The sequence below is a fragment of the Eucyclogobius newberryi genome, unplaced genomic scaffold, assembly GCF_026437365.1.
Source record: "Eucyclogobius newberryi isolate DKJ021-1_F unplaced genomic scaffold, fEucNew1.0.hap1 SCAF_16, whole genome shotgun sequence".
In the NCBI taxonomy this organism is placed as follows: domain Eukaryota; kingdom Metazoa; phylum Chordata; class Actinopteri; order Gobiiformes; family Gobiidae; genus Eucyclogobius; species Eucyclogobius newberryi.
Window position 1 is genome coordinate 17,999,745 of NW_027315790.1, and position 132,815 is coordinate 18,132,559.

Below are 132,815 nucleotides of genomic sequence, written 5' to 3' on the forward strand. Positions count from 1 at the left end.
GAGCGCAGTCTGGAAGAGGGATGCGAGAATGCCAGGACACCACCGAGCGTGTCCTCTAGATGCCCCCGTGTCACCCACCAGAGGAGCCGGACTGACCGTTGTCCCGCTGCGCTTCACACATGGTCACCACCACAAGCAGGTGTGAATATTATCATGTTAAAGGAGACATATCAAGCTTTCTTACAGGTGCTTGATATAGAACTATGACAGAAGTAGATCATCATTTTACATGTTTCTCATTGTAAACAGTAATATTGATCTAAAAGTGCTTAGTAATATGAAAAGGACTCAATAGACTTCCTGTTAAAAACTGGAGAACTCATAAGCTCCGCCTCTTCACAGTGACATTTCACCGTAACATGATGTAGATCGTCATTTACATGTTTGTATTTTTGAAATGTGACTATGTGACGTTTTAGAAGTTGACAGGTGTCACTAAGTTCATGGATGAGGGCGGGGATAAGGGGTAGGTGAAAACTGACATTTTCTGAGCACTCAGGATGATACAGGAATACTCAACATGTATGATTCAATCAAAATACAACTTTATCTAAATATGAGAAAACACTGTCACTGTAACGAGGATAAAAGTACATGTTATTATGTTATTTTGGCACATGTTGAAGTGCAAGTCTTGTTATAAGAAAAGTGGAGTATAGGATGAAATCACATAGTTGCAGATTTTGTGTTGTAGGTTTGGGGTAGTCAGGAAATATATATATAATTTTTTATTTATTTTTTCAGTGTTTCAATTGCTTTTATTTTATTTTAATATTAAAATGGCACAATATGACAAAACATAAATAAAATTACAAAATAAAAAATCCCACATTTGTGTCCAATTTAGTCCAAAGTTTATCAAAATGTAAATTTTCAAATTAAGCCTTAATGTCATCTTTTCTTTTGTCAAATATCTTCCATTCTTTATGTTGGGCTTTTGTAAAGAGCCTCAACATGTGTAAAAAAAAAAATACATTTTGAATTTGGTTTGCACTTTAAATAAATAAGGCCAGGAATAAAAAGCTCTCTCAGTGACTTATTACCACAGCTTGGTTTGGTCGTCTTTGTAAATGGCTCATTATGTGGAAAGATCATCTTATATCTGTTAATAAATCCTGTCTGATCATTGTGAATTTGATTTGACAGTATTTGTTCCATTATTTTGGACATAATTCAGAATTGAGATCGGTCTGTATGAGGCACAGTCAAGTCGATCCTTCCCTTCTTTAGGTATTGAGGATATGACGATCAGAGCTTTTTTAAGGGCCCAGATAAAAGTAGTTTTTTTAAAGGTTTATGCCTTTAATTTTTTTGTTCTGGTAAATTGAGAGTATCGAGATCATATTGTATTTCTTCTTCTTTGTTTCCTGATATTTTGGTGAAATGTTTTTTTGTAGAAGGATTCAAACGATGACTGTAGTTGGTCTTGTTTGTTTGGTCTCGTATTTAAAATAGTCCTGTCTGCTTGTTGTTTTCTAAGCTTCATAGCTACTCATTTGGAACCACTTTCATAATTGTTTGGTGAAGAGCATTTTGGGGATTTTTTGTTGTGAGGCCATATCATCAATCTTATCTTTTTCATTTCCTGTAGCATTTGAGGATCCTTGTATTTGGCACTGCTCCTTCAGATGTGACTTGTTTTTCCTTCTAATTTTTACGGTCCATCCTTTGAAAATACCAGATTAGTTTCATTCTTTAATGTCTTGATCTTCCAATCACAACTTCAAATTATACAATGCATCCAAAATATATCCACAGCGTGACTTGACTGGAATCCACATGAAGGATGCGGTAAATTCAGTTGTGGACGTGATTTGGAAAAGCGCTCACCTGTCTATACAAGGTCCCACAGATAACAGAGCATTTCAGAGCACAAACCAAATGAAGAACATGCTTTGTTTTACACAATGCCAAAGGGTCATCATACAGGCGTAGTTTTAAAAAAATGCTTTGTTGAACTTTTGGTGCAGGAATGTTTGTCCTCTAGAGAGCTATAAATAATGCCTACTTATTTATATATATATATATATATATATATATATATATATATATATATATATATATATATATATATATATATATATATACATATACATATACATATACATATACATATACAGCTGATGCAGTGGAACAGCATGTGAAATATAGATCCTTTTTTTGAGCAAGGCAAGGTTTTAACTCTCCTGTATAAATGAAACCATACGACACTAGTCCACATCTGTGTAGGCCTCAGTACTTTTTTTTCTCTTCATTTTTTTAAGGAAATTGTACAACATAGAGAAGCAAGAAACACAACCAGAGATAAAAAATAATAATAATACAAATAATAATGACACAATCTGATAAATAAATAAAATTAAACCTGCGCGACCGCCTTCCCACGCATCCGTGTTTTGATCACAATTGCCCCGACACTGTATTTTCTTAGACTTTATTCTTTAGACTTTATTCTTCAGACTTACACCGTACCCCCTCCTCCCTGTACCTCCGTCACCTCACACAGACCCGCCGCTAATGCTGATGCTAAAGCTAATGCTAAGATCATGGCACGAGAGGAAATGTTCCATCAAAATAAGAGAGGAAGAGGCAGTGAATGCATTAATTGCGCCTCTGCTGGCCAATTGTGAAAATACACAATATCTGCAATGCACTTTTTTCATGGCGTCTCGAGGAGAATATAAACCATGAGTTTCAAACAAATCAGACAATGTTGAGTTTTTCACACAATGGGTAGGGGGCGCTATAGAATAGATTTATTACATGGGCATCAATTATTTCCAATTAGACCATAAAAACGCATTAGTGAGTGAAATATGAGCTCCGTAGATCAAGTCCATTAGGCGTGACCTGTCTTTGAAAAAACAGGAAATTAAAGGCGCAATGGACGATTTTTCAGCGATTTGAGAACGCAGGCGGAAGTGTGCATGCGCACTCCCCCGTGCGGACTGATACAACACACACATGGATCACATCGCATCTCTCGTCTGCTGTAGATTTCTGTCCACTTCTGCGTCAGCTCGAACTGTCTTTCTCCATCTTCATTTTGCCCCGTACACTGAGGGAACTATATTATGATAGATCCATGCGCTTAGGCACGCGGAAACGTGGGGACGAGCCTGACGCAGCTGCAGGTGAGCGGTAGGTGCGTTTTATGATTGATACGTGGCAGGACAAATGATTTATCCACGCCACGAGGAAATATGATAAAAAAATTTGCTGAAAAAAATCGTCCATACCACCTTTAAGCCTTTTTTAAGGGCGTGTTACGCAGAGACCGTAAGAAGTGTCAAAATTTTTTTGAATATTTATAAACTGTTAATGTCTTTAGACGCAAAAAGTGTTGTTTTGAGCTCGATCGGACAAAAAACCTAAGACAAGGACAATTTAGGGGCTAAAAAGTCAAACGTGGGGGCGCCACTCTGATTCAACATGGCTGACTTCCTGTTTATCATACAGCGATGCTGCCGCAACAGTGCCAACTAGTTCAAAAAATAAAAAACATGAAACGCTTAATCTTTGGCCTAGGCACATGAGACTTGGGACAGTGATAGAGCTACCTTTGACCTCTGACCTTTGACTAGTAAAACACACCTGGCAGCATCGCCATATCGTAATATTTTTTTACGGAACCTTCACTCAAAATTAGAACGTACAGAGTTCTAATTTTTCGATACCACTCACTAGCATATCCGTCTTAGGTTACTACTTGATTTTTGTGTTTTTCCAGCCCCCGGATACAATATTAATACGTCACTCGCCAGGACGATACTCGTCCTTCGGCTTGGGCCTAATAATAAGAAACCAGGCAAGAACAAAGAGTTGTCGCATTCCATTCCATCTCAAGTCCCATCTCACCCAAAGTTTCTCACCCACAAATTTGTTCATTTTCAAATTGAGTCTAAAAGTATTTTTTCCCCCATGTCTAATGTCTGTTATAATGTCAGTCCAGTCCTTAAAGGTCGTAAATGTTTTTTGTGTCATCCATTTTCTTGTGATGGCTTTTTCCCTGATGCCAAAATTATATTCCTTTATTGTGTCCATGGTGAGAGTTCTAAGGCCCAAGAACGTACATAGTTCTAAAGCTGGAAAAACTGTCTGTGGTTTGCTCCTGGCTGTCACAGTTTCTCCAACAGTCTGCATTTCCCTGTGAGTAATGTGCACTCTAACATGGGGTTATGAACAAATGTGACACACTTTTCCAACAAATTTCCCTCCAGACATGTGACTTTCAGGTCCTCCACTGGGACGCACAAACACTTTCTCCCATTCCTCATCCACCAACACAAGGTTACCTTCACTTTCCCGTTTGGTTTGAATATATTCAGTAGAGTTCAGATCAGCAATGCATTGATAGAATTTAGATATTATTATTTAGATATTATTCCCCATTTTATATTTCCCTTGAAAGTTCTGATTTATAAGCCTTGTTTAATTTCTTGCTTATAATAACTCCTTATTTGAAAATACTTATAAAAGTCTTGTTTCTCAAAGCAAATGTGTTGCTTGTTTGAAGAAAATACATTCATTTACACAAAAAAAATGACATTTTGTCTGTTTTGATTATTAAAATGGGTGTATTGAGTTTATGCAGGTCGTGGTTTAACAAAGAAACATTTTGTTCAAATGTATATTGTTCTTTAAAAAATAGTGATGTACCGTAGAATATCATGGGCAATATATAGATTATCGCATGTGATATTATCGTATTGTGAGCCATGTATTGTGTATCGCATGGAATCGTGAAAGACCCTGTGATTCCCACTGTAATTTGTAAAAGCATTTGAGGACCACTGACTTGTTCATGGTTACTTTCCCTTTACTGACACCTTGTGGATGACACAGGATATAAGAAGAGTTAACGTGACCATATTAATAATAAACCCACCAATCTGATGCTTTAATAACACAAGGCAGCATAGATAGAAGGTTTCAGGTAAATTCTATACGATTTTAATTGTATCATTCAGTAATAGCATAAATGATTGAAGGGCTTCTAATAAAACAGTAAAGGAAATGCATTGTAGCCTTCTTTTCTGGTCCTTGTCTGTTTTATTGCAGACATCAGTTATATTAACAGTAAAATGTGTTCTCATACACTCTTTTCATGCAAGATAAAACTGAAGGAGGAAAAAAAGAAGAAATATTAGGAAATTAAAAGTACTATTCTGCTAAATATATGAATAGAGGGTAGTAGTTAGTTACATTTACTTTTTTGAAGAAATTGTACTTCTTGGAGTAGTTTTTGGACACCGTACTTTAATGCCTTCTTGAATAACATTTGTTTGAAGCAGCTAAAAGGTTATCTTGCTTGAGAAACGTCTTCCTACTTTGAGCAAATCTAAGTTACAAAACCTTTATGTGACGATGGGAAATTAATTTGACCATTTGCGTTTCCTGCACCGCTCCATACAGATATGATTGTGTTGTTCTCATTTTTGTGTCTGACCTATACAAATACCAGATTTTCACAATGCTATTGACTTACTTACTCACTTATTTACTTACTTTTGTCCTTCCAATGCATAAGAAAATACATAACTTATTATGCATTTGATTTTACGTTCAAACAGTTACAGTAGTGTTTTTTTAACACTACTTTTTACTTTGACTTTGAAGTAACGTTTTTGGCTACTCCACTAACTTTTATATTATATGAACCTGGCTCTAGTATGAACCATCTCTTATTTAGTATGAACCGTCTCATATTTAGCCGAAGCAATCCTGCCATCTTCTGGTGATTCTGAGCTACTGCACTTTATTGCACGATTAAAAATGTCACCAAACAGAATCATGATAATAGTACTATCATGATTCTGTTGAAGTAACTGCATTCACCAAACAGAATCATGATAATAGTACTATCATGATTCTGTTGAAGTAACTGCATTCACCAAACAGAATCATGATAATAGTACTATCATGATTCTGTTGAAGTAACTGCATTCACCAAACAGAATCATGATAATAGTACTATCATGATTCTGTTGAAGTAACTGCATTCACCAAACAGAATCATGATAATAGTACTATCATGATTCTGTTGAAGTAACTGCATTCACCAAACAGAATCATGATAATAGTACTATCATGATTCTGTTGAAGTAACTGCATTCACCAAACAGAATCATGATAATAGTACTATCATGATAAGAGTACTATCATGATAATAGTACTATCATGATACACAGTTGAAGTAACTGCATTCACCAAACAGAATCATGATAATAGTACTATCATGATTCTGTTGAAGTAACTGCATTCACCAAACAGAATTATGATAATAGTACTATCATGATACACAGTTGAAGTAACTGCATTCACCAAACAGAATCATGATAATAGTACTATCATAATTCTGTTGAAGTAACTGCATTCACCAAACAGAATCATGATAATAGTACTATCATGATTCTGTTGAAGTAACTGCATTCACCAAACAGAATCATGATAATAGTACTATCATGATAATAGTACAATCATGATAATAGTACTATCATGATAATAGTACTATCATGATACACAGTTGAAGTAACTGCATTCACCAAACAGAATCATGACAATAGTACTATCATGATAATAGTACTATCATGATAATAGTACTATCATGATACACAGTTGAAGTAACTGCATTCACCAAACAGAATCATGATAATAGTACTATCATGATTCTGTTGAAGTAACTGCATTCACCAAACAGAATCATGATAATAGTACTATCATGATAATAGTACAATCATGATAATAGTACTATCATGATAATAGTACTATCATGATACACAGTTGAAGTAACTGCATTCACCAAACAGAATCATGACAATAGTACTATCATGATAATAGTACTATCATGATAATAGTACTATCATGATAATAGTACTATCATGATACACAGTTGAAGTAACTGCATTCACCAAACAGAATCATGATAATAGTACTATCATGATAATAGTACTATCATGATAATAGTACAATCATGATAATAGTACTATCATGATAATAGTACTATCATGATACACAGTTGAAGTAACTGCATTCACCAAACAGAATCATGATAATAGTACTATCATGACAATAGTACTATCATGATAATAGTACTATCATGACAATAGTACTATCATGATAATAGTACTATCATGATAATAGTACTATCATGACAATAGTACTATCATGATAATAGTACTATCATGATAATAGTACTATCATGATAATAGTACTATCATGATACACAGTTGAAGTAACTGCATTCACCAAACAGAATCATGATAATAGTACTATCATGACAATAGTACTATCATGATAATAGTACTATCATGATACACAGTTAAAGTAACTGCTGCGTTATATCTACTTGGGTGACTTTGCTGCGTTTACCTGCAGTTTGGCTGAAGGCTGACGTCATGGATCTATTGGGCAGATGGACGTCACGTGACACACACCTGAAGACAATCACGCGTCATCAGCGTTGATTGAGCGCGTGGTTTAAAATCCCTGCGCGGTCTTCCTCCGCCGCGGGGAGCTTCAGGGCTGTGGGGACTGGGACAAGTGGGACACCCGGCTGCGTGACACAGCACACAGACATGACTTGTGGAATTAATTTGGGGTGAGTTCATTCAACATCGTTTTGTGGAGAGATTTCTGATTAAAGCTGCTCTATTTTCTGACCGTGTGCTTTGTCTGAACAGGATTCTGCTGATAGTCTTTATTCAAGCAGTGCACATCTGCTGTTCATGGGTGTTACCAGACGGTAAGCACAAATATAACATGTTTTACTAAGACGTAAGAGGAAATCAACTGATCACATGGAGATTGTAAAACTCTTTTAGATCCCACTGTTGGTCTTTTTAATTTCAACTGTGGTTCCCCCAAATGTAGTCCCTGTCCCAAATGCTCTGATGGGCCCCTGCTCTAAGCACAGTTTAAGCTACACGCTCCATTGAACATGGGCTAAGGGTGATACTTTTGAGTAGCTCTGCATCTGGATGTTCTCCCTTTTTCATTGATGCTACATTTATAAAGCGCAGAGGTGGAAGGTACTGTACTCTAGTAAAAGTCAATTAGCTGTCTTGCCTATTGTGGTTGCTTGAAAGCAGTCTTACAATCACAAGGAATAGAAAAAATAAAAAAAAGGACTACCTTCAGTCCAGTTGTGCGGCTGTCATCATGGTTGTACTGTGGTAGAACCTATGTTCTTGTCTCTGCAAGAATGATGACTCTGACACTACATGGTTCAGAATTCATCTTTTTGAGCTTGAATTTCTGGATTCTGTCTATTCAACTTTACCCAATTTCTAATGTAATTTTGTTTTTTAATCACATTCTGTCTGAATAAATTGCATTTTTCCCAACAGTAGTTCCGCAATATACAGCAGCTCCAGTCTCAACGCACAATATTTGGGCTCTCCACTGCTGTTGTGTTGCACTGGTGGCGCCTGTGTACACGGCTTTACATTTGTTAGGACATCTAAAGATCTGATTTGTCTTCCAATTAGAAATGTTTTTAATTCCAATGAGGAATGAGTTTTTTTTTTTTTTTTTTTTTTTTTTTTTTTTTTTTTTTTTTTTTTCCTCCTTCAGGGGGCAATTGGAAACCTCTTTTAGCCAAAGACCAGTCCCACTAAGTAAATGTGTTCTGCTAAACGTAATGTGAAGCTTGATTGCTGTTTATTGGCTTTGGAAATGTGGAAGATGAATTGTGTGTCTTTTTAGGTGAAGGCTCCCGCACAGACCGCACCAACACTCCAGTTGGCCTCTCACATGTACGTGGCAGATTTGAAGGCAGCAGACCCCAGGATGAATTCAGACAGGCCTATGTGGTCAAAATCAGTTCTACAGGCGCCAGAGCTGACCAGAGACCGTATGCCCACACCGCCTCACTGGCCTTTCCAGTCAAGTTTTCCCAGAGCTCCCAAACTAATCCTAAAGGCTCCAATGTGGACACAAGTTATGGAAATGTCCGACCTAAAAACACCTTTGGTCTGTCAACTTCCATTGCCAGTGGAAGTTCTGTGAGTAAGCAGGACTCTAAGCAGGACTCTAAGCAGCACAATGGTGTTCTCCGGACATGGCCTGGCCAGCAGGGTGCTGTCCGTACTAGCCAGTATGTGTATAGCAAACCAGACAGCCATAGTTCTAAACAAACCCTCTTGTCCCAGTCGCGCTCACAGAAGCCCACAGCCCTGAAACAAATGCATGGTTTGGATAAGGGAACCCAAGGCCTGAAATGGAATAGTAAATTAACTCCACCAAAGGAGTATGTCAAGGCAACATCAGGCCTCTCCCATGGAAGAAAAGTTACTGGCGGCTCTAGAAAATCTCCATACCTTCCATCTCGCCTCGGACAGACTTCCCAGCGTCCAAACTCCTGGCAGTCTGGTCTCCAGCAGTCTCCTAAAGGGTCGGACTATAACCGGATCCCGAAGCCAGTCCCAGTTCACCAGAGTGAGAAACTACGCCCAGGAATGCGCTTTTCCCCCACTAGACTCTACAACATCCCGTGGTACTTCGGTGGGCATTCTATTAAACGGCTGGGGGACGAGGAGCTTGTAGAGCGGACGACAACCACACACCGGCCAAAGAAGCCAGCGGCTCCACATCCAGCCAAGACGTACACTTTCCCCCCTCGTCACACCGAGTCGCACACGCCACTGCAGCAGAGCGTTCACCAGAAGAGCAGGTGGATGAGGGTCCGGTCAAATCAGCTGACAGGTGATTTTCACATTAATTGTTTATGTACTTAAAGTCTCATTTAATTTTTTTTTTTTTCCACCCCTCTTTTTAGGTGCAGCTGGAGTCTTGAGACAGTCGTTTTGAAAAAATTGCAAAGGCTGTAAATTGGGTTCAACTTGTCTAGCTTACTACTTCTGTGCAAGTTTGTCATGCCTGGACCATATGAGCAGTACTATAGCTAGAATATAACTAGAATTATTTTTATAAAACTCTTAGAGCAAAGATATTGCTTACATAACAAATGTGAACCTGATCAATCTGATAATATAAATTTGACACAAAGGTGTACATTTTTAAATAAACATGTTGTGCCATTTAAACTTTTGAGGAAAAGTTTGAATTATTGGTGGACCTAAAAAGCTGGGTGTAACAGATCTACTTAGTAGATTTTAGCCTTGTAATTTGAAGCTGGGTACAGTAAAAGTCCTCCAGAGTCGTCTCTGCTCCTTTTCCACGTCACAAACTCTAAACACTGCATCACCTGCACTGACATTGCTCTGAATATTTATGAACTATTTATTTAACCAGGTAAAAGACCCTTTACAAGAGTGTCCTGGGCCCAAGGGAAAAACAATGGCACAAAAATGAACATTTCCACAAATGAGAAAGAAAGTTTGCATTTAAAAAAAAGGCTACTGATGCACATGGTGTCAAACATTTGCTTAACTCAATGTTTTAAGATATTATTTGATCCAATGTTACAGTAACAAGTAATTTGTTTTACATTTTAATGTTTTGCTTGTACTTAAAGCCCAGTTTTTTAGCCAAAATGGAGTGACTGGTCTTCCATCTCCACAGACCTGCCTTGTAACTTGCTTGGATGCACTGCCTCAAGGTTCCCATGGAAATGGTTTCTTTGGGTTTTATTATACAGCATCTATTGCTCTCCAGAGGCAAATGTAACTTAGTCTTATTGTCCCTATATTCTGTTTTTATGGAACTATAGAGCCAATTCATCTAAACGGCAAACAAGTAATTAAAGTTTTTTTAGAAGGGTATATAAAGTTTTAAAACAGTTACTGGCACGGCCCCCTTCAACTGGTCCTTGGAAAAAATATGGTTGGTACCAGTTCTTGGGAGGAAAAGGTTGAATGTTGTCTGCAAGAGTATGTAAGTTTTAATTGTTTGCCCAGTTTGTAGCAACTTTTCAACAGAAGATTTGTACACCTGATTCTGCAGAACAAATCCTTGGCAGCCCAGTGTGGTATTTACTGTTCACGAAGATTACTGAAATCCAGCAGATGCCTTAAGAGTCCTGAGTTCAGATTGCAGTGATTTGGATATTCATCAAAATCCAGTGTAAATGCAAACACTGGTTTAGCGTTCCGGTAGTGATAGATCTCACATGCACCTGCAGCAGGTAATTAGCTTTCCACATACATGGCTGTTCCAGTTTGACACTGAAAACCAGGAGCTTATTGAATCAGAATTTATTTTATGGGTTGAATCACAAGATGGTGCACTGGGACATATTAAAAAAAAAAAAAAAAACTAAACCTAATTTAATGTGATGAGTACTTTTTATTCATCCAAGCCTTTTTTGACTCCTAAAAGTATTTCTGGCTAGAGCATAAAGGCTCAGTATACTAGTGCACCAGGACACTGTCCTGGCATTTCAAATGTGCATGTAAACATTCACAGTAATTTTGCATTACTAGAATATTTCCTAACAAAAGGTAGAGATTTGTGAATCTAATGTGGCTCTGAACCCCTTAAATTCCAGCGTACCTGTAGACTGGTACAGCCCAGATGAAATTTCTCCATTTAGAATAATTAAATATCAAGGACCTTGGAAGGTGAAATAAAAAAATAACCCACTTTTCAGTCAAAACCATTCTGGGAATAATCAGGGCCAGTTTGTTTTTTTGTTCTTCAGTTTGTTATATTGGCATTCCACCTAGACTTTTTTTAAAAACTGAATTACAAGTCCCTAATACATTTTTTGTAAGATTAGCTTCAGCTTTGAGAAAGAAATTGACAAAACCCAACTAATGCTCATCCATCTGTTTATCAGAAAAAAAACTAGACGGAATTTGAACTTCCCACCTAGCGTAAATAACGCACCAAAAGCAGCAAGTACAGAGTCTAGACAATAGTTTCTCCCTCCAAAGGATTCAGAACAGCTTCAGTTTGAATTGGAGACATTTTAGGGAGAATAAGAAGGTAGTCTTTTTATGTTATTGCCTTAGTTTAGCAGTCACTGAATAAATCCACAGCAAACGTCTTACCAAGATTTAATGTACATTTATTCTTAACACGTGGAACATATAGTATAAAGATTCATACTGAATAAATGATATTCATTAAGCAAAAAAAAGGAAAAAGGGAGGAATTTACATCAAGTTTTAGCTACATCTGAAATACAAATATGCAGAATCCGCATCACTGGAAAAAATAAACAGAATCAAATAGTTTCTTCATCAAGGTCTAGCTTGTCTTTCTGAGAGCTCAAATGGAACCGCAGACATGATTGGATATGACAATCTACACCCAGACTGAAGACAAACTCAAACTTTACGTGTCCGTTGTGGTGTTTGTCAGCAGCTGAACACCACAGACCCACCTGCTCCGTCCGCAGCACCAGCCTGCGGAGCAGAGGGGGGGCAGAGTAGTCCCATGGCCTACTCGATGCAGGGAAACTCGTTATAGATTAAAAATGGTGAAGAGCAACAGAAGATGAGAAGGAGAGAAGTGTAATGTACAACATCATATATACACTGCAGCTTGGACTGCATCTAGAGCTGAGGACCAGTCCTAAAGAGGTGACTTTAATATAAGGGTCAAGTCATACAATCAAGGGACAAGAGGTCGGGGTGTTGTAGGTTCACCATACTTTTGGGGGAAAGCCGTTTTCTCTCTTGACATGAACTAAAACTGTTTAAAAACTACAGTTTGCTGCCAAGCCAGCGTATCTCAGTGTGAAACAGTATTATTACAGTATGTTTACAGTTTTTAAGGTGTACAGTACAGAAAAGTTCTACAATCTACTGCACAGGCCTCCCATGACAGTTATCTGTTCACAGCCAATAATGTGGTTCCTGTGGGGCTGAGTATATAGCATCCAAAGTTACAGCAATTATACCACACCACAGTCTGTGAGTCTATGTAGCCTCCAAACATGAACCAGAATATTGTCAAGTTTGCACACCCTTCTTCCTACTGACCCCCAAAGGAAGAGGTGAGCGCATGGATCCCCCAAACTCACTGTAAACGAGACAGCAACTTTGGTTACAGTTTCATTTTTCTGGAGATTTTTCTTTTCATTAAAAAACAAGTACTTTCTGCAGGGCGGTGCACTCTGTCCTACGTCTGGGTCCCAGTCTGCTCTTCTGTGCCAGCATCGATCATAAAATCCACAGCTACTTCATCATATTCCTTCCTTTAGTGAGAAGCAGGGGTAAAGACAGTGGAATCCGAGGTGATTTTGCATAAATTAAAGAAGAAAAGGACAGTCAGTTTAGTGCGCAGGCACACTCACAGACACTCACTCACACAAAAAGTGGGCGTAAGGGAACAGAAGGGCAGAGCGGACACTGTCCCCCAGCTGTCATGACTGACCGATCAGAAACAGTACATCACAGATGACCTGGGACACCAGAGAGTTCATAAGAGGGGAAACAGAGATGTCCAGTAGCCTCGACTCAAACAGAGTGAACTCTGAGTGGTTCTCTTCCACTTTGGCCAGAGCGTGCAGGGCGCGGGCCGCCCGCCGCATCATGTCCACACTGGTGGGCTCAAAGTGGTGCTGCATCTGCAGCAGCGAGCTCTGGCTTTGCTGGTACTGAGTGGCTGCCAGACTGTCCTCCAGGAAGCCCAGCAGGTTTCCCACACTGCCTTTCTGAACAGCTATGGCCCGGGCCGCCAAGCTGTCGCCCTGCGCCAAGTTTGCTAGCAGTACCACCGCCATCTCTCGGCACACGGCCACCTTTCGCTCACCCACCAGACGCACCAGTGAGCCGTACAGCTTCTCCAGGCGGCTGAAAGGTGGTGTGGCCAGTATCAGGTCCACGTTGTTGTCCTGGATGCTCAGCTTGCTGAGGGTCTCAAGGACCAGTCTCTGGGGGGAGAGGGAGCCATGGGGCCCCAGCGTTGGGAAGGGATCCAGGGCCTCTGCAGAGGGGCACACGGCCCAGTGGAGCAGGCCGTCAAGCAGTGGCAGGCATATGCTTTCAGAGTAGAGGGACAGGTCCAGCTGACCTGAGATGTTTGCTAATGTGACCAGGCAGTTCTCTCTCAGCACCTCCAGACAGTCCCACCACCACTCGTCCCGCTCACAGCTCACGCCCTCGTCCTCATCGTCCTCCTTCTCGTAGGTGACGGGCGCCTGCTTCCTCTCGGGGTGCCGGTGGTGAAGGAGGACAAGGCGCCCCAATAGCAGCAGCAGTCCTGGATGTTTGGACATCTCCAGGTCATTGCTGGGGATGAACGACAGGCTGCGGATGATGTTGGACACACAGATACAGCGGCGGGACAGCGAGTCCTGCCAGTCGGACAGCGTGCACAGGGGTGTCTCGTCCTTACTGTGGGGCTCGTCCTCTAGGATTTTGATATTCCGACGGCTTTGGAGCTCTGGGTTAATGCTGAACAGGTACTTTCCATTCTCTTTCTGCTCCTCCGCCCCTCCTCGTACAACCTCCTCTGTGACCGAGCCAGGGCGAGCAGACAGGACGTCGTCGATGGTGGCGGTGACAGGCACTCCAATGGGCAGGGGGCTCTGGTCTGTGTTGTTGGGCTGAGGGGGCTGTAGAGGCTTGTCTTCACTGTTGGGCTTGCCTGGGTCAGGGGTTCCCAACGCTGCCTGAGGTACTTTCTTTCGGGCCTCGGGGGCTGCTGTGCGCTTGCATCGTTTGAAAACGTCCATCCGGCTCTCAAAGTGGGTCTGGATGTGTTCTGTAGTGTCCCCTCCACCGATGCTCCAGTGTACAAGTCCACTGTCAAAGCTCTGCAGCTGCCTCAGCTTGGCTGCGTGCTTCGTCATAAAAGGGTTCCTCTTTCGGATCACCTTGATGGGCAGTTTGTCAAATTTGCTGGCCTGTCTGGGCTTCTCCAAGTGGACATTGGGGTCCTGAGACCCTGAGGTAGAGCTAAAGGGTTCTTTAACAGGAGACTCCATTTCCTTGTGGTCTTCTTGGTCCTCTGCAGACTTGCTCAGGGGGGTGTGCACTTCCTCCTTCACCTGGACGACTGGACGGGCCTCCTCCTCATCCTCCTCTTCCTCCTCATCATCCGTGCACATGTCCGCTCCCTCGGGCATTGGGACCTCATCATCAGAGTCCACGTCCTCAGCAAATGGGTTTAGAAGGGCGCGCTGACCAGGGTCTCCCACTTCATACTCCTTTAGGATGCCAAAAATCTCGATGAGACAGCGCCTGAAGTACTCCACAACCAACTCTAGGAAGCCAGGAAGCTGCAAACAACAGAATAAACCAGAGTTACAAATAAATCACACTAACATTAGACATTATCATCGTTTACACAATATAGCTACAGAAGCTACAGAGAGAACTTACAGCACAAAGGTTGAAAGTGGAAATACTGCCGTCATCATACAACAGGATGTTAATAGTGTCCAAGGCCCAGGTGCTCTCAGCGAGTAGACCAGACTTCAAGGACATCATGACCCTCCAGGCTTCAGGAGTACCTAACAACACAACACACAAAACTTTAAACTAGAACTATAAAGAAAATGACATATAAAAAAAAAAAAAATTACAATGATTTATAGAAACAAACAAGTCAACCTAGGTTTGACTGTTACACTTTGACAGATGAGAAGTAATGAGGATTGTGTACCGATATCTTTCATGGTGAGTCTCTTGCGGGACTTCAGGTGGGGTTGGGACGCTTCCACAGATCCTGGGGGGAAGGCCACGTCTCTCCTGATGAGAGGCTGCTGCACTGGAGTCTGTCCGATGTGGGAGGCGGGCACCGGGGGGCCGGCCTTCTGCACTTTGATGCCCGGGTGCATGTAGGGTGACTTGCTGGGGGACGTCCTGCTCTCCATGGGGCGAGGCATGGGTGCAGGGCTGGACACCTGAGGAATGTGGTTCTGGGAGGTCTGGTAGGTGGAGGGCAGAGGTCGGGACATGGGCGGCCCAGAGCCACCAGGGCCAAACGGGGGCTGCCGCTGGTTCATGTGCCCAGGCCACTGGCCGTCATGGTTAATGCGCTGGTCTGATGACATCAGTTCCTCTGAGCGGTTCATGGTATGAAAGCTAGGACCTTGACCTGGGACAGGGGGACCCTGCCGGTTAGGGAAGTTGGTATAGCCCATCTCATTGCGACCCTGCCACATAGGCCCCTGGGGGCCATCAGGGCCAGCAGGCATGGGGCTGCCCATCATCTGAGGGGCCATGGGTGACTGGGTGTTAGGCCCTGCAGAGGTTGGTCCTCGGTCCCGATTAAAAGGGAAGGGGAACTGGTTCTGGTGTCCAGGCGGTCTGCGCTCTCCCCCTGGGTACGTGTTGTACTGGTTGTACATTTCTTGCTGACCCTGTGGCCCTGACGACTGGGGCCCAGGCTGCTGCTGACCACTGTACGGGACATTGTACATCTCACCCTCGTGGCGCTTAGCAGGAGGACCATAGCCCCCGTCTACAGGACGCTTGTAGTTCTGAAAATGAACAATAATGCATAACTGAAACAGAAATCTTTTGCAATAAGAGCTCTTTCATGGAATTATACTTTTATTCAAACACTGTTACTTTATTTTCAATGAAAGAAACACATCTTTAACTTAGTATTTAATGATTGTAATATTGTTAGATGAATATTTGAATGAATTTCATTAATCTCTGAATAAAATACATCATTTTTAAAAGATCTGAATATTGAAAATAAAGCACCAGAAAGACACTGGCTTCCACTGAACATAATGTTCTCACCGGTTGCTGCTGTGGATAAATTCCTGGCTGTTGATTTGAATATGGACCACCAGGGGGAGCTCCTTGTCCAGTGTACTGGTTGCCATAGGCCTCATGCCTAACACACACAATATTATTATTTTTTTTTTTACACAAAGACAATAAAATAAGCAAAGATTTACACATTACATTCTAAATAAAAAATGTAACAAGTGTATAACAGACCTCGGCTGTGGTGGAGGGCGGCTTGGCGAGTACATCCCTGCGTCGGCTCCAGAAGGCATCATGTTGGGTTGTGGACCACCAGGCCCCATGCTGCCTTCAGGGCCCATGCCCGGCTCCTGTCTGTGGCACCAGAACATCTCATTATGCCTCTGAACTTTTACTACAAACCCTACTTAGTTAGTCAGAGCAGTCAGCTAAAACACATAATACAAGGGTTTACCTTCGCTCATATCCATAAGGATACTGCTGCCTCTGGCTCATCTGCATGTTGCCCATAGTTCCAGGAGGGCCCCGGTTATACTGCTCTCCAATTCCACTGTTGGGGCCCGGCTGCATGAACTGCTCTCCAGCTGCACAACAGGAACACTCAGTGAGAAGTGACCAAATATACAGCTGCTTATTACCAGAGTAGATGAGCTTACCTTTTCTCATGCCACCAAAGGGGTCCTTGGAGTCATAGGGCCCAATCCGGTTCATCATTTCTGGCCCACCCATTCCAGGCTGGTAGCCTTGAGAGTTGGGGGTTCTTCTGGCAAATGCAGGATCTCCACCATCAGCAAATGGATCCTGAAGATTAACACTACTTCTACAAAAGACAGATCACGCAATTTATACTTAATCAAGTTTGAAACAAGCCGGGAAAAATACTGGGAGCAGGAACTGAAACCTACCTTGCACCAGGTATTGGGGGCATTTGTGAGTGCGGGGTTGAGGCTGGGGTTGGGGGCTTCAGGTCTCCTCCTTCTGCCATGGAACTACTGGTGGACTGAGGGGTCTGAGGACCTTGAAGTGATCCAGAACCAGCTGTAAAACATATTTAACACTTATTGAAACAAAGCACAACAGCTTGCGCCACAGTTTTGGAGGCAGTGTTAAAACTTTGACATACCATCATGCACCATTTAAAAAGAAGTGTGCTTCACAAACAACTCAAATCCAATGGCTCAACACAATCAAACCTCAGAGTGCATGTCCTTTGATATGGAAATGAAGGCGGGTGCTGATGGTTGATCAGAGGCAGGTATGGAGTCTTAAGGATAGACTGAGCACCACTGGGGAATTTGTCAAAACATGCTGCTTTTGGCATCGCAATATCCCATTTAGAAAATCCAGAGTGCTGTGACAGCAGCAAAGTAAGGTTTTGGAGTGCAGAGCCAGCAAAAAAAAAACATGTTGAAGCCTTTAGTTTATCATCCCAATCCCACGCTCCCCCTCCCAAACGCACGTTTCATCATTCCTCAAATGTGGGCTCGCCAGAAAACAATGCTCTGATGCCTGCTGACAGATTACTGACGTAGTGATGTGTGTGCACATGTGACTTTGTTTTGGTTGCTCATCATTAATTTAAGCCAGGGACTTGCCACTATTAAGCAGATTTGATGACTCACAGGTTCCCATTCATTAAACTGGCACACACAGTGGGGTCACCGGCAGGTCACACTTATTCACATTTTCACACATCAGCCGCTGTAGCGCTCATGTACACACACACACACACACACACACACCCAAGCCCCTCCCCCTCCCCCGGGCAGGGATTTCCCACCAAAGATGAAGGGAGGGGAGGGGGTGTCTCATGAGGGTGAAGAAAATAGCATGATAGAGTCAGAAGGAGAGAGAGTCACATGATTTTTGCACACACTCATGCACATTTTACCAACTTTGAACAGACGCCAACAAGCAGTACAGAGCGGCTGGGTCAGATGGCAACCATAACAAGACCACTGCCTGGTACATGAGGTCATCATTCGAATCAAACACCTACACTGGCTTCATTCATGTCATTTTGAATAAAGTGCCACATTGCCAATACAGTTACCAATAAAAGGCTAGTTTATAGTCCAACTTCAAATCTACTGCACAGCTCCGAGAGGCTCTGCTGTGCTGTGCACGTGTTGTGTACGTGCAGCTTGGCCAAAAAGCTGCAGACTGCGAGGGCTGTGATTGGTTGATCCACAAAGACTATATGACCAACTGCTTGGAACTGCTAATGTTTGGCCCAGAAATGTCTGCACACAAGCCTATGGCGATGGTTTATTTTCCTGGTGAATAAATGCAAATCAAATCCTACTTCCCACGATTAGCAGGACTATAAACAAGTATTAAAAGGAAAAAAAGATAATTCCAGTTAGCGGTACTTAACTGTCATTACTTTAAACAGGCAAACAAGTACTGAATAATAATGTAAAACAAATGATGATTTCTTAAATGTTGGCAAACATCAGCTCATAAAAGTGTCCAAATGCACAAAAAAAAGCTTCAGCTGCATTTGTCACTTGTGCCTCAGCACGTGACTTCGGGGAGTGTTGCCTGCAGCCCAAGGCCAGGCACCAGGCAGAGGACACCGCCGTGATGGAGCAGCACTATCGCCAAATCAGCCCTCAATGGCTTCCCCTGGCCTGCTAACGAGATGCCAGCTGACAGGCCCACGACGCCTCATGTAGCACCCCCCTCGTGCTGAGTCAGTGCCCCCGGCCTGTCTGCAGAGTCTGGGCTGAGGCCAAAGCAGGGCAGCACATGGTCACTCCTGGTGTGGCTGGCTCTTGGCAGCAGTTATAGATGACAGAGGAGACTCCCAAACAAACGGCTTCCACAAGACAGCCCTGGGCCATCGAGGGTGACTTAGCAAAACACAAACTTGATTTATTATGCATAATTAGCCATGTGCTCTTAGGATGAGCTCTTTCTACAGACCACACTGATGTTTTCCATTCACACACCAGTGGTGGAAAGCAGAAAGTAGTCAAGTACTTATATCAAAACAATTCTGTATCAAGATCATGCCATTGGACTTAGAAATAATAGTCTCTGTGAAATACTGAGTACACACCAATGCGTACTTCCATATTTTTACACCAAAAATGCTTTATTGCGTAACATTCAAAGAAGAGATGGGACATCGGGATTATACGGACAGGACAAAGAGAAAAGAGTTGCAGACATTGAGAGAACGTGTGTCAGGTGAGTGGGACGGCAGAGAGTGAGGGAGAGTCTGTGGCACTGATGACAACAATGAAACAGAGGTTTAGATCTGGACCGGACGTCAAAACATTCTGTGAATTTCCCCTTTTAGTTAGATTATTTAGCAGACTTAAGTCTCTGTCTGAACTGCTTCAGTCTGTGTGTCATGTTGCTCTGCCTCAGCAGCTTCTCCTCAACCTCCTGTGTCTGGTCGAACACTCAAAACCACTCACACAAACGTTATATAGCGTAATGTTTCGCGGGTCACGAGTGAATTTGTTGAGCATTTCTTTAATATATATCGTGTAAAACTTTTCTAGCACTTTAAAAGTCTGTAACTTTGTCATTTGTTTTTAGCCTCTGCTCAGAGCTGTTTTTTTATTCTTGTTTCTGTGAAGGGATGAAGAGTTAACCCTTCCATTACTGGAGTGTAATATTTGCGGACCGATGAAGATGCTTTAGGCTTGTACCAATATTACTCTTATCACAATGACGTGAATATCGACAAATATAATGTGGAAACCCTGTCCGCAACAAACATCAAAAACTGAATCAATGCAATAGCAACAAGATTTCCCACTTAGTTCTTAATCATACAGGAAATGTCAACATGAAGAAGTACAATAAATCACCGTGAATAAAACATTTTGCTGGAGCATTTTTTTTACCTTACACATTCTTCCCAAAATAGTTTCCCCACTTGCCCTGTGCCACGACACTCCAGTTTACACAGCATGCACTCCAGAGTCTATTGAAGGATTCAGCATGCTCGCGGAGCCTGAAAGCCTTTTCGTCATGTCATGTGCAAATGCCACAGAGTATTCCCCAAAGAAATGGAGGTGTCCGGGGCAAGCCGCGCACTCTCTTGTGAAATACAGCTTTGCACGGCTCGTTTACAACTCCATACACACTAAAGCGGTAGTGAATTAACCAAGGATGGCAGCGTCCAATATGACAAACGGGGCTCCTAGAATGGATTTTCAATGCAATTAATAGATACAATAAAACAGAATACTTTATAGGCAGATGATGTGTGCCCAGTGGAGCAAAGAGGGATGTAATGGAATGTAAAGCAGCAGAGTAAAACGCTCACCTGGACTGGGAGGCTGGATCTTGGGCTGGTTCTTTTTATTGTCGGTGTTGAAAAATTCCGGGGGCGGGTCCTCACCTCGCTCAATCTTGCACTCAAAGGCGTATAAACACTGGATGTACTGCTTTTTCAGTGAACTGGCGGCACTGCTGGACGTGCCCACGTTCAGGTTAGTAGCTAGTTCTCGCCACTTCTTGTTCTTGTTGACCTAACGGCAATAAAAAACACTTGATAAACAGCAATAGCAACATGACATGGCATTTGGGTGGGACACTGTAATAATGCAGTTGCAACATTATCAACATGTTGTTTACCTGCGTGAGTCCGCCTATCTCCTTCACTGACACGTAGAGCCTGAAGAGGTCCAGAGGCTTGCGTCCCACAGCGGGCAGGTTGTTCATGCCCATAGCTTTCTCCTCAGCAAAGGCCAGGAATCGGTCTACCCACATCTTTCTCTCCGGCTCCGGGCCAAGCTCATACAGCCGGGTGATCTTCTCGTTAGTGATGGTGGAAGAGCTTGACTTCTAACAGGAGGAGACAAGCCATTATTGCACATTTCCCATAGACTACAATGCTAACTATAGCTAAATAATGAGCTTTACCTTTTTTGTTTCAGATTTGGGAGGCCCTTCTACTTTGTTGTTCATCTTAGGAGCTTGGTTGATTTTGTCCATTACAAACTCTGAACTAGGAGGCATTCCTAAGTAATCAAGAGAAATTATTGTGTTTAAAGGGGATTATCGACCATTAGATAGCAGTTTTATGAAGACAAATACAATTGTAAAAATGCGTACCAGGAGTGTTGTTTGGCATATTACTTCCCATTGGGTATGGTCCGGGCCCTCCCTGGTTCATCATTCCGTGCATGCTGTTAATCCCAGGGCCATAGCCAGAGCCTGCTCCCATCATGCCCTGCGACATGTTGGGGTAGCCGGGTGGTCTGGAAGATAGCGCCAATGTTATTCACTCATTCGAAACATTCAGCATTTAAATGTAAAAATAGTTGGAGGGTGATTTTTGAGCACAGACTTTAGCCACAGCAAACACTGCACAAATGTCCAATAATAAACTAAAACCACACACACGGCTCCCAAAGGAGAGAGCCATCACCCTGGCTGATCTAATTTTTATTCTCCACTCAGGCTCACTCCAGGGCTCTTCATTCCTACAGTGCACTCAGGAACCATAACACAACAGACCAGCTGGAGGAAGAACCACTCCCCTTTTACAGCCACACATCCACAGAGGCAAAGACAGGCCCAGACACACAATGTCTAATAAGATTAAAAAGATCTCTTCTGGTGCAGCAGTTATCTGTAATGTATGTTGAGCCGCGTCAGACCGTGTACTGTACCTGGTGTGGATGGAGTTGGAGGGTCCATGGTGCATGGCGGGGACACCATCTTTCCTGTTCATGCCTGGAGGAGGACACATCCCTGAGCCCATCTGAGGGGGCATGTTAGTCATGTTAGAGCCCATACCAGGGCCATAGGGTCGAGCACCCATCTGCCCCGGGGGCATTCTCCCAGGTGGCATTCCTCCATAAGAAGGCCCACTGCCCTGACCAGACATGGGGTTCATGGAGCCGCTCATCCCGGGGCCGCTGGGATAGTTTGCATTCTGCATCCCTGTGTAGCCTGGCTGCCGCGGATAACCTGGACATATTAACGCAACATTAGAATTAATTTGAAGCTCTTTTGACGTCAGCACTAACATCCAATATATTTGTAATGTTTTCACAGACACATGAACACAATTTTGTTTACAAATGTATCAGAAGAAAATTTTACTCTCTCATTTTTGTTCCATACCTTGTGGGCCATACTGGCCACTTTGTGGCCCATAGTTGCCCATGGAGTTGTTTTGAGGGTAGGGTCCCATCCCAGCATGCATCTGGGCTCCTGAAGACTGGCGTGGAGATAAGGCAGAGCCAGGTTGTCCAGGTGAGCCATAAGGCGGCATATTGGGGTTGCGCATATACACTGGATAGAAAGAGGAAATGTTGTTGGACACATTTTGGTGTAAGCAAGGTAAAAATAAACACCAAGTCTTTTCAAACATTCATTACATAACACGATGTGACCTAGTGCAAACTAACACTACTCCGCAAGTCTGTCTGATCTGGTCTGACCTGGAGTGTACACAGCATGTACAAGTCTTATTTAAAGATCCAGTCTGTTTACATGGAAGAATGCAGTCAAACACAAACACTGAAACATGACCTCCGCGGGCACCCATCCTCCGAGTCTGTATTCCATTAGAACTGACACTCACCTCTGTCCTGGCCCATCCCGGTTTGGTTCACGGAAGTGTGCAACATGCTGTCTGACTGGACACTGGGGGGTCGGGGAGGCATCTGATTACCTGCACAACAGACAACTTATTATTGCAACCACCCACTTTTTGTCTTTTTATTTTTTTTAAAACTTGCAATCACACTTTCCTCAGTCTTTTTGGTTAGTTTGGATGATGTTAATATATTTATTCATTTTAATCTGGTAGCAGGTTGCAAATATGACTACTTTTGTGTTTTAATGTACCATTAGGTGCCTAGTATAGCAAACTGCAACTAACATTTCCAAATAATTCTGCTGGTTTGGTAGTCAGCAGAATAAAAATACCACTAAGGGTAAATTGCCTTTGTGCCTGAATCCATGACATGAGACTCTCATGCTTGATTTGCAGTTTTAACATAAGAATTGAGTGGGAATCATCTTTTCCCCATGAAACAAAAAGTACATTAAGCATTTTTTAGTCTTTGGGATTACTCCTACAAAAAGTAATCCGATTACTACTTTGATTACTTTAGTTACTTTGAAAAAAGAATCAGAATAGGTTTATTGCCATTGTCAATGAACAAAATAGTTAAATATAATACAAAAGCTTAAAATAGTTTTATATACATATTTTTAAACATATATAAATAAATAAAGCTATATTGATTTTAGAAAGCAGACTCTTAAATTTTCAGTCTTGATTATTTATTAGACATACGTTTATAATAATTGTTATTTCCCCCCCAAGATCAAACAAGTCCACATTTACAGATTGATCTGTCAGCTGTTTTAGTTTGCATCACATCTGAACTCACTCGGTCCGTTTTACTAGATTGATTGACTTTATAAGGCATTACTATAATAGCTGCTATCAGCAGTGCTCATTGATGTGGTGTACTGTGCAATAGAAACGGGTTCAGATGTGAACCACAAAAGAAACAGACAGATCCACGCAAGAACAAGCTGAAATATGGACCTGTTTAATTACTGTTAGGAGGAATATGAAGCTAATCAATCTAGTAAAAGAGGCTGCTTTCAAAAAATATAACACTAACATCTTGTTTCTGTACCCGCGCTGCTCTGGACTCATAGTTCGCTCCTTTAAACATTTCCACGGTGAAAAGCGTGTTGCTTCATCTTTCCTAATCAACAAACAACACTGTTTCTTATCTTGGCTTGAACAGCGTAAAACTCACACACATACATATACAGTATGTATTTATATATATGTACATTTTTAATAGCCGATTTATATGGAGAATAAAATAGTTAATAGGTCAAAACTACCCTCATTTTTTATTATGCCATGTTAGATTACTGTGTTACTAGAAATGTAACCAGATTACAGTAACACATTGCATAGCAACAATGTAATGCCCAACACAGATTATAAATTGTCATTAGGGCTGCAACGATTATTCGAGTAAATAGAATAATTCGATTACAAAAAAGCTTTGATTATTATTTCATTGCCTCGATGAATCGTTTAATTTATATATTTAATTAAAAACACGTGAATCTGTGGCGCACGGAACGACTTGTGGCACTTTTGGTTACGGAGCTTCGACCGGGGACCTGCAGGAGCTAAAGCTCAGCAGAGAGCGGCGTGTTTTAAACTCACAAGTGCGACTGGGAAGAGTTTTGTTGTGTGAAAGAGAACAGTGTTTTGAGCTGTAACTGACATTTTGCAGCATTATCACCGTGAGCCATTCACTTTAAGCTTGGATTAAACTTCCCGTATGTAAATTCCACGTGGAAATGAGTCGTGCGGAGGGAAGCGGAGAAGACGTTGGCAGTATTTATAGTCTGCGCGGGTTCATGCGGTGTCAAAAGTAGAAATCTAAGCTAGCTGCTATGAAATCTCATTTATTTCCGCACGGAGCCGTTCGCATAGTTACATCTTTTCCCTGACGCGGAAAATCAGGTCCGAGCGCAAGAGGCACGTGGGCAAAAATGACGACATTTTGCATCACAGCCCCTCACGGACGCATCAAACCTATGTCCACGATGACGGGACGACGACACAGGCTAAAGTTAGCGGAACTAAAATGCAGAGTTCAAAAACACCAGGCATCACTGGTCTCACTCAACAAAGTTTTACAAACAAGTTTATTTTATGGCTACTGTAACTGGTAAGTGAATTAGTTCTTTATATACAAACAGAACAGTTTAGACTGGTGAAGTGAAATGTTGCAGTTATCGGGACAAAATGTTGAGAAATTAAGAATAAAATGTGTTATTTTAAGCAGAAACTCCTTATTTGTTTATTACTATAATAAAATGTTTATTTAAAAAATAATTGAATGTTTTAAAATGGTTTACGAATAACAAACAAAATACAGATTAATCGAAGAAAAGAATCGATAGATTACTCGATTACTAAAATAATTGATAGCTGCAGCCCTAGTTGTCATATTACATAACAATTTCCAAACTAATTTGTGAACTATAGCCATGTAATGTGATTGACAGAAGAGAAAATGTGCTGTCAGATTTGGAGTTTGCAGTAAAATGGCAGCAAAAAAAAAAGTGCAACAGCTCATTACCTCGAGCACGTATTTATCAACAAACATATGGCTGCTTTAGAGTCCAATACAGCTTAACTGCTACTGATACCTGGTCTACATAGTGTAAAATAGTATTATTTAAACAACATTTAAAACTAATCTGTTCTACAGCTGTCTGTGCAAAAACTTTCACTATAAAACAATACAATTATGTTCATTTAATTTCTATACAAAAAACATGATCAAATATGGGGAGGAAGACATCTGGCATTACCTGGCACAGCAGCCGGGGACAGGGGTCCTGTGCGGGAGGGGGTGACACTAGCGGGTGAGCCCACGGGTGATGGTGAGGGTCCGCGGATGCCTGGCAGGTGGGGTGAGGTGTGTGGAGAGAAGGGCGACTGAGCAGGGTTACTCTGCTCGCCTTGACTGCTTGACACACCTGAAGTGCTAACGCCAGGGCTCAGGGCCCCCTCTGTACCGGTGGGCAGGTCGTCGATGGAGCCAGACAGGTCCTGAATGAGAGCAAAGACAAAACCAAGAGGCTCTTTAGCACATAAATTCAGTTTTCTGAAGAAACAACAAAGTCATCGTTATGTGCCTCTTACAATAACAGGCAACAGTCCTGGTCAAATATTATCCACTCCTTTCACAAAAGCGTTCAGTTGAAAATCATATTGGTATTCAAAATCATCAAGCTGCACAGCTCCAGCGTTTAAGAAACTGAAACAATGCAAAATAGAAAAGACACGCTATTTATATGGTTTGTAACGATGAAGTGGTAGTAATTTGAAGAAAGAAACCCAGTAGGCGGTTAAAATAATTGGGGCTGGGCAGGCTCCAGGGCCATGTGGTGTTCGTGAGCCTTGGCTACATCATGAGGCAGCCGGCGATCATGTTTGTGGGAAGGTGAATGTTTACACTTGGGCCGCACACGTGGGGCCCATGTGCTCTCTCAGAAATGCAAGCTCATCTGCCAGTCACATCAGAGGAGGGGGAAAAATGAGCGGCAGGAGGGGGAGGTGCACGGGTGGGGGAATGCACTAACTGGAAGGTGGCCAACGATTCCCATAGAAATCTCACACACAAGCTGGCTACAACCCCCGAAGCCGGCGGTTTTTGCACTTGAAACGGCGCCCGGTGCTATTTTTGGGAACGTGACCTGATGGAGGAACCCCAGAGGGAGTGACAGGAGAACGCTGATTCAGAAGGCACCACTCCCCCCCCCTCGCCTCCAATCCTCCCATTCTAAACACAACACGCACCCCACCTTGTTCACTCTGCCCTCGCCTCTGTATTTTTCTGGCTTTCCTCTTTTGCCTGTTTGACCACGCCGACCCGAGCCTACGTGACACTACGTGAGCCTACGTGACAGGCGCAGGAGAAGAAGTGACGGCACGAAAACAATGAGCGGTGAAGCCATGCGAGATGCCGCGGGAGGGTTTTGTGAGGGGCTTTCCAGTCTCTTAAGTGTTGTGGTGGCTGGTGCCCAATTAATGTTCACAAATGTCGAAAAAGAGGGTCAGGAGAAGCACGCTGGTATGGTAATGTGGTGGAGGGGAAGCGGGAGATCAAACAGCATGACATTCCTTTCTTAAACAACCGTGGCGGGATCCTTTTCCCTGTAACCAATACTGTCAGCTGACCCACATCCCCCCCTCTTCTACCTAGACATCACAAGACTTGGGTCATCTGACAAGACCAAAGCCCCATGTCGTCTGCCGCAGTGACCACCACAGAAGCAGCGATGCACCGGGAGATAGCAGCAAACACTCACAAAAAGGCCATTCTGCACAAAACTCCAGATAACATGACCATTGGCCCAAAAGGTCACAGGTCAGTTCTTAGAGTTGCTCCAAGTTGTTCCATTTAGGGAGAAGGTCACAGAGGAACACCGACAGAGACACCTCGGCCATGGGTTTGAAAACAAGAGTGACATAAGAAAAATAAGTGTTTTTTAAGAGCCACTTAAATGACCCCCCATGACCAGTGAACACAGACACATATTAATCTGTTGGGCAGAAATTAGAGACAAAAGCCCTTTTCACATTTTGTAATTGTGAATAACAAGTGAATAAAAAGGCCTTGATGCATTCAGAGTAACACGTGATAGAATTTTGCATTTGAGCCAGATAAAGGGTTAATAATGTTTGGGCAGGTGAAAACGGTTTTAGTCTGATATGTTCGTTATGACGCCGCAACCATATTATTCCGTTGCGTAAATATAGTGTATTAACGGAGTGACGGCAAATCTAAATGAGTACAACACTATCTATTCCAGATCGCGCATATCAGATCTTGTACTTTCTGTAAATATCCGACTGCTGCGATGCTTCAGCCCAGATAGGCGTAATCATTCCACACAAGCGAGCACATCCAAGCACAGAGGCTCCTACCTACTCTGCAGTCATTGATTTTTCCCAGCTCGATACTGCACAGCACCAGTCTGTTCTGCTGACTGCACAGGCCGGAGAGATGGGGGGGTGTGTGTGAGTGTGTGCGTGTGTGTGTGTGATGCCGACGCTGCCGTGGCTCTTGACAGTCAACATCAGACATAATGATATAGGGGACAAGTCTGGAGAAGTAGTTTCAAATGTTAAAATGTAGCTCAGATATCGGTTTAAATAAATCAAAAACTTAAATAACTGATATGGGAAGGTCACAACATTGTAATGGTCAAAATATTGATGAAGTCATAATGTTATAGGGCAAAGAAGAGAAATAAACACACGCACAAGAGCCATTCTGCGATGGTGGAAAATGGGAGAAAGTCGTGTTGTGGAGAGAAGCACAGAGCAGCAAGCTTTCCTTTATGGCAGCCATTTTGTGTGTTTCCCAGCATTGCCTAACATGGAACTTCAGAGCTCGGAGCTGCAGAACTGTGCATGCAGAAAAGCAAGAGTATTTCGAGTGGCTAAAATGTATACGACAATTACATTTCAAAAGTTAATGAATGTGGAAAATTACAGGCAGCATTTCCTTTCGTCAATGTTCGCATATCCTCAGCTGCTCTACATTCTCACTGTGCCTTCGCTAGTCTCCTAGTCATTTGCACGGCTCTCCTCTCCGCCGTCTTTAATGTATTCCATTTGCAGATTACTTCACTGAATCAATCAAGCCCGGCCAGAGCCATTAGTCTGCCAAGCCGGCCGATTTTCTTACTTTTTTTCTGCCTCCTCTTTACCTTATGAGAGAGAAAGTGCAGGGTGGGAAGTGGCGTCGCGTAGCATGCGTGAGATAATGGAACTCTAGAGCCCTCACTGGTGGTTGTGGAAGGGGGGCAGAGTTCACCCATCAGTCACAGTCTCTCCCTGAACCGGTTTCTAACTCTTAAGCCATGTATGAAAAAAAGTTTAGAAAAAAGGCACACTCTCATAGCAAGCTGCTTCCACATCCTGTCTGTGAGTAATAGAGGATAGATTTGGGCGATGAGGTGGGGGTGGAGGGTGGAGGGGGGGGGAGGACTAGCTGCATCTCAGAGGCTGCCATGGTAACGAGGATCCACGTGGTTGACACATTAGTCTGTGTAGTCGGGCCCTCCCCCCTGGCGTCTGTCTCTCTCTCTCCCTCCCTCTCTCTGTGGCCTCCCTGCGAGCAGCCAGGGTCACGGCGCAGTCAGCTACTACAAAAGAAGCACGTCATTGTTGCAGGAAATGCACAACACAAGCTCCAGCCAGCGGCGCTTTAATTACAGCCTCTGGGCCACGTTTTTTTTGCCTCAGGAAAATGACAAGGAAACACTGGACACTAGAGGAAGAAAGCTTGAACTTCTTTTTCTTAGTAATTTATGTGTTATGTTAAACACAAGATTATAGTGAATTTCTGTGTCTTGTGTTTGAGAGAAACAAATGATTAAACCAATTGTGTAACACAAATACAACATATTCTGCTTGTGCTACAGCACTGTGGTTATGTTTAGGGATTAACAAAAACTATTATTAACTTACACCAATTCATTGATCATAATTAATGTGCTCCGTAAAAAGGATGTATTTCTGGTGCATCTTCTTTTGTGCATTAAAATTACTAATTTAAATGTTTTGTGTCTGATGAAAATATAAACATAATGTCAAGTTGTAACCATTTTGAAATGACATAAAATGTCAGAGCAGCAGCAATAGGGCACCAAACTGCCACAAACAGATGAACACACAGCACTGGCCGAGTAAAAATAAGCTTCGCAGAGCAGCCTCAGTCAAAGCACATGACACAAGCTGTAATCACTTTAGCTGCCAACTGGCATCCACATGTTCTCTGTGACAGTGAAGCTGTCAGGCTTTAACAACTTGATAGGGGGATCCCCACCTGCATATGGAGCACACCCCAAACAACAAGGGGCTTCAGTGATGTCCACAGAATGTGTAGAAAGCCAGCACCAGGCCCAGCCCCAGCTTTGCAGGGCTGAGCATAACCATAAGGGGGCACTCCCATCCCACTGTGAAAGATGAACTGGAGAAACTAAGAGAAGGCAAGGCCCCAGCCTCATACAGCAGCAGCCATTACAGGGCTTCACATAAAAGCAAACCAAAAAGCTTCCAGAGACAACACCCCAAAGGGTAACGCACATACCTAATCTCACTCCATAAATGAAAGAATGATCAAAACTCAAACTAGACATTGGACCAGCATAGAGATGTCAGAGTGTCATCTTCAACAAGATGAAAGCAACAACCAACAGTAACAAAAGCAGAAGGGGTGACAAAGCTGAGAGCCTAAGAGCACCCTGCTGGGGTTACACACCAAGTCTGGAGTATCACTGCCACAGACAATGTGTACCACCTCCACGCCGGGTTCCTGGAGATCACCATTACCCTGCTGCTTTATCACCAGCGGCCACGTGGGAAGGATAATAACACCACAGAAAAAGAAGATGAAAGAATGAAGCAGCAAAAATGAATCAACGGTGGTTCTCTTAAGGGTGTAAGGTTGTTTCGGAAACAAAAGCCAAAGTATGAATGTGGTTTCCATTAGAAGACTTAAATTTGCCTAATTTGAGCTTCTCTGTGAGAGTAACAAAAAAGGGGGGGGGCACACATGCTCAGGGTGTGCAGCATGGAGGAAGGTGCGGGGTGGGGGAGAGGGAAGGGGTGCCCTGATTGCTGTGAATAATGAGGATTCTGGGGGTGGGTGAGTGTGTGTGTGAGGGGGGGTGCTTTTGTAGCCATCACAATGGTAAAAGGGTGTCCCAGGGCAGTACGCAGATGCCCTGAGTGAGAGGCAGCTGCCCAGCCTGAGGTGAGGGGTGCTGGGATACCGGGGGAAAAAAAAGGCGCCGGGATTGGTGGAAGGGGGGGACTGGGTGTGGAGGCTCCAGACCCCTACAGCCACTGCCTTCCAGAGCTGAGCAGCCCCTCCCGAGTGGTGTCTAGAGGGCGCTGTGAAGCTTCAGTGAATTAAAAGAGGACGGGGGGGGCAGCTCAGCAGCTTGTTCTAGCCAGATTCTAGGCAAAGCAAAGGACAGACAGTGCTGCAGTCAGCCAGAGTCTTTGTGCTGCAAAACTAGCTCAGCCCAGCAGAAATGAAGGCAGGGAGGGGAGGGGCATGGGAGAGTGAGCGGGGAGAGCAGAGAAAAAAAGCGGAGGGAAGAGTGGAGTGCTGTATGAGGAGTGCGAGCGAATTAAAAAGCAGAAACGGGGCTCGGGCTTTTTTTTTTTTTTGCCGTCCAAGAAACAAATCACTGAAGCAAATGCTAAACAACACACTTTGTCAGCAGACGGAATTTTCTCAAGTACATTAATTAAAAATCACATTGAGAGGAATAGAAAGGGTGAGAAAGAGGAGAGAAGCAAACAGCAGGAGAGGAGGGAGGGAGGGGAGTGATAGAGAGCCGAGAGCAGTGCCGGGAATCTGAATAAGACATGTCCACACAGGAAGCAAAGGGCCCCAGAATAGCAACAGGAAACTGGCCCCGGACTCTGAATACGGTCAACGTCAGAGCCTCGCAAAACAAGGCTGCGCTGCACAGCGTTATGAAAGCTGATTTACTGAGAGAGAAGAAGAGAATGAGGAAGGGGCGGGGGGTGGAGGGAGAGGGCGCAGGCGAGGGAAAATGAGAATTTAGACAGAAAGAGGAACGAGGGAAAGGCAGAGAGAAGGAGAGTTTATATGAAAAGGAAAAAGAGAAGAGAAATGCAGCAAAAAAAACAGTGCAAAATTGAAGGGAAAAATGGAATGGAAGGGGGTTGGGCTGGGGAGAGGAGGAAAAAAGTGGGCCGGTCTTGTCAGCCTGATTGCTCCAGAGCTATGTCGCAAAAACAAGCTTAGCTGCCGCAGAAGAGCAGAGCTGGGCTGGGCTGAGCGAGGGAACGGGGAGCGGGAGGGTGAGGCAGGCTCGGTCTATCTGCACCAGAGCTGGAAGAGCCCACGGTTTCACATCAAGAGTCTTGGCACATTTATTAAGGTCACTGGAGAGGGAAGGGGGGTCTGTTGTGGGTGGTGTTGCTAGGTAGGTGGTCCCTGCAGGTTTACCAACGCACTGCTAGGATACAAGTTTTTAAATATGTGTTTTTAAGGTTTGATTAAACTGGAAATTAAAATGTATTATGGAGAGGACTGATAAATAAAATTGTATTCATATTTAAAATAGAGGATTAAAAAAGGCTCTCAACATAATGCTTGGGCATTTAAGATAAGCCACTCAACAATGAGTGCTCCTGAGGACGGAGCAAAAGGAGGTTGTGGAGCCGAAAACAAAGCAAAAGTGAGAGTGTGTGACCAACATGTGACCTTCCGCTCAAGTCTGAAGCACATCAAAAAGAGGCACACTCAGGCATTGGGCGGGCAATGAAGGATTAAAATCCACAGTGGAAGAGGGTATACAAAAGAACTGAGGAAGGACAAGGAGATTTTTAAAGAGGAGCGACGTGTTAAGCTGGGAGGGGAGGAGAGCGTAGTGGTGGTGGTCTTGTAAGCATTTCCATTCCCATGGGTTGACATGAAGAGGAAGTGTCACTTCCAGAATGTTTGAGAGGCTGACAGTGACAGTGCTGACTCCAGTTGGCAACGTGTAGCTGCATACAGCAGCACAATGACAGTCATGTGGCTCTGATGGAGCTTGTACATTTACGCCAGTATTCCACTACAATCAGCGCTTAATGGTTGTAATTGTAAAAATCAAAGGACTGACTTGAACAGGTAATGAGTACAAAAAAACAAAAACATTTTACAAATCAAAACTGAATGGAGACTTACAACTAGGCCCTTCTGTGATACAAACCAGATTGTAATCTTATTCCATAAATAACTTTCCAAATGTACCAATTCAAAAATGTACCATATAAAACCATGCACGGGTTAAAGAGGGTGCTTCAACGGTTTTGTGCAACTGTGGTAAATGTTCAACAGTGTCCTGGAGCAGACTAAAAACAAACCAGGAACTTGCTGAACCTGCTCAGCTTGTTCCACTCTGGCTGTCTATTCCACAGAACTCCTCCTGCAGAGCGTATCCCCTGCTCTTTACTTTAGCTTAGTGTTGCAGGTCTACCTGCATCTACCAGCAGGAGCTGAACCTCCTGTACATCTCTATTCCCACTTCAATGGTGAGCTAACAGACACCTGGCTCAAACAGATCCATCTGTGCTCTGGATGAGGTGCATCTTGCTGAGTGTGTGTAGATGCTACTGAAGTTGCTACATAAAAATCAGCTCCAGCCAGGAATCAAAGATGGCGTCCTTTCAATTCAGCACAGCTTCATTTGGATCATATAATTTTCTACCTGCATTTAAAACCTGTTAAGCAATTACATCACACTGCCATAAACCTTTCATTAACAAAACAAAAATAATATAGAAGATGCAACGTGAAAATTGTGTCTCAGAATCTTCAAATCTACTTGAAGAATGATAATAGAAAGAAGGTGGCTTTATTTTGATTCCATCTATACTCAATTTTGGTAGAGGAGCGCGACTTGTTGGATTCACGCCGGGCATCAGTGAGATTCTGATCTGAACACGATTTCATACGACTCTACGGGGCACCGATTCATGAGGAGAGCACACCTTTTTCTGATTAATGCCAGCCAATCACACGGCGTGAGTAGGGAATCCCCGAGAACACGCAGAAGAAAATGGCAAACAAACAAGAGCCCAGGTTGATGCGGCTCGGCCAATGGCGAGGCCCACGGAAGCTGTATAAATAAATAAGATAAATAAATAAAAGAGGAGGGAAGCACATCCTGAGGGCATCCCCTACTGGCACTGACAGCTCTCCCTCTCATCCCTCCTTTACACTCAGCATCTCCCACTTGAAGCACTCACTCACACCATTTCAACTTATTTGCTTGCACTCCCTCAGCCCCCCGCCCGTCTCTCCCTCTCTCTCTGCTCGCCGTCGACTCCTTCCCTCGCTTTCATTCTCTTTCATTAATGATCTCATTTCTCACTCTCCTTCCCTGAAGCTCCGAATGAGGTTAGCGCCGTAGTCTGACCTATAAACACTGCCATGGAAACTGCAACGTGTTACACAGGGACGCCTCCTTAAAGGGGGGCTTCTCTCACCTTTATTTTCGCCAGAGGGCAATCAGACATCAGATTTACTTTTCCTTCTCAACGATCGTTTTACCGGCAGATATTCTTCTTACACGTTTCCAGCCCAAATGTAACAACTTGCCGTGCCTGTGAGCTATTTCCCCTCTTCCAAAGTGGGCTGCTCTATTACATAGTGAGAGTTGAGTGCAGTGTAACAAAACGATAAATCCCAAGTTTCTTTTAGTTCCATTGAAAATAGACTTTTTAATATTTTCTCACTCCAAGAATAAAACTTTCATGGAACCTTGAAGAAAAGCCACGAGAAGGGACAAATTGGAATTAGTTGATTATTAACCCACTGCTAAGACATGTGCACAAAGGACACAAAGTCAAATCAGAGGTTGAATGACGTGATCCAAGCTACACTTAACTAATGCTTACCGGCAAACTAGATGGTCGGCCCTGCATGCTGTCTTCCTGACTGCTCTTGTTGGAAGCGACGGGCTGGTTGGACGGCGGGGCGCTGGACTGGGAGCTGAACGAATCTTGAGACAGTTCCTAATCAGAGACACAGAGGATTAAATAATCATCTACAGGAAAAGTATGCCCTGCCTGGGGTGAACCGTGAATGGCATCTGTATATACTGACATTATTTCCCAGTGCAATCAGCTTTTCAGAGTTTGTACCATAAAAATTTCAGAGCAGGGTTGCAAGATTTTCAGAAAGCAACAAGCAAACAAACAAACTTTGGAAAAAAAATTCCAAAACAAGCGACCGCGAGCCCAACAAAAATCTAATGTGTGTCAGAGCAATTTTTATAATTTTCTAAAGATGTTTTGGGCCTGAAGGCTTTAATTGACAGGGCAGTTGTAGCGCGAACGTGGGTAGAGAGCGAAAAATGGTTGTGGGCTGTATTCGAACACACAACGCCACAAGGGCAGCACCTACACATGTGCAACACCCTTAACTACTGCACCACCGGCGAGCACGAGATGCATGTAGTATTTTACATACATTTGAACATCAATGACAGCTTTACAGCAAAAAAACGCAACTTGGGATCTCAAAATTAACAAGCGACTTAAAAAGGCAGCAGCGCCAAGTCGCTTTTAAAAAGCTGACTTTACAACTAGTCTAGAGGCTTCAGTGTATTGTTATGCAAAACAGTTTGGAAAACAAGTTATGACCAATTGCTTGAGAACCATAATCTACACCAATTTAGAATGAGGTGAACAGACAGTGTGGACATTGCCATAACATTATATTCTATAAAAATGTTGTTAGTCCAGTAGGACTGGTATACCTGTGCTGGCGGGGGGAACCTCTGATATGGCGACTGCTGTTGGGACTGTTGCTGCCCCTGTGGTAGAGGGGGTGTTTGGGAGTAGGGGGATGGCTGACCCTGCTGCCCGTGGTTAGGGGGCGGCTGACCCTGAGGTGGGGTCCCTCCCTGTGATTGTGGTGGTCCTTGCTGTGGTGGTTGCTGTGGCGGCTGCTGCTGAGGCGTAGGCTGTTGTGGCGACGGCCCCGTCCCAGGACCTTGTGGGTAGCCGGGTTGGCCCTGAGAGCCCTGTTGGCTCGGAGCCCCAGGACCCTGCTGTGGTGTTTGGGACTGTTGCTGTGGCTGCGGTGATGGGGTGTAGGGAGGCTGACCGGGCTGGGACTGTGGCGGTTGGTTGTAGGGGGGCTGACCCGCTGCGGGGCCATGGGAACCTTGTGACTGTGGGTATGGAGCTGCGGTCTGCCCGTGTTGACCGGGCGGCTGTGCTGGGTGTCCCTGCTGGCCATACGGAGGACCAGAGCTGCCCTGCGTTTGACCGGGGTATGGCTGCTGAGCCCCGGGGTGAGGAGGCCCATGCTGACCGTAGTAGCCTTGGTTCTGATGACCATAACCACCTGGACCCTGCTGTCCATATGGCATCTAGACAGAATACAAATCAAATACTTAATACAGAGTCAAACAAACACTGTAATATGTTTAGAAGTGTGTAGTAGAAAAAGACATAGAATTAACAGCCAGATATTATGCATTTTATTGTCATTGGCCTTTAAACATGCTTGAGTGCCTCTGATTTGGTATCTCATGTTTTACAACTTAAAATAATGTATACATTAACAAACATAACTTTCTCTGGGTGAGAAGTGTCCCACACCAGTTACTGCACTATGGCTCAGTTAACTGGGTAGCAGAAAAGCTCAGAACAAGCCTGGCAATTTATGGACTCAAAAACCAAGCAGAAGATCACAGCGCTCTACCTATCACGGCATAAAAGGCGGAAATTTGGAACAGAGCCTTTTCTGAGGCTCAGAGGAAGAGGACTTAAAAAGTAAAAGTAGGCCTTGCAAGATAAATGGAACATTAAACATATTTCCTCTGAAAATATGTCAATGATATTTTGCACAGCGTTTCATAATAATAACAATCATTCAAGAAAATCTCTCCTTGTAACAGCGACTCACAAAAACAATCAGTTTAACAATTAAAACTTAGGAGCTTTAATAAACTGCTGTATCAGGTCCAATTGGAAAACCAATGGTCCCTTTTATATTATAATATTTCATTTTCACAATTTCTCACAATACCAATTGATAAATCCATCTTACAATTACTTAAAATATTTTTTTGCCTTTTTAATGTTAATTTGAATGGGTGTGTTTAAAATACAAGGCATTTCTGTCCTCTCTGAGCACAGGTCCAGGAGTGACAGGGTCGATACGCGTGCGCTCATCTCGCTTCTCTTGTAGCTTTTAACGAGTGAAAAACTCATGTCAGATAGAGACAGATATCACAAGTCAAGACTGATCTACTGCGCTGTTAAAGTGAAGTAGAATGCGCGTGCCTGATGCCCAGAACCGTTGAATGTTCCGCGGTTAAGTCCCAAGTGGTGGGTGAGAGGCTCCGGCTTAAGGTTGGACGGGACAGTGCTTGGGTCGTGGCATAAATGGTAGTTCACTGCGGTCTCACTGTTGTCTCGCAGACAAACACACACGCACACATTTATAGAGTCTCAATAAGCCGTACATGTTCAAGTCAATGTAATTATTGTGACAGGCCAAGTTAAAAGTTCAAAAAAGTAATTTTGGCATATCATGTGTCTTTTAAATAAATTATTCTGCAATGGCGATTAAACATGCACCTGTATATTTAGACATGCTGTCAGTCAAAACAATTGTATCCTCTATTCAAGGTTTGCTTTACTGAGCCTCTCTGAGGAATACCACTTACTGCAAAAACACTAGGCAAGCAGGCAAAATCCCTAGCAAAAACAAAAACTTATAATAATGACTTTTCTTGAAACGGTTCATTCTCAGTGGAGTAATCAAAGCATCTTCCATACAGAATACAGATGACAATTGTGTTCTTCTCACACTGTAGTAGAGTGTGTATCTTGCTGTAACCTGATCTGCCAGCGTTCATAAGAAAAAACATCTAAATGTTGAAATTCCACCATGCATCACTTTAAATTACAGCCATGAAAATAAAAATAGAGTTTTTGACTTCATCTCCTTGAACTTCAAAATGAGCCTTTTCATATTCTACCCGACAGTGTGCACGCAAAGCCTTTCAATACAACGTTTTCGTTTCATTACCCTCAAGGAGTGCAGAAGGAGAAAGCGCTGACCTTGTGAGGAAAAATGTAATATAATATATATGAGAGAAAGCCACATGTTGCCAAGGACGGCATGACGGCTACAGGAGAAGTTAAAGAAAAAGAACTGCATATAAAACATCAAACGGCAGTGTTGTACATGTATTGAACAAAGATATGAGGAGAGTTGTTTTCTTCACCGCATGGCACATGGTCAGACACTAGACAGAGATAATCACACTACACAATGGTCTCACAAGAAAAAGCCTTCACCCGACGGGATTCTCCACACGGTCAATGCTGAGAGTTCAAGTAGGGCCTCTCTTTGTGCTGCGAGGAAGATGTAGCAAAAGGACAGGAGTTTGGAATAAAACGGCAGCGTAAGGAATGCCTGTAGTAAACAGGAAATCTAGACTGTAAATGTGGTCAGACTTTCATGGATGAAACTTTTGGTTCTTCACCATTTCTTCTACACATAAAGTAAATGAACATTCCTCAGAATACAGGAGAATACTGTAGGAATCTACTTGTTGACCTGTGACGATAACAAATAGCGAATCAATAAAACAATTTTGAATGGTGCAATGTATAAGACAATTGTGACCCTGTAGATTGGGTCAAGGATCACACGCCAACATTCAACTGTTCAAAACATTCCCAACACAAGTGGGGCCACTGGATGTCACAAGCAGCACAATGACAAATGCGAATATCTGAGTGCTACTCCAGGCCAAAACGTTTGCAGACTTCATATACTGATCTAATTTGCAACACGTATTGTTGTCGCAGATATTAAGTGAACTGACCTGTTGTCCATAGGGAACACTTCTGTTCTGCATACCCATGGGGTATCTCTGTGGGCCTGGGGGTCCATAGCCTTGCCCAGGATAGGAGCCCCCCTGTTGGGGGGAGGGCCCACTGGGAGGCCCCTGTTGTTGCTGAGTGTATGGGTTTGGCCCTGTGTACGGCTGGTTCCGCATCTTCCCTACCTGGTCCATGGGGCTGGAGGGCTGGAAGAAGAAAAAAAAAAAGATTTGAAGATAAGTCATCATCTCAGACAGAAATATTAACAAAGTGATGTGTTTTCAGAGCACAAACTAAATGACAGGTCAATACTGTTTTCAGGAACCTATTAAATGCCTTTTGAATGAAACCCACTTATTAGTTGAGAGGAAAAATTATGACTCTGCAGACATCATTTAGAAAACTTATCAAGCAAAAAGAACAGAACGCATGAAGGGGAGTGGGAAAAACGGTAGTGGATTTGCTTTCCTTACTAGAAAAAGGGAAAAAATTGGCTATGAATGAATGAACAAGCCCACTATATCCGCCAGGAGCCATTTCCCTGCCCAGGAGATCATTGTGCCAGTGGGTGGATACTGTTACGGCAAAGGCTTTCTATGAAAATAAGCTTAAGGAAGTGGAAGTGTCTGCGGTATCTGGACCCGAGCCCATCCGTCAGCTGGGACTACGTCAGGATGGAGTCCCCGGGTGGAGCGCTGGGAGCTGACCTTGGCCGGCAGGGACTCCACAGATCCACGTGGCCCAAACAGCCGGCCCCTTTTCTGGCTTTAGATTGAGAGGGGAAAAGGAAGTGTCGGAGAGGACAGGAGTATGGTTGAGGGGGACACTCAGGAGCTGAAGCCAAGGTCAAGGTGTGACGTACTAAGAATTCTAACTTGCATGTGCAGGCTAAGTTTGCAGTAGTCATGTTGATTTTTTTGTACCGATTTATGCAGAAAAGTAAGATGAATAGGCCTTTATGGTAGGGATGGAAGAAGATTCTCATGAGATAAAATTGTGCACAATTTTCCCCCCCCCCTCAAGCGTAAATGCTTGGGTGCGGTCAAAGAAAAAGGTTAACGTTGCCGAGTTGCACCCAATAATCTGTAGTTCTAAAAAGCACTGCTATAATGAGAGCAAAAATATTAAATTAAATACATTTTGTAAAATCATGGGGACGAATTGCCGTCTGCTACAATATCATGGTTTCACCTTTCAAATATTCGAAATATACATCAATATTGCGATAGTGACAAGCCTTATGGATATGATTCTTTTGCTTATAATGAATTAGCCTGGTTGTATAAGGTAGCGGGGGGGTTTTCTCCATGAAACCGATGCACTCCAAAGTTCTAAAGTCAATGGTGTTTCAAATGTTTTTCAAGAATCTAAGATGAATAAAACATGCACACTGTAGCAAGTATATTGCAGCTTAAGCCTTTTTCAGTCATGTTAAAAGTAGAAAAATGACACCTGTGCAAAGAACTAAACAATAAAAAACAAAACTTGTAATTGTATTTCAGGCCCATCTCTGTCCCAGCTGAACTTCAGCACTCACAACCAGACAAAATAAAACCATAAAATGTGTGTCAAAATCCCTCCAGTCAACGCGTCTCATCTTTGTGTGCCATCATTATGAAACCCAGCGCAGTCATATCTGAAAACACAGGCCACAGCGCGGGCTTTGAAGTACAACACCTCCAGCCTGTTGACCTCAGGCAGCAGACACAAAGCTTTCATTGCTTCCCACGGTTATTAATCTGTGTGTGTGCGCTTTTTTCCTCCCTCAAAACCTCTTTCCTTGGTTAAGGGAGACAACCACGGAGCTATTTATAGCAGAGTGAGAGGGCAGTGTGCCGAAAATGTAACAGGTCCCAGCTGCAGTGCTGTTTGAACCCGGGCCAGGCCTTGCTCTTCCTGGGCTTTAATAAAGCCGCAGGGTTTGGCATCGTCTGAATGACAGCACTGGAGTAGACAGGGGGGTCATGTGGAGGTGTGGGGGGCTCCACAGCACGTCAGGGGTCAGCCTTCACATGTCATAGCCATTTCCTGGACTTTCACCTGACAGGTGACAAAGTTATCTATATCATCAAAATTATTTGACAATGAACAGCCTTCACATGGAATTATCATGCACTACTCCAGAGATTTCTGTTCTAATGTCGATTATTGATGCTTTGACTATCTGCCAATAAAAGCCCACACCAGGCGACTGTCCTTAAAACTAGTTGAACGTGCTGTCAAAACTCTTCCTAAAATGCCAGGAGTTATTATCATGATATCATATCTAATACTATTTGTTCATAGACATTACAGTAACAGATTGGAATATTATACCCAAAAACGTTCTGTAAAATTATTCTTGGGACAGAACTTCTGGACATTGATTTTTGAGGTGAGGCATGTCCATATTTACTCCGTCAAAATAGGTAAGGATGTGTTTGTGTCCTGAATTGTGCAGATTGTGGTATTGGGTCAGTATCAGAAGATGCATTTAATTTTACAGTTTCAACACAAATATCAATACTGGCATCGGCGCATCCCTAGGAATTATACAAAACTGACTGTTGCCAGGACTTGAAATTGTACATTGTTGTATATGGAAACGATATTATGGTGAAAGTTCGGGCCGATAACTGATATTAGCCAAAGATCTTTGATGTACTGTTTGTCAATTTTAAACACTTTTTTGTTGTTGAATATTTTTAATCAAGAAATATAAGGATAACGGTAATGTAACAAGTTGGAACACGTAATAGCCAAACAAAACATTTGTCAAACCATTTTAAAATTATTTTCACTGCATTAAAATCAAGCAAAATATACTATATACACATTTTTTTTTTAACTTGGGCTGCTTAAATCGCTTTTCCAAATATTTTTTATTATGACGTAGTACAATTGCAATTTTATATCTGTCTGATATTGAATCAGTTTTTCACTAATTTTAGCACAAGTAAACCAGATTAACAGTAATAATGATACTTATGTCCAATACCGTATTTTTCAGAGTACAAGTCGCACCAGCCAAAAAATGCATAATAGAGAAGAAAAAACAGACAAGTCGCACTAGAGTATGAAATGCGGTGTAAAAAGTGTAAAAATAACAAATAAGTCGCACCCCGGCCAAAACAATAAAAAAAGGTGCGACTTATAGTCCAGAAAATATGGTATATAGTTTTCATTTCCAGTGCCAGGGTCATAGTCAGCCTTAGTCTGAACACAAACTGAGTTCTGCTTAAGATGATGAATGAGAACCTCTCCTCCCTCTGAACTTTCATTTGGCCACCACGTCATCATGCATCACCACAGCACAGGCTCTCACCGCTCTGATCACATTTCCCACTAACGTACATGGAATAATAAAATGAGATCAATGCACAAGCAACAGTTATATTGGCCTATATCACCAAGGCAGGGACAGTTTAATTAGACTTGAAGAGAAAAGTGAAAGGCTGCACTACACACAAGGAATAACGTGCAAAAGAAAGTGATATAAATGCACATGCAACATCCATGTGTCAGTTTCTCAAACAGAGACATTAGTAGAGAGAGTTTGGCTATTTAGAAAAGAGGAGGAGGAGAGAAAGAGCACGGTGGAGCAGGGGTCAGTGAGACATCTTGGGCTGATATTGTTCAGTGTGGCTTCTATGAAAGCCTTATTCCTTTGGCGGGGGCAGCATTATAAAAGGCTGATATTCACCAGATCAAGTCATCCAACTTTCACCTGAACCACACAGAAAAGTGAAGCAAATATGTGGAGGACTCTGGAGTATCAAACAATGAAACTGCAGACGGCGACTGAACCCAAGGACTGCACAGGCTGCTCTGTTCACCTCCAGATGCAGGACACACTTATGGCTTCTGAAAGCTATAATTGCGAACCTTTGCCATTAAATAATCACGTTTTGTAATATTGGGATGAAATTGCAAATGCAAATAATCGTTCGGCAGACTGATATCGGTGCATCCCCAAATGTAAGGCGGAATTATGTAACGAATATACTTTTAATCAATGTTCTAAAATGTTCCCACATCATGTAACTCAGATTTGTCTTTTTTGTCTCATCACTGATTGAGCTCAGTCAGCCACAGCAGCACTGCCGTCTCACCCACAGTGAAGACTCACTCTGCCCTTCTTCGACAACTCCTCCAGCCACTGAGCAGACCAGACAAGTGCTTTTTGGAGGGACGAAGTTGTATTTCAATTGATTCACGTATTTTTGAATAATCCTGTAATGTCCTGGATTTGGGGCTTAATTGCACAGAAACCTCAGATTTTCACCTACCCCCTATCCCGTGTCCTGCATTTACTAGTAATTATTGATACATTTATCATTAATCATTGGAGTTTTATATAGCGCATTTTATATAGCACATTCAAAGGGCTATACAGTTATTAGACATTCACTCGGCATTCAGTGGTGGTAAACTACAACTTTAGCCACAGCTGTCTTGGGGCAGACTGACAGAAGCAAGGCCATTGGCCCTTCCAACCACCACCAACCATCAGTTTTACAAACTAAAATAAAAGTACATGAAAATCCACTTCTTGCCATGGTGAAGTTATGGGAAGCATGTTTGCAAATTAGCACTGAGCTACAGTATATGGTCTATGGACATGGCATCAGTTCTTTAAACTGCAATAATGTTTTTAGACTGTCCCCATGAAATAACGATCTTTCTATGTTAATAGTTTGAAACTAAATTAGTTCCAAAAATCACAATAAGTGAACAAAAATGAACACACAGCACATAACACATTCCACCCAGGGGACTCAAAGCACATTATTGGAAGTACATCAAATCAGATCGTGGTAATTTCTGGTATATCTCTACTAGCTGCAAGCACATATGTATATACAAGTAATGCTAAACCCAACATTATTGTCCTGTGATATTCAAAGCACATTTTACAAACTGAAAACTCAAGCCATTTTTGTGATTGGAAAACTACAAGACGCTTGGCAACCCTGTGCGGGTCAAGTTAATCCATTAGCCCTGATAATAAATTCCGCTCCGTGTTTTTCCTTTAGCCTCCCTCAGGCCACGGCTCCTCGTGTTCAGGACAGTAGGTGGGTACGTTGCACTGTAATGTTTTGCGTGGAGGAGGCGCATGGGAGGGTGAGGGGGGTGTTACTACGCTCCCCAGGGTCTTTAGAGCGGACCGCGGGGGAAAGACGTAACAGGGCCCGGTAGACATCTCTGTGGTGACCTCCTTTGCACTTTTAACCTATATCTGTGGACCAGCAGACACAACAATGTCACACTTCCAGCTCCCTCCCACCCACCCGCTCATCAGAAAACACATAGCGTCACCAAGTTTGAATACTAGACCAGCATGTACATTCACTAGCGCAGCTGGAAGAAGGTGATGATGGTTTTGCTGCACAACAGCCAAGATTTCATACATTCTTTGGATCTACATTGGCAGGTCAAAATGTATGTATAATATCTGCTGAATGGTACGAATGATTTATGTATAGTATTATTAGGTTGGCCTGTCACAATAATGATGTCAATATTTTTTGGCTTTCAATAATGAACAGATCTATGACTCAATGATACAATTTTATTATTTGATTCTGTTATTTCTATATTGCATTTATTTGTCATTATAGTGCCATTTATTGTGATATTTTTTAATGACAATCGCCCTTCAAATTGGCAAAACAATATTGGCATATTATAGAATTACAATTTGATTTGTGATTTAAGTGGTAGAATTCTGTTGTGAAGTGCATGGTTTAGAACCGGAGCAATAACATCTGAGATGATTGAAATCTTAACTGCTAAACTAATACAAGAATCATACATTTCATCATCACATCAATCATTACATGTTAGTTGTTGCATGCTAATGAACATGATACACATGCTGTAAACACACGATACACATGATACACAATCACAACACACTCATTCATACACCACATGATTTGCCCAAAGACACAATCACAGTACATACCACTGCCCCACGGTGGCACCTGGCAACAGCGGGTCTCTAGCGGTCAACTAACCAGGCCCAACCTGCTCAAATTCCACGATCTGACGAGCTCAGGCCTTGGCAAGTTGGTATCGGCCAACAGGGCTGTTTGTTTTTGCCCAGGATAGTTATGTTAAATTCAATAATTACAGCCAATATTCCAATAAAACTTGAATTTATATATCATATTCGTCAATATCTGGTTTTAAAAATGTACTACACTCTGTACTGTCATCAGGCTTTTAGATAGAGGCCCGTCTTCCCTTACTTTGGACGGGGTATTTTAAAATGTGGACTAGAGATGCACAGATCAATCGGCCGCCGATTAAAAAAGCCGGTTTTATATCCAATCGGCCACTGTCGTAATTTCCGGTTTTCAGACGATCAAACTGACCCCGCATGCGCGGTGCGTAGCAGCTCAACGCGCCCAGAGCAAAACAGCTAAAAACTAGCAAGACTGAGAAAGAAAACATGTTGCTGATTTGGACCAAGCCCCCTGAAGGCAAGATGGCCGCCATTGAAGCCTATGGAGCGTTCTCATTGGTGCATGGCTCCAAAAAAGTTTTTTAGTTACGGATTACTTCCTGAATACTGTCTCACTCTCCTCCCACTTTTGTGACGACATCGCTATGTGGCTTTGGCGTCGGGAGCGAGCGCGCCAACAGCAGACTGTGTGAAAGACTGAGACTGAGAACCGCAGACTTTTGGAATATTTTCACTTGTAATGGTCTATTTACGCAACGTACAATGATGAATTGTTATATCCATCTATAAATATACATGTATCATGTTGTAAAGCTCTGATATTTAAGATAATTATAAAGAAGTGTTAAGATAAAAAGTCCGGTTTAATTGACAATGAATTACATTTGCTCATTTAGAGGTGGAATAACGTCCTCATCATTTTCTGTATTGTTTTTGGTTTGGGTATTTATTTTGTTATTAACTTTTCAATTAATAATTTACATAATATAATTTAGCCAATATGCAGATTTTTTTTAATCAAATAAGAAATATAAAACAATCATCGATTCTGTTACATAATGGAGTTAAGCAGTATTTAATTATGTTCAGTTTCCTTGCGTGTATTTTTGTATCATGTCAATCTTTACTAAATACAAAACACATTTGTTTATTAATGTATTTAATAAGAATAATGAACATGAATGAACTTGTTGAATAAATGTAACTCTGATTATAGCAATAAATGTAATTTGACCTGCAGTCCTAATGTAACTAAACAATATAACATACTATGTGTCTATTATGATTATAATTATTTCTTGGATAGAGAATCGGTATCGGAAAAAACGGTTTCGGCAGGTCAGACCTCCTTAAAAAACGGAAATCGGTATCAGTCAAGAATTTTGCGATCGGTGCATCTCTAATGTGGACAGGCATTTTCGAGTGCAGGGACGGGCGGCGCGCTACCCAAAAGATTATGGAAAGCCAACATGATCACCTTCCACCACTTAGGAGCCGCGTATCGCGGCATATTTTCCGAAGCTTTTACAAAAATAATGCGGCACTTCTTCGGCGCTCACGCACATTTTTAAAGTTATTTTTATTAGTCCGGAGAATGCCTAAGCTACTCGTTTTTTCGCCTAGTCGGCCCCCGTATTTTGTCCGGGGTGTTTTCAAATCCTTTCCAAAAGCCTGACATATGTCATATTTCTGTATTTGTAATATCAGGCTTTGTTAAATTTTAAGTTAAGAATTTATTAAAACGAGAATATAATCTAATGGGTCCAAATGACTTGCCCTACAGAGTGAAATTTAGAAGTTTAAAAATGTAAAACAACATGACAACTGCAGCAATTACTCCTCAGACTTATGAAGATTTGTAATAGATTATTTTTGGTACGGACATTGATCATGAATTTGACAAGACCATTCTCCCAATAGGGTTCTAATCTGCTTGTGCGTTCCAAAGCTGAATACCAAAAGAATGATAAAAAGTTGATAATGTTATGACCTTGCCACTTCAGATAGTGAAATTGATGCATAGTAGGCATTTTTCTCCCAATTACAGCAACAAACTCACAAATAGTCTCACGTCACAATAGTCTCACGCTCAGAATAAAAGGGAAGAGGCGTGTGTATGTTCATTTAGCGCAGCTGAGCAGGACAGAGATGAGCTATAGCGCTTCCCTAATGAGGCGCTTTAGCTGTTACAGAGCCTCCCGTTTTCCGGCTTTATCCGTAAAGGTGCCGTGGAGGCCCGGAACTTCTGCGAACGCTTCCCAATCCACGTTAAGAATGGCTCCATGCTAACAATCACCAACTGAAAATAAATGCCATGTGAAAATCCGTTCAAATCTACAATCTCTATTTAAGGGTCGTGACAGTTTTTCTATCTATATGGGAAGAGGGAAGGTACACCGCTAATTAGGGGTAAGTGATATGCCAAAAAAACAATGATAAAATCTAAATTGTGAAGTAAAAAAGTTGCAGTGCTTCTTCTGGGAGTTCACGCTCCACTGTGATTGGTCACTCGGAGAATAACAGACGCTGACCAGTAGGAAGTAGATATGATATGAGGATAAGGAATGAGATTAGATTTTGATCGCACTCTTGTCCTAAACAAATCAAAACAAAGCAGACACTAAAATGCTGTTGAGAATGGGCATCAGAATATCAAACACAATTTAAAGGAGACATACAGAATCACGACTTACAACTGTTCCCACATTATAAACCCACTCTGTTGTATTTCAATAGATTCATACATGTTTCAGTAATCCTAATCAGAAAAGTTGTTTTCATCTCTCCCTCTACCCACTTCCCTGTGCTTACTTTAGAGTATTAGAACATTTTTGACTCTGGATTATACATGTAGGGTTAAAAAAATGTCGACCATTTCTCAACTATAAAAAACACGTGAATGAAAAGGTGGGGGAAAAGCATCATATCTTCTTTAAAATCTCTTATTGTCAGATTCCACACCAACTATATCCACATCTCAACAAGATCATACAAACTATTAGTCATGTTAAATGTATCCTTATTGGATTAAAACATGAATCTATAAAAAGATGATTTTATTCTCATTCTTCTCTTCATTATCTATCATCTAGCTTTTTATCCCATTTAACGGTGCACATGCAGAAATCCTCATCATCATGGGACCTTACATTTCTATCCTGGACAGTGGACTTACAAACAGCCAAAAACGTTAAATTCTCTATTCTAAAATCCAGTCCGACTGTCTGGCTAAAAGGCTGCCCCTCGCTGCTGGAACCCATTGATTTATTTACTTGCATCTCCTTTGTGTTGAAGTAGTTCATTCCAGACAGTAACATATCCGCACAAAATGTTTCTGTTTTGCATTCATGTTTGAAGGTCAGGGGGTGCCACTAGAACCAATTTCCTTTTCTGTCGTAGAAGTGCTTGTTCTAAGACAGAAAATAGTAGATCGGCTCTAGTGACACTCAAGAGAACCATCAAAGCATGAGGCCTCGTTCTTGAATGTCCCAGTTTCTCACACTGTTAGAGCCAGGAGTTCAATCGACTGCTAAACACGGATAAAAAAAAAAGGTTGTAATTATGTCATTTACAGATAAAAAGAATGACTAAAAATATATTTGGTGTGAAAGATTAGAAGTAAATAAATACCGGGTGCAGATTTGAAAAAACAAAAAAACCCAACAACTTTCAAACCAACCAAGAATAAGAATTGAGAAAATTACATGACAGTGATTTGTAATAGAAGATATTTTGAGTCCTTATTATTTTTGAATCGTTATGAAATATTAACACTGAACTGAAGTAATGCTGTGAATCGAGATTGATTCAAATCATTTTAGAGCAACAACTTTGATTTGGAAAACATTGTTAAAATTGCCAATCACAGTGGTATACGCGATATTAAGTATACAAGTCAACAATCGGCTCTCTTAATAAAACAATAGCAGCCTTGAGTGCAAAGACGGTGATAAAAAGTAAAAACAGCAGATTCTCCCACTGCTGCAAAACCTCACAGCATGCCATCTCTTTTTTTTCTGCTCAGTCATCTAATCAATTTCAGACTCCTCCCTCCCCCGTTTTCTGGCTCTCCAGTGTACACACAAATAAATATATAAATACAATTAGCACATGGCTAATCTGCATAGAGGGAAAGCCTGCTTGGCAGAAGAGGTTGAGCCGAGTCCTCTGTGTCATGGTTGGGTTGGATAGTGCGAGTGCTGAAAAGTGTTCATGTGTAGACGCAGAGAAAAGGATTTGTTGGAGTGGCGGTGGGCGGGCGCTGTAGCAGATGGACCGGGGGTGGTTGTAGTGGAGCTGGTGAACGAGGGAGGAGGGAGGGGGCACAGACGATAAACAACTGCTGCTAATTTAATCCAGCACACGACTCGGGCCCGCCGCTCACTCGCCATTGTTCTGCCGTTAAAGCCCCTGGACACGCAATGTACGCGCGCCAACCTCGCACACGCTAGCTAGCTCTCATATGGTGCCGGCACACGGGTCACGTGATATACCAGCACTTCCTGCACATGCTAAATGATGCAAGCTTAAGTTAGTCTTTTTCCAGTTTGTAAGTATGTGTAAAAAAACAGGTTGTAATTACCTATAATTGTTAGTTTTGTTTTGAACAGGTCTTGTAGGGGTTGCTTGCCTAGTATTCCCCCTATTCATTAATAATGACCAGTGCACACACAGGGCAGGTACACAACAGAGGCCAGACATATCAATGACTTCAACACGGAGCAAAAAAACACTACCTCTACTACCAAATATAACAATGTTGTTTTAGTTACTTAGAATTGTTGTATTAATCAATGGCTCTTTGCACATTGACTGCTGCCAAGTAAACCAGAAGAATCTATTTACATTTTCAAAAGTGTGCACAACGTGTGTGCCAAAAACAAAGCACGTTCCACGTGTTCTGCACCGAGCGCATGAGTAAACGTGAAGACACTTTCCAAAAAGCCCGCGTTCTCAATTAAGCAATTAGTTTATCTTCCAAGTGAGAAGCTGACCGCTGCATGACTCCAACTGTAACGAGAGGAAGTTCCAGGCCGGGCAGAATGTGGGCGTCTATACACACGTACTTGGCGGCTCCGAACCAACGTTAAAGCTTTACATGGCACCCAGCTCACCCAGATGTTCACCCAGCTGTTCTCAGGAATTCAAAAGCTGTTCTAGGAGGAGAGGAGAGGAAGTAGGGGGCTCGCACAGTTGCATGACAAATCAACTTTCGCATCGAGAAGAAATGAGGGAAGACACAAAGGGAAGCCAAACTAGGATGCAGTATGCAGTACTTTCTGACAAGCTTGTAAAATCTGCACCAAGTGAATGAATCAGTGTAATGTAAAGTGGATACTTGAGAGAAATATACTTGCAAAGACGAGTAACCATACAATATAGAAAGAAAACGTGTGTATGCGATCCAAAACCACATGAATGTTATACTTTATGGCAATATTAATAATTAACTGTATACAGGAAGGAGTGCGTAAGCCCTCAATCACCCGAGAGTGTTCCATTGCTGACTCTGGGCATTTAAGTCTATGACAGGTTCTGCTGCTTTACTAATTATGAACCTGCAGTAAATATTTATCATAGATTCACTTCAATTCACATCAAGCTGCAGTTTTTGAAGACGGTTTGAAATTAGTTTCAAAACAATTTGAAAACACAATTTATTCTGAACACAATGTTTTGACAGTTTAAAAGATCATTCAAAAAAATGAATGCGTTATATTGAGGTATTGTTTGTCAAATCATAACTATTGTGTAATTTATATGAATTTTGTTGTTTTCAGTATGGTTGCTAGGTAACAGTTGTCATATTTGCTGCCCATGCCCAACGAGGAAGTACAATTATAAACTTTACAAAAATGGTCCAACTGGGGACAAATATCCAAAATGTTCAGTCAAATTTGAAATATCGCACTCACTACGTCATACAGACCAAGTTCAGTTGAAGTTCGTTTTAAAAAATTTTGTGAAAGTGGCAAAGAAGATTTGAGAAGGCGTTACCCTTTGAAACACACAAAAAAAATCGTGCGGTGGAATGTAACTTGTCGGTATGATGTGAAAGTCAAAAGGTACAACTGTGTGAATGTTGGCCTTGACTGCCGCTTGTCAACCTGTCAGGCCAAACTTCTATTTCCAGGTGACAGGAGCCTATTCTCGGGAGCGAGACGTGGCGAGTGGCGCTGTGGACTGCGCGAGCTCTCGGGGCGGCTGGGTAACTGGGCACGGCGCGGCGATAAACGGGTCTCAACCACCTGCATGCTTGTCATTTACCAGCGGGAGGGAGCCGACTCCGCTGGTGTTGGCAGGAAAGTGATGGACAATGCACCTGTTCACACAATAAAAAACAGCCTATTCTGTGTGAGTGGAAGCCAAATGTAATGACCTTTCAGCGCTGGCAAAGAGGATGGGAATGAGGCGGGAAGACTTTTAGTACACTAAAGAGGCCTTAAGTCGGCGTGTGCTTTTTAACGGGTAGTGTAATGTTTTAATCAATTAGAAGTATTTTGTAAGACAGTCAAGAACATAGAGTTAGATGAGGTAGTGAATTTACATTTTAGTTATGTCATTCCGACTTGCAAGGCCCATCCATTTCTACAAATATCATCGCATTTCAGAGTACATATAGAGTAGACGCAAATAAGCCATGTAAAAAAGGTAAAATTGTATTGCAACAATCATATAATCACTGCATGAATAAGTATAATACCTAAAATGAGATTGGTGCATGTCATTATGAAGGAATATGACATTCGTAATGTCTGATCAAATGCAATATGTACAGCTACTAGGGATAATTATTCAGGTCAATAAGGTAAGAACTAAAACATTATTTATGACAATTTTGAATATTTTTACTTAGCTCTATAGTTCAAAAATACACCTAAATGTTTTTTTTGTTCCAGAAAGTACAGTTTTATAAAGCTGATCACAAACTAGAGGGATAGTGGCATGTTAAGGCAATTTAAATTAAAGAATTTAAAAGACGTTCTCGGTAATAGTGAATAATTGTGACGTAAAAGTTTATATTGCGACATCCTTCACAACAACCATTATTAACTGAAGATGGACAACTTTAAACGACAAATTGAGTAGGAGCACATGTGGTAGCACTGATGTATCTGTGAAGGTTGTCCAGGTTTAAATGGCTCTTTTCCTTAATAAAAGTGGGAGAAAACCAGGGACAATAAAGGAATATCTTATCTTATCTTATCTTAACATCTCATCCATTCCAGTAGTGAGAGCCGTGTACCAGAGGCTCTTGGGGTCTTTCTCACAGCTAATGTGCTTGAACTACGGACAAACCATGCAATTGATGGTCTGTAGCAATCATTGACTGTTCTGGAAATTACAGCAAATTAAACATTCACACAAAGTCATTTGCAGATCACTGTAATGTGAAATGTCCCAGGTTATTGCAGGGTAAATCCAATATGAAAGCCTGAAACACCGGGTCACGCGAGCACTTGACCAGGAGTTCTCTCTCTGTGCGCGCTCGCCTCTCCACACACTGATAAGGCTCTTGATGTGTTCACAGCCGGCCACTTGTCAGACAGCGATCAGTTACATCACGGGGCCGGGCTCAGCTTGCAATGCGGAGAAGGATGCTTATTCAGACTGACCATTGGCACCCTCCGCGACCCATTACGATAAGTGTGTCAGTTACTACTATGCCAAAAATAGTCTGGCTGGTGAATGAGGAAAAGCCACTTAAGGACCAGGCTGGGTCACTGGCTGCCTCATGGTTAGAGTCACAACTCTGAGACACACAAGTCACACGAGGCCCTGTGCCATGCCACACCGACATCTGATTCACACTCACCACTTCTGCTGGATATGAGGCTTCTATTGGAGACCGCTGAACTCTGATGTAAGAGAATGACCCCATCAGACCAAGACGCATCCACATTCAAACAATGTTGAAAACTGTTACGGTAGAAACTCTAGAAACGGTGAAGATCAATAAAAAAAGAGCTGTTCAAGTGACAATTTGAACATAGTGTGAAGTTATTTTCATTTAGGACTGCAACGACTTAACAAATGGTGACTAGTCCACTACAAAATATAATCGCAATTTGGTCATTTTAATAATTATCTGGACAAAAACACAATTATAACAATCAAAATGTCAAAAAAAAAAACTCCCAAGAAGCCTTCAGTCACCATATTTCAACATTTGGTTAAAACTGTATTTAATGCATCACAAATGCTAAAATGTAATTGACTAATCTACTACTAAAAATAAATCTTTAGTATTTCATGAGCTACAACATATTTTCCTCTTCCTTCATTATGAAAGTATTGCCAGTGCAATAAAAAAAGGCATTCTTTCAAATAAACGTGCAGAACAAAAAATACAATATTCATCCTAAATTGCTCAACAACTTAAAGCCAAAATATACAAAAAGCAACAATCAAGATATTTACTCATATTTGTTAAATAAAATCAATTCTATTTATTTCTGTAACGCCAGAAAATCACAACCGCTGTTTCCTCGAAGGGCGACAGTGAAAAACAGATCAAACAATGTTCATAGGAATTTAGAAAATGTCCCAAAGTCCCCTGTCCAAGACCCTCCATCTCGGCAAGGAAAAACTACAACTACAATGTATTGCCATTAGGGGAACAGTCAACACTAATGTTTTACTGATAAAAAAATACAAATAATTTATTTAATATTGCGTTTATTAAAGACTTCTAAAAGGATTGTCACATATAGAACAGGAACTGAAACGTTGGACTAATACTCCTGACATTCAAAACATTTCCTTCAACTACTAAGCAGCACTCATTATAGACAACTAAAGCAGAAACAGAAAGGTGAATGCAGCGGAAGTAGAGTTGTGCAATTATGAATTGAAATTCAGTCTTTTTTAATCGTCAATAAGTTTGGCTCTTTTGAAATTGAGCGCTCCACAGCCAATCCTCAGTAATAGCGAGTAGTTTCAGACTTTGAAGGAAGATCATTTGACTATTTTTCTTGTGTGTATGTTCAGGAATCATGGAAAGCCATTTTAGTAGTTTTTTAATAAGACGATCAAATTGAAAATCCAGATCAATCAATTTAAGGATATTGTGATTCATTCTTTGGTCATATTGCCCTGACATAAGCAGAAGGATCATTCTCCACCTCCGAGTATTAAACAACTGCCCTCATTTAAAGGTTAACCACTTTATTTCATGGAACACACACATGAACACACGCGCACACACCATACGTCATGTAAATGAAGACCGCTTCGCACATAGGCCTGCAGAAGGATATTACTATGCTAATCCAGAGCATTTTAGAAGCTAAATGTCAGGAGAAATGAATTACCTTTGCATCCTAGTGTGCCCCGGTGCAGCGGCCTAACTTTGACATTTGGGTACAGATGAACTGTTGCCTTAGTCGATGTTGAATGAAGAGAAAACTTTTAGTGACTTGGTTTGGAAGTGGCATACATTATTAGACATTCTGCAGACCATCTGGGCTATGTAGTTTTAGTCGAGAAGAGAAGTCTATAAATTAGCTGAATTGATTTCGAAATGTCCAAAATATTTGAAAATGTAACAGTTAAAAATACACTGCTAGACTCATGGAAATGTCTATTTAACTGTAGTCATGTGAGCCCAATTTAGAAACAAATCAAACAACCATTAACGAGAGATGAATATATAGAAGGTGGAAATGGGGTCGCAATATTGACAAAAATGCCACTAATGATATTGTGTCAATCCAACAGAAAGGTGCCTTTAAATGTATTCGCTGAGGGTTAAGTATCAGGCAAATGTGAAATGAGCAAAATTATAGTGCAGGAGTTGTAAGTTTATAAATCTGCCTTTTTGTAGCAGTTTTTATGAGAAATGTTATACTTGATATTCAAATCTTCAAAACAGCATTTATAATATTATTAATTTCAATCATCTGCCCACCTCCAAGTTGTATATATATGGTTGATAAACGGTCACATCAAGAAAAACTAACTCATAATTCCGGCATTGAATATATTTTGATCAAAATTCAAATTGTGAGCCTCTGAATTTAAATTGAATTCAAAAGTGTATTTTTCCTTTAGGTTTTCCAAAAAATATATATATGAAAAGCTTTCTGGGGACTAATTAGCTATGTGGTAACTAATGACTGCAAGACCTATAGTTGTATTTAAAATGTGTTTTTGAAACTTTATAAACCTCTTAAGTCATTTGCCAAATTCGGTTTTAAATGTGTTTTTGGACCGCAAACATCCATGCTCAAGACATTACTGATCACATAGCCGCTTCCCTGCCTTTACACTCTTAACATTAGATTTTATTTTAATCTACTCTGAAACCAAATGGAATATGTACTTGTGGAACCACAGCGGGCTTGGAAGTGGATGGGGGTCGCCAGCCATGAAGAACAGGTACTATTATGTAGCACTTGCCGTTCTAGACGGTCCATAAGGTGCACAGTATATGTACTACAGTTACCTGTGCATAGACACAGGCCTCTGCAGATGACACTGAGTTTGTGGAAAAAGCGGCGTGGTGGAAAAGCAGCAGTGTCTGGGGCTGTCATGGGGATGAAAAGCCTGGCGTTACTAAAGAAAGACGGATGGCTGGTGACACGTGGAGTAAGAGCAGGTCAGAGAGGCTCCTGAGGCGGTGGAGGACGCTTCGGCGCGACCACCGACTAACTGCTGCACTTTCTACACAAATACACACAGCTGTCAGGGCCAGACCGAGATCATTCACAAAACGCCCTCCTCCCCGCCCGCCCTCCCTCCCTCCCCTGGGTATCACTGACACCGTTTTTCCCTCGCACACATCCACGCGGCGCTGGGAGGGGAGGCGGTGTGCTGTCCATGTGGCCTGTGGAGAATCATTACTCAGCACTAAACACCAAAGAGCAACAGTCAACTTCCTGCTTTTAAATGCACAGCAGTCTGTATTGGGAAACAACTAAAGTGAAAGTAAAAGGACATTTAGCATCAAGACGGACTGATTTTGAGCAGGTAAACACTGCAACATTAGCGCTTCAAGGTTAAACAATGAATACAACCTTGAGCAACAAAGATAGCACTTGATGAATGCAAATGGTAGCATGTTGACATTTACTGCAGCCTTGTGATTTGATGGCACCGGGAAACATTAATGGTTTCTAATACTAGCTGCAATACATTCATAGACAAAAGGTAAATATACTAATATGAATTGAGTGATCCAGACAAAAGTGTCGCCAAATGTCAGCGTAGGCAAACTGCATTACAGTAGAGTGAAGTCAGAGAACCGGATGAAGGAAGTTTCAAATGGCACAATAAACATGTCAGACACTGTATTGCTAATAATAAACATTTACAGTAAGATAACACATATGCTAAAAGACCTTTTCTAACAAATGCAGCCGAATTATTGAATGAATTTCAAACAAAGAATAGGTATTTTTCAGCAATAATACACTTAATTTGTATTTTTTCAGCATTTGTCCACATTTATCTGATCCATTTTCAAAACATTCTTAATTGCAAAAGAATTAATCACTTGTCAAGTCAACCGCTCAAACGTTTTAGAAATCCCTGACTGGTCGACCACTGAACTAGTGTTAAAGCAATAAAATGCATGAACAACTGAACAACACAATACGGTCCATATTAATCATTTATAATGAACACATTTTATTTTGCTGCCTTAGTTTGAATAAGGGGATTCATCGGCCTTCAATTTCTACCATTTCTTCTGTGTACAGAGCACACATTCAGTGTAACCTCTAGTGAACAGAAATAATTATTACTGCATACAAAGAAATAAAGTAATTAAAATAATTGCCTTCAATCCAATGTTTGTGGTAGTCAGATAAAATAAAAAGAAAATGTCTTTTTATTCTTAAAAAAGATAATCACCAGTTCTCCATTGTAATTTATTTTTCTCCCCACAACAATTTTAACTTGACACATTAAAGTGCTAAACAAAATCAATGCAGACAGTTTAATGCAGAGTTTTGTTAAATAATAGTTTTAAGACTAATCTGTACTTGAATGATTGAGTGGATAACTTGTAAATGTTCTGTAGCTGATGATGTGAGAGTCCTTTCCTTCTAAGCAGCAGCAGCATGTCCGGGCCTTATTAGCACCAGTCAGTTTAAGAAGTAACACTCTAGGTAGTTCACAAAGTCAAGTTTTCCGTAAATCTTTCAACTGTGGAAATGTCCGACCGTACCATGCGATACGTACCATGCGATACGTACCATGCGATACGTACCATGCGATACGTACCATGTGATGCGTAATGTCTCTTTGAATCCCAATTCATTTCTAACGGATCAGGAGTGTGAAGCTGAGGCATCCCTGATGTGTTTGGCAGGAGGAGGGGGAGTACCTGGCAACCGGATAGCCACAACACCAGAGTTTGAGAGAGTGATGAAAACACACAATATGAGCCCCGCCACACCACTCAATTAACGCATTAATCTATTTGCAGCAGGTGGCTCAGGGCAGGTGAGCGCCTCCCTAAATACACTGCATTCAATCATTGGACTATTATACAAGGCAATTGAACAACCGCTTATAACAGGATTGAATAACTTTGCTGAAACACAGCCAGCAGCAGCAGCAGCTTCTAAAGTGGACAGTTGTTCCACAGAGAACACCGGTGAAAACTCCAACTCTGAAAGTGAACTTTGGTCGACTGGCAACCACATCCAGCTCAGCAGTCAAACATGAAACACACAAACTGTCTGGCTGATCACGATGTGCAAGTACTGGCCTTATGACAGGACTGTCAGAACATGGACAGCGCTCATGTCACTTGTGTGTCCACTCACAGGGAGGCCCTGCTCCAACTCTTTATCCAGACATGCTGCTGCAGCTGACGTCTCCAACTTTCACTTACTTTAGGTACTGCTTTACTATATGTAATGTGCAAAAAGTACAACTGTGCAGGTATTCCACTACACAAACAACTTAGCCAAGTAAAAACTATAGCGCCATATGATTGAATAATTTTAATTTCATTACATATTTAACAAAAAAACTGCTAAAATAAATGCAAGAAAATAGATAAAGCCAAATTATTGAACAATAAAGAATTTATAATGTAATTTATACTAACTAAGTATACAAGACCTGCATTTTATAATATACTATAATACCTACTGAGGCAATATAATAGTCACACAAACGTTTAAAACTACTGGTAAATATAAATATAAACAGTATAATTTGTAGCTACATATTTCATACATTCAGAGAACGTGTCACAAGTGAAAGTGATACTGATGTGACAACCACGAGAGCATTTGATGTTCAACTAAAATATTTAGTGATATTATGAAACTTAGTCCAAACATTTTTCTCTGCCACTACAACTGAGAGAAGGTATTTATTGTGCAGTTGTCAGCTGTCCCTGAGATTTACACTGGTTGTAGGTGGAGACACAAAAGTAGTGTCAAATGGAAAATCCACAGTGATAAACAGCACTAAGAAGCAATTTACCAAGAAAGCCATCCTTTTTACCACATTTTTCTACCGATCATCACAAAATGTGAGGTTTGATAAATATAAGAATCTTGTGCTCAGTCGTGTGGATCATACGGTAGAATTACTGGACATAAAAGGTTGCAATATTTCAGTCTAGACACACACGAATTACCTGGCAGTGTTGAGCGGTAGGAGGCAATCAACAACAAGTGAAATGCGAGCACCATTTATTTTGAAGCGTAGCAACAAGTGGCAGCTCAGCCTCCCAGGATGCACTGTGTCTATCCTGACTGAGAACTCTTAGCTGGAAATAAAGTGGGAAATGAGGATGTTAAGTGCGTTACGTAAGAAAAGTGGCACCTGGAAGATTAACAAAAGACAAAATGCAAATGTATGAAAATGTGACTTAAACCGGTCTTCAGGCGCTCACAGGGAAAGCAATGTAAAGAAGCATGCTCGTTTCCATGAAGGAATCACAGGCACGTATGATGGGGCATGTCCTACCAAGGATGCTGCGTTGTATTCTACAGACATCACGCACTCGTTACACAGTGAAATATAATTAATTGGCAACAATCTAAAATTAGTCAATAAAAGGAGAAAGCAAAACCCACGCTATCTGCCTGCACGCCCATGACACATGACATAACAGCAGAGTAAAAACATTGCAACTGTTATCGCTGAGCACACGGATATAGGAGAGCGCTGTTGACATGGTTACAGTCGGTGTGCATGTGCAAGTAAATTAGGCTATTGTAAAGCGGCTGAATAAAGATCCGACACTTGGCTGACACCACCTGAGCTTGTAAACACGACTGCAGCCAGAATGCAATCGCGCACACATGGCCGGGAGACGTTCGGGAGGCACGGCTCTCGTTACAATGTGGGGGAGCCGCGGGACCACACCTATTCTATCCTGCTCCACTCAAACCGGACCGGAGCGCGCGCACGCAGTAGGCGGCCGGTGTGTGCCTACCAACTTCGTGGAAAACACACTGTAGGAGGAAAAAAAGGGGGAGAAGTGACTCAGCAAACGTGACATTTAATAATCAACTAATTAAAAACACAAATGGAGCCATGGGAGATCAGTCAAACGAATGCAGAGGGAGGACATGAAAGTGGAAATGATGTTCGATATCCTCAACGTGTTTCTTCCTGACTGCCTGGTGAACTCAACTGATGAAAAATACATTTGTTTATAAAATGTATAAAAACGGTATACACGCTTATGCGAATGCCTTGGGCGTTTAAAAAAATGATAATAATCTGGGGATATGTTGTTTTGATGTGGCAGAGGCACTGGGGTCTGGACAGGGGGGGCTGTTTTTCTGCAGCCCTCCATTAGACGCAATTATAAATGGCCGAGAGCGCAGGGATGGGGAGCCAATCAGATCCCGGCTCGCGTGTCAACCTAAGACCAACTGTCTCTTGGCTCTGACAGCCGGATTTTTACCTCCATAATTCAAATCCCAAACGCAATCTGCTCTTCCCCAACTCTTGCGCGGCGCGGCGGGTGTTTACAGCGAGCAGACGCCGGCGGAAACGACGCGGCGAAAACACGGGCGTCCGAACGACTCAAGTCACAATGAATGAAAAAAAAAGAAAAAAAAAACCGCCGCGGGAGAGAGAGGAATCAATCGCACTTTGATCCGCGCGCGCGAACACTTTAGCGCCGTTAATTGTGGCCGTTCGGCTCATCTACGAGAGTCCCCTGCACCGCACAGTTTCTCCGGCTCCTCCACGAGAGCTCGCGTTTAATGATTATGCAAATGTTACTAACCACCGTCATTAGCATCTTGTTTACGGTCTTGACAGCTACTCACGGAACTTTGATCGCTCCCGGTGTGCGCGCGGACGTAACGACAGCGAGCTCGGACGCGGTTTGCTTTAAGAAAACAGCCCCACTTTTCTACAATAAGCCCGGAGAAGGCATATCAGCTTATCCCTCCAAGCCCACACTTTCCCTTGACAAACTCTTACTGCACTTAGTCAAACTCTCGCCCTGCACATCCCACAAGCTCACACAACTACCAGTGACTTTCAAAGTTGTTTAAATCAGAATATGTGGCCTGTTTTTCACTCTAAACACTATTGCAGGGGGTGGTATTGAGAGAAAGAGAGAGGCAGCCATTTTAGAGCTCTGCTACATAGACAATGGCTGATCCAAAGCAAAATCAACTCTTGTCTGCCTTTCCTGGGCTACACCTTCCCTTCACCCGTGTGGAAGTGTCTGTGCAAACGTGAGGTTTACCTGGGTCCTGTTAGGAGGTTGTCCAGTGTTCCCTGGGCTCATAGGAGGCGGATGGTGGACCCTTTGTTGCCAACCCGGATGGACCCCAGCGTACTGACTGCTACCCAAATCTCCTGGTCCCTTGTTAGCCCCGTCCTGATTGTTATAGTCCCCCTGTGGGTAATTCGGATAGCTCCTAGCCGAGCTGGGAGATGTCAGAAGCTGGTTTAAAGTTGGTGTAGATGTAGGTTGTTGGGTTCCCATATTATACCTCTGATTATTATAAGAAGCAGCCATAGCAGCAGTTCCTCCTGCTGGCTGTTGCTTGCCTGGCTGCCCCCCAGCAGCCGGAGGCTGGCTGTTACGTGGGGAATTCATGGCCCCGTAGCCCTGGCCCTGGTAAGAAGTCCTATTCGGGAACGGGCTGTAGTTGTTGTAATGGTTGGGGTAGCCGTGTTCGTGTGAGTTAGGGGGATATGGGTCCATCATGCCCGGCCCCGATGCAGCTGCCATGCCAGGGCTTTGTTGTCCGCCATGTTGATGAAAAGGGGGCCTGAAGTGCTGGTTGTAACCGTAAGGAGGTGGGGGAAAGGGCCCCGTGTGATGATGTCCCATTCCGGGATGGTTATTCCCTTCGGGTCCGCCAGAATCATTCTGATTACTGTTATTATTATTTACCCTGGGCAAATTGCCGTTCTTCATGTCAGGATCCCCTCCTCCCCCAGCGTTCCCAGCATCGGTCCCGTCCTGTAGCTCCTTCTGGCCGGGAGAGCCCCCGTCAGTCCCGGCTTCCTTTTTCTCATGCTGCTTCTCTCCCGCCACCGACTCATCCTGCGGGTCCCGGTCCGGCTTTTTGAGTTCGGATGGCGGGCTTGTGTTGAGAGTGGCGACGCTGGCGACCTGAGCGGCCATATTCCTCTGTCTCCCAAGTCGTTCGCAGCCTCTCTCAATCAGCAACGCGACTACTCACAATAAAAATCCGAAGAACCATTGAATATAAATACAAGGATATTTAGAAGAACGTACCCGCTGTCCCGGTTCATTCCCCCTTTGCCCTCCGTCCGGACCGGTATCCGGTAATCCACCGCGACTCCGATCAAGTTAAAACTGAGAGGGGAAAGTTTCGTGAAAGAAAAAACACATGAAAACAGAGCCAGGGATGCAAATGTTGCCAATACAAGTGGGTGAGTGTATGTTGTAGGGGCTTCTGTTACAGGACGAGAGCGAGAGAGCTAGATATCAACCAAACCAGCACGAGGCTCCGCGAGACACAGCCATTTTACCGAGCTGTCGCGAGAAAATAAAGACCCGGACCGGAGCGCACCTGAAACTGGATCCGGACTCGGCGGTGTAAATAGTAACAGCAACAACACAAATGTTTATATGTTTGAAGAGCCATTTCAGACTTAATGCAGTTGTATAAAACATTTGCTTTGATGAACAGCTGCATTATTTTATTATTCTCTACAGTGTTATGTAGACTGTGCTATAAAACCTGGTAAAGAAAACAAGTTTAGTTATAATTTATCATATCATATTATGAAGAACTAATAAATAATTATGATTTGGCCTACTATACAGTATAGACAACTCCTTGACAATATGAATTGAAACATAATGGCAAGCAACACTATGAAGTTATGCAATTTATATTTTTGATAACTGCAGATATTTCCACGTTACTTATAAAGCCCAAATATTTATTTGAATAGGGATGTCTAGTGTCTTGTATTCTTTTGTACCTTCTGGTAAAGGGTAACCTAAACAGTTCTCTCTTTATTGTATTGTTTTGTTTGTCCTCATATTGCTAGCCAACTAAATGTTCATGGGTATAAACTCAATAAGGTAAAAAAAAAAAAAACACCACTTTAGATAACGGCCATGTCAATACTGGACTGAAAATCAGAATAAAACAAAAGAGTTTTTAAAATGCCCTTTCCCTTTGTTGACACTACTCCACATTGTGCCTTGAAGTCAGCCATAACTATTCAACCATTCTGATTACAAAAATGACTTCATGCTTGAGTTGTGTGTTCATATTTGTTACATTAATATCTGCTCTTTATCTTATTAGCTCGTTAAAGGAGTGGAACAAAATAGGCTACAATGTCATCTTCTGTTAGAGTGCACTAATGGGTAGAAATGACTGTTCCCATACTGCTTCCATGTGTCAACAGCAGCAAATGAGGGGAGTGAGCACAGTGGAGGGAAAGCATGAAATTACAACCTGTGCATGTCTGTGCAGCTTGAGTGTGTGTTAGCGCTGAAGAGAGGACAAAAAGGATGGGGGATGGACACAGCGAAGGAAGGGGGGATAGGGGAAAAAAGACAGTGATTTTGGAAGTTGTAAGCTACTAAAATGTTTTTGTGTTTTCGGTTAAAGTCACAGCTCCACCACTAGGACAGGCAGGAGGCATGAAGTCCTCCTATACAATTAGCAGAAGTAGAAAGCCTGGCTCTCCCCACCCCCTTTCGTCTCTTGTGCTCTCCTAGCAGCAGAAGCCTTCGTGCTGCCTTCAGGAGCTGCTGTAATTATCACGATCACACCACAGATCACACATATCCTTCGTGTTTAGGGGGAAATTATGAAAACAAAGTTTGTCCAGTTACTATTACTGTTACATATTGGCAAGGGAAAGGCAAAAAATGTATTCTGATACAAGAAATCCTAAATACTGCATACAGCAGAAAAGTGGTGCATGAAAAGTGCATTACATATTCAGGTTTCATTTACAGTTACAGCTTGTATTGACAAGGTACAAATGCAAGACACAAATTTAATTTACTGCCACTTGTAAACAATGCATTTAATAGTACACAAATGTACTCTTGAGACATGTATCACAGAGCAACACACTTTTGTCTCACATCTGTTAGGTAAGCTGATATTTACCAAACTACTTTAATTGTTGAGGCTAACTAGAATGCTTTACGTACTTATGGACCAAACTACTGGATGTGCAATGCAAACATACCTTTCTTTTCTATATACATTTTTAATAGTGTACTAATTGCAATGTTTGTCTGTCAAAAGGCTTTTACTTCAGCTGGCAATACTGAATGCAGTGATAGTGTGCATTCACGAGCTTCACGATGAGCCCTTGAACGCAGCATCACCGCTTGCAAAAGCAGCAGAACTTTGCTATGTGAATGTGGGGGATGGGAAGCGGTACAGCCTGCTCTGCTAAGTCCTTTCCCTCTACAATGCAGGGCTTTTGCACTTCTGCATTAGCTCACTCTATACAGAGTCAAGATATGCTCGTGTACGTCCAGTTTGACTCAGAATCCCACCAGAATATCTCTTTGTACTTTAGATATTTGTGGTGCTTTTGTGTGTTTAATAAAGGAGAGTGTGCAGGGTGGAGGGGTAGTTCAGCTGCTGTCTGCTTATATAGGCTAAGGGAGGAGTGTGTGTTTGAACACAGCGCAGAGACAAGGCTGCGAGAGGGGAGGGGGTAGGGAGCTTTGTTTGCTTTTTACCATAAACTTGGTGTATGTTATCAAGGGGTGCAGTCTCTTCTTCTCTTCTCTCTTTTATTTTGGAGCTACCATATAAAGGCCTACCTCATTATGCTTTCTATGCAGTGCTTTCGCTGCCCTTTTTAAGATGTTGCTTTAAAAATGCACTGTTTTTACTAGCTCACCTTGAAAAATATGTATCGTGTGTGCTTCTGAGTAGCAGCAAAGTGACTTGAAAGCACTGAGATCATGTGGTATGTTAAATCTCTGTGGGAGAGCAACAATATGATGCTAAAGACCGCATGTGCAGCCAAGAGTTTCATGCATTTATTTATGTGATCCTTGTTTTACAAGGATCTGGTGTTCTTTGAGTTGCTCTAATCTGGACACAACAATGATAACTACAATGACCTATATGGGCATTGTTCAGAAAAGTGCTCTATGAATAAAGTGTATTATTTTTTTATTTTAAGTATTGCATCCTTCCTCCGTAAACTATACAGCTAACAGTATAGTTTACGATTGGTATCACAACTGCTGCTAACATGCTGTCGCTGTACTACAACTGTTGCCACCCACAGATGATAAATGACTTGACAAAAGTGATACCGTGAAAAGTTCTCACAGTAATTCTCTGTAATAATCCTGTCTGGCTCATGCAGAATACGCCTCACACTTCCCACATGATCTTATAGTGTTGTGCCCTCTGTCTATTGTCTTTGGAGGCGCTATTCAAAGCAGTGGAAGCTATACTGAGAAGGATGCTAGTGGTGGTGCCTGTTGTTAGTTAAGCTTTACAGCTAGAGTAGAAGGTATGGCGGGAACTTCCTACATCCCCCCAGGAGGATGATTTAGGAGTGTTTACCATGGTCTTACCTTTGCCTTCCTCAGAGGATGACCATGATGCATCACCTCGGCTTAAGGCAGCAGCTTCTCTTACCATCACAGCAGAAGTTTCTTGGCCTGAATTCAGGAAACAATTGTAATTTAACAAATATTAGTAAACTAATTGAAGATTTACATTTCAAACGTATTTGTTATCTCAAAAAAAATAATTATATATAAGAAATTATGAAAGTGAAACATCCAATTTGTCATTTGTTGTTTAAATATCCAGCATGACAATGTGTAGCTATTAATCTTAGCTTGAGTGTCACTCATGTTGAGAAAGACAGATCATTCAAGAGTTTTTTCTTTTAATTTTAATCCCCTGAGATCCAATCTGGGAATGGAGCCATACAATCTCCAAGACAACCCATTAATGTGGCGTGGAATTTCCTAACAAGAGCTGAGCTGAATTTGGACACACACAGACGCACAACTCACGTGTACAATGGCTAAACACGGCCCAAACCTGACATTAATGCGCATACAGTGAATTTATGGCAACAATGAGACGGTCATTAATGGTCACTTGTGCCAAAAATCAGCAGCAGCAGTTTGTCATGACTCTATCTAAGGCCACACACACTAAAATAACACACATACAATTACAACAGTTGGGTGCTGTCCAAATGGTTGCCAGGCAGCAGTTCGACGCATAGTCTGGAGTGTGTAAAGGAAGGAAGTGGCACTTGGAGAAGTGTAATGGACGTCCGGCTAGTAAGTTCCCAGACTGTCTGCATGCTGGGCCATGCAAGGTAGACCAAGAGTTTGTTTACAATATAGGAATGAATCATAGTTCAAGCTACATTTTTTAACAAAAAATATTGGGCAATTGGTATTGTAATTAACACAAAGCGCTAGTCACTTCTGTCTAAAAGTAGAACTATTTGATATTGATTATCCTCCAAAACACCAAACTACAATATCCATGCCTTACAAGAAAAACATTTATTGTTATTTCATTTTTTTGGTCCCAGTGAACTGAAGTAAAATATGTTTACAGCCAAAATTATGCTATGTGTAAAATAATATCCATCCATCTTCTTCCGCTATATCTGTCCCGACCCCAGATAAAATGTGACTATTTTATCTGGGGTCGGGCCAATAGGGAGCAGTTAAAGCAAAGATGAGCAAACCTCCCTTTCCACGTACACTTCCTCCAGATCTTCCAGGAGACTAAGGTGTTCCCAGGCCACAGAGAGGCAAGTCCCTCCAGCATGTCCTGGGTCTTCTTCTTCAGAGTCTCTTCCCCATTGCATATGCCTGGAACACCTAGGCATCCGAAACAGATGGGTTACTCCCAGGTGACTGAGCGCCTCACCCCATCTCTGTGGACGAAAAAAAAATAGTAATAATAATAATATGTTTCATCTTCATATTCGAGCCATTGTTCTTATCTTACAAGATCAAATGGGACTTTTGCATGCACTAGCTGCTTAATCGTTTGCCCTTTTTCCTTATCCTGGCTTATATTTCGTAGTGCAATCATCTTTGATCTTAAAGTGAAAATAGTCTTGGGGACCCCGTGCCCCTTGACAGCCTCTCAAAGTCAATAAGACATTTTCAGGTTGCGCTCAAGAACTTATATATGCCTTCTCCCGTGAGGTGATCATTTGCTAGGGGCATTTCTGTTAAATACATCTTTGAATTCATGAAGTCTGTACGGTCCCACCAGCATAAAGCGATGAATTATAAACATTCCACCATTTCTCAGAGAATTTTCAAGTAAAAAAAAAAAAAAGAAAGCCCCGATCTCAACAAAGCTGGGCAAGGTTAAGAGCACTCAAAATTACGGCGTCCACCCCACAAGGACAGGAGAAATGCTCGCACAGCTTTCAGCAGGGATGAAAAGAAACTGTGCAGGGAATCATCTCTGTGGTGAGGGAACTCATCACAGTGAACGTACCAGGAACTAGTGCATTGTGGGTCGCAGAGCTCAGAGGGCCTCAGCACCACGGAGCACGAAGCAGCTGCATCTCAACAACAAACAAACAAACACTGAGTGAAATAAAGTGGAGGAAAGACCATAAGGGGAGCATAAAGAGAGAAGGTATAAACTGACCTCTATACATTTATTTATTTTTGAACTGTACTCTAACCAAATAAATAATAATCCAAGAGTGTTACCAGTATATATTTACAATCTTCAACTGTAACATTATTTATGACTTTAAAAAGTGTTGTTAAGCCTTTTTTATTAGACCAGCCACTAAAACATTATTAAACCAATTATAAAAGAAATGGGTGTAATTAATATGGTCTTTATTACTGGCTGGATCTTTAGATTGGGCAAAAGTGGTTGGTTTTGTGCCTTTCCCGGTTCAGAAGTTTGCTCAGGGCATCCCAAAATGCTCAGTCTGTAAATAACTGTGTGAATCAGTAAACTTAAATGGGACATGTTTTTCAAGGCTCACTGAGTAATCCCTCAAGGCACACTAGTGTTTCCCATCCCAGTGTTTGGAAATGTAAAGCGTACAACCCTAGGCACTGGTGAACACAGCTGTGCTTGGGGCATTGTTATGCATTTAATTATCAGACAAAAGTAAATAGTAACAATTCACTAGCCTCGCAAATAACTTGTGATAAAGTGTGTGAATTATGTATTTTCTCTGTCTCAAATCACAAAGAGGGAAAAGGTATTTATTAATATCTGACTAGCGGCTTCATCAGGCCATCACTTGTCAAACAGGATTGACAGAAAAATTATGACTAAAAAAGTGATGTAGAACTGGTACAATAATTGCCTGATATATGTGTCTGAAATATGACATGCAATGAAAAGTGATTGTGTCAACGACTAATTCATAACACTGAGAGAGAGAAGCGTAACTTTACTTTACTTTTTTCAAACAGAAAAAGATGTAGTAGTGCGATGGTTCCCAAAGTGGGGGTCAGGGCCGCTCAGCAGGTCGTGGGGCATGAGCTGCGGGTCGCGAGATGACTTGGAAGATGTTGATTATATAATTATGACTCAGTATTGATTTCTTTTGAATCAAAAACAGTATATTTTAATGAAATTGACTTGATAAGCCACTAAAATCAACACAACAAAACCTGATTTTAAATGTTTTGCAACTTGAAATGATCACAGACGACAATTTCACTGAGCAGTGGGGGTCCCGGATCGGTTGCAAGGCTATTTTTGGGGGTCCCGGCCTGAAAATATGGGAACCCCTGCATTAGTGGATAATGTTGAAATTGCAGCACAATATATATAACAAAACAACCATATTTTAAGTAGTATGCCTGTTTGAATAAGTGACTAAATTACAATAGGTTTGCATGGAATAGTGGCAGCTAGAGGCCCACGTGTGTTCAGAGAATTGATGAATAACACTGTGGGCAGGCAAAAAGATGACAAAATTGACATGTTGAAGACGGAGTGATTAAGTTACCTGTTACAGCACCGCTCCAGCGCATATATCAATATGAACCGTGGCAGACGGAGAAGATGAATTGGATGCGTCTGAATGGTTGTGAAAAAAAAAAGCAAATGGTAACTTACCCACAGCAGAAAATAGAAACCAGAGGCGTATTTTATGGATACAATTTTCTGTGTAATATCAACATTTTGATGCCAGACATTATGGTGAAAAACGGCTGATGTAATTCACTCCCTGGCCCTGAGATGCTCAAGAGACCAATCTTCTCATACGTTGGAATTGAATGGATTTCAGCGGTTACCGGCTGAATCATTTTCTTGTCCGACTCCTTTTAGCCTATTGTTTACAGATACGCCTTCTACCGTGGCTGAATTCTTATGAGGGCTGAATAATGTTTGCACTGTTCCAAGCAAAGAAGCAATGGAACAAAAGAAAGATATTGATATAAAATACTAGAAGGTAGAGTTGATGGTAAATTGTTTTCAGAGACTGTTTGGTGGAGACTAGAAACAAATCAAGCAGAAACATACTTCAGTGCATTTGAGTGTTTGCACTGTGTGGATGGGAGGTTGTATTTAAGCTTAAAAATATAGAAAATGCTAATTCTGATACGTTTACACCAATGTTTATTCATGTACTCAGCTCGGTTAAATAAAAAAGAAATAAATAATCACACAAGGATCAATAAGGACACTAATAATGGCTAATTAAACTGATATCCAACTGATATATACACTACTTAAGATCATATTTTAAAATCCAGAGAAGGGGTCTCCGCAGGGAAGACAACTAAATCTGACTGCATTCTTCAGAAGTTAAGGTCTATACAATAAATGGAAGGCAAAGAAATAGTTTGGCTGCGATTGAAAACTTTTTTCTTGAGATTGAAAAACAGACCATGATAAAGTGAAACGAGGTGGCACAGTATGACTTCTCTGTTTTTATATTTCTGTTTTCCAGTGATGTCAATAAAACATTGCCTAATCCATGCTTTCTTCTGAATATGATACAAGGGCTTACAATTTGGAACGCATCATTTGGACCGTTTACGATCTGGATTCGTTTCACAGTTGAAGAGGGTATTTGAACCGAAACCTTAAGAGACACTGCTGGGCACATGCACTTGCCAAATGGGCCATTTATAAAAGGTTGGCTCCAGCCCCACAGAGTGAATGCTGGCAAAGGCATGAAGCCCACCTCAGTGCCAACCAAGGGTTTTGTTTGGCATGTGTCTGTGTAGTATGGCTTTTCTCCTCCAGACACTGGCCCAAGTACAACCCAGCATTAGCTAGCAGAAGCATTAAAAGCATTAAAGGGAAGTATTAGAAAGCAAGAGGTGTAAAATCGACAATCAATAAGTAAACACAGGGAACAGATGCTCAACATTATTGACATACAGTTATAGAGCTCGGGATTGTGACTTCACACATTTTCAGTTGGTCTAATGTGAAACCAAAGGTGATTTTATGTGATTTTAAGATGCTGAATTTTATACTTTTAGATTTATAAATGTATTTACCAATAGTGGCTTAGCCGTTCATCAGGTGCTTTGGCTAATATCTATGCACATTTAGCACACCAGCTACAAACAGGGCAGATTTCCATGATAATGGACAATTCTTGATGTTCCAGCCAAGCAGCATTTGGCATTATATATAGATATATTACATACAGTAAAATCGATTCAAACACAAAATAAATTAATACCTAATGAAATACATTTCAGTGTGTTAAAACAAACTGATCGAACTGTCAAATATGATTCACGTCAGAGAGCCCCCTGATCCATTGAGATGCATCAGACCGATTTCATGATTATTGTATTGCATATAACTAATATGTGAATATGTTGCACATAAAGCATGTGATATACTCCCTTAGATGAAATGAGCAGAGAAGCTGCTTGAAGTCAGTTACAATCAAATCAATATATGTGTTTGGAAAGACATGTGTCTGGATAGAATTTAAAGGTCCAACATATTGCTTTGGAGATACAAGAGTAATAAGCTGTCTATTAAATGATAGTGCTGCTGTTTTTATCGTATCTCACAGGTTGAAACTGTCAATTCTAACTATACAGGAAAATCTGCCAGTATGCCTTTCCAAGATAGCCCTTGTTTGATAGCAGCAGGGCCACATACGCAATCTTAACTGAGGCTATTACAGCATAAAAAGAGCATCAGGGACAATGCACTATTTAATTTGAAGCACCAAAGAGAGTAGAGAGGAAAACAAAAGGCAAAAATAGAAAAAGTAATTTATTCTGGCTTGTTTGAACCCGTGAGAGAGGCCTATTTTGAGAAAAAGAGGAGGTGTGGAAGACAATGCGTTTTTTTAAAGGAGGCGCTTCCCCCAGTGTACTTCATGTGCCAGTCAAGCAGCGACATAAACACACATTGAGACGGATTTCCATAGCCATACTTTTTAAATGCACTAGGGGTGTACACACTCTCTCCTCTTTTTTTGATTTGCTTTTAGAATGACGGCTCTGTGTTAGGCTTGTGCGATATCCAGTGCACAGGTGAGCAGAGAGAGGGAGACAGAGCGCCCGAGCAGAGTGTGGAGGAAAAAAGGAAAGCACATGAGGCCGGTTATGCAGAAACACACATTAAATGTAAGGCTGGCTCCTCTGTTATGAGGAAAGGAGAGAGGAAAAAGCTGGGCTGGAGTGACAGGATGGGGGCATGGAACATAATGTTAATGGGATTTGTGCTAGCCTTATGTTAGTCAAAAACAGCAGCTTTTCAAACAATGATATCCAGTTGTAAAAGTCATAAGCCAAGACCCAACTGGGCTGTCATGAGCCCACAAGCAGCCGCTACGCCCTGTATTGGTAAACAGCACTCTTATGCACTGAATTAACAACACAATCCCTGGGGAAATCAAGTCCCTCTGCTACAAATGGACACCCCTTTGCTCACCCCCCACACGCACTCCTCATGAGTTTTATGGTTTCAAGCTCAATAAGAGAGTTATTATTAAATCATGCTCACTGAAGTCATGTGCCGGCCCTTGTCTTATGGGGATCCAGTGTGCTTCTTTGCTTTTGGCTGAATTCATTAAAATACATGATATGTTATAAATAGTTATCGATTGTTGCTGCGGGCAAGAAATTTAGCACAGCCTTCAGGTTTTGAATCTTCAGAGAAATTCTATTACCATGTAAAAAAGCATTTGGTTAAAGCCATTTGTTCACATTCATCACAATTGGATGCTCATTCTTTGGCAGCCCATGCAGCTAAAATACTCTGCTGGAGGTCTTTACGCAGGCAATACATAAAACATCAAGCATGTACGCCAGGAATAGTACACATCTACACAATAAGAGGTGTGAAAAGTGGATAAGATTCTTGCGGTGCCACATTAAAGCGCTCTAATAAAACATCTGATTCTGTTTGTTCTGTCGTCTCTGCTGGAGACCAGGTAGCAAACCCTTAACTGTGGCTTCTCACCCACCGCTTAATCTTACCCACAATCACATTCAGTGACAGGAGCACAAAGCTATCCAGTGAGCCCAACAAGGCTCCGCTATTATGTAACCACTGACAGCTGGGCTTTCAAGGGAGGGGTGAACCCCATCCGTGTGGCAGTACTTTGTGTCAACCAGACGTGACAGTCAAGAAAAGGCCTAGGCAGAGAAAGGCTATTATCAGAACGGGCAGAGGCACCGGCCTGCGATGTCAGGCATGTGCTTCAAACTGCATGGAGCAAGTAAGGCACCAGGTGGATGTACGTGAGTAATAAATACACAAATATTACAGATGGTAGAAATACATTGTAAATTAGTTCATTATTTCATATTATTTAGGCAATTATGTTTTAGTAGGGTAAAATAACCCTAACTACACACAAAAATACAATGAAACCTGTTTTGCAAGCTGAAATGACTACAGAGAAACTTTCAGTGGGGGATCCGGGTCGGTTGCGTATGGATCTTTTGGGCTCCTGGACTGAAACGTTTTTCGATGCTTCAGTTGACTCCTTTAGGCCATGAATACACACCAGAGCCAAAAGACCCAGAATAGCAGTGCATAATAGACAGACGGCCTGTTTATTTTGCCACTCTTTCCATGTAATTCCCTGTTGTTTTAGAGTGGAATTACTGCCAGTGGCGACATTCCAGGACATTCAGACTAGAGAAGCAATTGTACAAGATGAGGAACAGGGTGGATGTCACAGAGACCCAGCCTTCATTAATGCCAAATAACCCATCACTCAAAATGTAAGATATAAGTCAACTTTAGTTTGATAAGGACAAAAAACAGGCCACTCAAAAACATTATTGGCTATTTATCATTTAAAGTAACCTAAAGTGTACATTTTAACAAAAGCATTTAGGTGTGTTTCTGCTGTTTATAATTATTTTATTATAAAAAAAATATTTATACAGCACAATATAAATTGCTGATATAAATTCATATAGGTTGGCCTTCTACGAATTGTTATTTTTGTTTGTTTTTAACCAAAATATTTTATAAACCAGTTATTATTATTGCAGTAAAGATTTACATAAGACAACTGCATATGCACAGGCTTGTTTCTTGTATTAATAAAGTGAGTGATAAAGCATAAGTACAAGCAGTGCAGCCTTATGTGCAGCTGGACTGGAGCTCACACTGTTGAGCCAGAGACTGTCAAGTCTAGATAGAGGTCATAGTACAGCAACCGCTTCCTCCAACACACAGGCGTTCCACTGGCACTGAAGTGCAAAAAAACACTTGGATTGCTGAACCAGTAAATATTTGATTACAATCCTGAAACGTATCATATTCAAGTGTTTTTATATGACATAGTTTTAGTAGTCTGACGTATTAAATCTAATTTTAACGTACTTTTCTTGAGATAAAATCGTACTCCAGTCCGGGTTTTGCAATAAACCGAAGCCTCAATTTACTGTGCGCTTTCAGCGCCGCAGCACTCACTGGCAACCTTAAAGATTCCTCCGCGGTTCTCTAGTGTGTGCGTGTATCTGACTCTTGTTTTACAGCACTAAAAGACCATGCATTTTCTCTATATGACACGTGAAACACAATATGATATGTAATTTTGAACAGAATTTAACGGGCAAGCTATCGCATAGCTTTTTATTGCCTGAAAAACATGTTGAAGGAACTTGTGGTACTATTTTGTTCCAGCTGTCCTGTCTTTCTAATGCATACAATACATTCCAGTGTCGTTCCGCGGTGTGACGAGGCCCTGCCTGCTGTTCCTGTAAACTCCCGCCTTGACTCAATGAGCGAGATCGGCAGAGAAGAGAGAGGAAAAGCTGTGTAGGGCCCAGGCTATAGCAAGTACACCCACAGCTCCCTGCACAGCACCCAGCTCACAGCACAGCACCCTGCACAGCACCCAGCACACAGCACAGCACCCAGCACATAATCCTACACAGCACCCAGCACATCATCCTGCACAGCACCCAGCACACAGTACAGCACAGTACCCTGCACAGCTCCCTGCACAGCACCCAGCACATAATCCTGCACAGCACCCAGCACATCATCCTGCACAGCACCGAGCACACAGTACAGCACCCATCACAGAGCACAGCACCCTACACAGCACCCTGCACAGTACCCAGCACAGCACCCTGCACAGCACCCTGCACAGCACCCTACACAGTACCATGCACAGTACCCAGCACAGCACCCTACACAGCACCCATAGCCAGCACCCAAATGAGTCCCAAGTACAATCAGGCAACACACTCAAGATTTGCAACAGGGAAGATTTAACCAGTACAACTGACTCAATTAAATAAAAGTTCAAAACAAAAACCCCGTCTAAATCAGCTTTATTTAGCCTACTGGCATATAACCTTGAGCTAAGATTAACACACGCGTTCTAAACCAACAGCTTGAAAAATCTAAATAAAATCAAAATGAACTTCAACTCCAATATCTGTGCCTGATGTTCGCACCACCGTTTGCTACGTTTGAATAAAAATATTTCTTTTTTATAGCATGCATGACAGATGCCATCTCGGGTAATTTACAAGTTAAACCAGATTCTCTTGCATCTAAGTGACAGTTTATGATCTTTTTTTTTTACTTTGTTTGTCTGGAGATTGCCAGGCAACTAAACTAGTCCTATAACAAGAAGCGCTGAATAAAACTGCCATCTGCTCTCCTGCCCAGTAAAAGTAAATTCATTTGTGAGACCTAATCCTACACTCCCAAACTAGATTGATTTTTAGACCTTGGTCACCCATTGCAGCAGCCAGACTTGTTGTTTCATCTTAATTGTACTTGTCATGTTGTGAGAGAAGACGCTTGTGCATTGTTTGTCATGCAAAAACATAACAATTCTGTGATGAAGAGAGAGGCTATTGTTGTCATGACTATAAAGCAGGTCATAGCATGCTAATCCCCTTTGGTGGGCTGTCTGCTGGCCATTCTGAGTCTTTCATATTATGAAAGATGGATTAAGCCAGGTTTGATTAAGAAAACGTTATCCTCCAGCCTCCACTCGGAAAGTGTTGCCTCTCTTCAGGTGAGGGGCTCTTATTTCTGCTTGTGACCCTGTTCCCTGACAGATCACTGCTGCCCTTGACCCCACAGCACACTGAGGGCAGAGACCTTTTGGCTTGGATGACAACCTTTCCCTTAAGTGTGGCCCAGCTTTATCCTTCCTGCTTCATGCCTGTTAAAGCAGAGATTGTTTTACCCCTGTGGACCACGAGCCTTCACAATGCCCATTGAGAGTGAGAGGTCAGAAATCTTGGTGGTGTGACCCTAGCTCGGGGCTTTTGTAAGACTTCTGCCTTTTATCCCATTCTCCACCCCGGCTCAAATTATGTCGTACACTTCGACCAGGAGTCTGCACTTAGAGCGTCTTCGTAAAAACTACTACAACAAAACAGTTTATCTGAAAGAATTTGAACATTCCATGTTATCACAATATCATGCCTGAAAGAGCTTTTTGATGTCAAATATAAAATATTCTATTCTTATTGAGTGTTAAAAAAATCTACTTATCTACTTACATGTAAAAGAAGGTATTTTAATAAATACATGAATTACTCTTAATATTTATATTTTCCACTTACTGTGGAAAAGCACAAGTATTACAATTTGTGACATTCTAAATGCTTTAAAGTTAACCTTTAGGAAAATATTACAGCTGGTTTGAGCTCCCTAACATACATAATAGAAATGAACAAGACATAGTTGTACTCCAGGTGTGTCAGTTGAACTTGTTACACATCTTTTGAAAAGTTGGCCCATTTGGTCTAAGGTGGAGTCTTCATAAGGAGAAGCACAAGTCACACTTAGATTTGCTTGAATCATTTAGAAGCAACATCAAAGATATGCTCCCTCATTCTCTAATAACCTTCATAATAGGGCCACTTTAGTGGATCATGTAATTGGCAATGAAGATTTGGGGCAGCTGTTGTTTTCAGTGTTGATTTACCGCAATATGCCGCTTTTTGAATTATTTAGTCAAACTCTGTTCTTGATTTGGGAACTGCTCCGACTGCAAACAAGAGTGTCTATCTCAATCTGAAGGGTGATGATGGTCTGTGTGAGTGAATAGGACAACAGCTCCTTCCTTTATGGCTGTAATTAAAGCAGAGGTGGGTGGAAGAGTGTGGGAAACAGGACACTGCTGGTTCATGAGGGACACCTAGTGGATGGACAAAATAGGTGCAGTTTGAAAACTGCTGTCTGGCAACAAAACATTTAGGCAATCCATCTGTAATTTAAGAACTGAAAATAAAGTTTTGTTTTTTTAACCATTAAAAAAAACTTGTAACCGTGTGATGAGTTTCCCTTATTGTTTGAGTGCTCAAAGCACAAACTTGTTTTATGTAGACAGAGTCATCAAGTTCATATTACTCATAATGATCAATTGTAAATATTTGTGTGTGTTCCATACAATATGTGTGTGTGTGTGTGTGTGTGTGTACACTATGTTTTAAGTAATGCAGAATAAGTTTAGACAGTTTATTCATGGGTTTCCAGCAATGGATTCCTCCTGATTTGAAACATTTCTGAGGATCTTTCCCCAGTCAAGAGATTCAATATTTTGATTTGAATTGGGAAATTGCTATGACAATGAAGGACCGTTGCCATGATAATGCTTCAAATCAGAAGGAAACCTATGAATGGTTAAAATTTGTGAAAAAAGATTTTTTTATGTAACTCAAGTATATCTTCCTTCAGCAGCAACGTAGGTGCACAATCTGTCCATCAATCTAGCTCCAGAGCAGCTAAGATAGGCCAAACTAATTGAAAGGGGTGACCCACAGTTGGCAGCTGAAGTGCATGCCCAGCTCTGATCCGTGCAATAAGCCAAGCTCAATAATCACAACGGGAAGCCTCGGCTCGACTCCAGCAGGAGCACGGCTGGCTCGGATTAAGGTAGGGGAGTTTAATTATGAACAAAGAAATGAAGTTCCCCAAATCTCTGGCTCATGGGATAAATTTAGCCAAAACGATCTTCTCTCTGTCGAAGCATCTTGTGCCACTTGACAATCAGCCTCCTGAGGGATGAGTCGGGTGGGAGATGGAGACAGGGATGAAGTGCCACTTGGGATATTGCTTCAAGGACTGCTCTCCTTGTTAAACTCATTGCTGTGGGCATAAATATAGCCAGGCGTCAGATGATTTATTGACATGCCCTCCCTCTTTTCCTCCTTGCTGCCTAACAAGCCCATGGACAAATGAATTGTCGAACTGGAGGAATTTTACCTTGATTTACACTCCTCAGCTAGTGCCTGTGGGAAACAGAGGAAGGCATGAACAGGTACTGCTAAGGTCGGGAACTTGAAATCTAAACAAAATATAATATATATATAATCCAAATATAATCCAAGCTCAATTTAAAGCTATTGTCTTTATAGTAAAGGCTTTGATATGTGCTTTGTTTGATCTTTGTACATTAGGATTATTGATGATGCTGTTGGAAGAAGTCTCCCCTTGAAACAAACAAAGCCGTATTAAAAAGTAACTCTTCAACAAATATTGAGAAACTTGTTGAAAGCATCATGTAAAGCTGTTTCCTTTAGCTAAGTCTTGGGAATCCTCAAAGCTTTAGCTAGGCCTGCAGCTGCAAATGATAAACAATTGAACACAGTTAGCAAATATAGTGGAATTATTGCATGGCCTGTTCCCACTAAGCACTGAAGGTAATAATTGTACGTTTCATAAGCTGTCAGAGCCATGTGCTCACTTGTAATTATTCAGTGTGGCCCACTCCCTTCCTCTGTCCTCCTGCCTCTATGCGGCTGTCCTTGCTACGGGTCCAAGGGTGGCGCGTCACCACTGATTCTCTCTGACAATGAGCTACTTGCACCAATTTACTCACTTATGCTAATATGATTGACATTTCATTTCAGCATGTTCCCCTCTCCTTCCAGCCCCTGCCACGGAGAGGCCTGCTCGAGACAGGCCGTAATCACTGACAGGCTCATTAAAGGGAGATTGCATGCAATTATCTTGCTAATTCAGAAGGTTCTTTTAATTTGGCAGCATAAAATTGTCATTCTCATAAATGTAATCGTGCTCATTCCCTTTCAGACTCTTTTGAAAAATAAATAAGAGCAGGCTATGTGTCCTCACGTCAAAAAAGAAACAATGAAATGCAAAGTATGGTCATGGTTGAATAATTATCTTTAGAACGCTTTAATTTGAGGCTATGCTTTGGAACAGTCAATATTGCCCCCTACTGAATGTTTGTGGTGTTACAACACTTTATTCATTAAGCATATTTCATGTGACCAGCACAGACTCCATGTGCTTTGGACTACATGAGAACAATTTACAGTACATACAACAAGATTCAGTGTTTGCATTCATGTCTAGGGTATTACATTATAAAAGCGTGTTATAATAAATATGTTTTGTGAGTTTTACAACCTCATCAATGAATAGGACTCAAGATCTATTACTGATTGCAAAAGTTATTGACACAGTAACTGCAACGTTATTACCAAAGTAATACAAAAATAAAAAATCTTAATATTGAATAACCCTGTCTATATTTTTGGGTATGTGTGTGAGCACTCAAGGTCGAGCAGAATAATCATTTCTTATTTTTCCCATATTCTTATTAAGACATACTGTGAAACTGCATGTGGACACCCGAAACATTTTCTGAAAGAAACAGGCTGACATTTAGGCTGACGCTGAAGAGCTCATCATATAAACATTGAGGAAATAACTTTTCTATTCTGGACATGCAAAATATACATAATGCACTGGGATAGAATACGAGAAATTGTATTCTAAATGTCAGCCCATACAATTTCACTCAGCTGTATGCCATAATATAACCAAGTCACTTTTATACCATTGTTCACATTGGTTTTGGAATGTTGATTAAAAGCACCTCAGATAATACTGTTTTTTATTATGGAGTAACAGCATAATACAGTTGCTGCAGTAGGGTGTTTGGAGTTGTATTTTTGCAAGTAACAGCTGCTTAAACGTTTGCATACACATTGCAGAACACATGACACAACCACTTAAACATTTCTGACTCAACCTCAGAACAGTACTGTTGGTGTTTTTTCTATACTTCCACACTGTCATTTCTGCTCCTCTCCAGTGCCAGCTCTCCGGAGGCCCACTTGGTCATTTTAACATGAGAGGCCAGAACGCAGCTCATTCAACAACGCTGAGTGGATGGGAACGGCCGGGAGAAGTGGACTCTACATGAATGAGCGCAAACCCTTGGTATACAGTGGCTTGAAAATGGCATGAAAAGCCATTTTCAAGCCAATTGGGCTGTAGTGCCTAGCACGTCCCCCTCTCCCCTTCAGAACGTGCGATTCAATTACCTCCCATGCAAATGGGCCAGGGCTTTCATTTGTAGATGGCAACCCTGGTAACTCATATGGCATCTCATTGGTAATCTCTGCAATTAGACAGCAAATGCCTCTGTTTGTCAAGGTTTTGAGCGAGTGAAAGTGAAAGTGTCCAATTCAAGAAGCCAGGCCAAGGGAAATGAGGTTGGACATGAATGCAAACTCTCTTAAACATATTCCATAAAACCTAATCAGATGAAGTGAAAATGCTTCTCTTTTGAACTCTGAATCTTCAAAGAGGCCCTACTTTCTGCCTGCTGCTGACTCCAGAATTCAAATTACACTCAAACTGGGTAGCCCTATGCATTTCAGGGTGAAAACGTGAAGAATGAACTAATTTACAACAGCATAATCTGTTTGCTGTTTTCATAAAACTGTTGTTCAGTGTGTGTTTACGTTTCTGCAGAGATGTTATTGTTTATCTAACCCCCTCATGAATAAAACATTGCATAATCATTTCACAGCTTGTTGTTGCATTATATCAATCATTCACAAAGCGTGTGTCTCTTATTTGATTTACCAGGTATTATTCATGGCAAAAAAACAAGAGGTTGAAAAGTGAAACTGTGGAGACGCCTCAGAATGTGATTGTCCTCAATATTCTAGCAGGGGTTACATTCACTGTTAGTATCACGCACACCACTGATTTATTATTTATTTAAAAGTTATAATATTAGAAAGTAACGCAGGGTGAGGATTAGTACCCTTACTGGCCACAAGAGGGTGACCATGCATTATTTACAGGCTGAAGGAGGTCATAAGTCTGGCTCCCATCAACTGAGCAGGAAAGTCTGCACAGGATATAAGATGTAATGTATAAAGTAATATAAACATCGATTACAGAAAAGAAAATGGGCAGTAATTTTATCATATACAATAATTTAAAGAAGGTAAATTAATTATGTGTGAGGAAGTCATGCCAAACATTTTGTCATTTAAATCCAAAAAAAAAGAATGCAAAACTGTTGTAAAAAATAATAATAAAATAAATTTAAATTAAAAAAATAATAAAAATGAAAATAATAATAATAACAACAGTGACATTGGCAATATTTGTTAAATCATTACTTTTATTATTTTAGTAGATGGTGTGCTGCAGAAACGTTTCTACCAAAAAGTAAACCCTGAAACAATAATTCACTTCATTTGTAAATATTCTCTATCTGGAAGCTTTCAGTCTAAGATTATTTCAAAAATCTCAATGTAAAATAGAAACAATCCTCTCAAGTTGACAAATCAAAAATAATAATTACTGACTAGTGGACTACTAAAATAATCGTTGCAGACCTAACCATGACTCAAAAAAGAGTTGAAAGACACTGCTCTATAGGCCTATGTTTGGTTCTTCCTGTGTGTCAACTTAACCCTGTCAACACATAGATGATGTGCCACTGATCTTTGAGCACACTTCTCCTCGTCTGATTTGTACAGATGTTTTCCTCTCGGCTCCCCGTCTCAAGTAAACACTTGGGGCCATTTAGCCAACGAGCACTGCAGGATCAATGGAAATGTCACCAAACCTTGAAAGAGTGTCTGCAGCTGTGTGTCTTACAGGCAACACAGGGGTGACACCAGATGCTGAAACAAGCTAAGATGGCCAATAGATGCAATAGAGCCAGCCATGTTAATACTAGCTCATGAACTACATTTGCCTTCATGACATTAAGAAAAAGCCACTTATGTGCTCAAAGCAGAAGGTGCGTTCATTTTGTGGCCAGGGGAGGTCAGCACTGAGTCATTCATTTCAATAACTCCATCAACAAAATCAGATTCATGACGAAAGCTGATCGGACAAAGTCAAGTGAGAGATGGAGCGTAAAATGGATGGTTTTGGTTAAAAGAGTCTGCCCACAAAAACACCAAGGCAAAGGTTTGTGTTAGGGCTGTGCAATTGTTCAAATTAAGTCATTTCTAACTGTCAATTTTTCAGCTTTGGTCTTTTTAATTGAGAAGCCAAAGTTGAGAGGGGGAAAATGTACTTTAAACACCAATTTGAAGACATGCTTATTATTATGTAACGTATAAACATTGCAATATGATAAAATTATCCACATACAATGCCAGAGTAATACAAAACATTAATTGGTTTCATAGTGAGTCATAATGCATGAAGTCACTGTGCTATTTTTGGCTATTTTACGCGCTGTTTCCTTATAGAAATCTATTTGCTTTTCTATTTTCCTATTAATCTATATTTAATTCAAATTGTATTGTGAATATAATTATTGTGACTACATCCTTTTGATAAGTAAATGTAATTATTTAAAAGAGTGAAGGGTCCATTGACTTGGACAATGTTTATAAATGAAAACGTGATTCAAAAAATGTATATTGATAAAGGGCTGGGGTCTTTTATTGAAACTGGTATTAATAATAGAAAGAGATTGTGCTGTCATGTCATGATAGGAATTAAACTGTAGCTGTCATTTCCAAAGCAAATAAAGCGGAGGCCTGTGGAGGTGAGCCTGCAGCCTGTGTCCTCAGCCTCGCTGGCTCCTACAGCTACAAAGGGACAGACGGAGATTTGGAGCTAGCTCTTTTGTCAAGGTCCACATGGGGCCCAGATTAAAACAGTGGAAGTCACAGAGGGTGTCCTCGGGCCCTCCCCACTACCCTAACACGAGCGTTTACCTGCAGCCTTCCCACCAGGAAACCAAGGAGCCATCACACAAGGAAATGCTTCATTGTTTATTATTGGATATGACTCCAGTATGGAGTGATGTGCTTCTCCCAAGCCCAGACAAATATGTCATAGGAAACATTCCAATGGCCATAAAAAGGATTTCATTTTGGCATGGTCATTGCTGAGTATTATACAAAATTAAAATGTGTATAATTAAGTTTTTATACTTTAAATACTGTATGTGTGTTTGCTCTTGCCTGTATGAGTTTATGACAGTCAAGCTGGATTTGCATTATTCCATTTGTTCACGACTGTTCATGAAAAATGCATTCATTACTATTATGTATTTGCAGAACAGATTTAGTACTATATTTCTGTGAACCTACAAAATTAGGTGCAACTAACAATAAAATAAAATAATCTATCGTTAAGTTTAAATTGAGGTTAATGATTATTAAAACAATACAATGCTTCATCAAATTATATGTGCAAAAATACATTTTTACTGCAGTCTTGCTGTACACCAGACACTGCAGGACGCTGGGATCCTCTCGCTGTGCGTGTGAAAGTGAGTCTTTGTGTTCTTGTATGTATCTACACAGCACTAATTAATCACTGCTCGTTCCCTCCGAATATATCCATGCATTTCACTTTTAACACCTAAAGTTCAAAGGTCAAGCAGGGCAGCGATGGGCCGCAGCGTGAGAGTGTTGATTCCACATGTATCTCAACATATTTCAGCTTTTCTCGAGTCACCTAACACAGCGTTCCTCAACCTTTTTTCTCGTGAGGACCAGTACAATCAGAAGATGTTTTTCAAAGGATCATTTGAAGGGGGCAGGGCCAGTAACAACAGCCCAAAATGTGTACAAACCTTGTTCTAAATATTTTGTAATTGTTCTATTACTGATACTTGATGTTTATTTGGCTCTATATTTTCATAGTAAAACACAAGGACATAGCAACATATTATAAAAGAAAAATAAAGTACATTTTAATATATAAGTTTTGCCTCTGGGGCCTAGTAGCAGATGGCCCCCGGCCCGGTGGTTGGGGACCCCTGATCTAACCCATGTACATGCTAATTTGTTTTTGGAATTAGAACTCTATATTCAATTCTTAGTGATATCAGAATAAAGGGAATTGAGTAGATCAGTTTGCATCCATACTGGTGTAGAGAGATGTTTACATATAAACACCACAATATTTAAGACTTTGTGATCCAGAATTTCAGGTTTATTTCTTTTTGGTGGTATATGTTCATAAAAAATATAAATTTTCAAAATACTTTAGTATCAACACAGTGCGTGTGTGTTTCTCACAGACTAAGCTCAGATCCAACGAGGGAATGAGTAGAAGGGAAAGGGGGGTAAAAAAAGACACTCCAAGATGAAGGGCCAGCAGAAGAAAAGGGGCAATTACTGTTCCTTTCTTATGGAAATGGTAATGAAGTGGGACATGGGGCTGAGGACAATGGGGCCACAAGCAGGTTGAGCGTCACCATGTAAACTGCTTCCTGTTAGGGAGCCATTTAGCCCTCACTTTTACTGACTAACAAGCCATCTCCAGGCCAACTACAAAGAGGGTGCCCCTTCAAAGCTGAATCTGAGCAGTCTGTAAGTCCGTATAGGCCTTTCCCAGGCAGTCGGCGTCTAGCGGCACCTACCGCATGGCTGTGGCTTTGTAGCTGAACTATCATGGCGTCCTCAGCTCTCCTTCTGATTAATGCAGACATGTGGTGAACAACATTTTGTACAGTGGGACATACAGCTCCTCTTTTTAACACACATGCACTATATCTCTTTCAGAGTTGTAATATTGCTACAGTACCACAGTACCTCGTGTGTTCAACAAATCAAACTCAGCCTATTCTGACTTTGACCCAAGTACACTTACATGGAATAATTATTAGAAAGGGATTAACAAAACTAGTATATTATCATAACACTGAAGAATTGACAACACCGCCTTACTTACAGCTATAAATAATGTGATGCCCAATGAAAAGTGACAAATGCTAAAATGCTGGCTGGGTGGTTTTTAAAAAGCTGCAGACCATTTGACAACACTTACTTTGAGTCAAATTTACTAGTGGCATTAATAGTTAATCAGTTCCTTCCAGCTATATGTTTTTTAACTCATAAGACTTGAAGTGAAGTTATTCTGCCAAAAGGGGCACAGCCAGGCACCTACAGAGCCTGGTTAGTAGGGGGCAGTCCTCAGGGCTGTCTGCTAATGGGCCTGTCAGTGACTGAGGACTGTCTCTATTGTCTTTTAATGAGAGCCTTTGAAGTGGCCAAGTGTTAGCTGTTTGTACACCTGGGCTGCTGAGCCTGCATTCAGATTGGCTGTCTGTGCCATCCCAGGTAGCACTTTTCAGTCAGTTGCTGCTGCTAGCCTGGCGTGGGAAGGCAGTAAAAGTAGACCAGCCCCCTTTGTTTACCCCCTCTGGTTTACGGCGCAGAAGCCCCCACACTGTATTGAGGTCCATGCTCCATGAGTTCCAGTCTGCAGGCAGAAGCTGTCTGCTTCTGAGGGAATGGACAGGCACTTCCTTCAAAGTAGCAGGAAATGTGTGATTTAACAATATCATCACAGAAGAGGAGGAATTCCATGGGTTTCCATGGGTTGAATGGGAAAATGTCCTGAAAATGTTACATATTACGGGGAGTTGAGACCCATGAATAGATAGAAATCATTTGAATGAATAGTTTTTGCACATAGTCCGAGACATCCACATTCAAAACTCCGGCCACACAGACACTGAAGGTAAAAATGATTAAGTGTCTTACCCAAGGACATAACAGCATCATGCACAGAGGGACCGGAGACACAAAAATCAGCCTTTGGGTCAGTGAAGTGGGTTAGGTACCAACTGAGCTACAGCCATCCATACACCTGACACAACACAGGGCAAAGGCTGAAGCACAATGTAAAGATGAAAGTGCAGATGAAAATGGGGGTGCCATCTAATCCCAGAGGATTGGCTGCAGAGCTCTCAATTAAAATGATCCAAGCTGATCATTGATTATTAGAGACTGAATCTCAGTCTTGATTAAAATGTAATTAATTGCACAACTCTAGCTACAATGTAAGTATGAAAAGTGCTTTACAAATGATTAATTGGAAAAAAATATGTTGCCAAACTTCATAGGGCCTTCATAGGCCATGAAATTCTAGAAATAGAATCAAAGAAATATCAAAATCAAGTTGAACTATTCACTTCCATTGCACTTGTGCACTATAGAGATGAGAATATTTACATTAGATTATGGTTCAAAAGGATGAATTACTTTAGTTTGCTGTGCATTATCAATCTCCTTTAAAACTCATTACATTTTTGATCTAGTAAGTCAATTTAGTTTATCCTCATTTGTCTTATCTATTGGCGAGATTATCAGTAAAAGCTGTGAAAAGTTTTGTTTATCTATGCTATAACACTTCGATTCGATTGATGAGCCTCACATTATAGTCAACTCTAAAGTACCAAAACATACTGCTAACAGCAATTTACTAATGTAAAAAAACAACAGAAAATATACTTTTTCACAGTGATAATATATACAAAACTCAATAGTTGCATATTTCAAGGATGGTTCATAACATTTAGCCCAGTTAGTCTAAAGTACAAGTTTGGTTAAAAAACAGCAGAAATCACATTGCTGTATATCCCTGCATAGTTCACATCACTGTGTATGTTTTAAATATTTGCCCTGAGTCACATTTCACCATGTTCCATTGTTTGATCATCATTCATATTTTGGCAGGTTTAGGTGAGAACTCATGGGTAATTCATAGAAAAGTGACACGGTTTTGTGTGAAGCGCTAATTTTAATTGTGCATTTATAGAGAGGGGAAGTGTGGAGCTCTGAAGTCACACACCTCTGACTCTGGGTAAATAATGTCAGAGCTGCAGCTATCATTAATCCTCTGTCTTCTTTAACACGTACTGTTTGTCAGTGGAAAATAGCCTCTGCTCTTTTGATCTGCCCGTGGCTTCGTTGCCGTCCCACTACAATGGACACTACATATTCCAATAGATACTTCTGAAAGTGCAGACAGCAGGGCTCGCTATGAAGCAAGGTCATGATTAATATTAGCTAATATTTACTAATGTCCCCCGAACTCTGAGCCAGAGCATGGCTCCTCGCCTCAAACAGGCTCCAATGATCTCACTGATGTGTGTGTAGGTGTGTATGTGCATGTGCACACAGCTGGGGGCTGCACAGGGCAGATTTAACTGTGTTTTCTCACACACTAGTGTCTGCTGACCTCAGCTGCTCATATTTACATCGACCCGCACCCACTGCACAGGAAAAAACTAGGAAACAGTGAAAAACAAAGCTGCGAAGAGGAAAATACAGAAGAACATAGCTTCACTACCACCTGTCAAATAACATCAATAAGTGAGGCTAGTGCACTGTGTAATATAGCTCACAATCTGTGAGTGTGAGTGTGTGTGTGTGTGTGTGTGTGTGTGTGTGTGTGTGTGTGTGTGTGTGTGTGTGTGTGTGTGCGTGCGTGCGAGCGTGTGTGTGTGAGTGTGTGTGTGTGTGTGTGTGTGTGTGTGTGTGTGTGTGTGTGTGCGTGCGTGCGTGCGAGCGAGCGAGCGTGTGTGCGTGTGTGTGTGTGTGTGTGCAGTAAAGGTCTTCATTATAGAGGCCAGATAAGATACATGAATGGAATAAGTTTATAGACACGACCCACTGCATCTATTTTCAGAGTTAGAGTTAGAGATGCGCCATCGAACAAAGTTTTTAAACTTCCTTTGTGTTTCGGACACTATTATTAATTGATTATCTCAAGTGAATAGTGTAAGTGTCACATTATAAACAAAATTATGAAATGTTATCAAATGAAAAGTAATTTATTTTAAATTGATTTGTCTACTTACAAACAAAAATATAATTCATATTTACTAACATTAACCGTTTGAGGAAAACAACATGGTGCAACATTTGTAGGAATGCATTATTTCAAATTAAATGTATGTTTTTATAGAATTATTCTGCCTGTTGAATTTCATTTTGTAATAAACTTACCTTCCGAAATATTATGTTATATTCACATTGTGAATAGCTTTTTAATCTGTTTTCTTTTCAATTGAATTGAGTTACCGGTAAATGTTATAGATATGTCAATGTCAATGCAAAAGTTATACATATATATATATACATACATATATATATTATTATTATTGTTCTATGGAGTTATAAGACATATATATATATATATATTTTAATAAGTCTTTGAATATACATATACAATTTTTTTGTTGTTGAAATGTTAGTGTCTAGCGATAGTGTTTTTAATGTAAAGAGTCTGAAAACAGATTTAGGATTAAATGATCTTAAATTATTGTGTTGTTTAAGGGAACAGTCTAGTTGTGTTTCTACCCACTTAGACAGTTTAAGTGCAGAATTGTTTCAAAAAAGACACTTTTTAGCCAAACATCTTGATAACTATCTGATGCCACGTGATGCTGTCTCCAAAGACCCCTGGCATTAGCATGCTAAAGGTCCTACGTCTACAGAGAGGCTCCCACGTGAGCTCAGGCAGGGACTGAGGGGCAATTACTGTCCCCACTAATTCTTTTTATCCTTTTCAAAGGGAGGGTGATTAGAAGAGGAAAGTTTAGATTTCCTGAACTTGAAGTGGAAACGCAAAAGTGTCAGACGAAGGCCAGGCCTCAATCCACATCTGGAGGACTGACTGTGAGGAAGTGCTGGGACAGGACACAGAGCTGATGACCAGCTTTTATTAACACATGCTAGTGATGAGTGGTGGTGTTCACTGAATTACAAGCCTTAACTTAAGAGATACTTACATAATAAGATGATTAAAGTATTGCCGAGAAAAACAAAACAATTGATAAAAAGATGCTCTTTTGTTGTAAATAGAGTTGTGAATGAATATAGAATACAATATTACAGTCATTAACTGCAGGGTTTCATTTAGGAGCTATTTATGTGAATTTCAAGACAACAGCAAAACTGCTTCGTGTTGTGTTTGGTGCTGTTACCAGCCTCAGTCATAAATCGCAGATAAGTCCAGAGAGTTACGGTACGTTTAGTGAGTGTTTTTTCTTCCCAGGCCTGACTCATCTGCCTCCTTATGTTTACTGATTTAGGCCACTCCAGCTCACTGGAAAATATGCCTGCTTATAACTGTCCCTTTGTGAAGCACCAGCCCTCTGTAATATTTCTCACCTAGGTGAGTGTGTGCCCAAGTCAGAGCAGAGGCTATGCAGATTAACCCTGTGCTTACCGGACTGGTCTGAGGCCGGAGGAGCGGAGGCACTGTGGGAAACCTCAGCGGGATCTTCAGGCAAACTGCACCTTCTGCACAGACGTTTGCTCACCGTGGGATGGAGACACGGCTCAGATTGGAGCTGCCAGTCAAGACCTCCAGTAGATGCCAGAAGTGAGCTAACCTGAATAACCCACATTCAGAAAAGATAACTCAGATACAGAATATTTCATGTAAATTTGAGCGTGTATGTATTCAGCATTATATGGAAAGAGATGTATTAACTATTTTTTAAGTTTCAAAAATGTATATGTTAAAAATCATTATAGGCATTAGATAAACAGTTTGGCCAACTTTGAAATAACCTGATGCTAAGGCAGGGTGAGAAAATCAAATATTCAAAATAAAAGTGATTATTTATGGTTCTCCTGTATATCTCAAATTCAGTCAGATTCATTATAACCCTGTTCTGTCCCACCTCCATCATAGAAACCTGTGCATAAAAGGCAGTTTCTCCTGTTGTATGCCGGCTTAGTGGAGCCTAAGGCCTGTTTAATAGGGAAATGTCCGTATGCGTCTTTAACACTCTCAGTCTCCAATATAAAACTCTCTCACACAGACAGACGCAGGGCTAGTGAGGAAGAGGCTGCTGAATGATGTGGCATGGAAAGGTGTGAGAGATCCCCTTTACATTTATGGCCTCTGTGGAACAGGAGGAAGTGGTGCAGTAAAGTGGAGTCGCGCTCCACAGAGCTCACTCAATTCCAAGTCCAGCGCAGACACAGGAGCAGCAGACACAGGGCAAAGGAAACTGAGGAGGATGCTTTTGACATGAGTAGACACTGTTAAACAACATTTATGTGATGAGAGACTACATATTAGTACAAATAAAAGTTTCAAACAACATCCTGCTGAGATACATTTACAATGTAAGACCTAGCAAGAAAAGCCATCATATTTGCAGGTCCAGGTCAAAGTGGGTCAAAGGGGTTTTGTTAGGCTACACATTTCACTAAAACAAAGACATGGTATTTAAGATTTTACTAAAAATGTTGCCTAATTTTCCCTAGTGTGACAATTTTAATAGCTAGAGGTAATTCCACAACTGTTACTTAGCATCCTTACTGTAAACAGAGGCCAAAATCCAAATGTATGATTTGACAAATAATACCTGATAGCACTTTTATTTTGTAAAATGACTGGGAAAATGTATCAATTGAGAGTAAATTGTGTCTGCATTTGGATGTAACGTCACTTATTGAATACATAGACAGAGAAATTCATTTTTAGAACTCAGCTCTACTTCCTGTAATATTGTATTAACCTTTATCCAACCCTTTGACTGATGCCTGATAAATAAATACATTGTGATAAATATTTAGCACAGGTACCATCCCACCAAACTAAATAATAAATAGAAAAACATGAAATCACATCCTATGCAACTTTCTTGTGAGTAAAGCATGGGAAATTGTTAAACAAGCAAACAATATTTAAAATAACAGAGTGCAAGCTGACACTGAGTCGTGGGGAGATCAAAATGTAAAAGTCAGAGAAATGTAAATGTTGATGTAAATTCAAGGAGCTGAGATCAAAGCAGAACACACCAGAAGTGTATTGGACCGTCCCGTCCTTCAGACTACAGTCAGTTATGGCTTTCATCAAGATCTCATCACAAGAATTAGACAAATAAAAGCAGAATACAGAGTAGTTCCTGCGTGTGTCCTAACCTCGTCCAGGTTGTGGAGGTTTAGCAGGCTTCAGAGGCAGTCGAGCTGGCCCATTATGCAAACACAGGCATCACTTGTGGGCCGTCCACTCTTTGGCACAACAGGAACACTGAGTCGCTCCTAATGGCTGGCACTCAGTAAACACAAGACGGGCCCATGTGGATTTGAGACAACAAAAAGATTAGCTCTATTTGCAAATATACAACTGAGTTCAAAGACAAGAACCCGCTTCCCCGCTTCCCTTTCTTTGTTAGAACACACAGCTTTGAATGTGTAGGAAATCAGACTCACACTCTGGCATAATGTAAACACCAATACACAACACACAATTTGCTGCCGTAACTATATTTGTTTTGGTTATTTAGGACAATTTAGGACTTTGGACTACGACACAGTCTTCAGTTAGATTTGGTAAAAATGTACTGGATTTTAATGTATCCAAGGGTAAAATTTAAAGTAAAAGTAAATGTGGAAGTACTTGAATATAAAATATTTCAATACCAATTATAATAGTTAAAATATACTTAATTTATGATGAGATGATCAGATTTAGATAAAAATCTTGTACACGATATAAGATGTACTCAACACTTACGGCAGGGCTATTCAATTACACACTAGTTTCAATAATGATCATAAAACAGCTTCTATTTTCGATTTTTGTGAAATTTAAAATGCAAAAGGCTTTACAAACATTGCCAATCCAGAACTGAACCAAAATGTAACTGTGACAGGACAAACCCAGGCCGAGATGATCAGATTTAGATAAAAAACCCTGTACACGATATAGGAGGTACTCTTAAGGCAGGGCTATTCAATTACACACTAGTTTCAATAATGATCATAAAACAGCTTCTATTTTCGATTTTTGTGGAAAATAAGGCTTTACAAAGATTGATCAGCAAAATTTCCTATCCAGGACTGAACCAAAATGTAACTGTGACAGGACTATCCCAGGCCAGAATAAACCAAATCTAAACCAGGACCAAACCAGTAGCTTAAACAAGACAAAATAGAAGTTTAATTCTGTGGGACATCAGCTCGTTTGGAGGGCCTGATCTGTAGGCCTGATGTTCTCCAGACTAAACATATTGTGTGTAGATCCTTCTCTCCATATGTAAGGTGCTGACAGAGGAGATGCGCTCCGCCACAGAGGCGAGGTGTGCGCCCTTAACCCCGCCCAGACTCCCCATGAGGTCCCCGGGGGCCCTTAAATGTCGCGGCCTCGGCTCCCAAGGCCAGAATCAGTCTTAGGCCTTACCTCTCGTTATCCGCGGAATCAGCGAGCTCCGCGTTTGGGACACTTTATTTCAAAACCCGTCGGGAATAAACATGACTTCTTCCAGCCCCGACCAGCGCCTGGAGCATCTGCTGAGCGCCGTGGAGAGCGAGTTCCAGAAGGGCAGCGAGAAGGGCGACGTGACGGAGCGCGACATCAAGCTCAGCCTGGAGGACAGCGACCTGTGGTCAAAGTTTAAAGAGTTGACCAACGAGATGATAGTCACCAAAACAGGAAGGTAACAACACACTGGATCCACCTTTGAAAATGGAATGCAAATGTCAAGAGTGGAATTTAAAATGTGCAAATTTATATAAATAAATTAATATATTGAAAGCTGTGGTCAAACTAACGAACTCAAAAACAGATACACGCGGATAACATGGCGTCATCGTGGAGACACAAACGTAACTAACCCGTGCGCACGTGTTTGTAGGAGAATGTTTCCCGTGCTGAGAGCCAGTGTCTCCGGCCTGGACCCCAACGCCATGTACTCGGTGCTGCTGGACTTCGTGGCCGCGGACAATAACCGCTGGAAGTACGTGAACGGAGAGTGGGTCCCGGGCGGGAAACCGGAGCCCCAGAGCCCCAGCTGCGTGTACATCCACCCGGACTCGCCCAACTTCGGAGCGCACTGGATGAAGGCCCCCGTGTCTTTCAGCAAGGTCAAGCTGTCCAACAAACTCAACGGTGGAGGACAGGTAAGACAATCATGACGCACACATACTTATGCATTAGAATAAACATAATGGTGAGGACTTATCATGACGTGCTTGTTTTCTTGTTCTCAGATCATGCTGAATTCTCTGCACAAGTACGAGCCCAGAATCCACATCGTGAAAGTTGGAGGGATTCAGAAGATGATCAGCAGCCAGTCTTTTCCAGAGACACAGTTTATTGCTGTCACGGCCTATCAGAATGAAGAGGTAATGGGATAAACCTTCATATTTTGTATTTTAAAGTAATAGAAAGAGTACTGAAAATGTGCACACAGGTAAAAGCACGTTCATGTGACTAAAATGAGCTCTAGCCATTTAAGTTGATGCTATATACCATAAAATATGCATTAAAGTAGCATGTTAGATCAGTCTTTTATTAAACAAATATTTAAATAATCAGTTTAAAGCTGAACAATCCATATATTCTTTGTTATTTTTAGCTCTGGTCAATCTAAAGCAGCGATGCAGTGAAATGATATTGCTTTGTGGGTGTGGAAAGGAACAGAGACAGCCGTATACTGGCACTTTGATTACAAATATATCTGATTATAATTACATGGTTTTATTTGAATACCAAATTAGTAAATGTGTTTTTTTGAATTGTAGATCACTGCTCTTAAGATCAAGCACAACCCTTTTGCCAAAGCTTTCCTGGATGCCAAAGAAAGAAGTGACCACAAAGACGTTTCAGATCACAGCAATGACAACCAGCAATCTGGTTACTCTCAACGTATGTTCTTTACATTTACAATAGCTTTGACTACATTACGTATCTTTTTTATACATTTATATATGTATGTTTCTTGACCCCGACAGTGGGTGGTTGGTTCCTGCCTGGCCAGGCTCCGATCTGCCCCAGTAGCAGCCCGCCTCAGTTCAGCAGCTCAGCAGGTCACTCCTCTGGTTCCTATTGCGAACGCTATTCTTCTCTGAGGAACCACAGAGCTGCCCCATACCCCAGTCACTACCCCCACCGCTCACCCAGCACAAGTAAGTCTCATTTAGGATCATTCACACGACCACTTTATATGATCATGGTTTTAATATCATTCTGGGTGTTTTTACAGACAATTATATGGACAACACCTCAGGAAGTCTCCCTGCTCATGACAGCTGGTCTGCTCTTCAAATCCCCAACTCGTCAGGCATGGGCACTCTGTCCCACACCACCAACTCCACAACTAACTCAAGGTGAGCCTCATCTCCAAATATGTTCTTCTAATGATCAATGAGTCCAAAAAGGTGAATATTTAACACACTATGTTCCTCTTCTTCCCACAGTCAGTATCCCAGCCTGTGGTCAGTGGCCGGCACCACCCTCACCCCTTCTGGCTCTACGTCAGGGTCTATACCAGGAGGCCTGACCTCCCAGTTCCTGAGGGGCTCCTCATACACAAGCCTGAGCTCGTCACTGCCCGTGTCCTCGCCTTCGTCCATGTATGATCCCAGCCTAGGCGAGGTTGGCGTGGGAGAGGCCCAGTTTGAAAGCTCCATTGCCAGACTGGCAGCATCCTGGGCGCCTGTGGCTCAGAGCTACTAAAGGCTCCACTACAAAGACTGAACATATTCAGGAGTATAATAGAAGGACTCATAGAGAATCTGTGACTGTGAGGACCCTACGGTTACTTTTGACATAATGTATTTTAACATATTGGATATGTGCATTGACAATCATCACTTCCATTCCACCTTTAGATCCGTTTTGCTCTTACTGTACAAATGCCTGTTACAATTGTGCCTGTTTGATCAAATCTTGAGTATTTAGCCTTTATAACATTCCATGTATATGTGTGTATATAGAATAACTTAATGCTTTAACATTGTATTATGTAAATGCTTTTATGCCGTCCAAATGCCTTGCAAAATACTACTGAAGTGCCTTCTGGATCCTGGCAGAGCTGTCAGGACAACATTGCACAACATGTACATATATCTATTCATTATTTATGTCATTTAATAATAAATTAAAATGTGTCATTTCTGAACCTTGTTTTCATTGTTTGAAACTCTGAAGAGATAGGAAATCCTACATGCAAATCCCAGTCTTCATGGATGTGAATGGTTTAATAATGTTGAAACAAAAGTGCAGCTACAGACTCGGTCGCTCTAAACCAGTGGCACCTTTTTGTTGCAGTCTGCGTGTCGGTGTGACATACGGCTAGCACACAACCTTAATGCCAACACATTGACGCATAAATCATGAATAACTTGCCGCAACTTGGATAATAGATCAAAATATATACAGCCAAACGCAACATGTATATTTAATTGTTACCAAGTATTAGGCTGAATATTTATTCAATTTGTAAAAGTGAATTGTTTGGGCCAGTCTTGTCAGTATTACATTTTATTTTTGATATTTGAGCTGTTCATTGGCTCTGATTCATTACATTTTGGTATTAAAATCAAATGGACTCCAGCATAATTTACAATAAGCATGCATAAACAACTCATTCAATTCACATTTCACAAGGCGTTTAAGAGGGCCAACCTTTTTTGTTTTTAATTAAATGGCATATTTCAAACTGTTCCATCTTATTTAAAAGAAAAGTATAGCATTTATTCCCATGCATGGCCGAAGCTGGTGATTGGGTACTGGGTCTGGTGATGTCAGTGGTGTGATGTGCATGTCAGAGTGTGTAGGGTCCAGTCCAGGGCAGTGATGGAGTGCTCCTCACCCAGGTGTAAATGAAGGCTGAGGGGTCACAGGGCCACGGGCAAACACTAGTAATGAAGGAGCAATGTGACCCGCAGCTGCCAGGGCCCAAAAGCACAGAGCAAAGGTTCAAAAGCTCCACTTTACTGCAAAGGCTTTCAAATCAGGAATCCTCGGCTTTGACAAAGTACAGGAGGACTCTTTGTCTAAGCGGGAACAAGGATTTCTTTTTCTTCTTTTTCTTACCTTTTTGTCTGAAAAATAGTTTGTTGAACCAATATACTGTACGTGCTGACATGGCACAGCAAAGGAAGCACTTCATACAGTTTAAAATTGTGCTTTAGACAATTTAGACAATTTAGAAACAGAAACGAGTTTAAAGAAACTGACTTTCAAGATTTACTATTGGAACAACTTGTAACTATAAATCATGCTTTTTACATATACAGTTACCATTTTCTGGTATATATACATGCGATGTTGAAGTGAACTTGAATTTAACACACAAGCAAAAAGAATGAATATAGTAAAAATCGAGGCAAAATGTATTGTATCTTATGCCCTCTACTGGTTAATGATAGAAATGTTGCTCAGAAAACAAAAAAAACTAAACTGAATGCACACTGAATTATTATATCTTTTTGACCTAAGAATCAGAGTCAAACTAAACTGAAAACTTTAATTTGATCCAGTCAGCAATACATTGTTAACAACAAGTATATGTGAATCCTCACAAGCATGTAATAACGTTCTTAAGTGATAAAGGTTTTTTTCTATTCATAGATTTGAGTGTTACCATGTCATATACGTTTTTGTAATAAACATAACACTGAGGTAAATCTGCTCTCCACATTTGGTCTGGTGCCTTCTATCCAACAACAAGACATAATGCTAATTTTACCTGACAATGTAGAGATTTGTAATTAATTATACACACACAAACATTCACATTTTAAAGGATGCATCTAAACGCTAGTCCATTTACTTTTTAACATAAAATTTAACACATGTAGGCTTGTGGTCAATGCCGTTTATCACATTTAGGCTTTTATTCAGTAAATAAAACAGCATTTAAAGTGTGTTAAGCTCTCATAGACATAGAACATACATAATAATAGAAATATGTAACAAATATTAAACTTTCTTGGATGCATTATTCACTAAACATCTAAGTGTAAAGTAGAGAGTGGTCCAGTCTCTCATCGGTGCGTGGGCCTGTTTAAAGGGGCTCTCTGAACTTCTCCAGGAGGATGTTTGCAGATAGTCTTTGCACAGTCCACAGTAGTCAACAGGTCGTGAAGGATTTAAGGTCATCTGTTCTATCTAAACTTTCTCCTTTGTCCTCCATGATGGCCCAAACCTGCCGCCTGTGTTGGTCCTGACTAATTGATAGTTTGGATTTGAGCTTTACTCTTGGGCCCTCGCTCCTCCCTAAAGTGTGTGTCTCAATATGCTTTACAGAGTGTGCCCGTCAAACACCAGATGCACAGGTTGGGTAGGCACACATTGTGACAAGAAAAACAACAATATAGTAGCTTTAAGTTTTAAAAGTGCTCAATATATTTAATACATAAATCAACTCTGTGCAGTAGTTTCCAACCTGATTTGGATACTTTTGAAAACATTCTCAATACTATTCAATGTTATAATGTTATAATGATGTTCTTGTTGTGTATTAGTTCTGCTAAAGCTTAAGATCATTCTAAAACTGTTAAACTGTTCTGTTTATAAATTTTTTTATCATCAAAATTAATATCTATTTTCTGTTCTAGTTTTTTTAAAATCAATTAGTATTTGATTAGTCATAGCAGCTAACTTAAACGCTTGTCTTTTCATGATGCGGTTTGGCTCAGTGTTATGAGAGAATATGAGAGGGTTGCAATTATATTTTGAAACAACTGAATGTTTACGGTGATTGGCGGACTGAAAATTATAGATTCAGAAAGAAAGATAGAATGTAATAGGTTGAATTTAGCTTGTGCACTATCTGCATTTCTTGGCAGAGATGTTCCAAAATATGGCATTAAAGGTGTCTAACATACAATATACCATTGCATAATTATTCAAAAACAGGCATTCTCACTTTGAGCGCGCTCACCTCTCCACAGACTTGTACACTGACCTGTAATCTGGTCTGGCAGGGGAGACCACTGCTTGTCTCCATGGTGATAGATTTAATGCCATACTGTGGAACATCACTATAGTTACAGTGTGACAAGCCCTCCTCCAGAAAAGTTACATGGTACACATTTAAGGGCCATATGAAGAGGCTGGTGTATAACTTTGAAACATTGTCATAAATAAAGTGTCAAAAATGTATGTTTGGGGAAAGATTGGATGATTTAGAAAAATTGAGCTGTGCTTGATCACAACGTACGTGGATATAGCATTTTGGTTCTATTTGGAGGCATATGTCTGTTAAGAGCTTTTGTAATATATCAATGGAATGGTGCAGTGTATTATGTTTTTATTTTAAAGTGCATATTTTTTATCTGTAGTGTTTGCTGTGCTTTTATTTTGAATATCTTCCCGTTTTGAGTTCCTTGCCGCACCTGTAAGACCAAAACGGCTGAACTGAGCAGGTATTTTCAGTTTGACAGTTTATTTATTTACTTTGCCAACACATTTTTTTTATTGGAGGCCAACTTCTGGTCTTCAACACATTTATGTTTGTTAAAACAACAAATCTCTCTGGGTGGAGTCTGCATGTCCTCCCCGTGTTCTCGCCAGGTTCTCTGGCTTTCTCCCACTGTCCAATGACATGGAAGCGTGAGGTAAGATTGGCAACTCTAAATTGCCCCTAGTGAATGAATGTGAGTGTGAATGGTTGTCTGTGTCTCTGTGTTAACCCTGTGACGAGCTGGCCCCTGTCCAGGGGGTGCCCTGCCTAAGGACCAAAGTCACTAGGATAAGCTCCAGTCACCCGCGTCCCCTAACGGGAACAAGCGATAGAAAATCAATTCATTAAAAAAACAAATGCAGTACAATGTACATGGCAATTTAAAATGTTTCGCTATATAGGTCATATTTTCTCTGCAACTTAAAGTTAGATTTATTACAGTATATAAATAAATTCCTATTTTACACCTGTCAGAGGCTTAAATTAAATCACTTTCCTCTTATACGCGGCAGCATCACGCTGTTCTTCTTTCCCTCCCACAAGCACTTTTAGTTCAAATTAGTCTTATTCGTCATTAGAAAAGGGATAAGCCGGACTTCCGGTTTCAGACTGAGCCGCACCCACAAAATCCTAAGAAACAAGGAGCAAGAGATGAGCAAAGGCGGAGGACACAAGCCTGGTGGCACTACGGGAACTAAACAAAACTGACTGTCCACGGCTCTGGTGAAAAACAGCCCGCCTCACAAGCTAAAAAGGTTAGCATGGTTAGCAGGTCCGAGGAGTCCAGAGCGCACGGACCCAAACTCAGACTCGTGAAGTCTCTGAGGGAGAGGAGGGAGAGAGGGAGACGTCCTGAAAGTTTTTATTTTGAGATCATCCCTCAGCTCCTTGTAGGCTCTGGAGTTGAAGTCCCTCCTATCACAATCGAAAGAGAACATCGCCAGCTTCTGATAAACCACGAGGTCTGATAATGAGGTTTCTTAACAGTCATGTGAAGGATCATGAAGGCTGCTAAAGTCAAAGGAGACCTCCAGAAAAAAGGCAAGCACGTCTTCTCTGCCCCAGATATCCCATATGAGGTTCGTCAACAGCGAGGAAAGTTCCACCACATCCAAAAAAAATTAGGAGCTGAAAGAAAAGTTTTTGAAATTCATGGTGCAATCAAAACATCAAGAACAATAAATCTCCTGGGAGTGACAGATTTGCCCCAGAGTTGTATAAAGCTTTAAAAGACACACTCCTTTCCTTCCTCAGACCCCTCCTAGCTGGAAAGAAGCCATCATATCCCTGATGCCCAAAGAAGGGAAGGATTGTGCCTCTTATAGACCCATTTCTATTCCGAATGTGGAATATCGTAGATACATCTCAATTATGTCCAAAAGAATGAAACAAATACTCCCAAACTTAATCCATAATGATCAAAGAGGATTTGTTAATAACCGACAAACACAAGATAACTGTCGCCCTGGTGCTTTGGTGCTTTTTTTGGGTCTGTTTTTGTTCGTAAATTGTGTGTCAGCATGCTCTTACACCTTATCCATCAGAACCACAACTCCTACGGATCTAATTCTTAATTTTAGAACAATGTATTTGGGCTGCAAGAAACTCCTGCCATGGATACAATCAATGGATACCTTTGCCAAATAATTCTGGTGGCAGGGAAAAAGGCCATCACAAAGAAATGGATGACACAGACCACACAAACACAAACTAACCTATATAAATATACACATTCACATATATCCACATAATTCATATACACATATTACCAGATCCTAATTGTGTGGACAAGAAGAAAGGCGCCTGGACCATCATTACTTGTTCTGCTGCTGGAGAAGACATAGCTCTTTGCCTCCATACTTTTGCACAAAATGTGGACAAAGATAACTTCTCGTCTCACTTGACTCCAACCGCTCAAGGCCACATGGGAAGGCGAGAGCCATCATCGCCGCTAGCGCGGCTTTAATGTAATTTGTTATCTATTAAATCAGACTTTTTATCTTAAGTAACCAGTACTACTTACACACATGTAGTACTCTTACACACATGTTGTACTTTTACACAATAATGCAGACACTCACAATGGCTTCAGCCATTGCACATTATCTAGTTTGTTTATTATATGTATATATTTTTTTAATAAAATATTTAAATAAAAGGGATAAGCCTTCACGTTTCGGCCGCATGGTCCTGAAGAGCACCTGACATTACACTCGATCGACCCACTGAAGCGCTCATCTTTCTTATCCATGCTATTATTCTTAAACTGAGACAAATCACAATAACAATACAATTGTCAATATACAATATATACAATATAACATAAGCTCCTGTCCACTCCAGCTCCCGTCCAGACATAAACCTGTCTGCTACTCTTCAATTCTGCTCCTGTCTACTCTACCTCAGCAAGCTTTGTGCTGCTTGATGCCGAGGAGGGTACCTCAGTCACTCAGGACCAGGTCAAGGAACCAGGAGGTTCTTTGACCTGGTTCAATCTATTGAAGCGTCTCTAATCCGGAGTCAAGTCGGTGGTCAGGTGTCTGGGCGGAGGTCAGGTGTCTGGGCTTTGGGTGTGGGTGGAGGTGGGGGGATGCTTTAGCGTCTGCAGATGGCGCTACACATTGAGCGCAGGAAAGAACCCAGTGTGCGACTCCTTTTCTAGGGCACTATCAAGTTCCTGTGGATGGTGTCCAGGACCTTAGAGCTGAAATCTTTCTGGAAGAAAGCCGCATTTATAACATAAGCATTCTTTTGGCCAATGCACAAGTCCTTGTACACAGCCGATGCAACTTTTTTGTAGTTGTGTCTGCTCGGCTTCACCTGAACGTTCCAATTTGACACGTTGTCCTGAAGCTGTGCCAGCAGGTCCTTGGATAGAGGCATAATGTGCCATTCCTTTGGGCAGATCCTGGAGACCACCTCACAAACCAGTGCATTGCAGTCATACTTGCTCCACAGCACAGGCGAGGTGTCCAGCCTCTCTGACATATCCCTGGGTAGATCTGCAGGGGGCTCTGCAGCTTCATCCAGTATCTCTGAGGGAACCCCATGCTCCCGGGGGGCCTGAGAACCTGGCAGATCTGCAGGGGGAACTGCAGCTTCAACCAGGATCTCTGAGGGAACCACATGCTGCTGAGGGGCCTGAGAACCTGGGATTTCTGAAGGCACCATGCTAATGCTGTCCTGCACTTTGATGGAGTTTATATTGGCAGAGGCCGTTTGTAGGCTGTCGTGCCTTAGGTTTCTATACTCTTCTCCACACGGCCCCATGGCCTCAGCCTTCGCCACCTTTGCAGTGGCAGCTTTGATGTTGGGGCAGGTGGTTCTGCCTGGGTCTGTGTCAAGGCAAAAACAGCTCGAACGGCATAGTCTGGAACTGGGTGGCTCCTCATCACTCTCTTCCTCAGAGGATATTGGCAGTTCAATCCCGAATATCCATAGGAGGAAGAGGATTGATTTTTGTTTTGTTGTTTTTTTGTTTTTTCTGTTTCTGGCGATGGCTAATTTTTGCTTCTTCTCTTCCACTGTCTGTGTGCTGTGTGGAGAATGTTCTCGCGGTTCTTCACTCCCCGCCCTGTCAAAGGATTTCTGCCGTTTACAGTGGCACGCATGTGGGATGCATCCAACCCGTGTTTCTCTGTTTCTGCTGATCACCTCCTCTTTCTTTGGCTCTATGGACGTGAGGCTCAGGCGCACTATGGTCCTGGCGATATGCACCATCATTTCCAACTTATGTTTTGGGGGTCTGTATAGTCTCTCCTTGGGGACCACCAGGCGCTTGCCCTTCACTCGGCTGACGCGCAGGACAGAGTTGACGTGGCAAGTCACCTCCTCGCTCAGCAATTTGATAAGGGGATATATGGCCGTGTGAGTGGAGCATGGCACGGCCTTGAAAGTGTCGCAGAGGCTCGGGTACATGGCTATTCTGACGGCCTCCTCGGACACCAGCAGAGGGCAGTCTCGCGCTCTTCCATCTAACACCATGTGCTGGAAAGCATATAGGATAAGATTGGCGGTAGTGGCGATCAACTCCAAGCACATTTCTGCCAGTGTCGCCATTGACTCTGTTTTTGTCAGGTCCTCAGTGCACGCTTGCTTCCAGAAAGCAACCACCAGGGGCTGGATCCTTTTTGTAGATATTTCGGGGATTAAATCATTGAGAGGAGAAAGGGATTCAGCATTTTGCTCCTCTCTGCTGCTCAAAGTGGTGTTATTTATATTGTCCATGTCGTAGATTTTATGCTTTAGATTTGTTGTTGTTATTCTTTAAACTTTATTCTTTAAACATTATTGTTATTGTTGTTGTTGTTGTTGTGTTACTTTTCATGGCGGTTGGTAGACAACTGAAAAGGTGTATTTACAGCCACCTACTGTAGTTGTACGTCTTCAAACTATGTGTTTTATGTTATACCAGTAAAGGGAGAAGGAGAGAGAGAGCGAAAGAGAGAGAGAGAAAGAGAGAAAGAGAGAGAAATCGTTCTTCTTTAGTGTTTTATGGCAGTTGGTATCCATAAAGTGTTACATTACAGCCACCTACTGTTGCTGTCATCAAAGTAGACATACAACTACAGTTACTAAATTACCTCATACATCTTTGACAGTCACTACTGTGCTGGGTTTTAGATGACATCACAACATTCTATAGACTGTGACGTCACATTATTTTTCTATTGTGTGGAAAAAGCTATCAATCGAAAGATACATTTCTGTGAATAAGCTATCGGATGTAAATAAGCTATTGGTCTAAGGAATGAAGTCTAAAGAATAAGGTTCCAAGTGTGGAGCTTCCAAGTGTGAAGCTTCCAGAATTGCTGAGAATACCTTGGTTCTGGACAGGAAGGAGTATGGGAGTCAGAGTAAAGAAATTCCCCATTTGGAGAATCAGAGTAAAGAAATGGAGTTAGGAGCGTCGCTGGTCTGAAGAAGAAATATTCAAGCACATTCCATTGCAAGCACACACTGACATTTCAAGCTTGGTAATTTGGCAACAAGACAAATATCATGCTATGTCAGGCCGCAGTTGTGCTCAAATGTTCTTTGAAGTCAGTCATTGCAGGAACTCTGGAGCGAAAACTGCCTGTCCTTGAGCCAGACGGGAAACATCTGCTGCAGACTCACCTCACTACTCGAACCAGAGAGAAAGAGGACCTCTACTCTCTGTTGCATACTATATTTTGATCTATGTATAAAAATGCTGGGTTGAGGGTAAATCAGGCTGTCAGCGCTCCTAGTCCTGAATAGTCGTGCAGGCTACTAGGGACAGATTGACCCAGAGCTCTGTATTTGCAATCGATGTTGAGGCAATAAAGCTTGGTTTGAATGTACTCGGCTGAATCCCGGTGGTTCTTTTCTACTACAAGCTTCAATTGGTGACCCCGACATGATATTCAGATTGGAGAAGACCATAGGACCTAGACAGGACACTGGATGGGATTTCTCTCTGGCCGACCACAGTTGACAAGGTAAGCAGCGACCCGTTTTATCAAATGTCTACATATTGAATAGCCTAAATCAAGGAGAGAAAAAAATGTTAATTGAATCAATAATTTAACACAGAAGTGATTAAGAAGTAAGAAAGAACACCCGTCATGAAATGGCGTCTCACTGGACGCAGTGTAGACACTGATAGGTTAAATCACGTTACCAAGAGGAAGATTGGGTCCCCATGAAAACTGTGTAAATATCTGGGATACAACGACTACAAGATGGAAGGTGAGTTGACCAAGCCTGTGAAGAATTTGATTTTGTTAAAAGGACTCAATGAATCCTGGTTGTTCTTTTCTACTACATGCTTCACAATCTATTCGGAAAGATCAGAAGGTGAGTTTTCTTTTATTTAAATCACACGTTTAAAGTTAAATGGTTGAAAAGATATTTAGAAAAGCCAAAAACATTTTTTCACAAATTGGAGGAATAAAATTACTACTGAGCTGTAATTATACCATTGCAAAATTAATCTGTCCATATTTCACCAACAAGTATTATTGGCATATTATGTTCGCAATTTCTCCTCCCCAAAGAAAATAATATGAAACAAAGGAAATATAAGTACCAAAAACAATAAATATATATATATATATATATATATATATATATATATATATATATATATATATATATAGAGAGAGAGAGATATATATAGAGAGAGAGAGCGTCATAAATCATAATCTTGTTTTGTTTGATATTTATGATGATCAAGGTGAATTGTACAGTTAAGATTAATTTTTGAATGAAAAGTTTCCAGTAAAATGTAAAGAATTTCTAAATAAAACTAAAGCAATCTCTTCCATCTATCCCAGCAATAACATCATCTCCAAGATTTCGAATATTAATAACAACTGGACCTTTACTACTCTCCATCTGTTCTGGTCATGTCAACATGACACAATAATACTGTGACTGCCAAAGATGTCACTAGATGTTCCCAAATAACAAACAATAATGTTACTAACCACATAACCTGGAGGCGCAGAGCACAGAATGTACCACAGTCCACGTGCACATTTCTGCTTGTAAACTTGACTTGTGATCCATACAACAAAAGCATACCCCCAGACTGCAGCAATGACCCGCATTAGTCTCGGTGCTAGGCCAGAGTGTGGGGACAAGTTTAAAAGAGATGTGCTGTGCGGACTGCGGTGCCTTCTGTGCTCAGTGCCATGCTTGGTGCCAGGCCTTTGAGGTTTGAGCCCTGATGTTGTCCTGATGGCTACATCGAACCCGGACCTGCAACATGCACTGGGATGGTTTGCAGCCGAATGTGAAGCAGCTGGGATGAGGATCAGCTCCTCCAAATCCTCCAAAGCAATTTGTTCAAGATTCTGGGACCAGCGACAAAGAAAACTTGATCACCCCAGTCTGGCTCTGGGGACTTCCAGCAGACCTGTGGTCATGAGCTTTGGGAAATGACTGTCAAACTGAGTTTCCTCCAAAGGGTGGCTGTGCGCTCCCTTGGAGATAGGGTGAGGCGCTCAGACACACAAGAGGAGCTCGGAGTAGAGCTGCTGCTCCTCCACGTCGAGAGGACCCAGCTGAAGTGGCTTGGGCATTTGTTCCGAATGCGTCCTGGGTGCTTCCCTGGGGAGGTGTTCCGGGCATGTCCCATGGGGAAGAGGCATGGGAAAGACCCAGGACACGGTGGAGGGACTATGCCTCGGGATCCCTGGGAGGAGCTGGAGGAAGTGTCTGGGGTGAGGGAAGTCTGGGACCTGTTTGCCTTAGATGACCCTACCAGGGGCATGAGGCCCCTGACAACATAGCTCCAAGGATCATTCGGGCACTCAAACCCCTCCACTACGCTAAAGTGGCGGTAGGTTTCTCACACTTGAGTGATTTCTTAGGAAATAAAAAAACCTCACGTTTTTCCTCCCAAAAGGCTTACAGTCCGAGCCAGGGGGAGCTCTGTGAGAGTCTGGCCGAAAATGGCCAAAAGTTATGTCTCTTTTCTGTCAAAAGTTCACAAATCCAGGTTTGTGAAAGGTCGAGGTTTGCAAAGTTTGCAGTGCCAAACTCAAAGCGGTCACTAGGCAAAAGACGTGAGAACATGCGCGTCTGGTCTGGTATGGCTGGTCTGGTATGGCTGGTCTGGTATGGCTGGTCTGGTATGGCTGGTCTGGTATGGCTGGTCTGGTATGGCTGGTTTGGTGCGTCTGGTCTGGTGCGTGTATTAATATGAGATCTGTCCATACTATATCAAACAGCCTGGACGAAACAGGACCCAATACAAGATTGGCTCGGACGGTCTCCTGTATCAGACGGAACTACTATGCCAGCCTTTGGTCTGATTTATAGGGACACGAGGGCCAGAAAACAAGGGGTCCAGTTTGTTGCTTGGAGCAGTTTGGAGGGCAGCAGTGTTTGTCAAAGCAGCCTCTGATGTGTGTGCCTCTGTTAATGAAGACATTCTAGAACCTGGGTGAAACATTTCTGTCAGCTGAGCAGACCGTGCCTTATCCATGCACTCAGTCTGTCATAGAGCGACCCCACCCATCTGCAAACACAAGCTAGCACAATGCACTTTTCTCAAATCTAATGGCAATTTCCTTGATTTTGTTTTTTTTAAATCAAAACAAAAAACAGACCGGTAAGAACTGGAGAAAAAAACAAAATTGGTAAATTAGAAAATAAGAGATGTATAAAAAAAATAAGCCATCCAAAGAAAAGAAAAGTTCAGGCACACAAAAGTCCCATTTAGTCCAGTTTCTTTCAAATTTGTCCATATCCAGATTGAGTCGGTGTGTGATTTTTTGCCATAGGTCAGTTGTGGTGTCAGTCCAGTCCTTAATCGTCTGTGCAGTTTGTGTCATCCATTTTTTTGTTATTACCTTTATTGTATCAATTTATGTTGTCCATGGCAGGGGTCCATTACAATTGTTTTACAATTATTTATTTTTCCTCAAGTTCGTGACGAGCTTTACAAAATCTAACTGTCTGAAAGACAAAAAAGTTCAATTTGAAAAAAAACTGCCAGATAAAAAATACTTTAGGTCTATTTTTAGGACTGTAGATTGAACAAAGCCTTAATTTTGCTTCTAAATTGTGTAATTGTAAGTAACCTAAATAATCACGGTTATCAATTAACCTAATACTCTTGACATCCCTATTAAAAGCCACAAGCTCATTTGCTATTCTGTTCTTTTTACTTGATCAAATTAGGCAAGCTACATGAACTATGATGGGAATTTGTAGCTGACACACTGCGTGTGTAAAAATCACTAGTACCCAAATGAGACAGAGGAGTGAACAGTGTTTTTGAACTCCATGAGCCATTTCACACATTAGCAGCACTCACTTGTCTGTAGAAGTTAATGCATGTTGGGCCTGGTGATGCCGACAGCCTCTCACCATCCTGACACTCAGGTCCAGTCAGATGTGGACACTCACACCAGCCCAAAAGTCTTGTTAGCAAACTGCTCCGCACTGAGGGAGTATTTAGCAGAGGCTCATGATATCATGTGGTCTCAGTGTGGTCTCAGTGTGGTCCCAGTGTGAAACAGCCTCTTTCATGTGCCACGGTGACCATCAGAACTAACGCACAATACTTCAGACTCCATCACTGCTATTTTACAGCTAATAAAATATATATATTTTTTTAACCTTTGTGTATTTCAAAATATGCATTTGGTGTTGGGCTGAGCGTAAAAATCTGAAAACAATTTCACCAAGGAAATAGTGACCCTGGTGTAAGCACAAAGCCAATCCCATGTGGAAGAGGATGTTTCTGATTTATGAATCAAAAGGTTTAAGTGTATATGACAAGTTCTCGTGTTTTTCTAATTGTTACTTTGTTTAATGGGACAGTCCTTGTGGTAAATATGTATAATAGTCAAGTTGTAGTTTTTGAAAACAAAAATAGAAGTTGAAATTAACAGGAAGCAGAGTTCCAAAACAGGATCTCTCTATCAATAAGTGACAGCCAATTTAAAATTTAGAAACAATTTACAGACTGATGCATGATTCTGACAGTGAGAAAAATATGTTAATGTATTTATTTAACAAAATAAAGGGTATGTCATCAGTTTGTCAAATCTAAACTTTTGTGTAATTTATATGGATGTCTGTCCTTATTTACAGTATTACCTTTTAGCCATGTCATATCTGCTGCTCATATACGTCAAACTGGAGAAAAATAAGGAAAGTTTTTAGTAAAAACTTTAAATATTATATTCACTACATTTCAGGGAACTGTCTAAGCTGGAAACAGTTATGTGAGGACCTAAAAACCTGATCTCATACAAGCATTTTCCCCAAACAAAGCTTATGAATTTATATTATTTTATTTTTAAAAAAATCCAACCGCATCATATTTAACAGACATGCAAAAGAACACGTTATCTTTCGACTGACCACAATAAGGAAATAAGAAGCTATACTCAAGACATACTGTATATGACCACAAAAGAAATGCGTACGAAGCAGCTAATCCTAAAGATTGATTTCAATTGAATCTTTTTCTAAGCAGCAGAGCAGTGAACCTCAGCTGAATTTGGCTTTAGAGAAATCCATCTCCGGGTGCTGCTCCATGAATCTGTACAGACAGAACAGAAATGGTATAGAACAGTGGTTAGTCAAAATAACCGTTACTCAAAAGCAAATGTATCCAGTTACAAGAGAACTCACTTTTTGAGGATGTCTTGTTTCTTTTGCTCTTCAGATGTGGGAAGCCCCATTGATTTCTGTCGCTGGTCATACATCATTTTCTCTACCATGCCACGTGTCTCTCCATCCAGGTCTGACAGCTGAGTACCAAAGATATAAAGAGTAAAATGTCATTCATGACCACCTGCTATAACAACTATTCAATCTGACCTACAGAAATGTGGAACAGAAAATACTGGCAAGATTTAACTTGCATTTCTTTCTTGGAAACTTTTAGCAGACTAAGGACACTCAGAGAGCTGGGGATTCTGCTGAGGATTATGGCGACGTTTTCACGATTAATAGTGAAGTTGGTAGTTGAGGATTTAGTTACTTTTTGGTTGGACATGGGAGGCAGATGCCTTGAGCTAATAAATGACAGACATATAAATTATGTCTATGATCAATGAGCTATAATGAAAACTAGGGTTAGGGTTACTGCGGCAGTCATTTTGTGACTGTAAGAGCAGCAAAATTCTAATAGAAAATATGTTAAAAAAATGAACCTGAAGAATAATTAATAAATGGGTTTACCTTTTATCTTAACCAGCAAATGTGTTCCTAGTGCGCAAATTGTCCTTGTATTTTGGATGGAATTTTGTGTACATATTGATGGGGGATTCCTTTATAAACGTATAAACTTCACCTGAAAGTGGCCCTTACATCCTTGGATAATTTACCTTGGAATTTTCAGGACAGATTTTCTTGGTGTTTATTTCTGGGTCTGTAGTTACGATCTTGCTCCACCATTCCATTGAATTGATCTGAAATCAGCAGACGTACATTTAATGCCAAACTACAAAATGAAATGTATCCTAATGACGTACCTTTTCCAAATGCACAGAAATTATTTTCCCATCATCGAGAAGCCAGGAGCTTTCTTCCACCTTCACCTCATTGCACAACTGCCCTTCGATAATAGGAGGGTGTCCTTTCAGTCCCACCTTAAGGTTACGCCGCTGGATGTCCACAACCACATCACGGCCCTTGATGCGGAACTTCACATCAAAAGGAATGGATATCTATGGAAACATGTTATAAAGACAACATTTAGAGAACAAGGGAGGAACTGTCTTTAGAACATGTATGTGACAGTCACTCACATCCACTTCTGACAGAGACTGTGTCCACTTGTAGTTTGGAAGGTCTGCTCCATTTCCTGAATTAGGTTTCAGTTTATCTTTATCCTTCTCATCCTCTTCCCCTTCAGAGTCAGACTGATGATAATAAAGTAAAGAAAATGCTTTACAGTACAATAAGTCTTTCTAGACATAATAATAGGTCAGGGATCACTAATAAACAGGTCCAGTTGAAAATTTCCACAAGCAGAGTCCTTGAACTTTTATTGCGCTTTCAAAAGTAGATTTTAGGTAGAATATAAAGCAGACATGAGATGGAGAAGAATTCTGTTTTTGTTCGATCAGAACATCAGACTCTGACTTTCATCTGCAGCGACGTGATTGGCTGATTGCGTTACATGCACAATAACCGTTATGCTCCGCGCGTTGCTCTCAAGAGCGAAGAAGTCAAGTGCTGCAAAGCAAACTTTCTCATCAGTTTCTACTGCACTTATTTCTTATTTGCCGGCAGTCAGAATAAAAACAGGATGATCTCCTGCTGTTAAAGCTTTCTCATGGCGCGCTGTGATCTGATGCACGGTGATGTGTAGGCTCCTGTTTGGAGCGAGAGGGAACACGGAGGAAAGACACAAACTCCCAGTTCATTTGAAACAATTTCTTATCACTAACAGACGGGGCTGGGCTGCTCATTATCCGTGAATGAAGGGCTTACAAAGTTAATTAAAAGGTCTTGTGTCAGAGGGATGGATCCAGACGGGATTGCGCCTAGGTCCGGATCCGGACCGAATTGCGCCTATTAGTGACCTGGGTAATAGTTTATTATCATCAGGAATATTTGTTCTGCTAAAAAGGGTGAACAAAAGCTGAGCAATCAATTGGATTTTACTTGAGATGCAGCTTTGGTCTTTTAGTCGAGAGGTTTTGTCAAGACAATCAAGAAATGTTATTATTTTTTGTAGTTTATATTGACCAAATTTGTAATTTTTGATGTATTCAATTTTAAATTGACATTGAACGCATAATACTTTTTGAAATTTGCAATCAAATACAAGAGGAAAACATTTTAGACTTGTTTTGTACTGTTTAGCTCTAGTGTTATAGATTTCTTTGTCTAGTCAATGTTTCTGCAAAAGGTACTAAACAAGATGTTCCTAAACAAGATGTTCCTAAGCAAGATTTCTGATGATGCCCCCCTGCCTTTGACCCTGGTAATACACAGTGTAATAATAATTACTTTATCCGCTTTACACTGCACGCTGGAAGAGACCAACATTTTACATTGTGTGACATAAATGTGTCAAAATCAGGTCAATAAACAGCTTTACTGTACTGATTTATAATTAATAATAATATATTTCTATAAGCTGTTACATAGATGTCAGTTTTTGGAGTCACACATTTTGTTGTCCATTTTCATACACACCCCTTTCTCTTTCTCTTTCCCTTTCTCTTCTTTAGCAGATGTTTTTGCTTCATTTCCAGCTTCCATCTTTTTTTCCTCCTCTTTCTTCTTCTGAAAACACAAAAAACAGCAACAGTTTAGAAGCAGCTTTCAAACCAGAGCAGCCGCACATGCATTTAGTGAATACCTTGTCCAGTTCAGACTGAAGCCTCTCTGCCTCTTCATCGGTCAGTTCCTGAATTTTTGGGCCATCTTCTTTCTTCTTCTTTTTCTCTTCCTCAGCTCTCAGTTTGGCAGCTCTCTCCGCCTTTTCCTTCTTTTCCATCTCCTGTTTTTTCAGCTTTTCTTTATGAGCTTTTAATGCTAACTTACTGTGATGGGCAAATGCATCCTTGACCAGCTAAACAAAGAAAATATATTATTGCCACAAAGAATAATAGACCAGAAAGGAGGCAAAAGTGAAGTGGAACCTAATCTGATTTCAGGGAGAAACTGGGATGAACTTAAGAATCACAAAATAAGATAAAACATGCAAAAACACTCCGATACATGCGAGTGGGATCAAAGCCTGGTTTAAAAGCATTTACAATTGTGTTAATTTAATGGGACACTTTAATACCAAAACCCTTCAATCTTCTATCTACTGATATGTACACCGATCTATACTTTTTGTAGGCTAAAATTGTATTTTCCACCCATCATTTGCAATAGAAAACCAAACAATAACTGACATTGACCTTGAAATTTAAAATCGTTGCTTAATTTTGTACAGTTCTTTTCAGGTTAGCTGCCAGTGAGTCGTTATGGTTTTCATCACTTTTGCATCCAGTCACATTGAATCCGTAATAGTATAAAACACAGTACTTAAAAAGAGACAATAATAGCAGTGTTTTGTGGCGCAGATGTGATGAATGAAATGGTACAAACCTTCTCTGGGGCTCCTTCATCACCACCAGTGAAGAAATCCGTCTTGCGTCGGAGAAAGCTGAAAAATGTGTTTACTAGCTGTTGGGGAAATGAAGACAGAAACACAAACCAGTTAAGACAATCATTTGTTTTCTACAACCACTCTTCTAGAATGTTCTAAAGACTCGGCATCAGCTTCTCAGTTAAAACTATCCGGAGTCCAAGTAAATATGGATTTATTTTAGCTTTGCATTTAAGCTCAGCCCGCGTGCAGTTCTTTTACACGCGGACTAGAAACACATTTATAAAGTATTGGCAGAAATGTTAGCTTTTAGCATGTTAGCATCACATTTAACATTACCTCGTGTACTCCTCCCTCGTGTTGCTGGGCCATGACAAGCAGCATCCCGTCATACTTTTCTTCATCGTCACCCATGTTGTTTAAAATAAATGTTTAATGTGCAGTTGGAGGGGTATGATGATGAATAATGGAAGAAAAATTGCAGTTTATGTTATCAGAGTGGAGTCACGGAGTCACGTTACTCACTTCCGGGAAACGCGCTCCGCCCTCTTTGAAGTCTACCAATGAAAAGACAGCGTGCTGTTTTTTCTTTTTAAAGACATTTTATTTATAATGTACGTGAATACACAGTACAAAAAAAATATAATAAAAACGAAAAAAGAGCCATGATCACCACAATCAAGTATTTAATTTTTCAATGTAATGGCATTTTATTATAGTCTGTTTCTCTAAAAGCTTCCAAGTAACTATATGTATTGAATTTAGGAATATATGTGTATGAATAAAACAATAAAATGTATACTATTGAATACAAAAAAACTAGCAGACAACATGGTACAAAAACCAAAGTACCAAACTACAGTTGAACAAATAATATCAAAACATCAGAGGAATAAATCTAGGCATGTTCCTTATTTTTCCCCAATGCGCTGGTTTCTGAAATCTGACGGCTGCGGTATTCAGTCACCATTGCCTTCATTTGAGGACAGGGATTCCAGTCGGTGCTTCTCAGCAGCTGTGGAGGCTTGGCAAATGGATCATAATCTGATCTGAAGTCACAAAGTTAAATAAATGTAAAGAGCAGGCTGAACAGTGGCATTAGCTTATAAATTAAATTGGGTACTTACGTTTTGAGGTGTTTTTCAATTGCTTTCCGTTCATAAATGTTATATTTTGTTATCACAGGGTCGACATAGATTTTCTTGGTGAGTGGACAGATGAGTTTCTTTGGTAATGACTTCACATGTTTAATCAGTTTCTGTGGTCAGAAAAATGTAAAATGCACAAATAACACAGATGCATAATAATAGACAGTGTATACGCTCTAATTAATACTTAAATTCGCAATGAAAATTATGTAAAATTGTACCTTTTCCATTTGATTCATTGATTTCCCGGCACTCTTTTCAGTGTGCTTTTTTGCCTCTTCATAATACTCCTTGGGGCTTGTTAGATACTGCTCGGCCAGAATGCTGCAGGACGTACATTTTATGACTACTGTTAATGATTATTGTTGCTGAAGATAGACACCATACCTGTCCAGTGGATCTTGAGGCTCTGGAGCGATCAACAGTCCGTACACAGAATCGAGCACGTCTCTCATTGTGATGTGCGCATTATAACCACGGTCAAAGATGTTGTGGCAAATGCGGCCCACATTGTTGATGTTGCAGTGATAGATCTTTGTTCAAGTTAAGAGATCAAATATGAACATAAAGCATACAAAGTAGAGATGGGACACTGTGTTTTCAGGATACAGGAGTGATGAAGCGGACTGTTGGTGGTTTCACTGGGTACTCAGGGCCAAACTGACAGAAGAGCTCAAACACTCCACTCTCATAAGGTGTATCCGGAGGGCCTTCCATGAGAAGTTTCCAAAATGCTTTTTGGGAATGAGTATTGAAAATATAAGAAAACTTATAAATCTGAACACATGCTAATGTATTTGCACTCACTGAAATCAGTTTCTGATGGAAAGATTAGAAAAAAAGGATGTGGATGAAGGTGCAAGTTCTTCAGCTCCTCCAGGATCCGTCTCTCTCTCTCCATGAAACGTCTGTCTTTGGCCTCACGGATTTTCTTTTTCAGAGAACTGGGTGAAATTAGAGCAAGTTTAATGTAATTCAAGTAGTTTGGTTTTGCACGTTGAATTTATTTTATTTGACTTATAAGTGATATATATTTTTCTGTTGTCATTTACTCTTCTGTTGCAGTCACTTTTTTCCTCAGCTCACTGGGCAGGAGAGCTTCAGGGAAGGTATCGTAGCCATTAACTGCAAAAAGCCCTTTTAGAAAACCCTACACAAACAAACAAATATAGCAATCTTTATTTTATGAAAAACACTTTATACTACTTTATTCCTTAATTACCTTGGTAACAGAAGACAGGTCTGCTTTGTTTTTTTTCTTTCGAATGCCTAAAGACAGAACCGTCTCTGTCTCGAAAAGTTTGAGACCATCTTTGCTCGTGTCAGGTTTGAAACAGCAGCCACCTTAAACATGAATACAGTAACGACTGGTATTTGTATAATTTACAAAGCATTCGATTTAGAGTAGATAACCTTTTTGTCCCTCAATAGCAGTGGTCCCCAAACCACGGCCCGCGGGCCACATCCGGCCCGTTGGGCCTTTCATTCCGGCCCGCCAAGCTTGTCCAAGTTATATTAAAAAAAAAAAAATTGCCGTAGGCTTTATTAGACAGTAGATGGAATGAGAAAGAAAGGAAGGAATGATGACAGAGAAAGAAGGACATGCAGCAAATGTCGGAGTAGGGATTCAAACTCACGATACTGTGGCTGGCAGTTCATTTTACCTTTCGCCTGTAATGCCTACATTTCCCCAAGAGATGGCACTGATCCCTCTAAGTGCGCACTGCTCGCACACAGCGCTCTGCTCGCACTTAGTGCGCACAAGAAAATCTATGGCGCGCAGAAAATAAAATTCACCACAAACGGCCACCGGGGCCAATCAAGCAGGAAGCGCAAGTGTTTGACTCACTGAAGAAGACTCTTGTGGACAGTAGAAGACCGTAGATAATTAATCATTATTTAATGCATATGGAAAACAATTTGTACATTGAGCCTTGCATTTGTTGCTTTGTTACAAGTTACAGGTCAAATCTTGCGTGTAATTTATAGTAATTCATTTGTTCACACAAACAGACCATATTTTCCTGGCCCGGCCCCTCGGCCAAATTTTAGAACCCAATGTGGCCCTCGAGTCAAAAAGTTTGGAGACCACTGCTCCAGTGTTGGGAAAGTTCACTTTCTACATGAACTAGTTCAGTTCATAGTTCACACATTTTAAAATGAACTAGTTCAGTTCATAGTTCATAATTCAAAAGTTCACAGCTCCAAAAAATGAACTAGTTCAGTTATTTTTTTCAATATTATGCAATAATTGTTCTAAATTATTTCCACAGCCCAAATACAACCACAGTTTAATGCTGAAACTATGTGTCAGATTTCATCTTCATATCCAATTCTGAATCCTTTCCCAGGATTTACATTCACCTTGAAGGGACAAACGTCCTTCATGTGTTACTGTCCATTCAGTCCACACTAGCAGCAGTTGCAGCTTCCCCCCACAGTATATTCTCAAAAACATGAGGGAAAACTTGCTGGGCAAAGTTTGCACAGAAATGTTAGATTGTTCCCATCCTCACCGACCTTATCATAAAACTCACTGGTCGTAGGGCGAATCGTTGCTGTTCTGTTGAAATCACGTTGCGGTCGCGTCCGTGCTGCTTTTTGTTTTGATGCGCATGCGCAGTGCAATGCGACACTTCAAATCTCTGTCTGTCTCCGCGATCTATCGGCCTCTACAACTCTGGAGCTCTCACACTTGTCAGGCATAGGCTCTTTTTGGGCAACTTAATGGTGTTTTTCGCCTGGAAGTCTCTAGAAATCTGACACTTTATTGAACGAAAATAAAAAGAACGAATTTGCCGTTCACAGACACCACAAAGAACGCGTTCACAGTATCGTTCGTCAGCAGTAATACCGTTCGTTCAGTTCACGTTCACCAAAATTATGAACACGTTCATGAACTTTTGTTCAATGAACGCGTTCAGGTACAACACTGCACTGCTCAATAGGGAAATTCCAGAGTTGCAACACAGATTAGGTACAGAAACACATATTGGAAACAGAAGTGGAAAAACAAAAACTTCCATAAAAATATAGTTAAATCTGTATAAATATATTTAAATCAGATATAAATGTAAATAAAAATAGATTAAATAATTGTAATAATTAAATGACTAAACGTCCACACTATCCTACCAGATGCGACGCTGATTCCGTGGAGCATATTGTTCTCTACTTCTCCGAGAAGAACCGAATCCACAGTGATGCCAGAGTTTATCAGACTCACTGCAACATCCTCGGGTTCAATGGAGAAACTGATTACAAGAGATGGCATAAAATAAATATTTCAACAATGTTAAAATATGAATGCACATGAAATATACAAATTGTGGATGATATTATAGGTAAAAAAAAAAGATTACCCAGAATCATTTCCATCTGTGAGGCACAGAATACGCAGTGAACAGTCTGGAAATTTAGTCTTGACTTTTTCTAACTCAAGTCTCCCACGCCTAAGAGCGTCATAAAGCAGAGTGCATCCAGCTGGCTCCAGACTTTGCACACTATCCTGGAAACACAAACAACAATGTGATGGAAGCAAAACAGAAAAGCACAAGAAGCCACAAGGGTTATGTGAAAAATATTTATAACGCAAGACATTTAACAATTACCGTGAATGTTTCAAGAGTTTCTGTGAAAGTCTGAAGGGTTTTGACTGTGGAATCAAACTTCACAAGTCCGATGATGTGATGGAAATCATAGGCCATGCTACGATTTGCAAAGTTATTGAAGAGCTCTTTGACCACATGGATTTTCTGGATATCCACACTTCCATAGCACTTCTCATCCATAGATGAGCTAGTATCTACTAGCACCTGTCACAAAAGACGAGTTACATATGTATAATGACTAAGTTCTACATTTATACTCTTATTTGCCTCGTTTTTGTGCCCAATGATGTACACTTTTTAAAATTACAACATTATCATAAAATATAATATTTAAAGATAATGTCATCTTTGAAGGGCTTTAAGTGCAGCAGGGGCTCGGGCGTTCATCAACCTGAAGGGCCCTTGTGACATAGGGAACTTTCAAGACCCACCTTGCCTGTGAATGAACATTGTGCGAGTTAGTGATTTGTGGAGGTCAGAGCCTTGTTTCTGTTAGTCCCCCAGGGCAGCTGTGGCTACAATGGTTGCTCACAACCACCAAGTTTGGAGTTGATGAATAATGCACAAAAGTGTAAAACTACTTTATTACTGGTAATACCATCTTAATAAGAATATCTCTCTCTCCACCAATGACTCACTCAGACCACATGTGGGTGAACGGTCTTGCCCAACACACAACTCTCAAAACACCGAGCCAATACTGAATTAATAAATTCATAATACCAGGACAGCTTCTTTGGGGGTTCTGGTTGTGGCTACAGATTGGTAGTTTCTGTGATCTCCAGTTCTGTAAAAGGCAAATGGCATAAATAATATTCTTTCTACATTCTATGTTGCAGTCTTACAATCAGTCCCAACGCTGTTTATTCTTACTCACCGAGCGGCCAAAACATCTACATTCACAATTTGGCTTTTTCCAGACAGACAATCAAACACCCGGATAACTGCAGGGTTTGACTTGTCTTTATGTTTGTAAACGCCAATGTTATCTACAAATGAAATAGAAAGAACCCAATAAAATGACTAGTCATAAACCTAATGTTTCCATGGTTATTTAATTACCGATTCCGATTACCCTTTTGTCAAAAAATGTATGGATTAGGATGAGTTTACTAAATGGATCAGCTGCTTTACAGTGTGGCAAAGCAAAAGGAGATGCATTCTGCTTTCTTATTGGATATTTGTCTTAAGAACAAAACCCCACATTACAACATTAACCATGTGGGCATCATGTCCTATGTTTATATAATCTGCATTAAAAGTGTGAAAATACATTTGATTTGAACATATTTCCCTCAAATCTGGGTTATTTGGTCAAGTTTATGCTATGATGCATACTTTCACTCAGGTAAACCAAGCATGCATTTTCATGTCCCAGACTCTTTTAACTGCAGAGGAGGAGTGATACTGAGAACCGGGAAATCCTTCATCTCCTCTGTCATCACTGCCAGGCTCTTCTTGGTTTCCAACTGAAAGCTAAGCAAACAGATATAAACATATCAGTGGTCCATGGGTTTCAGAGCGATAAAAGATTAGCAGTTTCAGTAGAACACTAGCATGAAAGTATTCAAAACACATTCTATGTTTAGAAGGATCTGAAATGATCAAAATGTCTTGTTTAAACAGGAAGCTGTATTCCTTCAATATATCATAATGGAATGCATTTTGTACATACAAAATATTTAAGTAGAGCAAAATGTAACATACTTCTGTCCAGACACACTGTTGCGTGACATAAACAAGTAATATGTGTTTATTGAAGGATGAACACTGAGCAGAACTTTCTCAGTATCTGTGGCTCTCTTCAGGGAGGTGGCCATCAGCACCTGCTCAGTGCAGAGTGGGATGGCTTCATCATCTGAAAACAGTATCAGGGAAATCTTGATCATCTACATAAACTATAAAGCAACTCAAATAAAAACTAAAAAGGTACCTCTTATTTTTTGTAGCACATCTGCCCTCTCCATAGTGCCAGGGACCCCAGGTACAGTGACTGGTTCACAGAAACGCTTGCCATTGTCTGCAATCAATGAAACTGGTGCAAAATGTTCATGTTTGGAATGCCCGTTCTATAAAGCAAAGACAACATCGTATGGAAATTAATAAAGTTACAAAACATACTTCAGTAATGTTTGCAGTGTTAGACCTTGGCCTCTGACATGATGTATGACCAACAGAAGAGTGAATACTCAAAGACTTTTTGGTCTTCTATGATCCCGTCTGCTTCAGTATCTCCCGAAAAAGTCTGTACAAGCCTTCGATGACCGCAATCTACAACAGATTGTGTAGTTGTTTTAATGAAGATACAGTTAACACATGACGTGTTACAGCTTGTGTGCAGTCGTATGCAAAATAGTCATTTAATTTTGTATTTTTATATGTTTTAATCTAGATCTGATATAAATTGGGCATTTGTGATTGGAAAGAGTAGAAATCCTTCAATGGAGCTTCAAATTCCTCAAATCATATTAAATTAATTAAAATTAAATCACCCAAGTACAGTTTGCTGAGTAAACAACTCAATGAACATTAAATGCAGTGTAAATTATAAAGTGTAGATTCAATAGTTATTGTAGATACAATACAACCTTTTGGGTCCTGGATAAAATTTGATTCTTTTGCAGAATCTGAACCAGACTTTGGGCAAGAGGGTTGCAGCCAGTGACCTTTCGGACAAAGCCAATCAGGTCATCACGATAGACACAAGATCTGCTTCTCTAGGAGAAAGGAAAAAAAAGTATAAATAGGGCATAGAAAAACAACACTTTGTTTTAAAATTATGACATTTACAATGACGTAAAGAGATGCAAGGAAAAAACTGATTCCTTTTTTGGTTTGGTAAACTGAGGGTGTGATGTCATCTAAAAAGAAATCATTTTGGTAATAAGAATCTTCAGTGAAGGAGGAGAGAGAGAAGTTGAGTGTTGTTCCCTCTGTGATCCCAAGTCCCAGCAGGGTATTGCCAGAACCAGCATCACCTCTGTAAACAAACGCCCATAAACATTGTTAAAATGCCTTTGTGATTGTTAATGATTTATGAGTATGCATTCACCTGTAATGAAGAACATTTGCAGGAATTCCACTTATGCCACTAAGTTTATTCTTAAGATCTGCAACTGTGTTTCTTGCCAAATCAACATTAACTTCAAAGTCTCCCTGTAAAAGAATTACAAAATTAAATATTTGGCTTTGGTTTCAGATGACCCTGCTCTATATAAATAGTAAATTCATAATTGGAATTGAATTGCATAGGACACAACAATTAGTAGAGTATGAGTAAATGTGGGTGGTAAAATCTGACCTTTAGCATGACATGGCACAGGAGAGCATCAGTTCCAAACTGTGGCCCCGGACTTTTCATACTTTTTGCTAATGTCAGTAGATTCTCTTTGGGAGTGAATATAGCATAGAGGAGATCTCCATCCTCGATATGTCTGTTCTGCAGCGACCCTGTGAGGGAAAAAACATGATAACAAGTATATCATAAGGACTCTAGAACGAGCAGGTCGAATCACAGCCGACCGTTCTCACCCTGGACCCGGACTATTTTGAGCCACTCCCCTCAGGCAGGAGGCCACTCCCCTCAGGCAGGAGGCCACTCCCCTCAGGCAGGAGGCCACTCCCCTCAAGCAGGAGGCCACTCCCCTCAGGCAGGAGGTTACGGTGCATCCGGACCAGAACCTCCTGCCACAAGAACAGTTTCTTTCCCTCTGCCACTGGACTCTTGAATTATTCTGCCACTTTAACTATTATTCAAATAAACATGGCACTGCTTATTTTTTGTACTATTCTGACCAACTGTAAATTGTGTATTTATTCAGATCAAGTTTGCTACTGCTATTGTTTTATGTTGCACTTCAATGCCAAAGCAAGTTCCTAGTTTGTGAATTCTGTTCAAGGCAATACATTCTTATTCTGATAAGTTAATAACAGTTGATCTTTAAAAATAGCATTGCTCTCAGGGAGGGAGAAAGAATAAAAATATATTATTTTGATTTATTCCAGTGACAGTGTTTTTGTCAAGCTTATCATTTCATATTTTTTCTTAAGGGCTTTTTACACATGTTAAAGCGCTTCCTGGAGCGGCACCCGTGCGCACTAGGTTTAGTCCTGTTCACGTCACTTTTAGGTCATCCCTGTTCACTTGCACTGCTCCTCATTCATCCCTAAAGTCGCAGCATGAGCCACATGAGGCGCCACACATATGCAGGAGAGTCTCGCTGATATTAGTTGAGACAATATGTCCCAGACGCAGGTCACACATAGCAGCTCTGTAGCAACCATTCAAGCAAATATATGCAAGCGTTTTGCTCTCACCGCGCAGTTGGTTGGACCGAGGTTGGTTGCTTTCACACTACACTCATCCCGCTTCGGAGTGTGTCAGGAATCACTACAAACGTTTAAGCACTCTTGGAGCGTTGGGCTAATGCGGCCCAGACTGTGGCTGTCATGTTCACACTGGACATTGATTTATTTTAATGCATGAGGCCTAAGATGAACTATGTCTCTCAATGGCCTTTTGATTGGTTTTGGTTCAGGTTAATTTTTTCCAAGACGAACGCCATAACAACTATAATCAGACAAAATTATGGCATTCAAAGGCAAATTCACAGCACTATTCAGCAACAGTGCAGTTGCACTAAACATTTATTCTATTACTGCAGGCTTTTTAAATAGTTTTAATTATGGTCAATATATTCCCTATTCAGATTTTGTATGTCTCCAACAATCTTAAACATCATCCTTAATCGCATTATATTTCCAAGCTTTACACACATGTGTTGAAGAAAGGGTCATCGCTCAGGGGCATTCCATCCACTGTGAAGAGACAGACTTCTTTAGAACAACCAATGTTCTCAGCATGTCCAATCCTCAGCATCAGATCTTCCACTGTGTTCTGAGCACGGTCCATAACTGCAGCATAAAGAGAAACTATGTGCAGTAAGGCCAAAAAGAAAAAAATATTTGTGTTTCCGGTCACCCGACCGACCTGGATTTCAAAATAAAGAAAACCCGACCTTAAACATTTTATCGCATATTTAATGGCCATACGTTTCCAGAATGTCAAATTGTGAGAGCGAATCCAAAAGCTGCGGGGAAAAAAATAATCTGTGGGGATCGTAAGATATGAAAATTGCCGCACTTTTGATAGGTTTCGTTTTACCTATGGGCGCATCTATGTTTGCCCGAGACATCTGCGCGGATGCTCTCTTTGGTCAGTGTGCAGACTGGCTGCCATGGCGACAGGCATGCCCGGTGTTTCAGCGGTCAAGTTATGGGCCTGCTTTACTTGTGGGACATAATCATAAAATCGTTTTATGAGCAAACATCTTTCACAAACGTGGTGTGATTACAGCGCCAGATCAACTCGGGGAACTTGCAGCTGATCAGAGCGGCGACACAAAAGTGTGGTTTGTCGCCGTGAGCAAACCAGCAAGGACTCGTCACAGAGAGGTGTTGCGTTGCCTGTGATAGCACGTGTGAACGCAATGATTGGAAACATTTGTGAAAACTACAAAACCAAACAATCCCGTGTTCGCTCATTTCCTCATCGGAGCCAGGCCAATTTAATCAAACTGGTGAGATAAACGCGGACTCACCGCAACAGAGCGGTGATTACTAGATCACTATTTTATTCAATATCTACATACCAATAAGGCCACTTCAAAGAGAAGCACTCACTTCTGAGAAAAGAAAACTGTCTGCAAAACCTGTGCGAGGATTTAAAAAATATTAAAAATGTTACTGAAAACACAAAAAAAAAATTTTGGCCTAAGGTACAGTAGGGCTTTTGTAGCATTGCTTTCACTGATGCCATATACATGTTTTATTTATCCATTAACCTTTATTTAACCAGGAAATAACCCATTGAGATAAAATGTCAAGGGTCACCTGGAGGAAAAGTACATACTAACAAAATCCGTCTTTCTTTAGCCCAACTACAGTAAGTAACAAAATAATTTTGAGTAAATGCATGCAAATGAAAAAGACACAGATCATGTTTTTATTCATACCTGAGATGAACTTGACCTCTGGACACATGGGGTAAATGTACTTCAAAGAGAAAGCCTTCACAGACTGCGCAGATGAAGATGTCTCGGGTAATGGAGCTCCAAGTCTTCCAATGAACCTCTGCATTTCTCTGAAACGATTCTTCTCCACATGGGTCAACCGTGCCCACAATATTCATGTAAAAGAAAGGCCGTTGTTGATTTTATGTTAAAGAAAAACAGTTCTTGTACTTACCAAGATGAGTCAAGTCTTCATCAGTGACACTGTCAACAAAATCTTGTTCGTCTTTCACTCCTAACTTTTGAAATGAGGCGTAGTAGGACTGCAGCCTGTGCCTCTGCAGTAAATTGGAAATCTTGTCCATCTGAACAGAAAATACACTTAACCTAAGTTACAACAAAAGGACAAATGGAAGCTCACTTAGTGTTACAGATTAGTTGTGGGGTAATTTATTCAAAATAGTAATCGGAATAAAAAATAAAAAAACAGTATGGTGAACCAACACTTTCTAAGGGATCATCTCAAAATAGGTTGAAGCTGAAAAAGACGACATTTTTTTAGTCTCTCTCTATTTATTTTTTTGCTCTGGTAGAAAAATCTCTCTTCAACTTTAGTGTTTTTCACACCGATTTGAACCAGATTGAGAACACGCTTTCACGATAGCCCCGCCTAGTTCCGGTTGCAGTAAACGTGCAAATCTTCACTTCTCGCTAGTTCTCTGTGAGAATTAGCCGAGACTTGCTCTAAATAAAAAGCTGTGGCAGCAGGGAGCGAGTTACAGGTGGATAATCACTGTCAGCAGGTTAAAGGTGGTATGGACGATTTTTTTCAGCACATTTTTTATCATATTTCATCGTGGCGTGGATAAATCATTTGTCCTGCCACGTATCAATCATAAAACGCACCTACCGCTCACCTGCAGCCGCGTCAGGCTCGTCCCCACGTTTCCACGTGCCTAAGCGCATGGATCTATCATAATATAGTTCCCTCAGTGTACGGGGCAAAATGAAGACGGAGAAAGACGCAGAAGTGGACAGAAATCTACGGGAGACGAGCGATGCGACGTGATCCGTTGCGCTAATAAACAAACGCACGTGTGTGTTGTATCAGTCCGCACGGGGGAGTGCGCATGCGCCCTTCCGCCTGCGTTCTCAAATCGCCGAAAAATCGTCCATACCGCCTTTAAGACTTTTACGTATCATGTCAAACGTGTTAATTAAAACATGCGTTTTTGTCATTACATCCGGCATTACATATAAAAAAAAAAAAACCTCGATAAAAGTACATAAAATGCAGTCAAATGTTTATGTACAGGTTATCGTTAGTTCAGTTTGTGGTAAGAAGCAAGAGACAAGCAAGTGGCAGATCTTCCACCAGAAAAGTGGATAAACAAGCCCCTTCACCGCTAGCTAGAGTGCACGTTTTTCCATGTTTTTTTTTACTATAAAAACACAAGTCATTTAGTAATTGCGTTTATTTAAGTTTATTTTTGGCTGAAATCTTACACGTTTCCAGACTGACATGACACGTGTGAATGTTAATAAAGTAAAATGGAACAAAGCATGAAAAATAGGGCGAAATAATGTGAAAAAGTGGCATATATTCTTGCAGTATTAAGCTGTACAGGTAAATATGACGATGCCATACCTTTCAGAGTCTGTATTCATCAAACAGCGGATTTTTTATCACATCTTATCAACTGCACATTCGATTCCGATTCCGCGCCTCTGGGTGACTTTCTCACGTGTCACACCTGCGGCTCATTCTGTGAACAGCGCCTCTACAGGTGAAGTGGAGACACGTCAATCTGGACATCTGAGCTTGGCTTCAATGGTTGCTCTGCACGGTAATAAAAATGATTAAAGCCGCGGCAGCGGCGATGATGGCGACCGCCTTCCCGCCTGTCCAGTGGCAGGAAAATAAAGAGAGGGAACTACAAAAATGGAGTGAGACTACAAAATGACCCGGGCTACAGAGTGGAAACGCGTCAAAAATCCTACAATCTCTCCCTCTCTCTCTCCCTCTCTCCCCCTCTCCCTCCCTCTCACCCCCTCTCCCTCCCTCTCTCTATCTCCCTCTCTCTCTCCCTCTCTCTCTCCCTCTCTCCCCCTCTCCCTCCCTCTCTCCCCCTCTCCCTCCCTCTCTCTATCTCCCTCTCTCTCTCCCCCTCTCCCTCCCTCTCTCCCCCTCTCCCTCCCTCTCTCTATCTCCCTCTCTCTCTCTCTCTCTCCCTCTCTCCCCCTCTCTCTCCCTCTCTCCCCCTCTCCCTCCCTCTCTCCCCCTCTCCCTCCCTCTCTCTCTCTCCCTCTCTCCCTCTCTCCCCCTCTCCCTCCCTCTCTCCCCCTCTCCCTCCCTCTCTATCTCCCTCTCTCTCTCCCTCTCTCCCTCCCTCTCTCCCCCTCTCCCTCCCTCTCTCTATCTCCCCCTCCCTCTCTCCCCCTCTCCCTCCCTCTCTATCTCCCTCTCTCTCTCCCTCTCTCCCTCCCCCTCTCCCTCCCTCTCTCTATCTCCCTCTCTCTCTCCCCCTCTCCCTCCCTCTCTCCCCCTCTCCCTCCCTCTCTCTATCTCCCTCTCTCCCTCCCTCTCTCCCCCTCTCCCTCCCTCTCTCTATCTCCCTCTCTCCCTCCCTCTCTCCCCCTCTCCCTCCCTCTCTCTATCTCCCTCTCTCTCTCCCTCTCTCCCCCTCTCCCTCCCTCTCTCTATCTCCCTCTCTCCCTCCCTCTCTCCCCCTCTCCCTCCCTCTCTCTATCTCCCTCTCTCCCCCTCTCCCTCCCTCTCTCCCCCTCTCCCTCCCTCTCTCTATCTCCCTCTCTCTCTCCCTCTCTCCCCCTCTCCCTCCCTTTCTCTCCCGCCTTCTCTCTATCTCCCTCCCTCTCCTTCTCGAGTTGTGGCAGAAAGAATAAAGTCTAAAGAATAATAATTCTAATGCGGCACGAGAGGAAATGTCCCATCAAAATAAAAGCGGAAGAGGAAGTGAAGGCATTCATTGCGCCTCTGCTGGCCAATTGTGAAAATACACAATATCTGCAATGCATTTTTTTCATGGCGTCTCGAGGAGAATATAAACCATGAGTTTCAAACAAATCAGACAATGTTGAGTTTTTCACACAATGGGTAGGGGGCGCTATAGAGTCAATTTGTTACATGGTATTAATTATTTCCACTCAGACCATAAAAACGCATTAGTGAGTGAAATATGAGCTCCGCAGATCAATTCCAATAGGCGTGACTTGTCCTTGAAAACACTGAAAATTAAGCCTTTTTTGAGGGCGTGTTACGCAGAGACCGTAAAGAATATCAACATTCTTTTAAATATTTATTAAATTTCAATGTCTTTAGATGCAAAAGGTGTTGTTTTGAGCTCGATCGGACAAAAAACCTAGGACAAGTATGATTTTGAAAAAAAAAAGTCAAGCGTGACGGTGCCACTTTGATTCGACATGGCTGACTTCCTGTTTATCATAGAGCGATCCTGCCAGGTGCGTTTTACTCCTCAAAGGTCAGAGGTCAAAGGTAGCTCTATCACTGTCCCAAGTCTCTAGGCCTAGGCCAAAGATTAAGCGTTTCATGTTTTTTCTTTTTTTAACTAGTCGGCACTGTTGTGACGGGCGTTCTCGCAACCTCCATTTTACTGGAGTTCGGGCCGAGCCGATCGCGTCTATGTCCCCATGTGTGACCTATGACCCCATGTGTGACATTCATCAATGTTAGAGGGTCAAAAATGCCCGAGTTGTGGCAAAATTTTACCATGAAAAACTATAATAAGAAATCATGGCAAGAACAATGTCTCGTCGCATTCCATGTTCCATGGAAGGCTCGAGACAAATATATATATATAAATATATATCAAAGTGAGAAACACCCCCAAAGAATCAGAATGAGAAAAGGCTTATTGCCATTGTCAATGAACAGAATTCACAAACACAAACACTAAAACAACCTGTATAAATTCAAAAAGAAAAACAATTTAAATCTGCCATAGGATAAAAATAGGCTTATTATGGACACAAAATTTACAGTTGAATTTACATATGTAGTGCAGAAAGTGAAGAGTGCAGTGAGTGATTCATTACAGTAAAAGTGACAGGTCTTTAAGAAGTGTTCATGAGTCCAGCGGCAGAGGGAAAGAAACTGTTCTTGTGGCGGGAGGTTCTGGTCCGGATGGACCGTAGCCTCCTGCCTGAGGGGAGTGGCCTCCTGCCTGAGGGGAGTGGCCTCTTGCCTGAGGGGAGTGGCCTCCTGCCTGAGCGGAGTGGCCTCCTGCCTGAGGGGAGTGGATCAAATAGTCCATATCCAGGGTGAGAAGTGTTGGCTTTGATCCAACATGCTCGTCCCAGAGTCCTGGAGACATACAGGTCCTGCAGAGATGGGAGTTTGCTGCCTATCACCTTCTCAGCAGAGCGCACAATGCGCTGTAGTCTCTGTTTGTCCCTGGCTGTGGCTCCAGCGTACCACACAGTGATGGAGGAGGTGAGGATGGACTCAATGATGGCCGTGTAGAACTGCACCATCATCTGCACTGGCAGCTTGGCTTTCCTCAGCTGCCACAGGAAGTACATCCTCTGCTGGGCCTTCTTGATGAGGGAGCTGATGGTGGGTTCCCACTTGATGTCCTGGGTGATGGTGGGTTAGAGGAAGCGGAATGAGTCTACAGTGGTGATGGGGAGTCAGTGATAGAAAGGGGGGGCTGTGGCTTTCCTGAAGTCCACGGTCCACCTCCCTCCTGTAGACACTCATCCCCGTCTCAGATGAGCCTGATGAGGGTGGGGTTGTTTGCAAACTTGATCAGTTTTACGGAGCCGTGGCTGGAGGTGCAGCAGTTCGTGTACAGGAAGAGCAGTGGAGAAAGTACACAGCCCTGTGGAGATCCTGTGCTGATAGTCCGAGTGTCTGAGACATTCTTCCCCAGCCGCACGCACCGAGATCCTGTGGGACTTCCAGATACAGACTGACAGAATGGTAAAATATGTACTGTATGTGTATGTGTGTGTGTGTGTGTGTATATATATATATATATATATAGAGCCGTCAGGTCAGGGAACAAGGAGGACTGTGCAGAAGGAGCTGAGGAGGAAGATCAGGCAGGCTGAGGCCGGCTACAAGAGGAGGATGGAGGAGGAGCAGCTGCAGCAAAAGAACATTCAGGGAGTGTGGAGGAGCCTGAAAACCATCTCGGGCTTCAAAATCCCCCCTGCCCAGACAGAGGGGGATCTACAGTGGGTGAATGATTTAAATGCTCACTTCTTGAGGTTTGATCGGTCACCCGCCCCTCCCCCTGCACAGCTGCATGCTCCCTCTTCCACAGCTGGACAATGCCCTGCATCTGTTCCTCTTCGCTTATCTGCCCCGGACCATCAGCTCCCCACTTCGCCTGGACTCACCCATCCCCCCAGCACACGGTCCCCCTGCCAACCACTGACTGTCACAGCAGCACAGGTGAGGAGTGAGCTGAAGAGGATTAAAGTGAGGAAGGCAGCAGGACCTGACGGCATCAGCCCCAGGCTCCTTAAGTCCTGCGCAGATGAACTGTGTGGAGTTATGGAGCATGTCTTCAACATGAGCCTGAAGCTGAGGGTGATACCACAGGTCTGGAAGACCTCCTGTCTGGTACCTGTGCCTAAGACACCGCGCCCCAAAGACCTCAACAGCTTCAGGCCAGTGGCTCTCACGTCCCACCTGATGAAGACACTGGAGCGGCTAGTCCTGGACCACCTCCGCTCCACCGTGAGCTCAGCCATGGACCCGCTGCAGTTTGCATATCGGTCTGGCATTGGAGTGGAGGACGCCGTCATCTCCCTGCTGCACCGCTCTCTCTCTCACCTGGAAAAGCCTGGCAGCTCTGTGAGGATTCTGTTCTTCGATCTTTCCAGCGCCTTCAACACCATCCAGCCGCTGCTCCTGAGGGACAAGCTGGAGACGGCTGGTGTGGAGTATGACCTGGCAGAGTGGATCCTGGACTACCTCACAGACCGACCCCAGTTTGTGAGAGCCCGGAACTGTGTGTCTGACACTCGGACCTGCAGTGTGGGGGCGCCCCAGGGCACTGTTCTCGCGCCCTTTCTCTTCACCCTTTACACTGCAGACTTCAGACATGACACGGACAGCTGTGTCCTGCAGAAGTTCTCTGACAACTCTGCCATCATCGGACTCATCACGGACGACGATGACGCGGAGTACAGAGGACTGGCGCAGGACTTTGTGGACTGGTGTCATCAACGCGGGGAAGACCAAGGAGATGGTGGTGGATTTCCGCAGACGCCACCCCACTGCCCCCTCACCAGTGAACATCCAGGGACGGGACATTGAGAGAGTGGACTCATACAAGTACCTGGGTGTTCATCTGAACCACAAACTGGACTGGACTCATAACACAGACGCACTGTACAGGAAGAGCCAGAGTCGGCTCTACCTCCTGAGGAGACTCAGGTCTTTTGGAGTGACAGGGCCACTCCTGAAGACCTTCTATGACTCTGTGGTGGCATCAGCCCTCCTGTATGGTGTGGCCTGCTGGAGCAGCAGCATCACAGAGAGGGAGCGGAGGAAGCTGGACAGAGTCATCAAGAAGTCCAGCTCCGTCCTGGGCTGTGCTCTGGACTCGGTGCAGGAGGTGGGGGACAGGAGGGTCCTGGCTAGATTCACATCTATGCTGGACCATGAGTGTCACCCCCTGCAGGACACTCTGTCCTCTCTGGAGAGCAGCTTCAGTGAGAGACTGAGCCACCCTCGCTGTGGGAGGGAGAGGTTCCGTAGGTCTTTCCTTCCTGCTGCTGTCAGACTTTATAACAAAAACTGTTAGTACTGAACACTCGCAATACTGACCTAACCTAACACTGATGTGCAATTCTGTCATATGTGCAATTGCTGTTGGAATTCATGTGCAATTCATGTGCAATTACTGTGAAATTCATGTGCAATCTATGTGCTGTCGTGACACATATTCATGTGCAATTACTGTCGTGATCACATGCAATGGTATTTATTTATTTATTTGTCTATGGGAGTTTTTATTTATTTATAGGAGATCTTCTACTGAAAGTGTTTTTCAGACTTCCTATAAGTGATCTGTTCTTCTGTATCTACCTCTGTATCTACCTGCGTTGCACCAATGAAATTTCCCCATGTGGGACAATAAAGGAATATCTTATCTTAATTAATCGAAGAAAAGAATGGATAGATTACTCGATTACTAAAATAATTGCCTGTGTCGAGCGTTCACTGTGTGTCACTTTAAGTAAAGCCACCCCACAAACACATCTACTGTGTCATTGTGTCAGAAGCTGAAGCTGAAGCTGCAGCACGGGCTTCAAGTCTGTCCCTGTCTCTGTTTTCTAAAGGATCATGGGTGATAAACAACTAAATCATTTTCACATTCACTTGGAGTCACTATATCACTTATTATTACAGCCTAATTCATTGCACAATAGGCTGTTATTTGCTTTAATTCCCAAGGTCAAGTACATTCTTACAAACTTATCTTTTATTTGTTGGTTTTCAGAGCGCAGCTAGAGTCAACGTGTCTACATAAGACGCAGTACTTTTTTATGACCACCAGATGCTGCAATAGAGTCCAACACAGTGTCAACAGTGTGGCTCCACCAACACTACTATTTTACTGCTTTCACAAACTTTCAAACTGAATTAAAACCATAACAATGTGAAATTTCAACAACTGTCACGGGGCAAGTCAAAATACAACCAAAGAGACAGAATATTTTGTCTTTTGCAGAGGATTGGCTGATTATATCAGTCATTAGTGAGATACATCGAAATGCTTGAAAAAAAAGGAGGAAAAAAAGTGATATTTGCATTTCCATTGGACACAGGCGACACATGAAAATTCAAACAAATATAAGGAAAATCAGTCAGAATAAACAGCATAACTGCAGCGCTCTATAAACCTCACCACAGTGCATGGGCACACACACCTCACCACAGTGCATGGGCACACACACCTCACCACAGTGCATGGGCACACACACCTCACCACAGAGCACGGGCACACCTCACCACAGAGCATGGGCACACCTCACCACAGTGCATGGGCACACCTCACCACAGTGCATGGGCACACCTCACCACAGAGCATGGACACACCTCACCACAGAGCACGGGCACACCTCACCACAGTGCATGGGCACACCTCACCACAGAGCACGGGCACACCTCACCACAGAGCATGGGCACACCTCACCACAGAGCACGGGCACACCTCACCACAGAGCACGGGCACACCTCACCACAGAGCATGGGCACACCTCACCACAGAGCACGGGCACACCTCACCACAGAGCATGGGCACACCTCACCACAGAGCATGGGCACACCTCACCACAGAGCACGGGCACACCTCACCACAGAGCACGGGCACACCTCACCACAGTGCACGGGCACACCTCACCACAGTGCACGGGCACACCTCACCACAGAGCATGGGCACACCTCACCACAGAGCACGGGCACACCTCACCACAGTGCATGGGCACACCTCACCACAGTGCATGGGCACACCTCACCACAGTGCATGGGCACACCTCACCACAGAGCACGGGCACACCTCACCACAGTGCACGGGCACACCTCACCACAGTGCACGGGCACACCTCACCACAGTGCACGGGCACACCTCACCACAGAGCATGGGCACACCTCACCACAAAGCATGGGCACACCTCACCACAAAGCATGGGCACACCTCACCACAGAGCATGGGCACACCTCACCACAGAGCACGGGCACACCTCACCACAGAGCACGGGCACACCTCACCACAGAGCACGGGCACACCTCACCACAGAGCATGGGCACACCTCACCACAGTGCACGGGCACACCTCACGGGCACACCTCACCACAAAGCATGGGCACACCTCACCACAGTGCACGGGCACACCTCACCACAGTGCATGGGCACACCTCACCACAGAGCATGGGCACACCTCACCACAGTGCATGGGCACACCTCACCACAGAGCACGGGCACACCTCACCACAGTGCATGGGCACACCTCACCACAGAGCATGGGCACACCTCACCACAGTGCACGGGCACACCTCACCACAGAGCATGGGCACACTTCACCACAGTGCATGGGCACACCTCACCACAGAGCATGGGCACACCTCACCACAGAGCATGGGCACACCTCACCACAGTGCATGGGCACACCTCACCACAGTGCATGGGCACACGTAGCTGTTTGTGTTAACTGAGTGGAGCTGAATGTGATAATAGCTCTCACCTTCCGTGTTCCTCCACATCTGCCTGGCGTACTTATCGGACGAGGTCAGTTCACCCTGGAGAGACTCAGACACAAAAGCAGAAAAGATGTTTTAGCGAACTTTATTGCAAAGTTTATTTGGCGCTCAGACCCCGGTGGAAGGCGTAGCGATCATGGGCACTCCATGATCTGATTGAATTAGATACCTTCCCCCCGGAGCCTGGAGACTGGTGGTGGTAGATGTGGAGAGAAGGTAGAGAGAATAATAGATGCAGAGGAGGAGCAGGGGAGGTGGTGGGTCGCAGATACGGTTTGAAGCGACTGAGCTATCAGCCTGAGCGCTTAAATGCCACCGCCTGTGCGTTGATTGGAGCGGGGAGGAGTGACTGAGAGCGTTGATTGGGGATGAGGAGCAGGTGCGAGGGTCATGATGCAGACGCCCCCTGACCTTTCACCCTCCTTCTTGGCCGGGAAAAACTGCATAACCTCTTTGGGATAAGCGCAGAAACCTGGAAGAGTCCATGGTGAAGTGAGGGATCTGACTCTCACAGACGGACAGGCGGACGCCCGCTTGAGTGCGATGATGGCGCTGGGGAGAGGGGTCCTTCCATGGAGGCCGACGCAGATTTAGGTTAGGTCTTCCAGGTGAACTTACGCAGGCTTCATTTCAGATATTTGAATATGTGGGTTGGATTTGTAGTCGTCTTAAAGAAACAGTAATTACAGTGTTACTTCACAGCACAGTACACATTATACATACATGTATATAAATATATACCAACTATAGCAACAGTTTATCATTGAGCACAAAGGTTCATTACAGGAGATGGACACAGGCCCACCACTGTGAATTATACCCTAAAGTAGTGGTCCTCAATGTGGGGGTCGGTGTCCCCAGTGAGATGAGTTCATGATGTAATGTAATCTATTTTGTAATTGAAAACAATATGTTTTTGTGCAATTAGTCCAGATAACATAATAAATTACTAAAAGATATACAAATAAACCTAATTTTATTGTAAATCATTACAAAGGTCTATTATCTTTTGACTGTGGAGGTCCTGTGTAAGTTGTTTTGTTATTTTGGGGGTCCCGGCCTGAAAGGTTTGGGTACCCCTGCTCTAACGTAGGATGGAAGAAGAGAACAGCTCTGCTTTTTGTTTGTTTACAAGGATCTTATTGGGATTTTGGCTGTTGTTTATCAAGTACATTGAGCACCAGACCAAGAACATTCTTATATCACAGTCGCACCGTGTCAACACTTTGCTCCATGTTTGTGGAGCAAAACAGTCCTGTTGAATTAAATGATTTTTTGCCTTTTAATGCATTCAACTCAGTCGTTAAAGACTATCCACAGTGTCGGCGCTCTTGATTAGCATTTGATTTTATTCCATGTTCTCTTTATTTAAAAAAAATGTTTTATTGAAATTTTTGTTAGATAATCTGTTACTGTTTGTTATTTATGTGTTTTCAATAACTCCAATGTAACATTATTAAGAGTACATGTCATATAAAATAAGAGTCAAATGTCACATACTGTTGTTGCTGAATGAGCTGGAGCCACTTTCCTTCATGGTCTCGTGGCCGCTGTCAGACAGGGTCCTCTCCCTCTTGGAGAGGTGGGGCTTCTTCTTGCTCTTGCGGGTGCTGATGCGGATGATGCCCCGCACCAGGCGACACTCGCAGAAGACACTTGGGCTAGGTTTGCAAGTTCAGTGGTTTTTGAAAGTTGTTCAGTGTTTTAATTCTGTATCTATTTTTTTGCTATGCTAGAAAAATCCCGCTTCAAGTTCACACCGGTTAAACCAGATTGAGAACACGCTTTGCACAATAGCCCAGCCTAATTCCGGTTGCAATAAAAGTGCAAATCTTCACGAAGTGCTAGTTACAGATGGATATGAAAATATGTCACAGAGGGAAACCTACATGTTTTTAAAAAAAAAATTGGCTAACATACATTAACTTAAATATAAAACAAACTTGATAAAAGTACATAAAATGCAAAGTCGAGTGTTTTTGTAAACAGGTTAGCGTTAGTTCAGTTTGTGGTGTTATTTTGACATGATATATGTATTATATTTATTGTATGCTGGTAGCATTAGCTTAGAGACGAAGCCATATACTTTTATAAACATGTCCCCAGGAGAAGTATTTTCATGGTATGTAACGGTCTTAACATTCTGCTTGTGATTATCCATCTGTTGCTCACTCGTGTTGTGTTCATTGGATATTGCTTTATTTTAGTGAGACTGGCTAATTGGCTATGGCTGCAGCCAGAACAAACTCCTGTGCAGAGATGGATCGCGGGACAACTGACACGCACAAAGACATAAAAGTAACAGAAGAAGGTTGAAGGCTGAAAAACAAACTTTATAACATTCGCCATTCTTTGAATTTGAGGCAAAATAAGAACATCTTTATGGAGACAAACAGGTGGTTTCCACCAGAAAAGTCTAGTTTGTGGATAAACAAGCCCCTTAACAGCAAGAGTGCATGTTTTTCCATGTATTATTGGTACTATAAAAACAACTAATTAAATAATTGTGTTTATTTTAATTCTCTCTCTCTCTCTCTCTCTCTCTCTCTCTCTCTCCTTTAATAAAAACATCACAAACTGCAATTATCTTAAAGCTTTAATTAATAGAACATGACATGTGCACAATAAAATACATTCAATAAATGTCTACACTACTGCTTCATTTTGATGTCCAAGGTGCATGGTAGAATAGTAATAATATTGATAATAATAATA

At 41.7% G+C, this 132,815-nt stretch overlaps 5 protein-coding genes and 1 long non-coding RNA gene across 10 annotated transcripts; 2 read left to right on the forward strand and 4 right to left on the reverse strand.

Moving 5' to 3' along the window:
• Positions 1-7,416: 7,416 nt before the first annotated feature.
• On the forward strand, positions 7,417-9,391 carry LOC140362320 (uncharacterized). The gene is made up of 4 exons (XM_072448433.1): positions 7,417-7,600; positions 7,683-7,744; positions 8,707-9,351; positions 9,384-9,391. The coding sequence occupies exons 1-4, from the start codon at positions 7,578-7,580 to the stop codon at positions 9,389-9,391; spliced, it is 738 nt and encodes a 245-aa protein (XP_072304534.1). The 5' UTR covers positions 7,417-7,577.
• Positions 9,392-11,954: 2,563 nt separating this feature from the next.
• arid1ab (AT-rich interactive domain 1Ab) lies at positions 11,955-61,420 on the reverse strand. Of its 4 annotated transcripts, none has more exons than XM_072447765.1 (20): positions 61,146-61,419; positions 38,511-38,714; positions 35,418-36,035; positions 34,555-34,671; positions 25,923-26,163; positions 23,140-23,229; positions 22,677-22,847; positions 22,220-22,520; positions 21,660-21,805; positions 21,468-21,565; positions 21,180-21,389; positions 20,869-21,073; positions 17,486-17,618; positions 17,237-17,400; positions 17,035-17,164; positions 16,815-16,934; positions 16,611-16,707; positions 15,520-16,339; positions 15,237-15,367; positions 11,955-15,133 (listed from the first exon to the last, which is right to left on the reverse strand). In XM_072447765.1, exons 2-20 carry the CDS (start codon positions 38,700-38,702, stop codon positions 13,274-13,276), a joined length of 5,844 nt encoding a protein of 1,947 aa, XP_072303866.1. In that variant the 5' UTR covers positions 38,703-38,714; positions 61,146-61,419; the 3' UTR covers positions 11,955-13,273. The 4 variants fall into 4 exon arrangements, with proteins under 4 accessions (XP_072303866.1, XP_072303864.1, XP_072303863.1 ...); XM_072447763.1 differs by having other exon boundaries at positions 21,468-21,547; positions 60,141-61,419; XM_072447762.1 differs by having other exon boundaries at positions 60,141-61,419.
• Positions 61,421-90,574: 29,154 nt separating this feature from the next.
• Positions 90,575-93,234, forward strand: tbxta (T-box transcription factor Ta). Its single transcript, XM_072447766.1, has 7 exons — positions 90,575-90,772; positions 90,971-91,235; positions 91,326-91,460; positions 91,860-91,983; positions 92,070-92,243; positions 92,321-92,444; positions 92,535-93,234. The coding sequence occupies exons 1-7, from the start codon at positions 90,588-90,590 to the stop codon at positions 92,791-92,793; spliced, it is 1,266 nt and encodes a 421-aa protein (XP_072303867.1). The 5' UTR covers positions 90,575-90,587; the 3' UTR covers positions 92,794-93,234.
• A 13,051-nt stretch (positions 93,235-106,285) lies between these two features.
• nudc (nudC nuclear distribution protein) lies at positions 106,286-110,615 on the reverse strand. Of its 2 annotated transcripts, none has more exons than XM_072447769.1 (9): positions 110,415-110,506; positions 110,075-110,152; positions 109,335-109,547; positions 109,169-109,258; positions 107,770-107,883; positions 107,494-107,688; positions 107,347-107,430; positions 106,649-106,767; positions 106,286-106,556 (listed from the first exon to the last, which is right to left on the reverse strand). In XM_072447769.1, exons 1-9 carry the CDS (start codon positions 110,487-110,489, stop codon positions 106,505-106,507), a joined length of 1,020 nt encoding a protein of 339 aa, XP_072303870.1. In that variant the 5' UTR covers positions 110,490-110,506; the 3' UTR covers positions 106,286-106,504. The 2 variants fall into 2 exon arrangements, with proteins under 2 accessions (XP_072303870.1, XP_072303868.1); XM_072447767.1 differs by having other exon boundaries at positions 106,287-106,556; positions 109,169-109,255; positions 110,415-110,615.
• A 358-nt stretch (positions 110,616-110,973) lies between these two features.
• Positions 110,974-115,797, reverse strand: LOC140362321 (uncharacterized). The gene is made up of 13 exons (XM_072448434.1): positions 115,712-115,797; positions 115,558-115,621; positions 114,835-115,038; positions 114,586-114,731; positions 114,359-114,477; positions 112,446-112,567; positions 112,276-112,373; positions 112,031-112,167; positions 111,833-111,957; positions 111,611-111,756; positions 111,445-111,547; positions 111,203-111,333; positions 110,974-111,124 (listed from the first exon to the last, which is right to left on the reverse strand). The coding sequence occupies exons 3-13, from the start codon at positions 115,012-115,014 to the stop codon at positions 110,974-110,976; spliced, it is 1,458 nt and encodes a 485-aa protein (XP_072304535.1). The 5' UTR covers positions 115,015-115,038; positions 115,558-115,621; positions 115,712-115,797.
• A 9,111-nt stretch (positions 115,798-124,908) lies between these two features.
• LOC140361429 (uncharacterized) lies at positions 124,909-125,506 on the reverse strand. The gene is made up of 2 exons (XR_011927012.1): positions 125,104-125,506; positions 124,909-125,019 (listed from the first exon to the last, which is right to left on the reverse strand). It is a non-coding gene; the product is annotated as an uncharacterized lncRNA (long non-coding RNA).
• Positions 125,507-132,815: the final 7,309 nt, after the last annotated feature.

What these genes read in the sequence shown, in the direction of transcription:
- arid1ab (XM_072447762.1), bottom strand. Translation starts at nt 61,031, where the DNA reads ATGGCCGCTCAGGTCGCCAGCGTCGCCACTCTCAACACAAGCCCGCCA. An exon ending in CCTTATGGATATGAGCGAAG is followed by an intron (nt 16,935 to 17,034) that starts GTAAACCCTTGT and finishes CTGGTGCCACAG; the next exon opens with ACAGGAGCCGGGCATGGGCC. An exon ending in CCACTTTCAACCTTTGTGCT is followed by an intron (nt 15,134 to 15,236) that starts GTAAGTTCTCTC and finishes TGTTGTTTGCAG; the next exon opens with CTTCCTGGCTTCCTAGAGTT.
- nudc (XM_072447769.1), bottom strand. Translation starts at nt 110,489, where the DNA reads ATGGGTGACGATGAAGAAAAGTATGACGGGATGCTGCTTGTCATGGCC. An exon ending in ATGAAGGAGCCCCAGAGAAG is followed by an intron (nt 109,548 to 110,074) that starts GTTTGTACCATT and finishes TTCTTTGTTTAG; the next exon opens with CTGGTCAAGGATGCATTTGC. An exon ending in AGTCTCTGTCAGAAGTGGAT is followed by an intron (nt 107,689 to 107,769) that starts GTGAGTGACTGT and finishes ATGTTTCCATAG; the next exon opens with ATATCCATTCCTTTTGATGT.
- LOC140362320 (XM_072448433.1), top strand. Translation starts at nt 7,578, where the DNA reads ATGACTTGTGGAATTAATTTGGG. An exon ending in ACTTGTGGAATTAATTTGGG is followed by an intron (nt 7,601 to 7,682) that starts GTGAGTTCATTC and finishes TTGTCTGAACAG; the next exon opens with GATTCTGCTGATAGTCTTTA. An exon ending in TTCATGGGTGTTACCAGACG is followed by an intron (nt 7,745 to 8,706) that starts GTAAGCACAAAT and finishes GTGTCTTTTTAG; the next exon opens with GTGAAGGCTCCCGCACAGAC.
- tbxta (XM_072447766.1), top strand. Translation starts at nt 90,588, where the DNA reads ATGACTTCTTCCAGCCCCGACCAGCGCCTGGAGCATCTGCTGAGCGCC. An exon ending in GCAATCTGGTTACTCTCAAC is followed by an intron (nt 91,984 to 92,069) that starts GTATGTTCTTTA and finishes TGACCCCGACAG; the next exon opens with TGGGTGGTTGGTTCCTGCCT. An exon ending in AACTCCACAACTAACTCAAG is followed by an intron (nt 92,445 to 92,534) that starts GTGAGCCTCATC and finishes TTCTTCCCACAG; the next exon opens with TCAGTATCCCAGCCTGTGGT.
- LOC140362321 (XM_072448434.1), bottom strand. Translation starts at nt 115,014, where the DNA reads ATGGATGAGAAGTGCTATGGAAGTGTGGATATCCAGAAAATCCATGTG. An exon ending in AAAGTGACTGCAACAGAAGA is followed by an intron (nt 112,168 to 112,275) that starts GTAAATGACAAC and finishes AATTTCACCCAG; the next exon opens with TTCTCTGAAAAAGAAAATCC. An exon ending in CCTCAAGATCCACTGGACAG is followed by an intron (nt 111,548 to 111,610) that starts GTATGGTGTCTA and finishes TACGTCCTGCAG; the next exon opens with CATTCTGGCCGAGCAGTATC.